At 41.6% G+C, this 139,465-nt stretch overlaps 5 protein-coding genes, 1 long non-coding RNA gene and 1 other non-coding gene across 15 annotated transcripts; 6 read left to right on the forward strand and 1 right to left on the reverse strand.

Moving 5' to 3' along the window:
- The first annotated feature begins 40,296 nt into the window (after window positions 1-40,296).
- On the forward strand, window positions 40,297-43,006 carry LOC121197711. Its single transcript, XR_005896264.1, has 3 exons — window positions 40,297-40,389; window positions 42,374-42,484; window positions 42,974-43,006. It is a non-coding gene; the product is annotated as an uncharacterized LOC121197711 (long non-coding RNA).
- Window positions 43,007-55,566: 12,560 nt separating this feature from the next.
- On the forward strand, window positions 55,567-58,503 carry marcksl1a (MARCKS-like 1a). Its single transcript, XM_041061435.1, has 2 exons — window positions 55,567-55,853; window positions 57,146-58,503. Exons 1-2 carry the CDS (start codon window positions 55,770-55,772, stop codon window positions 57,677-57,679), a joined length of 618 nt encoding a protein of 205 aa, XP_040917369.1. The 5' UTR covers window positions 55,567-55,769; the 3' UTR covers window positions 57,680-58,503.
- A 1,267-nt stretch (window positions 58,504-59,770) lies between these two features.
- On the forward strand, window positions 59,771-59,852 carry trnas-gcu. Its single transcript has one exon. It is a non-coding gene; the product is annotated as a tRNA-Ser (tRNA).
- Window positions 59,853-60,592: 740 nt separating this feature from the next.
- gjb9a (gap junction protein beta 9a) lies at window positions 60,593-66,908 on the reverse strand. The gene is made up of 4 exons (XM_041060190.1): window positions 66,562-66,908; window positions 63,409-63,597; window positions 62,029-62,330; window positions 60,593-61,943 (listed from the first exon to the last, which is right to left on the reverse strand). Exons 2-4 carry the CDS (start codon window positions 63,577-63,579, stop codon window positions 61,601-61,603), a joined length of 816 nt encoding a protein of 271 aa, XP_040916124.1. The 5' UTR covers window positions 63,580-63,597; window positions 66,562-66,908; the 3' UTR covers window positions 60,593-61,600.
- Window positions 62,836-74,771, forward strand: LOC121196943 (protein tyrosine phosphatase type IVA 2-like). Of its 8 annotated transcripts, XM_041060195.1 has the most exons (9): window positions 67,717-67,823; window positions 68,510-68,561; window positions 69,411-69,549; window positions 69,622-69,747; window positions 70,136-70,813; window positions 70,925-71,017; window positions 71,446-71,576; window positions 71,902-71,976; window positions 72,155-74,771. In XM_041060195.1, exons 5-9 carry the CDS (start codon window positions 70,718-70,720, stop codon window positions 72,264-72,266), a joined length of 507 nt encoding a protein of 168 aa, XP_040916129.1. In that variant the 5' UTR covers window positions 67,717-67,823; window positions 68,510-68,561; window positions 69,411-69,549; window positions 69,622-69,747; window positions 70,136-70,717; the 3' UTR covers window positions 72,267-74,771. The 8 variants fall into 8 exon arrangements, with proteins under 8 accessions (XP_040916133.1, XP_040916129.1, XP_040916127.1 ...); XM_041060193.1 differs by lacking the exon at window positions 67,717-67,823 and having other exon boundaries at window positions 68,413-68,561; XM_041060192.1 differs by lacking the exon at window positions 67,717-67,823 and having other exon boundaries at window positions 68,456-68,561; window positions 69,408-69,549.
- Window positions 74,772-76,114: 1,343 nt separating this feature from the next.
- Window positions 76,115-118,553, forward strand: LOC121197062 (apoptosis-stimulating of p53 protein 1-like). 2 transcript variants are annotated; one of them, XM_041060433.1, is made up of 24 exons: window positions 76,115-76,372; window positions 86,966-87,113; window positions 88,886-88,993; window positions 91,415-91,476; window positions 102,855-102,950; window positions 105,083-105,139; window positions 105,433-105,553; window positions 105,937-106,016; window positions 106,158-106,325; window positions 106,419-106,559; window positions 106,689-106,887; window positions 111,434-111,501; window positions 111,773-111,983; window positions 112,194-112,421; window positions 112,557-112,766; window positions 113,093-113,243; window positions 113,345-113,382; window positions 113,499-113,576; window positions 113,670-113,860; window positions 114,172-114,309; window positions 115,837-115,970; window positions 116,555-116,721; window positions 116,913-117,112; window positions 117,928-118,553. In XM_041060433.1, the coding sequence occupies exons 1-24, from the start codon at window positions 76,364-76,366 to the stop codon at window positions 117,967-117,969; spliced, it is 3,045 nt and encodes a 1,014-aa protein (XP_040916367.1). In that variant the 5' UTR covers window positions 76,115-76,363; the 3' UTR covers window positions 117,970-118,553. The 2 variants fall into 2 exon arrangements, with proteins under 2 accessions (XP_040916367.1, XP_040916366.1); XM_041060432.1 differs by having other exon boundaries at window positions 113,499-113,860.
- Window positions 118,554-121,226: 2,673 nt separating this feature from the next.
- On the forward strand, window positions 121,227-125,422 carry sdsl (serine dehydratase-like). The gene is made up of 9 exons (XM_041060435.1): window positions 121,227-121,364; window positions 122,007-122,169; window positions 122,368-122,404; window positions 122,496-122,635; window positions 122,723-122,811; window positions 122,922-123,155; window positions 123,242-123,372; window positions 123,480-123,566; window positions 123,939-125,422. Exons 2-9 carry the CDS (start codon window positions 122,023-122,025, stop codon window positions 124,040-124,042), a joined length of 969 nt encoding a protein of 322 aa, XP_040916369.1. The 5' UTR covers window positions 121,227-121,364; window positions 122,007-122,022; the 3' UTR covers window positions 124,043-125,422.
- Window positions 125,423-139,465: the final 14,043 nt, after the last annotated feature.

The following is a 139,465-nucleotide window of genomic DNA, read 5'->3' on the forward strand; positions in this document are numbered from 1 at the left end:
AAGCTCTTTGTTAATGAGATGAGTGGAAGGCAATACTGCACATATCTCCAGTTATATAAGCTGGTAATACTCCTGATTACCAATACTTCTGTGATGTTAAAAAGGAAATCCCCCTAACAGTAAAGTACAGTAACATATCAGACATACGTCAGTGTTAAAAGTGACCCCCGTTTACCCCCTGCCCTCCTTCACTGACCACTTCTAGCATGAGGCCGTCAGGCACTTTTCAGGATGGCTCAGTTTCCTCATATCACCTATTAGATCCAGATGAGACCCAAGCCTCCTCCTCCTCCTCCCCCTCCTCCTGACCACAGCCCTGTCTCAACTGTTCACAATTCAAAGCAGATGGTGGCTAACACCAGCCAAAGCCGTCCGCCGAAGCTGCTGCGGTGTGCGTTTGTTATGTCGTGTTTGTTAACTCACAAATTCTCTTCCATTAAAGGGAGCGTGATTGAATGTCAGCAGCTGTTAAGCTGTGCTTAAGCTCATTTACTGGAATAGTAGTTTGATTTCAAAACATGGATCTTAAATGCTGTTTTCCTTTTTGAGCAACAAAAACTGTCAGTCACGATCATATCTGCAGAGTGTCTGAGGCATGATCATGATCTCGTAAAGGTCTGAGGGTAATATGAAACAGAAGATTGAAGAGACACCTCCTATGCCTTCTTATTGGCTGCATCATGTTGAGCCTGTGTAATGCTGTCACACTCTCATAAAAGCCTCATTTATATGTGTGTAATGTTTCCTCTGAAGCTGCCCTGAGGCCTTTCTCTCATATCTGAACTGTGTCTGACACACCTATGTCATAAACAATGTATAAATTCCAGAATAAATACCAGAAATGAATTTATTTCTGACAGGGTGGAGAAATCTCTACATTAAGGACCATCATGGGACAGTAAAACTATCCAGTGAAAATTAGCCAGATAAAATTATTACGTTTGGGTTTGCAGCTTGGCAGGGTGAAGCAGGTTTTATTACACGTTTTACAGACTGAAAACCCTGAAGATGTTGAGTGAAATAATGTCCTACATCATGTTGGTGTTGTTCATTTTGGCACCTAATTGTTAGTAAATGGTTGTAGTCAAATTTTAGTGATTTAATTGCAGCTAATTTAAAGACATTTTAGTCTTTATTCCTACTTATTTACCTTTATCAATTTAGCTGATACATCTGTGAGTTCTTCCTTTTGGACATCTGTTAGCCCACATTACTAACAGAGAAACAACATTACTGATTGATTATGAATGCAGGGTCATCAGCAGTGAAATTAACACAGCTGTGAGGAGACGTAAAGAGTCAAATTCCTGAGCTAGATAAAAAGACCAGTATCAGCCCAAACCAAACCATATCCTGACATTCCAGGACCCTGTGCTTGTCACGGTGTCTGTGGCCGCTCCTCTTCCCCTCGTTGCTTGGAGGTCAATGTTGGTCTGGGTGCTGACGTGCTGGGGTCTCTGTCCCCTCTCTAATCTCTGTTTACGTTACTGTCTGTCCCATGCATTCAGCACCTAATCGGGTTCGCCCCGGTGCCAGCCCCCATCGTATCGTAAAAGGGTGCTTCCTCTCTGACCTTCAGTGACTGGATGACCTTTGACTTTGTCCTTCCACGTATGCATTCACATACAGACACTGACAGGCCTCCACCTAAAAAACGTGTTATGCAGTCCAGGACGCAGCTGCACTCTTGCTAAAGGGGAAAAACAACAGAGCCACTGAGAAGAGAAAGAGATGAGTGATTTACTGCTTGTCTTGTTTTAACGGGGGATCCTCATATTTGATATATAATGTTGTCATCTCTCTGTCTAGTTGTCTGTCTCTTTTCTCTCTTCTCCTCTTTTTGTTTCTCATACCTCAATCTCCCCCACAGCAGTTTCCAATTAAGATTAGACCCCAAAATGGAAGACAGCCAAAACTTTCACTGTGGTGGTGCGGGCCCACATGTAATGTGATAAAGGACAGAGAATTATTAGGATGTAATAAATAAACAGTAATGAGGCTAATAAAAAGATAACATTTCCCATGTTTCAATGCAGACCTCCTGAGCTCATCTTATGAGAAACTGCAGTTTTTCTCTGTTTAACCAGTCTTTTTCAAATCGCATGGGGAAAATCATCTTCAGCCACCTCGTATAAATTGGCTTGACCTTTATATAACCCAAGGTTTGGAAGTCCCTGAGTGTTTTAAAACAGTATGTAGGCTGTTTTCTACAAATTTATGCTAAGATAAGTTCAGGCTGTGTGCTCTGATGAGGTTCAAATCACTGCTGTGATTTCCTTTTTTTTTTTTTTTTTAAAGAAATGTGTAATTCCATCTTTTTCATTTGCTTTGCTTTTCCCTTGGAAGTTTGTTAAATAACTGCTACTTTCAAATGTTAAAAAATAAGGATTATGTTCTTATTTTGCGACATAAACTAATGTTTTTGAATCAAATCACTGCAATTTCTGAGCTTGTTGATTTCACATACTGTAAATCTATAGCGCTGTACCTTTCCAATTTAAATTCTTCACTCACAGAATGCACATGGAAGAAAATCTCATCTGCTGACTATGTAATTAGCGGCATCCACAGTAAATCAAAGGTCAATGACACACGGCTTGTGAACACAAATTGAATGAATGTGCAGTTCCAAAGTCTGACCCTCAGTATTCAATGATGTGTTCAGACAGATGTTTTTCTATACCTTACATACTTTTCTGACAAGAGTCCTAACACATTATTATCATTAATAATTTTGGAAACTGGACAGGCACTTGGTGTGGTGTGGGTGAGAATTTATCACATTTTAGTTTCTCTTCAGTTCAGACAGTTTTTTTCTCTCTCTTGAAGTGCCATTAATCTCAGTCCATTTGGATGCCACCAAAGTTCAGCCATGAAATATGTTGCCCCCAGACAGTTTGGCTGCTTGTAGTGAACATATTCTGCAGCTGCCTCTTCTATGCTACGAATTGGAAAATATTTTAATGAAACTGTGACTGCCACAGGTTCATTGTCAGGGAAAGATAACAGATGTTCAAGTTTAAAACTGAGAGACTACACTGAAATGTTAGCCATGTTTTTTTTCCTATATTCCATACATGTTTGCACAGTCTCTAACTATATTGTCATACCATAAAAAGTCCTCTTTGATTTGCCTTAAACATTGTGTTACTGTTTTTATCTTATCAGAGTATTTGCTCTCATGATCAGAGGAGTTCACAGCCTTGATTCCTAATAAAATTATTATCTTAACAAATTCATGCAAAGCAGGCTGTGCTGCCACATGTTACAGAAACAACACTGGTATTTCCCTAAGATACTTGCTGCACCACTGCATCATTGTGTTTTCCTTTCTGTTCTCTAACAGGACGAATCCTCTCAGGCAGGTGGCGAGGACGTTGATTCAGTGGACAGTGGACTCCCTCAGTCTTCCTGTAAAGAGACAGCACTATTCATTGGAGTGCCGACAGACCTATTCATTCCATTACACACGAGACAGAGCCTAGTCAATACCTACTGTACGACAAGCAGAAGCTTTCAGAGGCATTACCAATAAGAGGTCAGACTCATCTTTGCTTCTCATTTGCGTGTATGAACACTTTGATGCTTTTTATTAAGTTGCACTGAGGCCTTAATTAGTTGCTCTGAAGGGTGTTTTAGCTTCTACGTGCATGTGTGAGTGTGTGTGTGCATGCACCGGTGTATGTGTGTGTGTGTGTGAGTATGTGCAGTGAACTGATTGTGCTCTAAGCCCGGCAGCCGGCAGTGAGGTAATGGATGATGCTGCTGAGCGAGATCTGAACCCTCTGACCTCTGCCGGTTTGACTGACAGAGCAGGGAGGGGATCGGAGAGCAGAGGGTTAGCTACACACCATAGACCCCAAAGACAGCAAACAGCGTCTCAGAGCTTATAGAGACAAGAGCCACCAATTTAAATCTATTGTTCTCTGCTCACAATGCTCACGTGGTTTTAATGAGTCACACAGTAGACACGATGGCTGTGTGTGATCACATATGGTTCCAACTACTCACTCAGCTATCTCCCCATCTCACAGGGACGACTCCCCACAACGGCCCCGTTCGCAGCTGCACACACCACAAGAGCTTTAAGGTATGTAAAGTGTGCTGGGGATAAATCCAAAGCCAAAGAAATGTTTTACATGGTGAAAACACTAAAATGCCTATTAATTGTGCATCTGCTGTAAATCAAATGAATTCTTTCAGTGGTTGTTCAACTTTTTTTACTTGTACTGCATACACAGAATGTTTTCCTTCCTCTGGGGACCATTGACAACACAGATTTTCAAACCACCAAAGCAAATACTCGCTGTTCCAATCCCATTCCACTGGTGCTGCCAATCTTGAAGGAAATGAGAGCACCACGCTTAGTTTTTGCTGAGCTCAAGATTTTCTTGCATTTCTAAAGAAAGAAACAGCATCTCTAGACAAGGGGGAAGTGATGACAGTGAACTTGCTTCAGAGTAAACTTTCTTTGTTTGAGCCACCTCGTGCAGTCTCATCTGAGTGGGTTTTCTCATGTGTCGTCCGTTTAGACTGTCCTGGTTTGGCTGTAGTTGCCTGTGGTGATTGGTGTGAAGGGAGGGAGTCTAGAGCAGCAAACTTATCCACTATTGATCTACAGATGGCTCTCACCGAGGGCTGCTCAATCCAAGATGTATTTGAGGCTCCCTACACTGTTGTGAAATTGTAGCATTTCTCTTGTAGCGTGTGATGTGCTGAACGCTTCCAGAAAGACGCAGATTTAATTGAATTCTTTCATTTTGTGTGAGGAAATATAAGATTACAATGACATTGAAGCTGATGTGCATATTTTTCCATTTTACATGAGAGGAGGGGGTGGGACGAGGGGTTAATTAGGAATGGCTGACTGACATTTGAGAGCCAGCATTCCTAGAAGTCGTGCTGCCATCTTTCCATTGTGTGTATTACTGACTGGAGCAGCCTGTGAATACGCTTCTTGACATAACGCTGGTTGTGTACCGTTGGCAGTTCAAGACGTTTGTCACTTTGCAGCATTTAACGTTTGTAAGGACCCGTTGTTGATATGTTTATATTCCACTCGGAAAGTGGAAGCTAGCAAGTTAGGCTAAAGGTCAGGTTATGCTCTTTCAGAACCGGTTTCATAAGACGTGTTGTCTGATTGCTTCAGAAATAACTCCATTCAGCCACACTCAAAGGAAGAGTGAAATGGCAAATGTCATGGTGAGGGAGAGGACACTACACTGTTTAAATAAGAGCATAAAGACATTCATAGTGCTGTACTCATTCATCTGTGCCAAATGGATAACAATCTCAGATTGTTGAATTTGGAAATTGTCAGATAAGCCCCCCCCCACCCAAAAAAATCATGTTGGCAACTTGTGGGAGAAGGGGGTTTGCCAAGCTATTCGACTATCCTGCAAGGAGTATTCACCGTGGCAGTGGCTGACTGACATTTGAGAGTGATCAACCTCTGTGGTGTGCCGCTGACTAAAGCTTGTCATATTGTGTACGCTACAGACATTAATAAAACCCACATGGCGTCAAGTCACACACTGGAATCGAGTGATTTAATTTTGACGAAATTAGTGCATAAGTCAAAACTAACAACTGGATATTTACACTGATCTCCTCGAAAAAGTGATTTTTTTCTTTCAGTTAAACTTTCAGAGGAAGCAGTGCTCTTGTGCAGCTTACAGTCAGACTCCATTGTTGGATAACACCATGAGGAAAACTGGCCGTAACCATACTTTTTGGCAATAGCAGCTGTGTTGTTTATTTTTGTTATTGTAGTCATTAAAACTTCATATCCATGGGAAGAAGAGAGCTGAACATTGGTATGTCAACACTTGCCAGCAATATCATTTCAACTATTTCCTGCAGTTTATTTACATTCAGTCTGGTGGTGATATTGAACAAAGGTTAGAAGTTTGTCAGGGCTGTGATGGAGGCCTCTTAAAGTGCATATTTCTTCTGTATAATTACTCATCTATTTTCTGTGATTAAAGGACTAATTAGGAAAAGGAACAAGTTAAAGATATGCCTAAACAATAACTCACAGGCAGTTTTGTTTTTGTTTTGTTTTTTTTCCTTTTTATTGCACTCAGCTATGAATAAATTGTTTTCAGCCAGGTTTAAACATCTGGGGGCAAGTGTGTGTGTGTGTGTGTGTGTGTGTCCACTTACTGCATGTACATTACTTGGTGAATGGAGCGTGGATATGAAGTTTGGTTTGGCCTGCTCGTGTTCTACCTGTTACAGTGTGACACTGAGCAGTCACCACTGTGTTTACAGGAGCAGAGCAGTTCAGAGGGAGCAGAGGAGTCGCTGCCTGCCGCTGAGATCAAAACACACACACAAATAACCATTTGCTTAAACACACAGAGACATGCAGCCGGAACTTAAGACTCTGCAATGTTTGGGAGAGCAGTTTAGTAATACTCACTTTGAAATGCCAAATAGTTCACCTGACATTTAGAGAAATGTACACACACACACACATTTGTGATATACAGAAGTGCAGGTTAAAATGCATACACCCATATATACAAACACAATATACAGCACATTCAGAGACTACATTCACACTTTCACACTTCTTGTGCAGTTCACACTTGTGATGAAGCATTATGAACAAATACTCAGCCAGCTCTGTGTATGTTCTTACAGTAAATGTAAGGTCAGGTGGGTCATGACTTTATTACTAGTTAAGTGTCTTTGCATTGGTGTTTCATTACACAATAACAAGATCTGGACATTTGACTACAAACAAACACAAAATCCTAATCCAGCTTGACAGCTGACAAATCCATGCACCAAATTTTTCAGCATAAGCAAAGATAATGTTCCCTGGGTTCATTCACAGGTACACTCAATACATAATTACTGTCACTCTTGGATAAATTTATAAAGACAAGCAATATCAGAAAGTGATTAAAGGACCTCTCTCCTGCCAAATGTGGCCAGGCAAGGTGACTCGCTGACATCACTGATTGTCAGGAAACTCTTGAGTTGCCCGCAGCGAGCTGTCATTTAGCACAATGTGGTTTCAGAACAGATATACATGGTCAAAAACCAGTTGATTATTAAAAGGAGAAAGGTTTGATAGAAATAACCAATAGGATTTCAGTCCAACAGACCAATGAAAGTTTATCATCAACTGATACAGATGCTGCTACAGATGATGAATGGGCTTGCTAATATTTTCACTTCTAAAGATATTTTTAGCCACGCTCGTAGCTTGGCTCAGTGGATAGCAGTGTTGGTCTGTCAGTCAGTCCACCACTTTGGTCCAGACTAAAATGTATCAACATGTACAGGATAGATTGGTGCAAAGTTTTGTAAAAACATTCATAGTCCCCAGAAGATGAATCTTGACTTTCCTTGTAGCTCCACAATGGGATTGACATTTGTGTTTCACTGAAATGTCTTAGCAACTTTTGGATGGATTTCCATGAATTATAGCACACACATTCATGGTGCTCGGAGGTTGAACTGTAATAAATGTGGTGATCCTTTTATTTTTGCATGTTTGTGTTGTCATTTTGTGCTTGGTAACATTTCTATGTTGGCATTTAGTTCAAAGCCTCATTGTGGTCAAGTGCAGCCTCACTGTGTGCTAGTATGGCTGAAGACTGTTGTTATATTGGGACTGACAAACGCAGCTGTATTCTTTATCCATGATAATAATTCATTTTTCACAAGAAAAGCTTGTTTATCAAAGTCAGAGAACTTTTAGAGAGAAAACACAGTTATCTTCTATTTCAACTGACCTGCCTATGGACCGGACATCAGAGGATGAATTAGTTTAAAAATGAAGTCAAATCAGATTCTCTTCTTTTATCCACACCAGTGTTAAACAGAAGCATCTGTTTTGGACTAGACTAGAAGTGCTGACTTTAATAAAATACTTTGGTAGAAGTCACTGCAGTGTGTGCAGAGAAAACATCCTCTGAATAGATCATTGATGAGCAACCAGTGTGCTTTTTACAGAATCATGTGTTTTATCCAAAGCCTCTTTCATCAGCAGCTTACATGACTATTGAGAACACCATAGCATGTATAATAGATTTGTCACTTGTGCTGGATGCTTTTGAAATAGACATTTGGATAAGAGGTCAGACAGTGTGTCTCAGCGCTTTCCCCAGCTGACCCTCTGATGCGCCTAGTGATAAAAAAAAAAAGATGATCATAAAGCATTTTACGTAAGAAGGAGATTGCACGGGATTATGACGGCGGCAAATGTACACAGCCCTGCACATAAACACTCTGTTTGCAATGGAGGACAGCAACAATGCTGCAAGGCCACACGCACAGATGTGATTTGGGTCAAACAGTAGTGGACCAAGGTTTTAATTCTGCTAATGACTAAAACCTGTCTGACTCTTCTGTGGCCTTTACCACGGCTCAGTTCTGCCAGAGGTCGCAATCTGAGGACACACTCATCAGTAGGCTGCTAGTTTCTGCTGCCACTTTGGCTCTGATGAAAAGAGAGATGAAAGGGAGGAGGCGAGGAGAGACAGAGTGTCTTGTTTCCTCTCCGCCAGTAGAGGAAATGCTGCTTGAGCAGGGGTGTGGGAACGCCAAAGCCAGCAGCTAGGGGCTCAGCAGGGCTCCGAAGGCCTCCTTGGCAGGATGCAAGCAAAGGGGATTGTGGGAAATTACACGGGATTAGAGCGGGCGTCTAATGCCCTCATCCAGCGGGACATTTTCATCAAGAAACAGGGCTGTCGGACAGGCACAAAGAGAGAGAGGGAGAGAGAGAGAGAGAGAGAGAGAGAGAGAGAGAGAAACCTCAACCGACCCTTTTTCCAGCTCCCCAGGATCAGACCTTACAGAAACCTTCTTTGTGTTGTTTTTGCAAGCTGGCACTTCTTGTTGCAATTGTCCTTGCACATAGAAAGAGAGGGTGAGACAATAAAAACAAGGATGCTGATGGGTGAAAGTCCTGCTGTTTAAGTTGTGATTGGGTTTGTGGGGCCTCTGCTTCAGCTATACGTTCCGTTTCCCTCCTCTCTCCATCGCTCCACATGGGGTTTGTAACAAGCCAGCTCCTGAGACACTGGAAGTTCCTAGTCCCTGGACAGAACTGCCTGAATAATGTGAGTTTAATCTCAGGCCCCAAACCCACGGGGTATCTGTTTTTACATTGGCACTTCCTTGCTAAAACTACCAGCCTTTGTTGGCCTTATAAAGGGGAATAAAGGGAACTGAAAGAGCCTGACCAGGCAGTTAATGCCTAAATTAGAACCAGATACACTTTATCAGATAAGTCGGTCAAATGCACATGAGCCTTTCTTGGTGACACTAGCAAAAATCTGTCCCAGAAAAGTTTGGTTACGTACTTGTGTGGCACAGAGGTCATAGGGAGGCGTTTGCTGTGCATTGGGCACACCAAACAAATGCTTTAAAAGGAGTTTTTCATCCTGTAAATCAGTGTTGATATGTTAAACATTTAACCAAGACCTTTATCTTCTTCTAACTTTAAAGGCCCTGAAAATGTATTTTCTCAATCACTTTCCCACAGTGAGTAGTATGTTCCTACATTAACAAATAATTTTCTGTCAGAGTAAAAACAGTTTTTGCTATTTCACAAGACATTTTTGTTTTTTGTGTACACATTTTTCTTTTGTGATGGTCTCAGTGGTCTAAAATGGGCAGGGTTCAGTTAGAAAAGGGTGACGTCACATCTCTGTGAACCAGTCGGGATTCAACAACACTTGAATCTGAATCCGATGACATTTGATCAAAACAGACCAACACGGGCCTAATGAAGCAGATTGACATTAGCAGAAATTTGTGAGTATTAATCTCCTATTAAACAGTGCTTAAAGATGTGTTGCTTATTTAGTGAAAAACATTTACTGTTAGGGAAATGCTTAAGATGCCTAAGAAGTTTTCAGGGACTTTAATCAAGTCCTCTGAGTTGCCGAAACAAAATCATGAAATTGCTAATTGTTGTTTTAGATGCCAGGAGTGGATATTATTTAAAAAAAACAAACAAATACATTTACGGCATCAGTTTTCTTCTGAAGTGCTTGTCAGATTATCTTCTGAAACCCCCTCCCTCCATACGTGTCCGATGTGAGAATAGGGATCCATCCATTTCTGTAACTTTCTGAGATTGACACCCTGACAACCATGCCCTTTGCACACACAAATGGCCAGGTGTGCAGACCTTTCTTTTTCCTTACACAACTACGTTCCATGCTTGGCTTGGCTGAGATTGTCCAAAACTATGTGCAGTTATCCCCATTTGAACAATTATCATGTCCTGGCAGGCTTTTTTATGGCACCTTCGAATGTGACCGCTCAGATCAGCTAAACACTTTTGCCATCAGACGTGTTCATGACAGTTTGTACAAAATAGTCTGTTCCAAGCATGCTGCTACCGTCACAGCACTTACTTTTGCAGACATTGTGACTTTGAGGCAAAGTTCATTCAACTGTTTTTTTCAAAACATATATACCTTAGCAAATTAGAAGTGTACAATACTAATTTTTTACAGTAGAGAACTTCAGTGGTAGATGGGGACAGTCCCTCTTTCTTTTTTGGATATATAAGACTCCATTATGGAGGGGGCTGTTAAGGGGCTGTTTGTCACTCAGTCAAAATGTACCACCGGTCAATGCTATCTCCTCAGCTGAACTGCCTTGTCTATGAGGTAAGGAAGTCCATAAAAGTGACAAAAAGAGCTCAATCCCTGCTGCTTTTAAAGACAGGCTGTAAAATCAGATGACTTTACTGCCACTTTACTCATCCTAATGATTCAGGACATTTTAACACACAGAGGAGTGAAAAACCACAGTCCTCAGCATACATTTCCTATGGTTGCCAAGGGTGGAAAAACAGGAAGCCTGTCTTTATAAGGCAAAATAAAACCTTAATAGCCGTTTTAATATTTGGGTTGCCAAGTGCTGCCTACTCTGGCATGCATTTTCCCCTTGACTTGCCTTGGCCTATTCTCTATGGGCCTCTGTTGAATGCTGTGGGAGAAGCCATTCACTAACCTTGTAGTGGTTTACATGCCCATTAAATCAGGCTTAAACAGTGCCTATATAGACATGACTGCTTTGTGTAATTAGTTGTGGAGGGATAATTGCAAGGTCACTGAGTGTTATTGTGTGCAATCTGATTAAAAATCCCTCATTTCTGGCCAGCGGCTAACTAATAAGATGTTAGACCTTCAGAAGTAATGGATTAATATGACTTTGTAAAGATATTCAACAAATTTTAACTTTTCACACAGGGTTTAAAAAAAGATGTCAATTTTAAGATTCTTCATCTCTTCATCTTATAATTTAGCCAACTTTTAAACTTGATTTACTTCAGAGGATCAGATTGTATCCTTTGATGGTGGGTTTCTGCGTGAGATTTGCTATGAATGCCATATTTCATAAACATACAGAGGATAAGTTTGAGATCCACAGTAGAACAAATCAGTGAATCTAACTCTGGATGACTTCAAAGTTCCATTGATATCTGAAACACATGGGGATTTTTCTTTTTCCAGTTAGGCTTGAGCCCTCCACTTTTTCATTTTCCGTTTTCATTCTCTCCATCTCACTCTTGCTTTCTTTAAAAACATGCTTTAAAATTACATTTTGAGTCATAAAATTGTAAATTTTGCCCTTCCTACACCATGACCGTGCACCAACACCAACTGATAAAAGAGGCTACTGTAGTCCCACTAACTTAAAGTCAAACTGGAAATGTAATGCACCTCACTTCTGTAAAGAAGTGTTCTGTAAAGAAATATTAACGGCTATATAATGATACTGTAGCTGTTGTGCTTTATTTTCCATTTTCAAAATTTAACTGACTTCCCGATTCTAACTGGACACTACATGTTGCTTTTTGTCCATGTAATTTCAACACATGCAGAATCACTGATCTCCAACACACTCTGTATTGTGTTGGTTCCATATTATAGAAAGAAGGTGGTCTAATTAGCATTGGCTGTCTCTTGTGTCGGTCATGATGTGGTGAAAACTATTACCAAGTTAGCCTCTCCCATCCATCCACAACCCCCTCCAGCTGCTGCTAATGCCCTCCAACACAAGTACCTTTAGTTATTTTACACAGAATGAAGGCCCTATCTCAACATGTTTACCTTGCTATTTATCTTATCTTGTTTATTGATCTTGTTTCATCTATTGCTGAGAACTAACTGTTGTTGCTACAGTTACTGCTCTCTGAGAGATCGTAGTTTTGTTGTATGCCTACAATGACAAATAATGTGTCTTATAACTTATGTCTTATATCTGCTAATGGCCTACTGTTTATTATATGATCATTTAGGTAAGTACAGCACAGCCTATAAAGCTGTACTTTTAACACCACAGAAAGCATGCTGTAAATACCAACCAACACAAGCTTGAGGTCACATGATTCTGGGTTACTAATCCTTCCAAGAATCAAAAACTGTAGGAGGCAGGACTTTCCAAAGCAGGACACCACTAATATGGAATAGCCACAAATAAGGACAGGATACAGGACAGTCTCAGTATTCAAACCCAAAGACTGTGGTTCTGTCTCCTTGGGGCTCATAGCTCAAACATCCAGGAGCAGCAAGGTCCTTCTTCTGCTCGACCCCACCCTGCTATAGTCCCCCATCTCCAGGAAGCTGCAAATCCTCTCCATAGTTAGAGCAAGTGGTGTACACACAGTGATGAATAGCTTGTATTTTATGATGCATAACAAGAGTGATTAGTCAGAGAGCTAATTATTCCTTTTGAGAAGTGTGGGGAGAGACCTCAGGCTTTGTTAGGAAGAATTTTTCATGTGATGTTTGAAGTTAACCTCAATAACCGAAGGCAGCCAGGGGAATTAAAGTTTAGTGGTTTTGTGTGTAGAGTTTTGCATTTGCCACAAATAACATGAGGTTATTCTCCTTTATTTGGGTATTTCCCTCAGCCCTCCTCTTTTTTTCTGGTTGCCTCTGTCACATGGTTTCCCACCTCAAAACCAGTTTGTTTAGCTATAAGCCACACAGGGTGTCAAGTGTAATGTAGCTGTAAAATAAACGGTGTAACCTGAGAAGTATTTTGCCCCGCCAGGTTCACGATGTCAGTGACACAGTATCAGCAGGATTAATCTTGAACACACTTCACTTCTAACACCTTTCATCTACACCCCCTCTGACACTGGGGGAGTTTCACACATTCAACCCAAAACTTTGTCATTACATGCTGCTTCGCATTGCTGCTTAGCAAGTGAGTCATACTTGTGCAACATTCTCAAGACAGGAAGTGGCACACTCAGCAGTGACTTAAAGGAGAACGAAGTTCACTCATATTGTTACTACAGAGATCGTCTGCTGCTGCTGTCACTGGAAATGTTGAATAAGTATGTAAAAACAATTAAAAAGAAACATCACTGTCATTTAAATTGGAAAAAAAAATCAATTAAATTCAATACAGGAGAGCCTGAAAATGACCAGTGGGCATTAACCAGAACAAATGTTGGCACAGTAACTTCACACACAGCCACCAGTGAGCGCACTAAATATACAGCTTGTCCAGTGAAAAATCAACAGTGTCACAGCTGGCAGGCTGTTTGTACTGTCCCGACAACAGTCGAGCTCAATAAACAATTCTGCAGTACAGCCGCTGCCCCACAACTCTCTCTCTCTCACACACACACACGTACCCCACCAGTGCACTTGTTTGCATTCCCTGCTGCATGACATCACCACTTGGGGTCAAAACCCCACAAGCCGATTGGTTGGCTGTGGCAGAATTTGCTGATCAGGTCCAAAGATCACAAAGTCGTGCCAAGAGGTGACATCAGCGTGTGGAGCTTAGCTAATGGCCGAGAGATGCCTGGATGACTCTAAAGCAACATCCTATTTACGCACACAGACGCACACTCACACAAAAGCAAAGCAGCTTTCAGCAAATGTGATGTGCAGTGTGGCCCTTCACTCCATCCAGCTGATACGCTGAAGAGGACGTGAAGCAGCTGAGAGTGCGCTGTGTCGTAAATATAAAAAATGTGCTGTGGTTGAGCTTTGTTGAGTCTTTGAGTCTTTGTTTCTTATTGACTCTCACTTCCACTATTTATGATGAGTTGACAGTATGACAGAGTGGCATGCTTTTACCCTCAAAACACATGTTGTGTGTGTATGTGCCAGCATGCACACTCTGTAGTATATCACTGATTTTGTGCACATAAAAAATGGATGGCTGTGAGTAACTGTGTTAAAGCAGGAAATTATACAGTAGATAAGATAATGAGTTCCACTGTGTGGTATTACTCTGGTAATGCTAAACCCCAATTAGATTAATTTCAAATTTGGACCTGACATCAGTATCAGCTGTGCCTGTCTGCAGATGGGCCACATACAACACACTTGCAGAGTTTTTAGTCTCATCAGCATTTTTCCACTTGTAGATAATATCCGACTCATTTTTTTTTATTATTATTATTTATTGTTGCATCTGCATATTATTTTCAGTCAATAAACCCATTTTTCATACAGATTTTATGTCCTCGCACATCTTGTAATTATAAAATGTGGAAAAATCACAAAGAATGTGATTACATGCCAGAATCAGCAGCTTTGTTTAAAAAAACAAAAAATCTTCTCTTTTAAAGTGATAGTCTGCATGGTATGAAGCTACAACCAGCAGCCAGCTAGCATAACTTAGCTTAGCTTAGCATAAACAAGGGAAACTGGGAGAAACAGCTATCTTGAAACTGTCCAAAAGTAACAACTGTTTACCAGCTGTGAGCTCCAAAGCTCACTAATTAACGCTTGCTTGTTTAATTTGTACAAGAGCCAAAGTGTAAAATGAAAAGTTGTGGCTTTGTGAGGGGTTACGTGTCAGACTCTTCATTGCAGAGATAAAGCTATGCTAGCTATTTCCCCCAGTTTCCAGTCTTAATGCTAAGCTTTGACAACCAGCTGTGGGGGTAGCTTCACAATTACTGTTGTACACAGCATAAGAGTGGGATCAATACCCTCATCATGTTCTCACCACAGAGACAAATTAGTTTTTTCTTTTTTTTTTTCAAAATGTCAACGTATTCCCTTAATGCACACTTAAGAGGGGTATTCATGCAGAGGCAGGTTATCAGTCTTTTCAATCAGAAATCTGCATATGTGGCGGGTGGGGGGAATACAGTGAATGAGCAGTGAATGAGCAGTGAATGTGTGTGAATGTGTGTGCTTGTGTATATGTGTGCATGTATATTACCCTATTGTGGTTCAGCTGAGTGAAAGAAGTCTAAACCACCAAGAGAGACATTATGAGTGAGTCACCTCAACTGGGCGGCCCTCCTTATAAGTTTGTGCCTCACAGGCCAGTTCCTGGAAGAAAACTTTTCATCAGCTCAAAGTGGATCTGTTTTCCATTCAATGCTGTTTGATTTTTCATTAGAAAAAGAAAAACTCTGCCCCCCCCCCCCTTAACATGACATTGATTAATCATTTGTCTTTGAAACGGTGGTTAACAAACTTTGACTAACCAGACTCCTGGAGAGCTTCCCACAAAAACTCCCAGGGAGCACAACAGGAGGCCGCGTTTACTGCTTTAGCAATGTGGATAAAAGCTGGTCCCAGTGGCCCCTCTAGGACTCCGTAAAGACTCTTGGGGTTAAGCCTTCCCTCAACTTGACTGGAACAAAAGGCCTAAATGCGACTCAGCCATACTGTTTTACTTACTGTTAATATACCTTCTTCACATTCTATAAGCTACTGTGTGCTATATGACGCTCAGACCTAGATACAGTTCAAATACATAACATTGTTGATCTGACAGTGATGAAATCCACAAGTCCGTCTCACACGGACCATTTTGATGTTGAAACACGTTTTTCAAAAGTGGCATTTGGGATTTGGGGATTTTGGTAAGCCAGTGTGTGCTTTCTGTCCCTGTCTGTCCCCTCCTCTGATACCACAAAGAAAGATTAAATTGTCTGTAAACCCCTGCTATATTAGGGACTTTTTCCTCTGAGCCGTAGCTGGATGTTTACCCAAGTCATTGTCACAGTGAAGTTACTGGGAAAATAGGGGACTTTTGTAGCACCTACTTCTATACTAAACTCGAAATACCATCGTAAGGTGGATAAGAAACACACTTCCTCTTTTTGCTTTCGGTTTTGAGTGTTTTGAATCCAGTGGGGGAATAAAACTGTGATCAAGCGAGCAATACAAACCTTAAAACAGGAAGAGACATTGCTCAGTAGGTAGCGATAGACATTTCACCAGAAATTTCACAAGGGAGTCCATTGTTGAAGGCTGAGGGAAGCACAGTGTGTGGTAAGCCAGTGATGGGTAAATGACAGGGCTTAAGAGCAGGCTTCTGTTAGTCATTGTACATTACCGTTAACACATCTGATTGCCTGGCACCCATCCCACTATAAACGAAAGAGTGTGAAATCCCATCAGACAGTACCGTCACGTGTCAGAAACAGTCATATATAAGTACAGTCATGTCATAGTTAGACTACAACACCCACCCCCGTCCTCCTTCTTAGTAGACTACTTTGCCTGGATGTAGATAGTTTGGTTGGCAAGAACCAGGGGGAGGAGTGTTCATGCCTTGTTGTTATCTTGGTGAATAGTCTTTGACTCAGCTTTCTGGGCATTGAACCTGGTGGTGGCTATAAAGGAGAGTGAAGTTCCTCTGAAAGTTTGCAAGCTGGAGGCGTCTGTTCAATGGTGACAGCTCTGAAACAACGGGTGGCAGTTACATGCTAGTTTATTTGGGGTTTGCGTGGCAGTGACCTCACATGAATAGGTTATTCATATGTTAAGGTAAGTAGGGATGTAGCCAGAATTTTAGAAGTACAAAGGTCTTGAGCCCACTTATTTGCCTAGTATAAAGCCAAAGTGGTTTGGTGAGTGTAGCGCAGCATTTAGAGCCAGTTATTTTCTATAGTGATACAGAGGGGGATGACCTGCAATAAGCGTCCTCATCTGGACTCAAACCAGGGATGTACATCCCCAGTCTTTATGCTCTGGCTTTGAGAGAAGACCTGGCAACTTGACATGAATTCTTAGTCTACAGTGGGAGAAGCAGAAAGCTGAAATAGGGAGGTTTGTTTCATAAATCCATCCAACTTTATCACATTTCTTTTTTTTTTCAGTATTTCCAAATCAGCAAGGGTATTAACATTTTTATACAAGACGTATTCTGTCTGTTCTGTTGTTTCAACTGCAGTTTTTATGTGTGTTATTGAAAATGCAACAAGATGGAAACAAGCATTACAAAAGTCTAAACCCACTGCTGTATTCTGGCACACTCAGAGGTTCACACAGTCTGTTCTATTGCAATTTCCCCCTATCTCCTGGAAATCATAGGCTTGCATTCTTTTCAAAAATCAATTAAAACAGCTTGCAGAGACATATTGCCACACTGATGAGCATAATCCATCACAGAAAATGAGACAACTCAATTTGCTTCTCACATTTTTTTCCCCCAACATGACTTTATAAGACAACATTGACTGCAGTTATGATCCTGTCAACAGCAGTTTCATTCTGCCAGAGATTAATAAGAAGAGGTTACTGCATATCTCCTGTCTTATCTGTCTTTTCTTGTTACCTATTCACCACCACCAAAAATGTATTTACCAGTTGGCCCTGAGTGAAAATGAAAACTAGTTGTATTAGGTGTAGTATTTTGCAACTTAGTGAAGCCCTGTTTGGAGAAATTACTAGTTGTTGCGTTTAATATGATGGATGGCATCTGTTTGTACAGCACTATGTCTCTGTCAGCTGTCTCTAATGGATTTTTTCAACAACAAGCCTGATACTCTGAATAGCAAACAAACCTGCAAAACAGGTAGTATTTAGAATAGAATAGAATCTGTTTATTGTCATTGCACAAGAAAGTACAACGAAATTAAAAGTGCTATCTGTTTAAGTGCTTGTTCTCTAGTACATCACTCACGTCAACCTTCAAGACATAAATAAAATAATTATTGTAGTTGTAGTTGGTAGTTTCTGATAATTACATGGTGGGTTTAGTCAAAATTTCTTCCCTTCTTGAGTAGTTGACAGTTGGAATATAATGGTTTTCTAAGGTTTATTCTTTATTGATGGTTGCCTGAGCTCCAGTGTAAAACTCCACTTAAAACTTTTGGGGATGTGACATTTATAAAAACTTGTTTTTCCAGAGTTAGAATAATTCCAGGCAACTCCATGGCCATAACTATATAAAGTGGTCGGTGCACCTGATGGTTTTGGCACCACATACAATAAACTTTCTATCTGTTTGGTGATAAAAAATCTCTGCCTTAATACAATTTTTACCCACCATGATTAACTGTGTGCTAGAGCTGCACTGTAAAACATTTATTAAAATACACTGCAGTCATCGCTCACCTCAAACGTTCTTAAAGTCAGGAGAGTGATGAATGTTTCCCAGGGAGCTGGTTTTTAAGTGAGAAAAGCTCTGCAGCTCTGCAGTCAGCTGTGGCGACTGATCTGGGATGAGGTTGGCTTTGAAAATCCAAGGCTGTACATCAAGTTGGAGCTGTGAATATCATATAGAATTGAATTGAATTGCCCCCCAGGGGACAAATAAAGTTATTGATTGATTGATTGATTGATTGATTGATATAGGCAGCAGGCAGAGAAGTCCTCATGTGTTGCCAGACTCCTGCCGGCATGGAGCTTAAATGGCAGGATTGGGCCCATGGTCCTTGTCATGTGTCCCTTTGTGTTTTTACAAAATGCTACCCAACTCTGACACTGTTTCTAAGCCTCAAGCGACATGGGGCTACATCTTCAAATCAAATCTCTTCCCCTGTAGCTTCCTTTGGTCCAATTAAACAAGAGTAAGAGTCTAAAGAATAGTGGCTGCGCTGAAGTTGTGCTTAGACATGGCAGCGCTTTGACATGCTAATGTCAGCATGCCACCATGCTCACAATAACACTGCTAACATGTTCAGCAGGTGCAGTGTTCACCAATTTAGCAGGAATTTTAGACCAAAAACATCCCTGCTTTAAAACACAAGGGGCTGTGATGGTGTGCTGTTTCAGGCAACGATGAGACGTGAAATATGATCCAAGGCATCCAGTCTGAGTTACGGTAACTGTAGGCTGATGGAAGTGTCACTAGTTTTACATTTATCTAACATGAAGCATTGGACAAATTAACATTTAGACCAGATGAAGATGCAAAAGTGAAACATGAACGTCCAGAACATAGAGCTTTCCATCCAAAAGCACAAATGTCAACCTCATGGCCACGTTGACATCTACATAAAGAACCAGGAGATCACCTAAATCAGTGGGATTCATACTTTGATCGTCATTGACATTTGCACCAAATTTCATGGCAGTACATCTAACAGTTGTCAAGACATGTGACTAAAAAAACCCACAAATGTGAACCTCATGGTGGTGCTAGAGGAAAGGTCAGGGGATCAGTGGGATTCCTGGGGAACAGGAATATCGGTAGAAAAATATCATTGCAATCTATGCTGTAAATTGCTGAGATATTTCAGAAAACAAAAGGAAAGAGCGAGAACAGCACTTTCTATATACACTGAGGCATATTGAGAATTTTTGTGGCTTTCTTCCATTTTTGATAAACAAAACGAAACTGACCTCAGTAGTTCCTCTTCTCTCCTCTGTCTCAAGATCCTTGGGCTTTCCATCAGCCGTTATCTGACCCAGCCAGCTGTCAGGTTTCTTCTCTCTGTCTCAGTGGCTTCACACACATCTCAGAGGATTTGACTCAACTCTATTTTCCTACTCTCGGTGAGACTTACACAGTTTCACTGTAGTTGATGTCATGAGGCCATGAACATGCTTTATGTCTCTGGGAGAGTGGCAGCTTTTTTTTTTTTTTTTTTTTGAGTGGTTACATTGTGAATATTTTATTTTACACTAGTTGGTGGAGTCAAAACATCACTGCATGTTTCTGCATCACGCTGGCATTCAATCTAAGCTGCTTTTTTTTTTTTTCCCAAGCTTTGATGTCGAGAAGACACCGAAGTGTTTTGACAGCTTTTAGGTTGTGAGAGAGGAGAAAAAAAGGCTGGGGGGGGGGGGGGGGGGGCATAACGGAGAGAGATGGGAGAGGAAAAGGGAGTGGGGGGAAGATGGGTGTGGTCGACAAGGAATCCTGGACTGCTCAATGTCACACTGGGGAGGACTGCAGGGAAAATTAAAGGATAGGGGGGAGGTCAGGAGGACAGGCTTATCAGAGTGTTTGTGAAGATAGAGGGGAGCAGACAGGCTGTCTGAACCACAACAGGATGGAGAGGTAGTCCAAAGAGAGGAGATACACTGAGGAGCTCATGAAAATACACATATAACGTGTACTGTACCTCCTGCTCTCTGATGCACGTGCTCACATTATGTCGAGTAACACTGCAGAGAGGCTCAGGGTGTATGGATATTTAATGAAACACCCCCACTCTCATCCTCCACCAAATCTGCTCACTAGCACGGGAGTCCAATAGAGGAGGAAGAGGAAAAGTAGGGCACGTCTGCAGATTTAATGAGGCAAAAAAAGCGCTGTATGACAAGCTTATGTTTTCTCCTCCAGCAGAGCTACTCTCTTTAAAAGACGTACTCCATTCTCGTCTGACACAGAGCCACAGAATTCAGCATTATTGAGGCCATTCCGTACGATTTCTTTCAATTGCTGAATGTGGATTTTTTTTTTTTTTGTGGACACTTAACAGTGGGACGGAGGCCAGAGACATGAGTCCCATATACTGCATGTCAGCGCAATCACGTTTGATCGTTTTTTAGAATGTAATCCCATTGAGTAGGCTTACAGTGCATTAAATCTCAAACCTCCCTTTCATTTCCGATGTGTATTAGGTCAAGTCACAATGCAACGTCGGAGGACAATTACTCAGGCATCATTAACTCAAGAATTCTCCTCTTATTTTTAATCAGCAGGGGAAAAAAATGCCCTAAAACTCAGAGTGAGGCGAACAAGGAGGGATTCTAACTGCTGCAATTAGCATAAAGTGCAAAAGCGACAACAAAAGAAGAAGTTTTTAGATGATCATCAGGCCTGAGGGCGAACCAGCCTGAGGATCCGTGGCTCTAGTCCCTACATGGCTAACTCTGATCCAACCATAGAGCTCTGAGAGATGCTCTATTTTAGTAGAGATGTGCTCAGGCTGTTTTCACCTGGGGGGATTCTGGTTGCTAAAACAGGGACACACACTCTACTGTCCCTTTGGTACAACCAAAGAACACACCCACATACAAATGGGCACAAATGTAAATACTTCGCAGCAAGTGCACATAGTTAAGAAGCAGTCTGTGCTGGCCCCAGTGAAGAATCAGAACAATACAAGCAGCTATGTATCCAGAAACAGCTGAATATGTGGCTAATTACATCTTGAGGTAGGTAGCATTTGTGACCTTGTTTACCTTTTGCAGCAGACTTTACACCAACTCATTGTATCTCTAATTGAAGACAGGGGCTGTTTTCAACAAGGTCACTGTGTTTTACTGACCCAGTGTGCAGCTAGTGGTGACATGACTCAGATATTTGTTCAATAGGTGTCAGTGAGGCAGAAATTTTCCAGAGTGGCTGTCAATTTGTTTGTGCACATTCTTACTGCAGGGAATCACAGTGACTTTGTGGTCAGGGTGACATTAGTTTAAAAAAGCCAAAAAAACAAACAGTTTTCAAGACAGACATATTAGAAAAGAAGACTCTGCTCTCGTTACGAATATAATCTCACTGTTTCTTACCATCTGCCTTTAGGTTGTTTTACTTCGTCTGTGTCTCAAATATCCCTGCTTGAAAATGTAACGATAGCCGTAGAGCTCAGTGTTTCTTTTTCCATCTATATGTCTAAAAAGGTCCTGTTAGTATGTATGTGTGTGTTTTTCTTTTTCTTCCCTCGCCACAGTCTGAAACGAAAAATGCATCTCATCACGTCGACTTTGAAAGTGTCTGTCATTTTCACCCTCTGTGAGCTGGAGGAGGGGCGGGGGCGCAGGTAGAGAGGCAGAGGGAGAGAATGAAAGACGGATGCTGTTCAGAGTGCGTTTGATTGCTGTCTGATTACAGCTGCTCCTGGTGGGATGGGTTCAGACTCTGTCTCGCACAAAAAAAAAAAAAAAAACACACGCACATCAGTGAGTTCATTAGAGGCCTGCTGAAATCAGATAGCTGGACCTACATCCCCATCATAGCTGGAACAAGGTCACAAGAGCTCCCACAGAATGTGCTCAGACATCCACTGAGGCACTCTCAGAGGCAACTGGAGACACCCTGACGTGTGTGTCTGTGCTCTCCAAACAATAATGTTTTGATGTAATGTATTCAGTGCCTCGTGGGACTGTACGAGTCGAAACACACTCCACTCTCTCATGCTTGCATAGTCTATACCTTAAAAATGGCTCTTACTTTTTTGCCAGTGGTTTTATAATGGCTTTCTGCTTTGCCTTGGGTGGATACGGATGGATCGAACCTCTCTCATCGGGAGGAGATGGAGAAAGGAAGGGTGTGTGTGTGTGTGTGTGTGTGTGTGTGGAAGAGAGAGAGTGCAGCCAAGCCAAGCGGGCCTCATGGTGGAGGGAGTGTGGGGGTTGAGTGTGTGGAGGTCTGAGGCCCCTTCCATGCCATCATATCCCCAGGCATCCCTCTAAAGTTACCCACTGTCTGTGGCTGTGGCCAGCGGGTCTCACATCACTACGTTCTTTAAAGGCCCACTGTAACCAGATAGCCCTAAGTGGACCCACACCGCCATCATATTTTGGTCGGCATGTATGCGTTCGTTCACATCCACATATGCACTCTTCTTTTGCACCTATCCTTCCCACCTCGTCTCCTTCAGCTCCTTTTACCACCTCTAATCCTCTTTCTCATACCACAGCACAGGCCAGTTTATTACAGGTCCACCGTGGTTAATGAGAGATGTGATGTGCCAACAAGCTAAATCGCTTATCACCGGCTTCAGCTGGCAATGTGATAACACTGCTTATGCTGGTCTGTGTACGCACTGGCCGATTTACTTCCAGAGAAATTCTCTAGAAAAGACAGAAAGGGAAAAGGTGAAGGAGAGAAGGGGAAGTTAATTTTCTTTTGTTGGCATATGAGTCATACTGAGATGTGCAAAAACACAGGCGTCTTTTTCTATCATCTAAAACTAGACTGAAATATGTAAAGAGCTAGCAGTGTGCGTGCCCTTGCTTCTATGTCTGTGATTAAATAGGGCCACACAGTGAGGAAATGAGTACACTGAGTAATGCTGTGGATGTATTGATTTTCTGTCTCTGCCCCTCTCTCTCTGCTCGTCTCCTCCACAACCCCCTCCCCATAAAGAAAGCCTCGCCTGAGCCTGTATGAGCCGCTGTATGTGAGGCGCTACTGGAGGCCCGAGCTGCCCAATTTCTCCACCCCACACCAGGGGAAGGGGGGTTACTGGTGGAGTCCCCAGAGGTATCAGGAGGTGGGGTCTACATGGAGGGACACACACCGACGCCGTGTGGTCTTCCCTGGAAACACTGGCTTCTCCGACGTGCCCTCAAGTCTGAGCGCAGGCTACTGCCGCCTCCACCCCACCCTGGTGTGAGTGGCCTGCTGCAGACAGGCTTTTAGGGGTTATAAGCATGCCTCCATGCATGTATGTCTGTGTGTGTTGTCATTGTGCTTCTTGAAGGGCCTGCTTTTGATGAGCCTCTTCTAAAGAAGAAGTTTGCTGTCAACACTCGGCGAGAAGCAGACGACAGACTGGTTAGCACTCAATCAGCACTCCGCAGGCTTATCAGAGGCCAGGCGTGGAGCCACAGTCAGGAGCTCTCCTCATGCTGTCACCCTGCTTTTATGCCACCAAGGCCACATCTTCACACAGGGGCCATTAGGCCTGTCAGAAAGCACATTCACCTGCAGGGTCACCTCTTCATCTGAGAGCATTCTGCCCACGTCCTGTCAATGCTGTGGTTGTCACTGACCTATAATATCTGCCAAACAGGAGTCCGGTGCTGTAGAAGGAAAGTGGAGGGAAGCATGGTAGCAGGGTGCTTTTGTACAGTGTACCTCATACAGAGAGAGAGAGAACGATATTTATATGTGTATAAATATCTTTTACTCCCCCAGCTACTCCACATCATACCCCACAATGCCTGACAATGCTGACCCGAAATGAATGGAAAGAGTAATGACCCAGAGCATCTTGTTGTCATGACAACAGAATGGTGGTGAGCGTTTGGGTGATCAGATTTTTAGATTCCTTCGATTCAGGCGATTGGTATAAAAGCAGAGAAAGGAGGAGTGTGGTATGAAGAGGTGGGATGGACTATAGTAGAGAAGTAGATGAAACAAGAGGAGTGACCACCCGATCAGGGACATTTCACTGCAGCAAGCTGGGGACAGAGACAGAAGGAAAGAGAAAGTTAGGATGTTCAGAGAGAGAAAAAAAAGTGAAGTGAGGCTTTGGAGAGTTGAGGAAGCAAAAGAGAAAGATAAAAAGAGACATTTAAAATGGAAAGAGAGGGAGAAAGATTGATGGTCAGGGGAAAAAAGAGAGAGTGGGAAAAAAAAGGAAAGAAGTGGAAAGAGAGAAAAAGCCAGGGGGCTAATGGGCTCTTGGCTAATCAATCCTGAGTGATGGCCACTTTAGAGTGGGCCAAGCTGACAGATGGAGACCATCCCTCTGTTTTAGCTCTCCCCTGACTCCCCAACTCCTAACACCAGAGCACATCAGCACCCACCCCGCCTATCTAACCCTATCTACGCGCCCCCACCACCACCACCACCACCCACCCCCATGAGGACATCTAACATCACAGACATGCAACCCACTCGGCCCAGCCAGCGTCTGTCAGATCAGCCGATACCTTCATCATGTGAGAAACGGCCACATCAGGGGCTCCATACTGTTATTCCTGACGTGGATGCGTTTGAATGAGTGCAGCATCAGTTGTAGATTGATTCTCCATAAGGATTGATTGGACTAAATGAGCGCTGGGATCGATTGCTGGAGATAGGAGGGGTTGAGGGCGAATGAGTTACTACTCCGACAACCACATGGTTCTTTTGTACACTTGTTCTCGGTGAGTAGAACGAGGGGAAACTGTTCCATTTATACAAGATTACTGCATAAATCAGTGATGTGCCACCACAGCAAGAAAGACACACATTTTCCACATGGCTGTGCAAACCCTCAGTATGTGGACAGACATGGACAGGAGGAAAATGAATGGAAAAAAAGGGAAAATAGATCCTATTTAAAGAGTCTCAGCACAGTGTGGTTCTTTTTAAAAAATGCATTGGTGCTGGAAGTTCAGTAACACTTTTCAATAATGCTTTAAGCTGGTTTATTGTCTGATGTAACCTATGATGAAGGAGACGTCTCTGCTCTGTAGACACAGTCACCTTGTAGGAACACAGCAGCTCACAACACAATTAACAATGTAATATTTCTATTTCACCCACAGCATCACAGCTATAGTCTCGACATTAGAGGTTGTTTACAGTCTTGTACTGAAACCAAGCCAGGGTCCAAAGCGGGGCCAAACGAGAAAGCAGTGTCATAAATTGCACTCTGCTGGCCCTGTTAAAAAAGATTAAAGGGAAGAAAGTGCAATCCAGTGACAGGCTGCTTGGACAGGGGCTGGATGGAGGGCTGCTATCAGCTCCTAGAGGACAGCAGGAGGGAGGGGAGGCGGAGGAGGACAGTGCTAAGGTCTCCACTGATAGATATTCACCAGACAGTTGCTTTCTGCCCACACTATCAGCAGGGATGCTGCCACTGGGTCATGCTCGCAGGCACACAAGCCTCTTATGCTGCAATATCAACAGCTGCAAGACTCCAGTCGCTACTGTGTGCTTGCTTGTTTGCCTCTGCAGGTCCATTCGTCTGCACACACATGCATATGTCACTCACTTTTTCCTTATGCGCACTAAATCAGAGCTTTACACAATCCAGCGCGTTGTCTTTTCTGTCCCTTGCCAGTGGTGTTGCTGGGGAGCGGCTCTGATTTCCTCACCCAGCTGTCATGTCAACAGTCATTCAGTCAGCCAGTAAGACATTTAGTCAGGCAGCAATGCAATTCTTCCCCTGAACCTTGCTAGGGCTCAGATCCTTCACTTCCTGTGCCACGGAAAAAGGGTCAAAGCACACGCCACAGATGGCAGAGCCCGGGCCGAGCTTTGGAGAAATCCAACTCTGCTCAGGGGTGGAGAGCTAGAAGGTCGAAAAGCCAGAGCCAGGGGAAAAAGAAATGGATCTGGCTGGAAATGAGGGAGGAAACTGAGCAGAAACAGGCAGCATGTTTCCACAACTCAGCACACACATCAAGTTAGGCTCAGGCCAGAATCTGTACTGCTTTACAGATCATGAGGTGTTCTTTCAAAGCACACTCATTTTCATACCAATCATTATTTTCCAAGGTAGTTTTAACAGTTACTACACACTGATGTACACTGATCACAAGCACTCCAATGTCCTTTTTTTTAAGCCATGAATAGCACCTTTGAGAACAGAAGCTTCTAATCCATTGACATTTTGAAAAGTAAAGTATGGCCTCTCGGTGCTGTGAGAAAATCACCTGCTGAGCTTGGTAATTGAACGGCGCTGTTCTGCTATTATTATCCCAGTTCACCTCAGAGAGGCTGACATGCTCAATAATGAAGTCTTTGGTAATTAAGTTAGCTGATTAGGGACCTGATATATAATTAAATTCACAGGGAATAGTTGTGAGGATTGTCTCTGTTCCACTGTGAGCCCTTTTTTTGTCTTAGGGGAGATGAAAAATCTGTTTCAGTGGCCCTCGGTCTCAGCTTCGAAAAACGTGATCATTTTCTCATTGCTTGTTAATAATTTAGAAGAAATTACATTATTTAACTAATTACTGAACAGGAAAAGCACGTAGTTACATTATTTGTTTCATTCCTTTTTAATACGCAGCACAGCTCCACAGTGGTGTGAGATTCTCTCTTAAATCAGATGTGTTTTTGTATCATCATCAAGTCCACACAGGGACATTTTACCGTGTTTCCACCTGGAGCAAAATATGCAGCTTTACACTGAACAAATGATTCTGTCTGGGTGCTGCGAGACATGACTTAGCCATTAAAGACTGAAAATCAGATAAGCAAAGTGCCAATGCCTGACAAACACCCTTTTCGTCACACCCTCTAAGTCGATGCGTGGAGCGTCCAGTGAAAGACGATGCCGTGCGACAGAAGGCGGCGTGCTGAACAGGTGACAACACAGCCCCGTCCCCTCCCGGAGACGGCCGGCCAGGCTCAGTTTACTGTAGAAAGTCACAGAGCAGATGGTGTCCAAGGAAGTGAATTAGCTCAGAGAGGCCGTGTCCACACGTGCCAGATGGGGGTAGAAGAAGAGACAAAGAAGCTGGTGGAGAAAAACAATGACATAAAGGCTGAACGGCCAAGGTGGAGAGGGGGTATGGGGTGGAGGGAGGGAGTGTGGCTTTGTATGTGCTCATTTGTTTGTTTGTGTTTGTGTTTGTTGGCCCAATGCAAGTCTTGGCCAAGTTCACGGGCCTGACGATTGTGATTACGCCCATTCACCGATTCATCAATAGTCCAGGTCTCATGTGTAACACTTCTCATTTTGATGGTAATTTTACACGTGTTGTGCAAGGCAAAGCTGGTCAAACATGCTAAATTGTGTTTTGTTTCCTGTGTGAAAAGGTGGCGGTATCGCTGGCAGAAACTGAGGGAGAGGGTGCCTCAAGTGCTGAAAGGAAGAGAGTAAGAAAATTAAGCTTGTTTTGAAAAAAAAAAAAAAAATCACAGAGATGTATATCTCAACCTGTTTCTAATATGATGTTTTTTTTGGTCCTTTTCTCTTCTAGTAACTTTCTTGTCCTGTGAGGTTTCTTTAGCCTCTCAGAGCGAATGCGGCGCCCTGACACTCAATACGTACATATTATACGGGTGACAAATTGCTCCTTCGAAAACAGAGATGACTGCTGCAATTTGGGTTGGAGTCGGAGGGAAACAGCCATGTTTTGGTCAAGGTAATCTCACAGTGTCAGTGGCTCAGGAATGGGCTCTGGAATGTTAATAAGGGGGGAATAAGGGCAACAGGACTTAAATGCCACACAGATGTGGCCCATCAGTGATGCAATCTTGCAAGGAAATGAGTTGTACCACTCTTCCACTCAGTGCTGCTAGCTGTTAGATTTATGTATGGACTGTACTGGAGGCTGTGAATGGAAATGTCAGAATAAAGTTGTGCAGTAACCTAACTCTGAAAACGTCCCAGGCTATCTTGTTTTTCAATCTCCCCTCTCTGTCCACGCCCCTCCACAGCCCATCTGGCTGTGATTATTGGACGTGGTCTAATCCAGCACTGTGTCCCTTTTGACACAATGGGGAGGGCCAACTCTCTGTTGTCTCACTTGTCCTTCTTCTCCCCCTCTTTTTCTTCTCTGTCTGTCTTTCCATCATTCTTCGTCTTTCTCTCTCTCTCTCTTTCTTTTTCGATCTCTCTCCGTTTTAACTCTTGTTCCTTTTCTCCTCTTTGCCTGACTGCCGCTGCATCTGTCACTAGCCGAGCGACGAGCGCCTGTGTGGCACGCTGCCAATGCTGACAGCTGGCAGAGAGAAAGAGAGAGAAAAATAAACGGCGGAGGAGAGAGGGCAACCAGAGGAGGGAGGGAGGGGCGAAGGGGGGAGCGAAGGAGGGAGGGAGGGAGGGAGGGAAGGAGTAGGGGGGGGGGGGGCGGTCGATAAATATCAGCACAAATCAAAAATTCCGATATCACCTTTCTGACAGCACACAACATTGCAGAAGTAGCAAAGGAAATCAATGATAGTTGTGGCAGATAAACAACATGAAGGAGAACAAAAAAGAAAGCCTGCGTGAGGATGCAGGTGGCAGGGGCACCTTTTGTCGATTAACTTTGGAGAGATTACTCCTCTTATTTTCACTTTTTCAGGCTATTGGTTTCCTTTTGCCTCTGGTCATTCTGAAAGTAGTTTAAAGAAGTTTTAGGGTCCTCAGTCCCCTTCCTTCTCTTTCTGTTGGCAGGCAGCCATGTCCACCCATGGAGAGAGCTCTGAGCTCTACTGCTCTATTTTATTGACCTCTGTTTGTTTACGGGAGGAAATAAATAATCAGCTGATGGATTTTGTGTCCAGATGAGAGACCGCGCATCGAGCCTTAATGCTGAAATTTACCTAATTGTCACATAAACACATCATTCAAATTTAACAGCAAGGCACATCTTTTACTGCCAACCATGCGGTCTGACACCACGATGGTCAAAGTGAAACCATGTCCCCTTTGATAGAAGAACTAACAATCTTCTTTTCACATGTGAAAATTTTAATTTATGATCAATTAAATATGGCACATTTGCCCAATTCTCTATACTTGGAGGGGCAGATAGAGGTGGGTCTGATAGATACATGTGACCAAGAGAAATCCCAGGATGCATTCTGTCTCTCAACATTCTGCTGAAAGATAGATTGCAGCAGGCCAGCTGTGGCCTCACAACACTTTAGGGTGGTCTGAACCAAATTATCAGCTTAGACACAGTTTTAAAGCGGGAAAGCTTTGATGACGCTGAGCTATAATATGTTTACTTTAGCTAACATTGCAAAGACAAAACTGGTATTAAATCTTAACAACTGTGTGAAAACATGAGACTCCACTTCATACAAACTTTGCAGTGTTGTAAAGCAGGGGCCCAGCGTGCCAAGCCTTCAAAGGCAACAGATTAGTAAGTTGCCCACTCTCCTGATGCAGCATCATTCTTGTGTTAGTATTTAATCCTGCGTGCGACGTCAAGGGAACACTCTGGGTGACCCATCTTATAAATATCTGCACTGTGTTTATTTGGCAGCACAACACTATTCTTTCACTCCTCTGGCTGCAGTGTAAAAACAACAGTGGCATGTTTAGTATATACATACCAATATATGAGAGCTCTAGAGGGAAAATATTTCTGTATTTCACCGAAGTAATCTCAGGAATCACAAGGGTCCTTAGTCAGACAACAGAGAAGAGGGCTGCAGAGGGGATTTTGGGGGGTGGGGACTAAAACAAAAACGCTGCATTCCAGTAATGAAGAGGTCTTGTTGTTACTCTTTTTACACTATGTGATGATAGGATGTGTTTGAATGAAAATAAATGTGCTGCTGGAGAGACTGGAAGAGATTTATTGAAAAGATAAGCAGCAGTTTGAAAGAGAAGAGGAGAAGAAAAGAAAATGAGAAAAGTCCAGGTTTTCTTTCCACTGTGGTCCTCCAACAAACATGACAGGCAATAACACTCGAGAGAAATGAAGCTTTTCCTTTGCGGAATACATTATGGTTCGGTCACACTTAGGAATGAGCCGGTCGTAGTAAGTCTGATTAAACGGTGGGGGAGGTAGCCAGAGAGAGAGGGGGAGAGAGAGAGAGAAAATGAGTAAATCTCCATTTTTCCATCTGGAGAATGTATGTCAGTGGGCTGCACTATCTGCCTGGCCCACATCTCTCCCTCTCTCCCTCCCTCCCTCTCTCTCTCTCTCTCTCTCTCTCTCACTTTCTCAGCCTTTGTGAGTGGCACTGATTCGGTGCAGTAAAGTACAGTAGTCTGTTGCCAATGCAGCCAATTCATATTCAGAGTGCGTACTCTGCACTTTCGCAGAGCACACACTGCACACTCCCACCGACTGGATAATGGACAAACTGAAGGGATCTATCTGAGCAGCTCATACTCAGTTCATTAAAGTCACAGTCGGTCTACTGTAACATCTTTTTTTAAATATATATATATATATACTCTGGCACCATAAGGGAATCGCCTAATGAGTAACGTACATTATCAAGTCAAGTGGATTAAAACGATTCATAAGAAATACTTACACTACATGGCCAAAAGTATGTGGACAACAGATCAATGTGTGGACACCTAAACATTACATTCATATTAGATAGTTGATGAGCTTAATCCAGCATCATAAGCATTAATAATCTGCTTTAATGCTGCTTTTTCTCCTCTGGAAATGATTTTGTTAAGATTTTGGAACCCAATTTTGCTTTAGTTCAGTCACAAGAATATTAGTGAGGTCCTGCATTAATGTGGGGGGTGTGGGGGTTCTGTCATCCCAAAAGTGTTGAACAGGGATGAAGTCAGGAGTTCACTCCCACCAAACTCTGAAAAACATTTCTCTGTGGATGCTTCTTTGTGCACGGAGGGCATTGTCATGTTGAACAGGAAAGGGCCTTCCCCTGTTGTCACAAAGTTGGAAGCACACTATTGTCTAAAATATCATTGTGTGGTGTCGTATTATGATTTCCCTTATTTAGAATTAAGGGGCCCAGCTCAAACCATAAAAAATAACAACACAAAAGTACATGGACACCTGTGTCCTGTATCCAGCCCATGTGTACATGCTTTTGGCCATTTATTTCTTACACTCAAATATGAAACATATGGAAATGAGGAATATCTGGCATCATGTTAAGTGAATGAAGCCTGTTTCTTACTGAGCATTAAATGAGAACATTGGCACTACTCTCTTTTAACGTCTGAAGATAAGAACACAAATAACACATTTTCCACTCCTTTCATTTCACAGGGCAGTTGCTGAAGAGCTCTTTGAGCAGATTGCCACTGGAGTCAGAGGGGACATTCACCCCCACGTCACCCAACAGTAGCATGGATTCAGAGATGCGACGAGGTGGGATGCCATATTATCAAATTATGCCGCCGTCTGCACAATCAATAAGACCTTGGAATGTACTTCCTAAATAGGTAATGAAACTTCAAACTTTTTAGATTATCAACAGCGCTAGGGAATATCCCCCCGGCACAAACACAAGTATAGGCACACACTCTTCTCCCCACAACCCACCGCCACCCTCCGCTCATGCCCCAAATCGAATTAGACTTTTAATGAAGAAGTTATTTACCGCAGCCTGTATAACTCTGAGCGAGAGAGCACAGACAGTCCTGTTGTAAAGTGAAGATTCACCACAACATCTTTCCTTATCTTCAACCTACACGCACAAGTTGATACTGAAGATAGTTTCTGTTTGTGTGTGAGTTAAACAGAGTGATCATGCCTGAGCAAAGAGGAGCAGAGAAATTTTGCTCTGTTTCCTGTGTTGTGGTTCTAGTGCCAGCAGCTGTAGGGGAAGTCAGAGGGTGTTTGTGGGTTAGGTTTTTGTTTGTGTGTATATATACACATATATGCATGTGTGTGAGCACACAAGGCCTGTTCTTCTATCTCCCGGCTGGGGCTGTTCTTTTTCCTGGTTGCAGGTGCTGCAGTGAGATCACTTCCTGCCAGCTCCCCTCTGTGTGTGTGTGTGTTTGTATCCGTGGGCTCCGGCCATTTCCTGTCCATGGGGAAGAGGAAACTATAGGAAACAGGATGAGCATCCCGGGCGGGAGGGGTCAGAGAGGGCTGGGAGAGGTGGAAGGAGGGGGCGATGACCCTGGAAATAGGGGAGAGGACCACGGATGCACCATATCAGGGCGTGTTTGTCGTGCTGAGAGTAAATAGTGATGACTTTTTTAATATTAGACTCAACATTAGAAACACACAATGGACAGTTCTTATATTCTTGTATTTTCAGAGGGAAGTTCAAGAGAAATCTCTGAACGATTTGTCTGAAGTTCACCTTTATCTTGAATCTAATATCTTCCCTAACTCAACAGGATGACAGCGCCAGAACCTGAATCGCTGACCAAACTGTTGGTGGTCGCATTGCATTGTGGGTAATGTAGGCACTGGGTTTTTACAAAAATTGTGATACCGCTGCTTCCGTTGCTCTGATTTTGATCCTGTTTTAAGACCTGTCCAATCTGAGTCCTATACTGTTATGCAAGTGCAGTGTTAAATGGAGGTGGAGCACTCTGTTAATGGGCATGAATGAGTGGCATGTGTTGGCGCCTCAGCCCACAGACAGTGTTAAACGTTGCCAGGATGGGTAAAGGTCAGAAGTCACAATGATGTAGCGAAGCCTCCTGTTTGTTTCCCGTCTTTAACTCTGTCACATTTCCTCTAACTGACAAGAAACTTCCCTTCCTACCTTGAAACTCACTGTCACCCACAGAAACAGGCAGCATAAGACAGATGTTATTCACATGTAATCACAGCCAGTCACACATACTGTACACTCTGACACACACGGGCCCATTCTTTAGCCAAGACCACGGGCCATGTGAAGGGCAAGCCCGGGCAGATAAGTCTCTCCTCTGACATTTCCGCTACGCTTCTCTCTGTCTGTCTTACTATTCTCCCCTTCTGGGAAAAGATGGGCTTTGGTGGAAAATATTTTAAAGAGACGGTGTGTATGTGAGTGTTGAAGGATGTGGCTTCACAAGTTTCAGGAGGACATTTCTGTCTGAACTACCGAAGAAGGTTATTTTTTAATATCTGTCCTTTAATAGCTGGTCAGTCTCTAGTCAAAATAAAATTGCTGAAGAGTTCCCGAATGTGCTGTAACTTTGAAAAGGCCCTTGTTTTTTATTGTTATGATCAACTGCCCTGTGCGCACAGTTAAATCAGTTTCATCTGCAGGGTCACCTTAAACATTTACTGTCGCTGTGTGTGAGAGAGAAGAAAAGAACCTGAAGAGCCGAGCTATCAAGACATGGGATCTGCGTCTTTCCAGGAAATTCCTCTCCACTTATCGGCCTATTTCAGCCGCATCTAAAGATGAAGAGGATACATTTGAAGTCAAAGGATGATCCAATTCCTATTTTCATAAACCCCCTGAAACCACCCACACAGATCTCAACTTAAAGCCCGCTCTCGGCTGACCTCTGACCTTTTCATTTCCTGTCAGAAGTTACCTCGTCTCTGACTGACACACAGAGCTTCATCTGCTTGGCGCACTGGTTACGCTTTGCACTAGTGTATGTTTGTGTGTCAAGATTTATGAATGAACCGACGGGGCCAAGTCTGGCAGAGCTTCCTGACTCGCTGGTGTGTGTGTGTCGATGGAACTTCCTGTCAAAAGATGTGCGATTTCCCGTACTCTCACAGCTGGGCTGTTAAGCACTATGGGAAAACTCCCTTTGTTACAGGGGCTGCCTGGAGAAACACTGTGAGCTAAACATCCCACAAATACAGAATAAGACTGAGTTCTGAGTTTTAAGTTCAGGTTTTGAAAGAATTGCTGGGAAATGGAGAGAAATAGACGTCATCCAGCTTGTTTTATGGGAGTAAAAAGTTCCCGTTTAGCAAATGTTTAGACCCCTCTGGTTTTTCCTCGTGCTGATTAAAGGCCCAGAGGTTCATGAGGACTGAGACACATGGGAGTCTTTTAAACTCTCTCAGCCAGCACGTGTCAGCAGTCTACTCAAGCATGTCAGGAATGTAAAGACAGACAGAAGGTGAGAGACTAAGGATGGAGATAGTTTAAACAAGCCAGTCTTCAAAACAGCTCAATTCAGAGCTTAATGAAGCCGCAATCAGAGTTGTTTTGGGCTGTCAGCATAGCTTAGTCATGCATTACTGCAAATATTTTGCTGACCCGTCACCTTTTGCGTCAGAGTTTTGTCGTTGGGAAACAGTGCGGCTCCGTCCAGGAGAACTTTGAGAGAAATCAGATAAAAGAGAGAAATCTCTAAACATTCATCTCAGCTGAGCGAGGTGTGTGTATTTGTGTGTGGTAAGATGACTGAAGCGATAGTCACGTAATTTTCATTGTGAAAGAATGCAGTCCCAGATAGCTGAGACACTCAGGCAAGAAAAAAAAAAAGATTAGATAATATCTTGCGTTAATCAAAACAAACTGGCAGTGATTATTCAGTTTGACAGAAAGTCTACCCCCCTCCAAACCTCAACACCCCACCCCCCACCCCCGCATCCCCTATCATTTTAAACGTGCCCCCTCTCTGCATTTATGAGGTCCTAATTGGTGCAGGACTGCCTTTAGGAGGCAGCCGGGATGGGGCCACATTCAAGAAACTCACTCCTCTGATCTCTCCTGGGGGTGGGTTAATGGGGCAGAATTAGGCAAACAGACTGACTGGTCAGGGAGTTAGCCCCTAGAACGAGTGTGTCACAGGGCCATTAACGCTTTAGCAAAAACGGCTGGTTTATATGAGGTGTCAAACCTGGTGGGACGACACATTTTTGAACTGTTAGAAAGAAAATGTATTTAAAAAAAAAAAAAGCTAAGTTGAGAATTCACGCTCCTTGAAGGTATATTAGGGAGCTCAGTGCATCAGCAAAGTGAGGCTCTGGCAAAGACGGCTGATTAATCTGCCATCCATTTATTAGACTGTGTTGTTAGTCTCAAGTGGAGGCTCATTGGCTATGAAAGGATTTCCTCTTTCCTCCCAGGAGCAGTGGCCGGAAGCACTACGTCCAACCTTAACTGCACATCCTCATCTTTCATATCTACTACTTCATTGACTCCACTTGTCTGAGGGGTTCATTTCTTTTGTCACTGACAACGCATGGCCCTCCATCAGCGTCTGGTTTACAGAGTCTTATTAATTTGTGACTCAGCTTCAGTGCAGCCACTATTACCCAATATCCTCCGGCCCTGGCTCCTGCAGATGTTGTAAATTCTTTGAAGGTTTATCAGTCTGACATTCCTGACTCTTCAAATCTGTTTCTCTCTGACAAGTCTTTACACATGTGTCATCCCTTCATATCTCTGGGGAAAACATGTAAGGGCACTTCCTCTTCCTGTGGGATGAGTGGCCCAGCATCCTGCATATGCTCCACAGCCCAGCGGGGGTACTGTCACTTCCTGTATGACCTGGGGGCAGAGAGGGTGCTCGGCGGGGGAGGTGGAAGAAGGAACCGAAAGAGTTAAAAACCATTATATGATACCAGGTGTTGTGCTTGCCTGAATATAGATCTTCACTGTGACGTGATGGAGGGATCATTTAGAAAGCCCCCAGAGAGGCTGAGACTGAAATTAATGAATGCAGATTGGCTCCACATTCACATAGAGGCAAGTCATTAGTAAGTTCATTTTCATTCAGCATTAGTTCCAAAGCTTTTGTCCCACTTTGTAGCTGAAGCTATTTTAAAACTGAGAGAAAATTATTCCAGCTGAAGAAAACACACAGCTTGTAGCAACTAATCTACTGAGTTCATAACTAGTCAAAATAAAATCGAATGTCTCTCTTATTGTAGGATCCACCATTTCTCACATGCGCAGTAGGTGTGTGACAAGAGTTTCCTACTTCTTGTTTCCGCTTCACGCTATTTGTAGACATGATAATGAGAGTATTTAAACAAGGATGTGAAGAAGATGGTTTCCTAAAATGACTTCATGTTTTAGTCAGGTTAAGATTGAAAGAATTTTAAAAAATGTGACCTTGAAGTCTATTGTAGCAAATACAGCATGGTTGTAAAAGAGAGCTAAACAAAGCTCATGGTAGTTGTTGGCTCTGACAAAGCTCCTCAGGAAACTGTCTGTGGTTCTTTTACAGTTAGATATTGTAAGTCTCTACCATGGTGTTATATCCACACCCTGACCTCACTGAAACTACATGTTGAAGAGAAAGTAAACACTTAAATAGACTAATAATCTTTTTAGCTTCTAATTATGATGCCCCATTTGAAGCTGCCTTCGCTTCTGCTGTTTTTATGGGCGTCAGGTTTGCCTTAAAGTGTCTCTCATTTCCATTGAGATCCCTCTGCATGACCGGGCCGAAAGCTTTGCTTGGACTGAGAATCCACACCCAACCTGACTTGTTTATTAGAGGCAGGGCTTCCATCATTACAGGCTTTAGTGGGGATTCAGACAGAAAACAGCCCCGCATTAAAACAGCATGAGGGGCTGTGTTGGCAGGGTGTGTTGTTTAAAGTACTGGTACCGGTGAGACAATGAAACACGATCCAGCAAGTGGAGTTGGACTAACAGATTAATGTTTTCAAAGGCTTATCAGGCATCAGCTGCACAGGATTGGATTGTGATAGTCACAGACAGGATTTCTGGAAAGTTATCACAGTGGCAATTATTTTATCTTTCGTCATGAAGATTGCGAGGTGAACAGTAGAAATACAGCAATTCCCATTACAAGTAATCCACCAGGAATGATGACTTGCATGTATTTGACTGGCCAACCCAGCGCATTTGCACGAATCTGCATTAGATGTAGAGTTTCGATTAGCACAGGGATTTTCCTAAGAGAAAAAAGGCCATGATCAAAGATTTATTTGTGTCTTTGAACCTAAATTTTTTTTATTTGTTAAAGTTATTTCATATGTTTGTATGGAGACCAAGGTCAACAAACTAACTAAAGAACTGGTGAATTTCAATACAGAATGAAAAAAATAGTCACGGATACAAAGATGTAGCAACACAATAACTAATACAGTGAGTCACAGTGAAGGCAAATATGGTTGCTATCAACATAATGATATCACTTCGTCTAGCAATTTCCCTTTGCAGCAGCTGACTTCACACCTTTTACTAGCTGTGAGTGCTGTCTCTGTTGTTTCACTCAGGCCTTGTCTGCTGCAAATCCAAAACAAAGAAAGAATGCACTTACAACAGCGCAGTATAATTACTACACAGTCAACAAGCATCCTCGCTTCTTCAGCGTGACAGAAAATCGAGTCAAGATTACAGATTTCCATTCTCAGCGAGGAAGTGCCACAAAAATGACACTTATTCTGACACAAACATGAAAAAAGAATGCGGCCAGGCACGCACATGCCCGCTGTGAAAATTGGCACCGCAAAAGTGGCGGATTGTTTGCATTGTTACAGTGTTATCTGTGTGTGTGTATGCGGTGTGCTGTGTTTGTGTGCGTTTTCATGCATGTGTAAACAGTACCTAACCCATAGCTTTCATAGCTCAGATTCCTCTTTGTCCATGTTTACAAGCAGCACAGAGAGATTCCCCTTAGCTTGTCTTCCCCCATCTTGAGATGAAGCTGAAAGAATGCTGGAGTTTAGATAGTGGAGCGATTTCAACCAGAAACTGACGCCAATGAGTTTTTGTTTTCATGAATCCCAAACAACTGACATTTTTCTCCAGGTGTCTGGTCCAGCTGAGGTGGGAAATTCATCCAGGAGCTGCTTTCATACTCTTCATCTCCTTCTCAAACATATTCTCTCTTCCCCATTTTGTATCTTCCTCCTCTTCTTTAATTCATTTTTAGCTCTCTATTTCTCTCTGTCTTTCTTCCTACCACAGTGAGCCATGTACAGTCCAAGATATACAGGAACTTCAGATATGAAACACTGTCTTCTCGGCCTCTGATATGTTGGTCTGGGTCCCAGTCAGGGACTAGAGTGGAGAAGAGAACAGGAAAAGAATGAAAACAAAGGTATAAAGGCCTTGATATTTAGTGCTGAGCGTGTCAGAATGCTCATAAATATACTTCATTTGATTTGATTATCCCCACTATACATGCAGGAAAGGCATCTCCACTGTAGGATGCATTGCAGTGATGCATGGTTTGTCATGGCACACATACGTGCACAATACACAAAGCATAATCTGTACTGAGAGCACAATACGGTGGAAACATGATTACACACATCAGATTGTTTCTGTAGTTCCAGTGGATATCCCTGAGGTGATAGTGGTTTGGTGCATGGGTAAGATCCACGAGCCTTGTAGCGTACATGTTCATCCACAGTCTGCAAAAAGGTGTCACCCCATAGCAACCAATAATCAGATTTTGGTTGCTATGTTTTGCAGCTTCTAATTCTGCTTCCCAAAATATTGGCTTTGTTTACAAGGCTGCGTTGGTGTGGTTTTCAGTATCGAGTCTTCTCGAAGGCCAAAGTGAGACCCACAGCAGAGCCTGAAGGGAATTCTGAAGAAGAGGGCGACAGTGGAAGACCATGTCAGGGCTTATTAAAAGGATCACGTTCTCTTCTGAAGACCCGGGGGGCTGGCCACTTCCTGTGGCCATGTGGCAGGCACCAAACTCTGTAAAGACAAAACCAAACAGATGGACCCAAGAGAGCTCAGGGAATTGAGTATTTCCTCTGAAACTGTAGCTGTTCTTCTCCTCTTTTCTGCCTGCGATCAAGATTACTTTCTCTGGTTTCACTTCTTTATTCTTATACAAATATCTGCGCAGCTTTTCCTCCTTGTTTCATCAGGTTCATTTATTTTCTGCATCACTCACTTGCATCCAGCCCCTTCTGTCTTTTCCCTTTAGTCGTCCTCTGCACCTCAGCTATATTTTTCTTTAAAGCTCACACCTCATTTCCTTTGATCCACCTCCAAGTTCATCTCTTATGTCTGCTCATGCTCTGTTGAGATACAGCGTTCCCTCACAGCTCTGACAAGATGTAGCCTCGCATCCCTTTGCTCGCCGAGATGAGACAGTTGTGGGACAGAGGTGTCAGATGTCTGACTATGAACATCTGGAGAATGTTAATGTAATCAACGCAAATCAGATTCCTCTAACAGTCATTGGCAGGAGTTCAGGGCTCAGGAGAGGGAGATAGGGACTTGGGAGAAATGGAGCAAAAAGAAAAGGGAGGGAGAGCTTGTAAGGCAAGCAAAGAGGAAAAAGGTTGCTGGTTTGTGTCTTAGAGATTTAAACAGACATGCTGTTAAAGAGACGGTAGATACTTTTTTCTTTCACCGATGTTTTGCTCATGCACACAGCCAGAGAGATTAGAGAGGAAACACTTAGATGGTGAGAAAATGGGGCCCACTTCATTGCTGCAAATGAAATCTCAACCCCTGAGATGTATGATCATGTAGCATGGAAGGAGAGAAGGGTTCAGGGTCACAGTGTGTGTGTGTGTGAGTGTGATTAGTGTGCCCGTTGAATGGTTGAACGTGAGAGTGAGCCATTTGTAATGGTAACCTTTGACCTCTCAGTTCAGGGCTGTCGTAACTACGTTTCCTCTCCCCTGGGTAAGCGTGTGTGTGCACAAATATGTGTGTGCACATGTGCTGTCACTGGGGGAATCGGACGTATTTCCTGGTGCAGGGTCTCCCTGAGTCCCAGTGTAGTGACTGACTGGGAAAATAATGATAATGCAGGAGCAATGAGGTCAGCCTGTCTCTCTCTCTCTCTCGACTGACCCAGATTGTTGTAACGGCCAAATCAGATTCTGGTCCAACCCCCACCCACCCACCCCCCAGCATCATGGACAGAAAGCACCACCCCCCCCCAGGCCTACATGTGAACCACACACTCCTCTCTCCCTACTTGTGCCCACTGGGTTTATCATCGTGAAACTGCCACTGAAAACTACTCCACTGTCCATGAGCTAACCACTGATAACCACTGCTACTGTGTGCTGTGCTTGCAGTCCACATTATTTAAAATGCTGACCTGTGTTGTCTGTTTTTGCCTTGTGCTGTGTTTTGGTATCCTAAATACACAGATATAGTATGTATTATATACCACATGTAGCATGTTTATTATCTTTTGTCTAACCCCCCCCCCCCCCCCCCCCCCCCCCCTCCCCACATGTTTTTTCTCAATATAGAAAAAAAAGCCTTGAAAGGAAGAGAGACAGACGGAAGAAGAATCAAGCCAGGGGAAGGATGTGAAGGACAGGATGAGATGAAGAAATATACTGGAGGGAAGCCTGTAAAAAGGTATTTATACACTCCTATTCAGCCGACTAAAGGACAGACAGGGAGGCAGACTAACAAGCATAGAGCTGATATAGAGGCAGAGGAATAAAGCCAGGTGGCTGAACCAGACAGTGTGCAATCAAAAGTAAAGATGGAAAATCCAAGGGTGAAATTTTTAGATAGGTGAAGAAGCCGTTGTGATCTGAACCAAAGCCAGACACCATGTAACAAATGTTAGCAGCAAAGGGCGGGTAAAGGCTTACTAATACAGTCTGGGGTAGGAGGTGACACAGAAGGCTGCTGGGAGTGGGATACACACACACACACACACACACGCAGACACACCTATGAGCCCTATAAAATGACTCCCTACTTTCAAATCTTTATCGTACATTTCATTGGTTTGATGGTACATTGGTACATTTTTATTGCAGCTGTTAAACTACTCTGTCTACTCTTTGCTTAAGGACAAGCCTGAACTATAACAGATGTAATTAATGCTTTATGGACCAAATACCGACTAAAACCTGTGATTACTGACTGGAGTCTGGCTGTGGGTTGGCAGTAAGCTTTAGCAAATATGTTAAAAAAGGGAAATGCTGGTGGACATTTTATTTTTTAAATAACCTGAATGGCACAAAATGTATCAAAACCCATGACATAAATTTTTGTGTGAGGAAACACAGTATAAGCTTTGATGATACTGAAGCTACTATATATCCTACAAATTAGCATTGGGTATCATCCCTTTACAAGGTTTGAACACCCATTGTGCTGTGTATACTTTTTGCAAAAATTAATTTTGGTTTAAAAAGGAGCCTTAAGAAAAATGAGTGCCCCCTATACCAGCCTTCAGTCCCTGTGAAGGAAGCTGGTGGAGGTCTGTACAAAGACTATAAATAAAATAACCGTTTCATACTTTTCCAATAGTCTGACAGCATGTTGACAGCATGTACATTAAAATAATGTTTGGCCTCAGACGTTTTTACTTTGCTTGTTGTTATGCAAACATATTCAACCATGTCCACAAAGCTTTGAAAACGTATGTAACAGTAATTTTCCATGTCTACAGTCTTTAAAATGTATTCTGTCCACTGTGTGTCTGAGAAGTTTTGTTTTTGATGGCTAGTTTTGTGTTGATGGAGGCCAAAATGGAAAGAAAGGAATAAGAAAGAAAAAGATGCTGTTTCAGATTTTTCTCCATTAGCGTGGACACGGCCTGAGTAGAGCCCAGAGGGTGGGGAGGGTCAAGTTCTCACCTTTCTGCCCTTCAGTTTCCCCACAGCTGCCACCTCCATCCCAAACAATTACTGTCAAAAAGCCCCGCCACATACCACACACACTCTCACTTTCTCAGTTACACAAACATCAAACACACACCCAGACCCACAACAAACCAGCAGGGAGTCGAAAGATGTTTCTTAGAAATCAGCGCACATTCATCCCTTTTCAGCTGCAGACTGTTACAACTCTCTTTCTTGGTAATCTGGGACAGTTTTTGTGAGCTCCCAGAATTCACCAAGGAAAACTTGCATGGCACTTGTGGTGGGTCAGATTAATGCAGGCGTGCTGTGTGGCACTCTGTGTTGCCACAAGGCACTTAACCTACTTCCATGAGAGCATTAAGACCCAGTCATGTTATGAGTGTATGCCAGGGGCCCTGAAAACATCAAGTGTTTGATTTGATGGCCTTGCTTGATGAAATTCAGCACTCGCATCTGTACAATAACATAATGTCACCAGTGTTTTCATAGATGGAGATGACAAGACTTGACTGATGAGCAGAGGCCAATTGTAATGACCCATAAACTTAGCACAGGGCGCAGTAATCAGCTTAGAAGTTCACAACAGCTCCTGAGAGTTAGGTGGCAGGCCGCACGGTTAAAACCACGATGCATTATGAAATAAAGAGCTCAAGGCAGCCCCTAACAGAGTAATGTTATTGAGTTATCCCATAACTGGCTCAGCCAAATCCGCCTGCTGCACTTTGCTTAATGTACAACAGCTGGTGGTAGCTGGGGACTGTGGCAGCCATGATGGATGTGATGTCACATCGCAACTCCCACCCATCCTGACCTCCCATGATTCCTCATCTGCTGCAGGCTCCAGGAGAATGGTGAGTGTGGTGGAATGAGTGGTGAAAGTTTGTGGTATGCATATTGTCCAGAACTTATTCATTCAACACATTCTCGCCTTCTATAGACAGATACCGGACGTGAGGTTCTCCAGGTTGAAACTCCTTCATTCATGTTATCCCCATGCCAAATGAATTCCATCACTGTTGTCATGGCATTGTCACGGCAACCACTCAGACCCCTGTCATTAATGCTGCTGCTCAGTCAACAGGGAAAGTGAGAGCCAGACAGAGAGCAAAAGAGAGAGTGAGAGAAAAAGCAATATGGGGGCAGGAGGAGGTAGAAAGGGGAAGATGTGGAGTCAGAAACGATGGGAATGTAAAATAGACGGGAATATAAAATAGAAATAAAGTAAAGAAATAAAGTTGAGAAGCTGCGAGCGCTGGCTGAAATGACAGAGGGCTTTACACAGATCCAATTCTGTTAACAGTCACATTGACTATGTCTGTCCCTTCCTCTCTCTCCTGCAGGGATACTGGAAAAGAGCTGGGATGCACAGTAGGTACATGGTTTATTAATGGATCTGACTCTATTTTGGGAATCCATGTGAGGAACAGTTGCCTGAGAGAGCAAAAAATGTACAGAACACATACTTGATCCTTACATAGCTACAGGCATAGAGGCAGCTCTTCTCCTTTTCATCTGTGTCACTTCATGGAAACATAAATATGCAGAGTATATGCAAATGTCGTCATCACGTAACCACATGTTGAGTTTCATCACTGTTGCACTCTTTCCTTACTCGTAGTCTCACAGTCAAACACAAACTGAATCCGTCTTCCCCCATCTGTTTTCCTTTTTCTGTCTCATTTTTGTTTCACTCTGACACACACACACAAAACGTAGACATACACATGCATATTTCACTCTGCCCTGACATAAGCGCACCACTCTACCCTCCCCTCAGACTGGGAGGTACAAGATTAATCCATTTGCACGGCAGCAGAGGGGAGAGAGGAGCGACCAGAGGGACCAACATGAAGAGAAAGAGAAAGGAAAGAGGGCTGAGAAAGACTCTCTCTCTGTTAGCTGTAATTTGACAGAGACGTTGCCGTATCTTTTACATTTAGACAGTGACAGTCAGGGTGTACAGTAAAAGACAGAGGAGTCAGGGACTCTCGGGTGTCACTGTACAATCCTCTCACCTAGAAACGTGCTTCTCATAAACAATTAAATTATTAACACACTACACCTGGTGAACAAAATTAGCACAGTCTGAAAACAAGATATTGTGATTTGTTTGTGTGCACGAAGACTTGCAAGGCTGCTTCCCTTTGATGTATCAGTGGATGATAAGTGACATGCAATGATGCAAGCTGATGAAAAAGTGAAAAGGGGCTCAGCAAGGAAATGTGCTTCATGTAAAGCCTGATGAGAGCTGTCTCGATCCATATGAGGATGAATCTGAGCCTATGGGAGGTGGGGAAACAGTCTGAGACATAGAGAAATGCTGGCTGATTCCATTTTTGAGAAAGACAGTTGAGCTACTACTTCTCACAGTGGAATGTTTAAGGGAAAATGGGAAGCCATTGTGTCCGTTTGCAAACCTCAACAGTATTACAAACACCGTCGGTCAAACATGTAGCCTGTTTGAAATCCGACAACTCCTGGACTGGCTTTCATCAACGCTGTGTCACTACTGTCTGTGCAATTGCTGGAAAGGCCTGGGCCAAAGCAAAGATGAGTATCTTTCCATTGCGGTGCCCCTCTCATCCGTTATCCTCATCTGAAAGGTGCGTCTTTGTATTGATTTCCTCCACCTGCCAAAAGCTTGGTGAACAGCTGCTTGGTTGGACGGCCACATTACTCATCCTGGACATTTAGCAGATATCAATAATCAGCCGTTTCCCTCTTCTCTATTTGGAATAACAAGGCCATACATCAGGCCCAACAGTCACTAGCTTACTGCCAAACTGCTTGAGACTCTAAACTCTTCTCAGCCCTTATAAGGTGATTCAGTCTGTGGTTGGACAAGGGAAGCCGGAGATGTCTATAGGTTGGGACAGGCCGTGACAGTTGGTACTTTTGTGCCTCGTGTTTATATCCAGCTCTGAATGCCGAGGCATTCAGCTCATTAAGCTTTATTTCTGCCTATAGCCAAACCATTATTGCCCTGAAACAACCTCTTGTTAGACTGTGACACAGCACTTTGGGAACAGACGCACATGTGACATACTATCGATCAAACTGAAGACTGTGTCCTTGAACAACCTTTAGTGTGTCTATGTGAGCAGCGTGCACGCCGGTGTGTAGTGGATTGTTGTTTTAACTCAGAGCCAAACAGAACCCTCTGAAGGTTTGAGGTGTTTGATGATAGCACAGGAGCCGAGATAAAGCCCGTCAAAGCGGTTCGCCGCTGGTCGTTAATTACTCCGGATCACCCTGACCTTGAGGAGCCCGGGGTCGCTGGGCCCATTAGGAGAGACAACTTGCCTCCACCTAGGCAACTTTCCCATGACACCCTCATAAATCTCTCTAAAAGGATCCTCTGAATGTTCTGCAGAGAGCACAGACCAATACGGCACAGACACAACGTCCTTTTAAGCAGTTTTTTTTCACCAGCCCATCTTCCAATTCCTGCTAGAATGCTAGTCTGGGATAAAGGATTCTGGGAATTTCTGGAGTTTTTCCTTTTTCTGTCCACTACTAGACAGCTGGAACATGAGAGCATGACAGTTTTTGGATACCCCCATACTTGCAATTTTGGGGCGAAAACCGGACACCCTGGAATGTTTAAGGAATGAGCCCCTTTTGGGCAAATTCTTTAGCAAATGAAAAAGGAGCTGCCCCATAACTAGCCACATCAACATCCATCATACACTGCAGGGACAAATCATGACACCAAATAGCCTTGATAGTTCAACAGTCTTTGCTTACCAGAGTGAAACTGCCACTCTCCCCGAGGGTACTCTGCACCAGAAATCAGGCCACAATGGACAGTGATCAAATTGCAGCTGTTGTGCATCAGTCTGGTCATCTCCCTGTGACACGGGTTATGTGCTTATGTTACACATCTATAGGCTTAAATCCCCCACTGACATCAATGAAGAACTGACAACCTCATCAAATTCTGGCCTTCTATATATATATATTTATATATCAAAACCATTGTCATTCGGTTCAAGCAGATTATCTCCCACACTATCCTGAATGGGGCCTGATCGGCTTACATGTTGGGTATTTGAGGATGTTATGGAGGTCCGCCAGGAGCACCTGATCATATGGCGCTCAACCCCCTGAGACCTTCTCCAACTGATGCCCTTGGCCCCAATACCATGCCTGCTGTCACCCCTCTCCCTCCTGATGGCAAGAGCTCCATTGTGGATAGATACTGAAAGTCTTCTAACTGCTTTCCAATTGATCTCCAGTCCCACCTCATCAGTGACCCATGATAACCTTGTTAGTAAGCCCTGAGGGACAGACACACAATGGAAGCATCTCCCTTTGGAGCTGACAAATGGCTTATACTTCCCTCTGCAGTTGTCGAAGCAGGTGTCTTTCATATTGTACCTGTCAGCAGAAGATATATTCATTCCATTTTGTTTTTAATGTATCTTTCTCTCAGGGCGGTATCTCAGGCTCTGACAAGGAGTGAATGTACAAGAGAATAATACGGGAAGTAACAGTAAATCTTTGCCCAACCTGACAACGCTCATTTCCTAATGAGACACAAACGTAAATAACTGCCTGCAGTACCCACACCCTTAACTCACTCCCTATCCCCTGTTTCAACCAGTCAATCACCAATCAATCACTGTCAGGCAGTAACCAAAGTGTTATGGGCTAACCAGACCTAGGATTGCAAGAGGGTTAATGCAGACTGAACTGGGCAGGTTGGTCAAGCTAGAACAGATCAATGCCAGCTGTCTCAGCAGACCAGTGGAGATGAGGTCAGTGCTGCACTGCAAACACAGTTGAGTAGTTCTAGATCAATTAAAGCCATGATAAGATGGCAGTAAGAATGCTGGCACAGTGGAAGACAAGTCAGACTGGACTGCCAGAAGTCTCAGTAAGTGCAATACTACTGACAGTGTGATGATAAAGTTGTGAAGCCTGGCTAGAGGTCAAAGCCAGCAGGCTGGGTGAGATTCTGACAAGAGGCAGCGATTGCCTATGTAGCCCTGCAGTCGTTAATCTAATATGGAGAGGGAGCTGTACGCCATTACACCCTTTGGGCTGGAGACTCCTAACCTCATTTGCATGACTGACATCTGAGGTCCTCAGGCGATCACCCAAACCCACAGATACAGTAGAGATTTAAAGACAGTGAATTTTCCAAGTTCTACTCCTGTGTCCTGCGTTTGCTTATCTCTTGGTAGGTGCTAAATGTAAATAAACAGAAAATCATTTTTGAGTGTTTTTTAATATCCAATTTCATTGTGATGTAACTGTCAGCAGTGGTGCATTTGAAGCATTTGATGTTTGTTGACATGTCTGTAGATCTTTTCACCGAGATATCACTGATGTCAGAAACTCTTGATGTCTCTGACTTGAAATTACAAGTTGGTGGCTAAAGGGAAGAGCTTTTCCCCACTCAAAGATTAAAAACACTTCACCTTCCATTTGATGGTGACCATAGCACAGGCAAAGGTAGATGCACAGATGTACAGACATCAGAACAGGATTAGCAAATATGCCACTAATAGCTTCCTTTGTATAATAAACATGGTTAGTTACTTGTCTCCTTTATGTCACAGTTAAGCTTACAATATCTCTCAAAAGTGAAATTTAAATAACCCAGACTTAACACCTCACCCTGTCTCCTGAATGATTCAATAACTCATAAAGATTTTCATGCCACAGTGACGGCCCAGCGCTGGTTCAGAGGGAGCTGTTTTTATGTAACCATGTTTTGATAAACTGGAGGAGGACAAGAGAGGGAATTGGGGGCAAGAGATGGAAGGGGTGGGTTATAAATAGGTCACTCACAAACAAGTGCAACACACTGCACTGATGCTCCATGACAACCAAGCTGCAATGGCAGATGGATAAAATGGCAAAGTGGAGCAAAATGACAACCAAATAATGAATCACGCCAGAGCAGAGTGAACAGATAAAACTCTGACTGGAGTTGTGGTGCCTTGTAAGTAGTAACACCATCCCCCTAGTGCGTCTTTTTGTCACTGAAACACTACTTGCCCTCAGATCTTTGCAGAGGAGGGCCAGGAAATCAGAACAACAAATGATCAGATAATTATTACTATTATCACAAATGTCTGTGTAAACAAGTTAACAGTGGTTAATTCCTAATTGAACCACACATATAAGTGTACGCCACTTTGTTCTTGTGCATTTGGAGAGCAATTCAGTGTAATCAAACAGGGAATGAGAAGTCAACAACAGAAGAGAGCTGGCTGTCCTTTTTTTTCAGAGCAGTAAGAGGTGCAGAGTCAATGAATCCATCCCACACACGGCTCATTAAAACACAATGGCCGAGTATCGACTCTAGACATTTATTCATTTTCGCTGTAGGCCTTTTTCTGCTCTCTACCATCTCTTTCCCCCAGTACTGGTGTGTGTGTGTGTGTGTGTGTGTGTGTGTGTGTGTGTGTGTGTGTGTGTGTGTGTGTGTGTGTGTGTGTGTGTGTGTGTGTGTGTGTTTGGTAGGTGGGGTGGGGTGCATTGTGAGGGGAGGGCAGGCACTTGGTAAACAGTCATGGTCTGACTTCTTGCTGCTGTGCTCGTAGAGAGACTGGATTATGCTCCGACAGCTGCGACAAGTGTGGACATAGTTTAAGCTGCAGACATAAGAACTAGACAGACACCACATGCACACACACACACACAGTGAATTTACACATACTAATACACACCGTGACACACTTGCAGAAAAACCCAAACATACTACAAGGTCTCACACTGCACAATAGCGAAACAGTCTGTGTGAGCAAATTAGTGAGATTTCAGTAATGGCTTTACTCCTTGCACACACATTAATACACAGATTAATACACTGCCATTTGCAAATTATGATCACTATTCTTTTTCCAGTTAGTTTGACATGGTATTAGTCTGCGACAGAGGGAACAACAACATGACCTCAGTGACATTAAGCTCATTATGTCTAGACAGAACAAAACGCCAGCAAACATCGTATTCTTCTATGTTCCACTCCTGGATGAGATTATAGCTGAATGAAGATGCGAGGGGCGTGTCCACCGTCTTTTATTTCAAGATGAGTCTGGGGTGCTGGGATGTTGATATCTGATGTCTGAGTCATGTATACAGGCTGGGGGATAACCCTCGAAGATCTCTCTCTCTCTCTCTCTCTCTCTCCCTCGGCCTCCCCTCCCCCCAGCCCACGCTGGACCGCCCGCTGAGGCACAGCAGCGCTGCCAGGTCATACTTAACACCAACCACAGCCTCTCCACAAACCTCCGCTCTCCCCATCCCCCAGCCCCCTGCTCCCATCCCCCAACCAATCCTTAAATCTGCATTACAATGAAGATGGCAGAGGAGGAGGTGGAGGAGGGGGAGGGGGGTTTGAGGAGCCAGGGGAGAAGAAAAAACTGATGGGGGCTCAGAGAGAGTGAAGATCTCACAGATTGGCCAAAAAAAAAAAAGCTCTGGCTAGCAGATAACCCAGAACTGAGCTGATGAGCCAGTCTGTGTGTGCATGTGTGTGTTTGAGCGGTGGTGGGGGGTAAATTCATTTACATGTGGCTGCACGCAAGTGGTTGTTGCCATACATATCTTTGTGTATACTAAACAAATAACGCTTATGTTGCCAGCAGTGACCAGAGTAGCAGGTCAAATGTCTGTGCAGTCTCATGTCACTCAGGCCATTTTATAATATGTAGGAATGCAAAGCTGTCATGAAATACAGCCCATTATGTTTTATTGGTCTGCTTTTAATAGTGTGGAGCGTGTCACGCTATCTGTCCCTCTAATTCCAGACCATTAAACTGATTCCACCCAGGATAATTGATTTCTGTCTGTCACAGAGCATCTGACGTTTTGTGATTTCTGACAGAAAGAGACATGGATTTGATTGATGGCGGTGATAATGACTTACTTCCTCTTTTGATAATGGCAGGTCCTTCAAAGGTACTTATACTCCTTTGCACATTACCATGTTCAAATAAAGCATTTTAGGAGCATTGCTAAGTCAGTGATAAAGGATAATAGGTCAGCTTTTCTAATAAAATATAAATTCTGCTGTTAATAAGGTTAAAACCAATTACAAAATCCACGTAACATACTATGGAGCCAGTGTGTGAATAGAGCTATTAATTTCCTGGAAGTCACTTTGAGCCAACGCATTTGTTGATGACGTTTCTCTCTGTCCTCCTAGATGCTCCACCCAGACACCACCCCTCGCCTAAACCAAGCGCAGTATATCCAGTAGGTGTGAACATGTGTCCCATTGATGATCTCTGGTTGTGTGGTACATGTGGTACATGTATGAAAGGGCCACTTTGGACAATGTCAGACAATGTCTGGAGAGTTAGGTCTGGAGTTCATATGCAAAAACAGCTTAAGTAATGGGCCAGGCCAATAATGTTGGGGAAGCTCCTCTTAAACACTCCTTTGAAACTGTACCTACTTTGGCAACACTACACTATTACTGCCCCAAGCTACACAACAAGCTACTCAGAAAAACTATCTTGACACACTTTTTCTCCTACTCTGTATGACTCTGTAGCATCAAGTCAAACTTCTAGATTCTCACCTGAATTAGAAGAATAAGAAGAGCTCTTCAAGAGCAAAATAATGTGTATTTTATTCAAAACATTACATTTTTTTAAATGCTGCAGGGAAGTGTATTAAAACTCTACATGTAGCAAACTATTATTTTCAAACACTTAAGTTTTTGTACAGTTCAACAAAGGGGATATTGCGTTTGTTTATTTCTGAGCTTTAGAGATTCTCATAGATAATTGTTTTAAACCATGAAGACCAATTAGGTTTTTTCCCCCACTTAGAGTCTTTGATTTTTTGAAATTTGATTTGCTTTGCAGGTTTTTTTTTTATCACAAATAAGTAGGCAGCCGTGGTGCAGCAAGTTAAGTTAATTAAAAATAATTAAAAATTAAATGTTTTGTCATGTACAAAATTTCACAACAGTCAGTAACATAGAGAAAGAGGAGTATTCATAATTCAGTCTGGACCAAAGTGGTGGACTGACTGACTGACATTGCCATCCACTGAGCCACGTACGTCACTTGCATGGCTAAAAATTAGCTGGCTGATGATTTATTTGCTATTAATAAAACCATGTTATAATTTCCTGTATAAACCATTTATAAAGAAAATTCAGAAAATGGTACCTTCCAGTCTAAAAGCATCTGGCCAAAGATGACGTTAGCAGTGTTACATGTGAACTTGGAATCAAAACATGCAGACCTACTCCGTCTGAGTCTGGGTTTACTTCCCATTCTGTCTAGAAAGAATAGTGTCTCTCCCATTGTGGTGTGTGTGTGAGGGAAGAAGAGAACAACTGCAAGAACGTGTGGGAGGGATGAAGAGGGAGAGCGGAGGAGGAAGAGCAGGCTGTGATAATGATGAATGAGACGATGGCACACTGACCTAGTAATGCCGCAGTGCTGTTGCCAGTGGGGATGAGCTGCCCTACTACTGTACACCCCTGTCTGGCACGTGCACACACACATTGACTCTGCCTAGCCCCTATCCTTCTGCTTTCTGCCCTTCTTAACCCCTCACCCTGTCCTTTCACTTGTCTCGCCATCTGTTTAATCTTCTGCTGCCTTCTTACCTGGCCTGCATGTTATGACAACAGATAGAAACAAGGCACCACTGGGTGAATTTGCACACAATGACTCAAGCCCTGACAGCAGAGGCGAACACACGGAAAGGGAGGGAGGAGACGTACAGTTCATGAAACTGAGAGAAGGAAGTTATGACGAGGAGGAAAAAAATAGAGCTTGATAAGGAGGTGGTGAGGGCAAAGGTTAAAAGGAAACCACGCTTCATTTCCCTGTGGTCACACAGAGGTTGAGAGTCTCAGCTGCATAAATTGTGGGAGTGAGAGTCATCTCAAATAAACAATTCAGAGATGATAAGGCAAACAAAAACTACGCCAAAACCATATCCTCTTCCATTCTCCCCCTTGACTGGATTCCCACCATATCACGTCCCTCTGTAACATCAGCCGGAGACGTCGATAGAAGCAGTAGTTGCCATGGTAACCGGCTCTGTGGCATGTCTGCACGCACACAGAAATGTCTGCCACCTTAGGCATAGAGAGTCAGAGATGGAGAGTGGGGGGATGTGAGGGAAATCTACACACATCAGCGTGATTACTGTTGGTTTCCCTCCATTTTTATTGGTTGTTTCCAGGCTCCCCTGTGATGCAAACGACTATTTTATCAATGAGGCGAGTCAAATGTGCAAGCCTGGCTGAACATTGGATATCCCAGCTAGCATCCCTTCCTCCTCCTTCTCCTTTTCTTAGAGCCACTGCCAGAGCCCGACAGACAGATACGTCTGCACAAGCCCCCGGCCAAGATGGCTGCCATGTGCAGCTTTGTTGGTTGCCTGCTGGTGAGGTCCTTTTTGCAGTCAATAAGCCAGTTGATCGAATTAATTAGCATTACAAAGGGCTTTCTTTTAAGTCTACACAACCCTATTCATGCCAGTGAAGAGGCCTGTGCACCTGATTCTCCTTGTAATTAGGTGCTTGGCAATGCAAATGTTCTGTTTATGCCAGACTAAACCAGACATATGAAATCAAATTTACATCTCTGCATACAAACAAAGCTGCTTAGATATCACTTTTCAGTAAAATTCATTGCTGCATTTGCACTTGTTATACTTGTTAAAATGAAATGTTTTTATTTGAAACTGTTGTCTCTCTATATAATCTGCTTTCTGGCTAACTTTTTTCCTCACATTATTTCCTATTGTAAACCTTTTTTACAATTGTGTCTCATAGGATGGCATTGCAGTAGGTACTGATGTATGTAGACCATTAGCAAAACCATAGGACAGCACACAGGAAACAGCCTGAACTCTAGTTTATGTAATTGTGTATGCATGAATTGCTGACGAACAGAGGAACCTTGGGAAATTACATATTCATCACGCTGATATGCCCAAGTAATCTGTTCAAGGTGACTGTCACAAAGACGACTTTTCTCCTCCTTGAAGCAAAAGGAACCCCAGAGACATGATTCTGATTCTTGTTCCTTCGCTCCAGTCCACCTCGCTCCTCTTTCCTTTTCTCTCGCTCTCTTTTTTCCTCTTTTTCTACTTGTGATGCTCATCAGTTTGGCTCACTGAGAGAGAGAGAGAGAGAGAGAGACAGAAACAGACAATGGAGGCTTTTAGCAGGATTTGAGAGCTCATCCTGTGTCAGGGCATGAAAAATGGGCAACCACACAAACAGGGGCATTGACTAGCTCAGAGGGGGAAAAAAAGTGTGTGAAGAGGAGATGAAGCACCGAACTAAGCGTGACATATAAAATAAGTAGGCAGGTCAAGGCCAGAGGAAGTCCACTAGCAATAATCTCATTTTTCTCAAGGAAATCAGGTCTTGTCATCATCACAATGTGTGTAGTACAAGTGTGTGGGCATGTAGACAATAAACAGCTTTTCTTTTGTAAGTTTTAAACACAGAACTGGCAAGGACAAAAACAACTAAAGCTGTGTCCACCCTAATGTAGAATATGTATGTGAAATACAACTTTACTTTCAAAACACACATGAATCTCATCTACGCTAGACTGCGTGGACCTGATGAGCTAAGGATCAGTTCTGGCTGCAAACACTGAGTGTGGCATCTGTTTTCTAACCACTGCAAAACCAGCATTTTATAGACTCTGAAGGACTATTTTAAAATCTATTTCAGCGGTCTCAGTTGGCCAACTTATTGTTGATGTAAATCCAAAATAGAGAAAAACTCATTTGTTTTCCAAAAGCTCCACAGTAATGAAGATATCACCTAAACCTGTAGCTTATGAGTGCCAAACCTGTGGTTAGCCTTGTCAGAAGCCTCCCTGCAGAGGCCTGGATGCCCCACTGTGAAACGTCTCATTCCTGTGCTGATCAAACAAGGAACATCCCTTTGAAATCTGACAACTTTAATGTATGGACCTCATTAGAACAAGGACCTGACTCTGGTGTGCCACATCAGAGAGCAACAATGAATCCTAAAACCACAATTGAGCTATCTATGCACTGGATGGTGAGAAGGGGGTTAAAAACATCTTTCCATCATGTTGTTGAGTCAGTTTGGGAGAATGTATGGAGTGGTGGTGGTTGGTTAGGAGGGGTGGGAGTGGAGGTGGGAGTGGGAGTGGGAGTTCAGATTATGAACCCCTCAGGGTGTATTCCACTCTGGGAAGCTCAACCCACTGAAAGGATGGAGATCATTCTCTGGGTGGCGTATGCATGCCTCACATACCATGGCTGTGACATGTTTGTGTGTGTGTGCGTGTATGCGTGGAGGGGGATGTTTTGCGTGCCATCAGATTGGTGGAGACGAGGGCAGAAAGGCAAAGGGAGGGAGAGACATATGGACCAATAAAGGGATGCCTCAGAAGAATACTTTAAAAAGAGGAAATCATAAATTCGACATAATGAAGTCCTATAAAGATGACAAGCAGACAGAGCGCCACTTTGTTAACATGGGCTCATCTGTGGGATAAATGAGGGCCCTCTTAATGGGAGAGAAAGGATAATTTGGTTAAGGTTGCCAGAATTAAGAGTTACGACTTGCAAATGAGGCAGCTGGCATATATAAATGCGTGTATGACACTGTCCCACGATTGGCCGGGCTGTGGAAGCCGTCCACTGGCTCTCATAACTCAGCTTAAAACAAGTGACCCCTGACCTCACTGGATCACAAGAGGAACCCATCAGCTTTGGGCTCCCAAAAAGAAAAAAAAAAAAATGCAGTGTCACTGTCGCGATCGTGGGATTCACTCGTCTGGCCAAGAGACGTCATTACTGGCTGACAGGCTGATTCACTGTCACTCCCTGTCTGTGTCGGTGACAAAGCAGCCCCAGTGCCATCGCAAGGTCTCCACTGAGTGTGAAGCTGGCGGCGTGTTATGTAACGAGTTTACTCTTGGAAAGCCAGGCCTGTCGCTCAAAATCCAGCGGAGGCCATTAAGATTCCTGGTCTCTCGTTAAAATGTTTTCCTCCCCAGAAAAATCAGACCATCAAGATCATGTGGGGATTTATTTTAGCTAAAGGAAGTCACTGAAATGCTGATAGACGTTGTTAAACTTGAAAAGAAGTGTGACAAAGTGTGTACAAGGGTGAAACAGTGGCCAGCATAGGATGATCTACTGCACAGGTCCCTTTAAAAAAAAAAAAAAAAAAAACCTAACCTAATCAGATGTACATCTTGGAGCTGCGAGAATTTCTACCATAAAGTGATGCTCCCTTCTCAGGCTTTTTGATTTTAATGGTCCTTACGTGTGAAGAGGTCCAAATCTAGGCTGTTCAAATATTAGATTAAAAAAATAACAACAAATGAAGAGATTTTTCTGCATCATCTTGCGACCCTTCAGTTTCATTTTATGAGTTTGTGGGGTCTCAAAACTTAAACTGGAAACCACTGATATGATGGAAAAATGATGATGAAATTCTTAAAATAGTTTTGTGGTGTGTTTCATCTGTGGTGTGTTTGTCGTCATCTAGTGAATTCATAGCAACATTTATTGAATTGTTTGTCCATTACTGTCTCAGTGCAACACCCATATGTGACATTATATCCAATTTACAGACATTTTATTTATGTGACATCCTCACAAAGCGGCATCTCTATTGTTAGAAATAACTCCAGTGACCTCTGTATCATTTTAATGCAGCAAATGTGCAACAAGTGCTGAGTAAAGTTAATGAACAAAGTTTTTTTTAAAAGTTGAAAATGTCCAAAATCTTTCAGACATCTTAGACAGTGGAAAGGGTCTTGCTGAAGATCCAGTGGAGCAGCAGACTGTTGCAGTGAGAAGGGCTGAAGGAGGCCCATCCCCCGGCTGCAGATTGGACAAAGCCCGACTGTCACGCCCGTGGGAGGAGACTCTGGTCGATTTTGAGGCGCGGTTGAAATACTCACAGTCGTATCTCTGACATCCTTTAATTTGAGCTCAGCCGCCGTGGGGTCCGCACTCACAGAAGGGGGATCTTCTCGTTTCCATACCTAGCTAGGGAGCAGGAGATCCGGTCGGATTTTTCACCTCTTTGGCAAGATCTTTACCCATCCCAGATCTGGATTTTTAAATCTCAAAAACTCCTCGAGGTTTTTCTTTTTCGATTTTATTTTTTGTTCAGAACACCTAAAGGAAAAAAAAAAAATGGGATCCCAGTCGTCCAAGGGTGGAGTAGCTGTTGAGGGCAAAGCCGCCGCCGACCCTGCTGCTGCCAAAGCCAACGGCCAGGTGAGTAAAGGGGGCCTGACATGTTCACCATCAGCGGGGAGCCACATGGCACCCAACGCCCACTGGCAGCATGGGTGCCACTGCGGGGCTCGGGGCTTCGATGGGAGCTTAGCTGTTGCGCTTATATCTCATACTGAGATTATATTCATCTATTTAGCACACAGCTGTAGGACAACTCAAAGTGAATGAAACTGAAACAGGTTGTCTGAACCGGGGAGAGGGAGGGGTGGAGGGGTCCAGCAGAGCAGCCGTCGACTGGCCACGCTCGTCCCCGCTCAGCGCGCACCAGACCTGCCTTTGTTAATTCCGTCTGATGCTCCCACAGGGACCGGTTACCCGCACATTTTAGGGTTAGGGTTAGGGTTAGGGTTAGCGGCAGATTCGGCTCGAAATGTGTGTTTGGACCGTGTTTTCTCTCATGAGTTGGCGGTAGTCGGGCGGGCAGCCGTTCTCGCGTCGAACAAAAGATGCGAGGCAAAGGATGCAAATGCGCTCTGCTGGAGGCGCATTTTGCGGCTTTGCAAACAAAGCGTCGGCAGGCGCCACTTTGCCCCCTTTGCACCAGCTCATATACTTGAGCGTTTTTCGACTAAGTTTAAACTAAAGTTTGAGTGAAGAAATTGTGCTTCGATGACTGAAATGCGGCTAATATGTTCAGAGAGTTTACTGCTGACCTCAGATCAGAAGATGTATTATGTGGTACAGTGTCTGATGCCCGTTCAGACGTCTTGATGAACTTTGATCGTTTGAGTTGATCGTTTTATAAAACCTCTCTCCGATCATAATGAGTGCGATGGATTCACTGAATACGAATCTTGAAGAGACCCCGGCTTTGTCTGTGCCCGGACTGAGGTTGTGGCTATTCTCCGGCCACACTGAGCTCAGGCAGAGAGCTGTGGCAGACGGGAGCTGCAGCCCTTGGATGAGAGCAGAAACCAGGTTTCACGGGGATTCCTTTGTTCCCCAACTTGCTGGCTCTGTTGACGCTCAGATGCAGCGCTACTGCCCCCGTGTGTCTGCGCAGAGTCATGCACCCAGCTGTTGAACCCGCCCCCCCCCCTTCTGAACCACTGTCAGGGCAGGCAGCCTTCCCCAAGTATAACATGGATTAACTATTTAAATGGGCTAATGCTAATCTGTGGCATGATTTGTTTGGCATGCTGAAACACATTTCATCCGCGGTTTATCCATCTGTATATTTTGAGTAGCCTCCTTTTCCAGAGGCAAAGTGTTTGTTTTGGCTCAGTTTGAATATTTTAATGCATGACTAATGAGAGTCCTCTTCTCTGCAGGAGAACGGCCATGTCAAAACCAATGGTGATGTGTCAGCCAAGCCCGACGGGGAAGTGGCTGCTGCAGATGGAAACGGAACAGCCGAACCAGCCAAGGAGGGCGAGACCAGTGCCGGAGATGCCATCGAGCCCGCTCCCGCAGCCGAGGGCGAGGCTGCCAAAGTGGAGGGTGAGGCCGCTAAGGATGGCAAGAAGAAGAAGAAGTTCTCCCTGAAGAACTCCTTCAAGTTCAAGGGCATCTCGCTGAAGAAGAGCAAGAAGGGCAGTGAGGAGGGCAAGGAGGATGCCACCTCCCCCACGACCGAGGACAAGCCCGAGGAGAACGGCCATGCGGCCAAGGAGACCAAAGAGGAGACGCCGGCCGCCGAGGCCAAAGAGGGTGAAGCCGCCGCTGCTGCCGCCGCACCCGAGGGAGAGACCAAGGTGGCGGAGGAGGCCCCAGCCACAGAGGCTGCTCCTGCTGAGGAGGCCGCCGCCGCCCCTGCCGAGGACACAACACCTGCAGCCTCTGAGGGCGAGGCCAAGGCAGAGTGACTGAACTGATTTTCCAAGATTAAAGTATATAAATATATATATGAGAGACTCGTGCCACGTTCTTAAAGTTATAAACAAAACTACAAAAGAAGACAAAGGATATATCACATTTGCTGATTCAACCACCAGTTCACTGCCTTTTATTAGTTCTTCGACAGACGGAATCTCACCGGGCCCTCTCATGATGAAAGTGTCGGCTTGTGTCGCCCCCTCATGGTACACACAGGGACTGGCGTGTGGCGAAGGTAATGGATTGGATGTGGAGCGAATCAGGAATACTGACTTATTTTCCCAATTCATGGAGAAGCATCCTTTTTAACAGCGTGGCAGCCCTATAACATTTTATTTTTCTTTCTCATCTTTTTGGGATCTAAAAATTGTCACCGTTGCGGAACGGGGTAGACCATCTCCTTCACTCGAAATGACTGTTAAACGGACGCATAAACCTTTCAAATGATCTTATTAATTTTTAGAATTCTACATTCCTATGTTTTACCCCCAAATTTCAAGTATTTTGTCATGTATAGAAAAGAGAAAATCGAGGAGGGGAGGTGGAAAAAGAGCTATGTCTTTGTTCGTGCATTTTCATTCTTTTTCTGGCTAAAACCACATTCAAGCTTCTTGAGTACTGCAGTGTTCACATTTCAGAGTTTATGACGCAGGGGGTTGGGATTGTGTACAAAATGTGAGCTTTTTATCTGCAAACTGTCTCTGTAAATAGGTTTTGGCCAATATTTTTGGTTCTCTTTATTTTGCTATCGTTTGAAGATGTTAATGGTTTTATTGTAACTTTTAATAAGGGTAAATAAATGTTTGATCCCCTCTGTCTGTGTTCTGCCTTGTGATTCACACCATAACACACTGGCCTTAGATTGGAAAGTTAGACTTCATTAAGAGGTTTGGTTAGGTATTATATTATATCATACATATACAAATATAATTAGTCATATTAGAGAAAGTGGATAAAACAACCTAGATAAAGATTCTAATCTACTAGGACAAGATTAAACGAACACTAGAAAGTTTACATAACTTAAATCATCTGAATTATGAAAATGGAGCAAGAAATTAAAACATTTGTTGCTTGTGGTTCTAGACGGTGAAATAAGGCGTAATAATTAGGCTAAATTAAAGAGAAGATGAATTATAAAGTTTGCACAAGCCTGAGTCATACTTGATTTATCCTTGTGCATATAATCATATTTATACTAAGTGTACCAATATTCATACACTTAGTATAAATATAATCATATTTATACTAAGTGTACCAATATTGGTACACTTAGTATAAATATAATCATATTTATACTAAGTGTACCAATATCCATACACTTAGTATAAATATGATTATTTACATGCAATTAGTTTTATCTGAATTTTTGTACTGTTTCCCAATTCCAGTTTCACACTAGTCTTTTGGTACAACATTAGGAGTGCGACATACTGCATTTCACTATACATATGACAAATAAACCTTTGCGTCCAAATAATGGATGTTGTGGACATGAAGCTGGAGGCATGTCTCCAGCAGGATAGAGGGATTTGATGTGGGCCAGGGACAGCTCCACACAAGTTTCATAACAGGCCCTCTTACATAATTATAAATAAATGATGGCAACACATTTGATGTGCAGTCATCAGATGGAAGAATTAGACCCATATAATTAAGAAATTTCTTGTCAAATAGTAGACATACCTCATTTTAATTTGCAGGTCTCTGACTCCCTCTGGTGGACAGCAGTGTGTATAATGTATGTATGTATGTATGGAGCCTGATTCTGCACCATGTTGTTTTTATGTTCAGTGTAAACACGTTAACGCTTCATGCACACGTTGTTCGTGTTAATCACAGTTTTAGTTAGTTTTCCTATTTATCCTCAGCAAAGCTTCCACTGTGTTTTACTGTGGGAATGGACGTTTTAGAGTAACGCACTGAAGTACACTACAAAAATGTTTAAGATAATTCAAATAAAGGTACACATCTTATACAGTCTATGGTACACATAAATGTATACATTATACATTTATAAACACCGTAACGACGGCGACACCGTGTCGGAATAACAAACATTATTTTAAGGGCGGTTATGAGACGAGGTGGCCGAGTGGTTAAGGCGATGGACTGCTAATCCATTGTGCTCTGCACGCGTGGGTTCGAATCCCATCCTCGTCGCAAAGGATATTTTCTGTTTGAAGACAGATGAAGGTCTTCTGTAATGTATCCCAAACAGTTTGAAATATATGTTATAGTGTTTGAAAACAAATATAAGTCTAAATATAGTCAAACACTAACGATATGGAGTAAAACTCGCTTCTAAAAAACAGCCGTTAAGTTAAAAAACCCCTTTGTCAGTATTCAAATACTGGCAAATAGATGCAAAGCTATATTTTGTGGTTTTCATGAGGCACGTGAAGGCAGCATGCGGTGTGTTAACCTGTGCGTCATGTCACATGGTCGAGGTGCGGCGTCGTGACGCTGAGGGGGTAAGTGGCTGTTTTCTTCCCTTGATGGCGGACTGAAGGAAAGTGAGTTCATCCAAAATCAGTCAGAGTTCACGCTGGCTTCTTCTTAAACTTCAACAAAAATCTCTAAAAAATGTCCTTACATAGAGAGAAAGAGTTTGGTTTGTTTAACTAGGACAATGCTGCTTCCTAGTGGTGACATTTAAGTCCGTATTTTGAGGGAAACTCTACCAGGCTTTTAAAGTCTTATCTGAATGTAAACTTTTATTTCCTGGAGTTTAAAATCTGAAATGCGACCTACGTTTGTTCACTGGCATCTGCTGCTAAATTAAGTTTTGTTTTTGAAGCCTTCCCTTTAGCTAGTGAGTTTATCAGCAATACTACAAGCATCTTCCTAATGCCTATGCAAATCCTGCAAATCTATGGGGAAAACATAATGAAGACACTGAGCTTGATCAACATGTTTATTTGATAAGCAATAAGATTTATCACTGTCCTGAAAAAAAAAGTCAGCCTACCTTAAAAGAAACAATTAGACCACATTCCAGTTGCCTCTTAGTCAAAACAGAAGTAGCTTGAGGAGTGATTGTGGGTAGAGTAGAAATGACCTTATCATTTAACACCATTCTGTCAGCTCAGCTAAAGTCCTGCCTGTACAATTACGGCTTAAAGTTCATTCTCTCCACTCAAATTAAATAACAACAATGCAATCATTCTATGGTAATGCATATTTTAAATTCTGATAATTGAGCACCTCTAACAGGACACGTGAAGGAATCAGCTGGCTGTCAGATAGAGCAGATATGAGAATCTGCAATTCACTTGCCTTCTGTTCCTTTCTCTCAGTGATCTGCAGACCATTAAGCAAATCTAGATTTATACCAGCCTTTTTGGAGGAAAGAGTTGAACCTTGATGGGTACCTCAGCACTTCATGTGAGGGCGTCAGCTTATCAAATTTCTAGTGGCATTTTGGTCCCCGTAGTAGAAGAAATATGGATACGCAGAGCAATGGAGGTTTTCTCAGTCAATCTGTTAATAAAGCTGTTAACAGTGTTAAAAATCCCAAGCGCTGTAGTTTACAATAAGTGACATAATGTTGATAATGAATCAACAATGTCCTGAGAACACATCATCAGACTCCATCTGTGCTGGAAAAGCTTGTATTCTCCTTGTATAGTCACCATTAGTCGGTCTGTTGTACAAAGGTGGAAATGTGACTTCCAGACATTGCAGTAGTAGTAGTCCTCTTCTTTAAAGGTGTCCTACAATCAACCAGGTATTGTCGAGTCTTCTGATGGAGAATCATCATGTATGTTTCGTGTTAAGCTGGATCAAAGGATCATGATGCACAGGATCGGCCCAGTCTTTTGGTTTAATAGTTTTTGTAGGTGACCCGTGTTGTTGTTGTGTGGTCCCACCCATCAGAAACAGACCCATGGCTTAGTGACCACTGTGTCCTATAGTGCTGTACTTGTAACCCCTTCTCTGACCTTCTCACATTTATTTAAACTCAGCTGACTGTCTGTTAGTGTTGGGTCAGTCTTCCGATACTGGGACCTTGGCGGGGCTATGTTGGTGAGTTCATGCTGCTCAGCAAAAATGAGTCTCTGGTTCTCGTGTTGGATCTTTAGTAGTTTGCTGATGCGCTTGCCTATGAGATAAATCATCTCACAAATACACATGAAGATGCACAGTGCACTGGATATAACCATGAACAACATGAAGATCTTTTTTTCAGTCGGCCGACTAATGAAGCAGTCGACGGTGTTGGGGCATGGTTCCAGTGTACACTTGGATAACCTAAAAGAAAAGAGTAGAGCAAGTTATAGCTAATACAAAACGCCATGTTTTCATTTGAAAAGTAAAAGTAAGACACAAGTGTCACCTGGGCAGGTCATATCCATGGTATATCCTGTACAAAATATAGAGAAATGATGTGTCGAATCCAGCTTTGAAGACCAAACTTAGCAGGTACGTCCACCACAGCCCCCCTCTCTTCTTGCCGGGGTTGGCGTACAGGTGAGAGCCATGGTTTAGCTCCACATATTTCCTGTCCTTTCCTTCACGGTATTTAACATGAGCTATCACCATCAAGGATGGACAGGTGACAAAGATGAGCTGCAGTGCCCACAGACGGATGTGGGAGATGGGGAAGATGCTGTCATAGCAGACATTGGTACAGCCAGGCTGGAAACCAAATAAAGACAGATTAAAAAAAAACAGTGTTACATAGTGCAATTACTTTTTCCATAATGCCTGTAATATCATGTGTAATGGATAAAATAAGTAATAGTAATAAATATAGTAGGCTGTTGCATGCATACCAGAGGAAAAACTGGATATAAGCTAAAAAAAAATAAAAATAAAAAAAGAAGCAATAGTTTTATTTTCTGCTAGGTAATGCACCTGCCATGAGAAGATAAATACAAAACAAGTCTGAATGAGGCATCAGGTGAGAAGTATGATGAAGGTTTCAATACGTCTACATAGTGATAAATAGTAATAATAGACCTGCATTAGCTGCAGCCACTTTGAGGGGATCAATCTCAACAAAACAGCAAAAATGAACCAATTTATCCAGACAGCTGGAGAATTTCTGCTTTCTGCTGTTTCTTATTGATGTGGCTATTGATTAAGATTTGTGTTCTGATGGTCTGAATCTGCAGGTGGCAGAATAAGAAAAAAACTGTTATTCTGTTTTAAGGTCAGCCTTTGAAAATAAGGCTGATGGCCTATACACAACAAACCTACTATATACTGAAGTATTATAGGACCTCTCTAGAGATTTAGCTCTACAGTTGTATTAAGTTTAGGGGCTCACAAGAGATACTGTAGATTACATAAAGAAAGGTTAAAATTGATGCAACAGAGCCTGAGAAAGCCTTACTCTAACTCCAGCATGGCTCAAGCTCCGAAAACACTTGATCCGATACTTCCCATAATGCAACTGTCATTAGACCTGTCCTGCCTGGTAAACACTGTCCTTCAGTCTCCAGAAGTTTGTAACTCAAGCCTACCCTGAGTTACAGATAGTTTTGTTGTTATTTACACAGACCCCCTTAATGTAGCTACACAGCTACATAAAAAAAAAAAATCATTTCAACCTTAATAGATAGATTAAAGAAGTTAACTTCATGCTGTATCAGCCAGTTTAAGGTATCTGACTTCATCACTCAAATTGGCATAATGCTCATGAGGTGACTTTCAGTGTTAAACTAATCTATGAATTAATCTGATAAACAGTGAAAATACTGATCTGTCTTACCTGCCGGGTATTACACACAAAGTCCTTGCTCTCGTCCCCCCAGACCCTCTGCGCTGCAACCACAAACACCAGTACACGGAAGACAAACACCATAGACAACCAGATCCTCCCAAATGCAGTGGAGTATTTATTGACTCCACTCAACAGACTTTCCAGTCCCGACCAGTTCATCCCTGCTGCTGCACTGGCCTGGGTGACAAGTAAGGAAGAAAGAAACTTGTTATGTTTCTGTATACTTATGACAACATTAAAACAGATCATAGCTGAATTATAGGTGTTATTCCTTAGATATTGCTTTTAATAACCAGCTACACCCTAAACTGGTGTGTCTGACACAGAACATGCATGGGCTTGTATGAAATCCTTCATACCAATTAAATTACATGGTGAGATAGGTTGATATTTAGAAACATAGTTTCATGCCATATCTGAGGTTGTTTCTGGACTGTGTTGCAGTAAATACAGCAAATTGAATTGAAAGCCTGCTGACTTTGTCTAATGCTTTATAAATTGTTATTCAGGATTATGAATATTATCAGGCTCCCCGCTAATGAAAGTCTGTGCTTCAGTAACCTCAACATAATGTACACAAGCCAGAGAAGATAAAGCGTGTTCTGTTCAGGGTGGAAAATGAATGTCTTTGTCTGTTGGCTGCTGCAGCTGATGGATAAATCAAAATGTACCATTTGTTTGTTTAATACTGACATAAATAAACATGGACACGATAGTGATACTATCTTTAAATATTTGCTTGACCAACCAGTATTTTTCAGTTCATGCAAATTAAATTCAATATGTTCCTATGAAGGAAAATAAAGGAAAGCATAGTTTTAAAGGAACAGTGTAACATTTTCGCCCATAAATTCATTTGCTTTCTTGTCGAGAGCTTTAGCTAAATATGTAGCTGGAGCCAGCAGCAGGTTAGCTTGCCAGCCTGGCTGTCTCAATGTAACAAGATTTGATGTTTTGTTTCTTTAATCTGAAACCCCCTCCGAAGTGTAAAAACAACAATTTGTATTTCATGGAAAGTCATGTGACCAACTATTTTTGGGCCAGGACCAGTAATGTCCTGTACTCTCCGTCTGTTGTCTTGTAAATGGTCCTAGCCAAAAAAATAGCCTAGCACACCAACCCAGCAAACTGTTGTTTTTGCACTACAGTTGTAGGCTAGTTGTTTCCCCCTGTTTCCAGTCTTTATGTCAAGCTAAGCTAACAGGCTGCTTTCTGTGGCTTCATATTTAGTGCACAGACATGAGAGTGGCATCAATCTTTGAAACCACAAGAACATGAATAAGTATATTTCCCAAAATGTCCAACTATTTCTTCAAAGCTTCAGTGTGCCATTTTTTTAAAGTTTAGTTTGCTCAGTTAGGCCAGAGTCCGCCTAAAACTTTGGCCTTCTTTGTCTCAAAATTAAGGTAGGTAAGACATTTTTGAATTCCTTTCACACGTTAAGTAATTGCTGCTGTTAATGGCCACTTAATGGAGTCCATAAATGCAATAGCCTTTGTTGTACCTGGCTCTTACGTGTTTACACATGCACACGTGTATGCTGTTTACACTTCATCACTATCCATTTGCAGTTTACTGTATTGGGGTTGGCTGAGTCTAGCTAGTGATTCGGTACACACAGCTGCTGTGTGTTTTATCAGTAAGCAATGCTGCTGTTTTTCTTGCTCTGCTTGTCTGCTGCTGCTGAATGAACACAGTGGAAACACTAGTGGGCTTATGTGTGCAAAGGTAATGAGGCTCACGAATGAAAAAAGTCCAATATCATCAGTGCAGTATAAATATAACTTCAATCATAAACCTTCTGGCATGGTATGCTTTCAGAGTTTTTGTTGCCTAGATACTGTCGTTTTCTTTTTCTATTTCTTTTTTACTATAGACTTCTTTTCATCTCAGTTGGTGTGAAACACAACAATTGACATTAAATCATTAAAAATGTGTATGTAACACCGTATTTCACCACATACACTGCATGTTCTTATTTGCTGTGGTTAAATGTCAAACCTTTATTTGGAGTATGTGCAGAAAATGTCAACCAGTAAAGTTTTAACCAAGTTTATGTGGACATAACTCTCTAGGACATGAATTTATACAGCAGTTAATTATGCGATGGAAGTTACATCTAAGGGACAAAAAAATGGAATTTATGCATTTGCGAAAAATAAAATATATATATATATAGGCTATATGTAACAGAGTTTGTAACTGCTTTGGTTTCCCTTGGTTTACAGGAAAAAAAGAAAAATTACATCCAAATTGGATCTGTAACACAATCCACAGGCCTGTATGGTTTCTGGCACAGAGGAGGATCACTCACTGTTTAGAAAAGAGTAAAATATTTAGATTTCAGAAAACAGGAGTGATTCAGCACTGAGGACTTTTCTGTGTTAACACTTCAAACTCCAATTACCAATTAGTTTTTCTCTTTCATATAAAACACGTTTTTAACACCCATGAGGCTTGTACTGGCTTGTAATGGCTGTTTTGACCAAACGCTACCCTGGTTTGATTGTAATGAGACCTTGTCATATTATACATAGATATCCATCAGCCAGCAAGTGTTTCAAAATATCAAACATTGGTGCAAAATATATACATGGTTAGTTGAAAATTGCCTGTGAATGGACACTGGGAAATTCAACTTTAGGTATTCAGTATATAGTCTGTTAAATTTAAGGAACCAACAGGAAACTGATAATGATACCATGATACCATCAGGGGTAATGTGGAAAATTTGAGTGTGAGTATGCTACAGTCTACCACGCCTCTGTGTGTTGAATCTACAGTTTGCATGAACACCACATTTTGCTTTTTTAATTGTTTCTTTATGCCGATTGCTCAGTATCTTTCCACTCAGGAAATGTTTATGTCTTAGTCATAGCAAAAGGAAAATGTACTCCCATTGTGTGTGTGTGTGTGTTTTTTTTGAGGTCGGAATTAACAGTAGTTTCCATCTTTGTTGGCATAACTAGCAGCTTATATCCATCTTTTTTTAGAGGTAACTAAGATAAAAAGCACTACTGTAACTCAGTTTGTATACTATTTAAACATATTACTGGCTACAGTCTTTTGTTTACCCTTCAGTCCTGACTTTAAGCATGGGATACTGTAAACGTTAAGAAACTCAAAGTAGAAGAAACTTACCCGGTGCAGAAACCGTGCCCAAACACCAAAACCAAATATGTGGACACCAGCAGTAAAAGATTAATGCACAACAGTGAAGTTAAATGAAGGGAAGACGAATGTAGTTTAAAGTATTCCGCTCCTTTCTCTCTCTGGGTCTCTCTGCTCTCTCGCCCTTTCCTCAGAAATCCTGCCAAACTGGATTCAGCAGCTGCTACGTCATCACATGAACACTTACACACAAAGACTTTACATGTCCCGTCTTGTCAGTTTGCAGGAAACGGAGAAACCACTCCCTGCAAGACATGTAACTTAGCCCCTCATGAATAGGTAAGGAAACTTACACATGTGCTTTATTGAGCAAGGAGACAAGACATCTATCCTTGCCAACCAGCATGCCTGTGTGTTTGTGTGTAGCAGAAAAAGCCACACCCTCTATCCCTCTCCTGTTACATAGATCTAAGCGGCCTGTGAGGAGTAATGAAATGTGTTTTAGTGTCTGTTACAATGTGCAGTGAGTTCACAGGGCAGACTGACAAACAGAATTACACCTAATTTAAATAAATTGAGTGTATCAACCAGTTTCACTATCCTATAGCAAAGGTTTGAATAGGAAAACTGCATAAAATAAGATTAAACAAATGCTGTACTATCAAATCAAAATCAAATCAGGCTTTGTTGTCACTTTGCTGTACATACAACTACAGTGCAGACAAAATGAGACAGTGTTTCCTGGGGTCAGGGTGTGAAGGTAAAAACAAAAGAAATAAAAATTGTAATATTAAATACTAAATAAATACTAAAGAAAGGAAACAAAAAAACAAGCACTCAAATCCCTGTAAACACCCCCCCCCCCCCCTCCCCCTGACCCTCCACCCCCAAGAGAAACTCCAATAATCTTCTCTGCCCCCCCAACTGTTCTCTGTAAGGCTTTCCTGTCAGCCATACTGCAGCTGGAGTGCCAAGTGGACATGCAGGATGCTCTCCACCACACATCTGTAAGAAGTCCTGAGGATGCTGGTGGGGAGAGAGGCTTTATTCAGCTTCCTCAAAAAGTGCAGTCTCTGTTGGGCCCGCTTTGTTATCGCTGAGGTGTTGTTCTTCCAGCACAGGTCCTGTGAGATCTGCACTCTGAGGAACCTGATGTTCTCCACTCTCTCCACGGGGTGGCTGCTGATGCTGAAGGGAGCTTGCTCAGTCTGAGTCCTCCGGAAGTGGATGATAATTTCCTTGGTTTTGTCCACATTCAGCACCAGGTTGTTCAGTCTGCACCAGTCCACCAGGTGAGTATTCAACTATGTATTCACAAGCTGTGAATACATAGTTGTAAGAGTAAGAGAATAAAATACATTAAGATAAAAATATAAATGATGTGTAAGAAAATTGGAGGAAATGAAACATACAACAATGTGCACAGGTGAACATCTATGGTTTAAAACATGGTAGAAAATATTATCATGCCATCATCTAAAGGTTGGAAGTTGTCACATAAAAGGCTTAGCTGGAAAACACATTTGACATATTGAAATACATTTGAGATATTTTAATCTGTTTTTGTGTTTTTCTTTTTTCACAGAATACAGGTAAAACATTAAAAAAAAACCTCCACTGACTTAGAGAAAAGTTTTAAAATATCCGTAACAGTCTCACCCAGTTATATTTTGTTGTGTGCGGAACAGTAGATGGCAGCAAGGACTTCAACATCAGGCAGTTTGCGTGCCTGCAACCCTATAATATCATACATGAAATCCATAGTGATTAGAAAGTTATTATTTTCAGTTATACCTGTGATGATAAAAGGTAAAATTTAGAAGGTGGAAAAGTCAGCGCCAGTCAATTAGAATTTCGCCCAAAGGCTTGAATACAGTTCGACGTGTTTCCATGTTTTATTTTTGAAGGTTTTCCGCCGGAAGTTGTGGCGTTTATTGCGGTAAACTCGACATTTTTGTCCAACATGTCTCCTTTGCAGGCTATTCCCTGTCATTAGAAGCGTCTGGATTTTCGTGATACTACTACGTTTTGTAAGTATTTGTGTTCATCATGTTTGATGCCGACGTATTAACTGGTACTAGTGTATAACCAATGCCACCTTTGTTTAATAGCCCGCGGTTCTCTCTGTCATTCGGTTGTTACTGAAAATCAGCGGATGCTCTTAGCCAGGATGAGTTAGCTCGCTGTTTATTCTGGGAACATGGTTGTTGACCTGGTTTTAGATGACCTGGCTGGCGGAGCTTTTAATGACAGAAGGCGATGTTGATTAGTCTTGGGAGGTAGCTAGCTTTTAAATACTACCCTAACCTTTTATCTTAAAGTGGATATGTCATAATATTTTCTGCATATATAGCATATGCCTTTGAAAGTCAGCTAACAGTAAGGTTAAGCTAGCTGGTCGGTGATTTAACGTTAGAACATCGCCCTGGCTAACGTTAACAACCAGACGGGTTGTTTCTGAACATAGCCACGGCCGCACAGGCATTAAATACATGGTTAGCTAAATACTCAGCTTGTAAAAATGTGTAGCTTCGTTGTGTTGTATCGTTAGCTATGACTGAACTGCTGCCGGCAACTTACAGGCGCTAAATCACTTCTCTGGCTATTGGAACAGTTTAGCTAACTGAACACAGCTTTGAAGCGTTTCGGTTTTTTAAATATATGAACTCAATGTCACCCCAAAGTCTGTATGTTTGAAAAAAGGGTGGAAAATCGTATGATTTGTTAGCTTAACCTTTAAGTGCACAGGTTAGCAACACATTAGCTAATAGTCATGTTTGTACGGGGAGGTTAGGGCATTTTCTCATAAATAGGTAATGCAGGGGGCTATTAAACTCAGGTGGCTGAGCGGTGTTAATGTATTTTATTCTTTTTAGCAGGTTAGCAGCAAGCTAGCGGGCCGTTGTCAGCCAGAACCCAGAAAAACAGCAGCATCATCATCAATGGTGTGTCTACATCCCGGAGCCGTCACATTTTCCTGTGTCCGCTCAATGAACTATCTCCTCAGCTCTCATCACAGTGAGTATTTACCAGGAGTCACTGCAGCACCATTGATGCCCTGCTTGCAATTCACTGCTCTGTCTCTCTCAGGCTGCACATGTATGGCGTTTGCGAGGCTTGGAGGGGAGTTCTGCCAAGCCCAGCACCTGCTGCTTATTGTGGACAAGTGAACAGGAGACACCAGCTAGGCGCAAACACTGCCATTCACACACACAGGTGTGTAGCATAAAGGCTGGTGGTAGTGTCTTCATTCAGGGACATTATGAAAAAGTTCACTGTTTACCATGTTACAGTCCATGGGCAGCAGAGAGTAGAGGTACAGTGATTCAGAGGTGGTACAAATACTGATTTAAGTGTAAGTCCATATATAGCTACGTCACCTAGTGTTGACCTATAAAAGACAGGAGCAAATGCATGAAGTTAAAAGACATCAACCCATTCAGTTAAAACATTTAATTAACTATAGAATCACTGGTAAAACATCTTAACAAAAAGATCATATTCATGTTAAAGTAACAAGCAAAAACTGGTAATGGAGGGTTACTTTTATTTAGGTTTAAAGCATTGTAGAAAATTAATGACTGTGTGTGTGTCTGTCTCGCAGGTCCTCACTGCTATCCTGTTCAACCCATATGAAGACAAGCCAACCTTCAGTCTGTCACCTTGTCTGGGGAGTAGGGGAGGGTTTGGCTTTAGTCCAGGAGTTTCCTCTCTACTCGTCTCTTTTCCTGCTTTTCCTTTCTTCTTCTGCTCTGACTCATACAAGGCGTCACTGAATGGGCTAACAGATTTGAAAGGACAGAAAGTTTTTTTTTTCTTCAGGACTTTGGGAGTCTTCTCTACAGTCGTTGTGATCCCAGTCTGCCAGATTTAAACTTATTCAAGCCAATTTGAGTTTTTCCTTCGTTGCCAAGAAAAGTTTTGATTTTTTTCCACTTATTTCTTTCCCAAGAAATTTATCTTGTCCTTTTTGTTTTTTATTCAGACTACGTTTTGCCACCAAAGGTGTACAATTTTTTTTTTGCCCATAAATTGTATTTTAATTTAGTGATTTTTTTAAAAAAATAATCAAGAGGAAGTTTTATTTTCATTCCTCTGAATACCTGTCTTTTACTCCATTTTTTTAAAAGCACAGTGCTTTTCTCATTTTTAGTTCTTAATTAACAAACCTTTGTGGGTCAAAAAAATGAACCGACCAGCTCCAGTGGAGATTTCTTATGACTGTCTGCGATTCCTCATCACGCACAACCCCACCAATGCACAACTGGGAAGGTTTATAGAGGTAGGGCATTTTTTTAAATTGCAGTTTTCTTTTTTCTCTTTTGTTTACTGACGTACATTTATAGATGAAGCAATAGTGACATGCTGTCTAAAAATATCTGTGTTTTCATAGGATCTGAAGGCATATGGAGTTAACACTCTGGTGAGAGTGTGTGCTGCTACATATGACAAGACACCGGTGGAACAAGAAGGCATACAAGTTCTGGTAAGTTTGTGTGCACAAACTTTCCACTTTTTTTTCTGATGCAAGCAATTAAAACTACAATCTATGAATGACTCACAGAGCGACGACTTTTACTGGCATTGCATCATTAAAAGGGTTAAGCTTACTTGCAACACAAAAGTTTAAAAATCCATCTTCCATTGCATTTCCAATACAAACTAGCAGCAATAGGCACAGCAAGCCATCAGCTGATTTTTCAAGGTTATTGGCACAGGAATGTTCAACTACAGCAGCTGAACAACGACCAAGTGGAAATAGTACAATCACCTCTAGACTGTTCTCAATCCATGATTTGCTTTCACCATCTTGCTGCGGTACAAAAACTTCTTAAGTCTAGATTTCAACCACAAAGGTTGATGTGATTGCGACAAAAAGAGGAGATCAAATAAAGACTCAATTTTCCTTTCCAGGATTGGCCATTTGATGATGGTTCGTCGCCCCCAGACCAGGTGGTTGATGATTGGCTGAACCTGCTGCAGACAAAGTTTAGAGACGAGCCTGGCTGCTGTGTGGCTGTGCACTGTGTTGCTGGACTAGGACGGTCAGTAGGCATGAGACACAGGGTTTATTCTTTTGGTCATGTTGCCAGTTCTAGCTGGCTGTTCTGAAATGCAGTGGTCAGACTTGCACTAAGGGGGTTAGCGCTAATTCTGAGAAGGCACAGTGTGTCTGCTTTAAACTGTTGAGACAAACTACTGGTATAATGTCTTTGGTGAAAATCAGATGATGAAGACAGAGCACGTACTGAATAGATGCACTGTTTTACAGTCTGTGGTTTATACGGGGCTGCATGGCCATGGGACTGTTGTTTCTGTGTTCCCAAACAGATGGTTGCACATTTTTATCTGTTTGTTCTTTGGCCTCAGAGCTCCTGTGTTGGTGGCCCTGGCTTTAATTGAGTGTGGGATGGAGTATGAGGATGCAGTGCACTTCATCAGACTGTGAGTACTAAGCTCTGATTTTTTTCCGTTCTCCATTTACTTGATCGAACTAAGAACTGCTCTGTCTTTTTCATTTACCATAATCAGTACCATCCCCGTAATTGCTTGCACACCTGTCACACCTTTCTTAAAAACCTTGTGTGTTGTTTAGAGCATTATGTCTCTCTCATGTTGTCAGGAAACGTCGTGGAGCATTCAATTCCAAGCAGCTGCTTTACCTTGAAAACTACAAACCTAAACTGTGTCTGCGCTCCAAAGATGCCAACGGACAGAGCTGCTGTATACAGTAGGAATCTACAACCTCACACATCCTCACTGCAACTTGATAGGAGACTTTCATCTTTTGATGTTAAATGGAAAGTTGACGTGTTCAGGTACTTTTTTGAAAAAATAACATTAACCAGTGAAATCTACTCAAAGCACTTAATGTAATTCCAGAAATAGAAATAGAAAAATTCAAGGACCTCAATGCAAAGTTTGGCAAATGTTTGAAAAGGTATAGTCAGCACAGTCATGCAACTTCTGATTTTACATCAAAAATGATCCTGAATAAGTGAAGAGTTTAAAGTTTTTATTTCTTTTCCTTTTTATTCCTCATCTTAATATGTAGCAAAACTACACAAACTCTTTGCACATCACAGGGAAACCCCAAATTCAAGCTTGTCTGGCTTTAAAAATTAAAAACATTTATCACAAAGGTCACTCTATGAGTTCATAGCCACAACAAAAGCTGCTGATGTTAACAGACTTAATCTGATTTAAAATTTTGAGGTTGGGATGAAGCATTATTTAAAAAAAAAAAAAAAAAAAAGCTTGATATTTGTTCTAAGCAGCAACACTACAAATGCTGAATAAATGGCTGGCAGTATGTGCTCTCAGAGGCTTGCTGGTTTATTGCACATCAATCCACGCAGTGGTCCAGGCTGATTTATTTATCCCAATCTTTGCTCACTGACCAAATCAATGTCCTGCAACCAGAATGTCATGCAGATGATAAAGAGCTCAGACAAGTTAGAAACCGTTAAGAGGTTTGCTTAAGAAGATTAAAAGATTAAAAAAAAATGTTTCCTCAGTTTGATGCAAATGTGAGATATGTTGTATTAAACAACACTACAATCTACCTACTTATTGTATGTCCCAAGTCAGTCATAGGCTCACAGTCTGCTTCTCTGGAACAAACTCACGTTGGCTGTAAATGTTTGACACTGTCATTCATAATGTTGCCAAGGCAACAGGGCCAACATGTTAAAGATCCGTTGGTGAATGTATTCATAAAGGAACACTTAAAGGTTTTGGTAGATTATCAGCTTTTAGGTGTTGAAAACACAAACTAAATCTATTGATGTGTCCTTAGTAATAGGCTGCAGTGTTTGATGTTTCCAGTTCAGTACACAGAGTGTTGAGTGGTGATACTCGACGTAGTGTAGAGTTGAGTGGTCGCACGCACTTTGTGATGTTGGTCTTCCTGCTAGGTTATATTGAGCGATGATCTGCATGGAAACAGTCCAGAACTCGCTGTTGAATGACAGGAAGCTCCATGCAAACACATGAGCTCATACTGTGTAAAAACATAAAGTAGGAGGAATGAGCTTTAAGCAACACATACATTAGGATGATTTTTTATGAACCAGGTGTCCTCACTGAACAGCTAACTTAATTTACTAGGACAATCTTCCAAATACTTTCAGTATTCCTAATTCAGCAACCATGGAACAGGACTGTAGAGCCAACATGGCTGCCACTGAACACTTCATAGCCGTTGTCCATCTCTGACTCTGTACCAACCTAGCTGTCTGGTCAGCTGCTGTGTTCGTAAGATGCTGTTGGTCTTTGTGATGTTATTATTTTTCTATAGGTTTTATTTTCTTTCCCTTGTACCTTTGATCTATTTGTACTTGTTATTTATTTATTGATTCCACCGTGTTTCTTTGTGAAATGTCCATCTGCTGGGAGGAAAAAAAAAAATCTATTAGTCCTCTTGGAAAATTAAAGTGTTTAGTACTGTAACTTTTGCTTGCTGGACCTATTTTGAAAATCATCCAGTTTTATGTGTGTGTCCGTGTTGTGAGTTTTCAGGTAACAAGGAGTTGCCAAATTTCACACTTTCATTTCCTAGCATTTGGAGTGGATCTAATTCCCCAGAATAATTTCAGTTCTAGGTAGAATATGTGATCAACCTGCTTCATCAGCAATGCAAACCTGTGACCTTTAAATCAGCAGGACCCGTGTTACATATTCCACAGTACGTTTAAAAATATATTTGTAAATTCGGCTTTACAAACTGCAGATCTGCTTTTACAACAGTTCCAGGTCACAGCGATTGGACCGTATGTAGGGCTGTAGCTCTAACCTGGCAGCTGCCCAACGTGAGGCTGAGCCTGACCCTGACTGCAGTGGAGCGTGTGTGAGAGAGACAGTGAGTGATTGCCTCTGGCTGTGGCAGTGCTGTGTGACTGTGGCTGTCAGAGTGGAGTCACAGCATCACATGGAGCCAATGGATAATCCAAGGTTGATTGGTTTTATTGACTGACCTCTCACCAAACACACACACGCAAACTAACCTTGAACAAAAGAGCCACAGTGAGTAAATACAATAACTGTCCCCAAACTAGGTTTAAGACCCAATTTTTTTAAACACATCTCAGGAAAAGCTCTTGAGCTGCAGCTATTAGCAGATTAATCGATTTGTCAGTCGCCAGACAGAACAGGTGTATATATACAGTGATGAAGTTGTGAATATAAATTGAGAACAAATAACTTATGGTCATTTGTCCAAAGTAAACAATCACCAGTATATTTACAACAATACTGGACATATGCACAGTACATTAGTTTGTCACTAACTGTAATGCCAGATAGCAAATAAAGATAAAATAAAAAAAACTTTACGCAACTGCATATTTATAGAATTAAATAGTGAGTGTAGAGAGCCAAGCTCAAAAGTCTCCACCTTCAGCCAGGGTGTTGTTTGCTCCTGTGGACAGTAGAGGGCAATAACCTCCTGTCCTGAGCAAATTACTTCTTTTTCAAGTCATTTGCTCACAAGTTAAAATGTCAAAAGAACATTTTATCATTGTTTTCCTTGGGATTTAATTCATTTAAGTTTTACAATGCTGAACACAGAGCAGTAGTAACTGTTCCCTGATAAAGCTACTCCAGCACGAGTATCACACAAATACTGAGCCAGTAACAGCAAAGTAATTACTGTAATGCTTCATATTTTTATGGTTTGTACAATCTGACTTTAGAATGAACAGTCAGAACATTACGGACACACACACACACAGAGGTCTACAGCGTCCTTGGCAGCTGAGGACAGCTCTCTGATAATCTGCTGAATTTATGACAGCTGAACATCTCTAAGCTTGCTGACCGTGTGTGTGTGTGTGTGTGTGTGTGTGTGTGTCTTTCTGTCTGTCTGTCTGTCTGACTGTCTCACTGTCTCACTGCTATCTCAATTTCCTTCTTTACATTTGTATATGTACCCCAAAGAAAGTGAATGAACATGGAATTAAACACAGGTGTTATGTTGTTAGACAACTGGCCTGTCACGAAAGCATTATAGTTCATATTTTTACTTCACTTCATATGTGAAGTGAAGTAAAAATGATCACAAAATACAAGTCTATAAGTCTGGTAGGGTTACACTACATTAACTGAAGTTCTCATACAGTGTAGTGAGGCTTTGTTGCTGCTCACACAGCCGACAGAGGGCGCTCTAACCCAGAGTAGAATTAATTAACCTGTGGAAAATAACATTGATTATTAAATGGGTGATTGTTCCACTACTTAATTTTTCCTGCATATTTAACTGAACCTGTAGGCTGTTCATCGTAAAGAGGAGGAGGAAGAGGAGGAGACCTGAGGGGTGGTGTGGGGGGTTGGTGAGGGGGGGACAGATGGGAGGGATGACCGGGACTATGACCCAGTTCACCCTGCGGACCAAACCGCTGCTGATCAGAGGAGGAAATTCACTGAGATTTTAATACTGAAACTACAGCGGGTGTTTCCAGGTTTATCACATCCAGTTGCATTTCCTCTCTGAGCTTAAAACAGAAGACAGAGAGAGAGAGTGTGTGTGTGAGAGAGAGAGGGGGAGAGGAAGGAAGGGGGAGGGATTGAACAGAGGAAAGGGGAGAGGAGCTGGAGTTTTTAGGTTTTGTGAGCATCTGGATATCTGGCTTGGGTCTGTAGACAGAGAAGAAGAAGGAGAAGAAGAAGAGTTTGGATGTATGGAAAATTACGTGGGACCAGAGGAAGAGACGGGGAAAGCACATTAAGAGAGGAGCGGAGGAGAGAGAGAGAGAGAGAGAGAGAGAGAGGAGGACACCCGGAGGAGAAGTTGTTTTTCTAACGGGACAGGAGGACAGTTGCCAGACCAGCCGGGATGTTGCCGGTGAGTTTTCATTGATGAAACCTGTCAAACATTGTGAACGTGTTGCCTCTGTACCAGAACGTGTTGAATAACCGCCACCTCTGGATAAAAACTTCGAGGACAGATGCAGCTGTGAGGGTCCACACTGTGTCCACTCTGAGCATGTGAGTGTAATAAACAAACCAGAGCTGCTGTCGTTCATTAACTGCGAGGAGACTTAATTGCCTGGTGTTTTTATATGGCGTGATATATGATATGTTTTAACAGTTTTTAGCTGAAAATGAAAACCAACTTTTGATTGCTTGTCACAATCTGCGTGTACAGTAAAAACACACAGGAAAAGAAACGGATATTTCCAGTAAGGCAGAGCAGATTTAAACAAGCAGTACGTGTATTTAGAGAAACAAAGTGAAGGACTTTAAAATGCCGTGCTTTGATTTGCGTTAAGTTGCCCCAAAAATACAGGCAACTCAACCGGAAGTGGGTCGCTAAAGCTTTCAAAATAAACCATACATGAGCGTAGGCTAATATTCTTGTTACTCACCTTTGTAACACTTTACTGTAAGTCCTCCATGCCTATCATTGGTAAGAACTATATAAATGAGTATTAAATGGATTATGACACACTGTAATATAATTGAAAGCAGCTATAAGTTTGCATGAATGTGTTTTAAGATATCACTCCTCCTTATTTGAACACCCATAAGCAGAGAGTACTGTGAAGAAGATAATGAACCACAATATATTGTAGTATAACACAGTTGTAATATAAAATATTTCTTCATGGGAAAAGTTAGAATTATTGTACTTGAACATTTACAATATTGTTTTTTAACTGCTTACAGTTATAGTGTGCTACAAATCATTTTTAAATTATACTATTCTGCTAATAAATGCTAACTAGAGGGATTTAAAGTAAAGTTGTCACCACACCTCCAGCAGCCTATGAGCTGAGGCCTAGCTGTAACATGGGTGAAACAGATCTAATACAGTGTGTGTAGTTTTTTAAAGTACAAAGGGAATTAAAAAATATAGCTATTTGATGACTTCAGAAGAAATATAAAAGAAGTCAGAAAGACAAGAATGATCAGAAATTTACACACATCAATAAGAAGTATTGCAACGCGCTCATCAACTGAGCTTTTATTTTGAAGGTTATGGTCAGAGGTCCTCTTTTTCTTCTGTCTGTCTTTACACTAATGTAGAGGTGTGTATTTTAGGGTTTGGATCAGGTTTAGGTTTAGGTTAGGCTTAGTGTGGGGGTTAGGCATTACGCTGTGATGGTTAAGGTTAGGTTAGGGGATGCATTATGTCACTGTCTCCCATGGGGACAGTGACACAATACTGAGTATGGGTGTAAGAGAGAGAGAGAGAGAGAGGGGGGGGGCAATCCACAGGCACACCCCAACACATTTGCACACATAGCACACATGCTTTTGTGCATGTGTTGTGCATTTGCTCATCATCCAGGACTAGTTCAAATGTTTTCATATTTCATCCTGAACATTTGCAAACATCCCTGCATTACCATTCAGCTCAAATATCAGAACTTATAGACACAACTCTTCAACATTTATTATTGATGTGTGAAATATGTTTCTGATGGGGAGGAACTGGTCAGCGAATCTCAGTGGATGTTAGAAACATACACACAGGCTAAAGTTTGCAGATATAAAAGAGAAGGGGTGAAATAATCTTTAAATACTTAAATATTGTAAAACAAAAACTTGTAACCAGAATGAAGGTCTTAACCTGCCAACACTGAAATGGGTAAACCATTAGTATTCATGTTTCCATCCTGTCCTTCCTCTCTGTCTCTCTCACTCACTCACTCACTCACTCACACACACACACACATACACACACGTAGAAAACACTACACCTCTTTGTGGCTGAGCTGGGCTGCTGTCAGCTCCAGACAATACACTGAAGATATAGAGATGTGTTTACTGCTGGTACAGAGAGAGAGAGAGAGAGGGCGGGGGAGACAGACACAGAGAACACTTCTACCTTGACCTTTCACCCTACCCTGAATGTCCTTCCTGGTTCAGGCCTTTTCTTCACCCTTTCATCCAAGGTAGTGGCAGTTTTAGTTTGATTGTGCACTCTGTCTTCACAGCTTTGTGACTGTAAGTCCTGACTTCTCTTGTGAAAATGTTTGCCCACATATTTATTCAAACTGCAGGGGGAGATGTGTGTGTGTGTGTGTGTGCTGATTGATACAGCAGATGAAAAACAGAGTGTGATATCATCTGACAACTTCCTCTGAAGTGTTGCAGCCAACATATTTCCCTGGGTAGAGCGCTGGCTTAGCTCCTGCCACCACTTTTGTTCCTTGTGGACAGGTCCGTCGCATTGTCCATGTTCCTGTCCTGCTGTTGTTACAGTGCAGGAGCCTTACTAGCCACAGGGCCAGTGTGGGTGGTGCTAGTTGTTGCCGTATTAGCATTTTCACAGTCACTAACTTTGGACACCTGTTCAGCCACAACTTCTCTGCTAGTGTTGACAAATTTATCCAGCAATCCTTGCAGTGACAGATGTTTAGAAATGGTTGCTGTCTCATGCAGTTTGTTGCTGATGGAGATTGCTTTGACAATTGCTGGGAGGTTGTTGTGAAGAGATATTCTGTGGAAAACATTTAACAAAGTCCATGAACATAAGCGATTGATTGACCTAAGACGAGCAGGAGGTAGTGCATACTGGTTTAGGAGTGTACAGAGTCTTTCTTTCTCAATGAGCTGAAGCTCATGTTTCAGTGGTCACATGCAGTTCCTATAGAGACGGTCCAGGCCAATCTGTGTGTGTGTGTGTGTGTGTTTGACTTTGGGCAGTGGGAGATGGGGTGTCTGGAACGCAAATCACCTTCAGCTGTCAGTGTGGTCGACCATACACAGACACACACACAAAGAGCTCAAGAAGAGCCAGCAGGGAAGCAGCTGAGATTTTTTTCTTTCCACTTTCCCCTTTTTTCATTCATAAGTGTAAAAATAAATGAAAACTTCTGCTTTTTGATTAAAAAAAAATCCAGTTTCTTTCACTCATCAGATAGTCTTTATTTGATTTGCCAGAACCTAACTCGTGCTTTCTGAAATCAGAGATACACAGTATAACACTGGAGAATCATATTATTTGTTATTACTGTCATTTAAGAAGCTCTTTCCATAGTTAATTCATTGTACGCTGCTCTAGACAAAAGCATCAGCCCTGTTTCTAAAGAGTAAATGTAATATAGACTCAGACTTATCATCAATCTGCCTTCAAAGAGTGCTACTACATATCTGAGTCCATATTTAAGCTTGTGAATCCCTCCAGTTTATTAGCAGGTGTTACTTGAAGCTGCCTCACTGGAAGGACTGGACAGTAGATCTATTTTCACCTCTGTGTGTAATTCTTTCCTAATTTTGGTTGATGCTCTTACTAAAAAAGGATGTCTTCATGTGTGGTATTTAAATGGCAGCAGGTTCCTCTACACCCACGCTAGCTGCTCTACCCTCCCATGATACATCATTAACCAGCGTGCAAACCATTGTTTAAAATGTCACAGAAATTCAATTTTAAATTACGTGGGCTTCCACCAGCTGCTCCGAAATCATCTTCCAGGTTTCACTGAAGAGTTAAAGCCAGTGTAGTGGGTTGGATTCAGAACACACACACACACACACACACACACACACACACACACACACACACACACACACACACACACACACAAACACACACACACACACTGGCCAGACATAACACCAGTTTGACAGATGGCACAAACTCAAAATCATTCCACTCCCAGGAGGACCCCTCTCCTTCAGTGGTTGGTAGACTGGATATAAGCTCACTGCACCCCCAGATCCCAACAGAGTCCATCATCATTCAAAATGACATACAACAAAGCTAAAGCAGACTAAACAGCACACAGTATAATCATCTGTGTTACATAATTCACATTCACAAAAATGACAGTTACACCATCCCAGCCCCTATTATTAAATTTGGTTATACAACACACACACAAGTGATCACTTCTGTCCAGACTGAAATATCTTGACAAATATCAGACAGATTTTGTATAGATCTTCATGGTACCTGGAGGATAATGAATACTAAACTGGATCCAGTAATCAGCCGCACCAGCAGTACCATACTCTTTGAGTGACCAAGTTGAAGAACAGTTAGCGGTCGTAGAGAAGTAGACAGACAAATGCAAGACAGCTTTCAAAGAAGTGATGACAGTCTGAGGCCCTCACCCACTTTGACCCCACATTATCACATCACCTGGCAGGTGACGCCTCACCTTATAGTGTGGGTGCAGTAGTGTCACCTGCCATGCCAACAGGGGAAGAGAGACCTATCACCTTTGCATTGAGGACACATAGCAAAGCAGAAAGCAATTACACACTAACTGAGCGTGAAGCACTCAGAAAAGTCATGCTACTGTCGGACCATTGACCTTTCACCTCTATCTTTGGTCCTCATACCAGCATCCTGTCACTTGGAGCCAGTCGTATGCAGCAGGGGGCTCTGTTATTGTCCTCCCACCAGTATGCCGTCTAGTATAGGAAGTCAGACCAGCACAGGAATGCTGACGGGCTCTCGAGGCTCCCGTTGCCTGTCGCACACACTGAGCCAACACAAGCTGAGATCTTCTACTCCAGGGAAGTGACTGCTGCTCTAGTAACCTCGACTCAAGTGAAGAAATTCCTTCTGAGTGCTCTGATAATAAATGTGGCAGTCACAGAAAGTGCTTCTGGCATGTTTAACAGAACACTGCTTCTTCTATAATTAACTTCATTTACTGTTTCATTATTAATCTAATGATAATTTTTACCCCAGCCTATAATGTCTGATGATGCCCAGAAAATCTTGATGACAGCTGATAGTGTTTTTATTATTATTATTGATATTTTATTTTCTTCTTTTTTTCACCATTTGAATTTGAGTATTGCTGAAACATAATTCTGATTAATGATGAGCTTCAAGTACAGAGTGATGATAGTTTTAGTACTCGGTCTCCAGGCAGTGGCTGCAAAGAACTGAGGGACATAAATATCAGTCAGACTCACGTGACAACTAATCTGTGACTGAAGATTTATTGTCCTGTGTGTGTGTGAGAGAGAGAGAGAGAGAGAGAGAGAGAGAGAGAGAGAGAGAGAGAGAGAGAGCTGAAGTGACAAAGAGGTCAAGAAGCAGAACAGAGTAAAACAGACGCTGAAAAACAGACAGGACTTTGTTTCTTGTTGCTGGTGTGTTAGTGAATTTATTTAGTCATTAACTACACATTGTTAATGTAATGACAACAGATTGTAATTTATTGCAGTAGCGTAACATGTCTCTCCTCTCTGTCCTCTGCACTGTCCACTGATTTTCTGTCAATTCCAATAGATGCAATAGAGCTCTCTATGTGTGTGTTTAGAGCACATGCTCCCAACATGTGACCTTGTGTGTGAGACAGAGAGAGAGAGCATGACAGCTCCTCTGCCAGTGCACCTTCTGTGTCCTTTCTGTGTGTGTATAACAGCACAGTCATGCTGCAGTATATCGGTTGTACCTGCTCTAATCTCTGCCCTCCAGCGTTACCACCGCTGCTTCTGGACAGCTTCACGCCACACCACTATTCCTGCAGTACATTTGTATTTATGTTTAGCTGATATTAATGCTGATAGTCGTGCCAAAATTGAGTATATAAAGAAGTAATGCAAGTTTTCGGGGTTATTTTTAGACATGTTCTTCAAGTCTAGACTCTGTCAGTGCTGGTGGTCTGTCATATGTCTGTCATTCAGCTCAGTTTTAAGGCTTTTTCATGTACCTGTTTGTCTGTGGATCTTTTACTAGTAGGACTCATAAAGCATTAGTTTGTAAGAAGCACCAAGAGTGTAGTTTAACAAAGAACCATAATGTGTTTCAGTATTGTAGCATTAATGACTTTATAAGTGAAGGGGCCACTCTTGACCCTGAGTGACCTGGCCGGCTCCAGCCCTGCTGGACTCAAGGCTAAAAAAAAAAAAAAAGTTTGGGCATCAGAGCGTCTGGGACTTTTTTTAAAAAGACTCTGCAGTTCAGTTGTCACATGCCAGAACTAATCAAGCCACCGATGAAGTGACGAGTTTAAATTAGTGTCCATTATTCAGCAAGATGCAAGCGTTCAGATTTGTTGTCTGGAAATATTAGATTTAAGAAACATTAGGGGGTTTGGAGAAAAACATGGTTTCACTTGTCTAGTGTCTGTCTTTGCAGCCACATCTAGTTACAGTCTACTGCAAAGTAAATTAGACTATAAGTCAGGATATGATAGTTCTAGGTATAATTAAATCAACAACTGCAATCCTGGGTACTTATAAATATATAAAAGATGTACAGGGAAAGTGAAACATAGTTGACTATACTGTGATATATATATGTAGGATTTTAACATCCAAGTGATAAAATATTAAAGTTAAAAAGTAAAAATAAAATTGTCATTTCAACACCTTTTTTAAGACTTGACTAATCAGTTGTCACACCTGGGTGGGTGGTGTTGACCAGACCATATCAGATTTGTCATAAAAACCAGAGTCAGCTCAATCTCATGGTTCACTCCCACTAACAAGCTGAGAAGTGTCCAGATTTTCTGCCTTATCTCATATCAGCGTCTCCTCCTCACCCTCTCTCTCCCCCCTTCCTCATATTTACTGAAAGCTGACTCCCTCCTTCCCCTCCTCCCTCTCTGACACACATTTGTATTTCCTACCCTGGCACACGCACACACACATACACTCTGACTTTCACACATTTCAAACACACTCTCACCTTAAAAGACACCACTCTTTTTCATTATCTATCTGTATCTCTTTTTGTCAAATGCACACACACGCACACATACACACTGCTGTGTGTGCTTTTGCTCGATGTTTCTCCAATGAGGCGTTTCTTTGGGCGGGTGTTGGAGCGACTGGTGTTTCTGTCTAAAAACCTCAAACTGAGTAGATGCAGGAAACAGAGGAAGAAGCTCAGAGGCGGGAAAACCAAACCATCGGTGAGTGAGAGACAGAACAGCTTCACTTTACTCTGACACAAATATTTGTGCATGTTCCTCACAGGCAGTGTTATGATGCCAAATTGTGAGTCACAGAGAAAGAAGTCAAATAGCATTAAATGTGTGTGTAAATGTGTGTCACTAAAACACTAGTACTTGCATTAGTGTAGCATGGTGAAATATTTTTCCTGACACAATTAGTCTAACCAGCATTGCAGTGACGGGTGCTGTATGTTAGGAAAGCCTGGATTTTGGGGGGAGTTTACTGTACTTTAGGATCAGGCTGGGGCAGATGGAACCAGGCAGGGGTTTCATTTCAGAGGATGTGCACCAACCACTGTGCTGCTCCACCTAAAATCAACACACTATGTTTAAAATGCCCCGGAGTAACTAATAAAATGAGCATTGATGTGTTTTCTGCAGCAGCCAGACTAACAGAGGAGACTGGGCTGTTTGTCACTGTGGCCTGCTCACAGCCTCACTCTCTTTTCTGACTATCTGACTATCTCGTTCTCCCTCTCTAATGCCTAAAATAGCCAGAGTCACTCCATTCAGCACCAGAGGCATTTTAGGAACCACGACTCAATCTGCCTCTGTCTCTCTCTCTCTCTCTCTGTGTGTGTGTGTGTGTGTGTGTGTGTGTGTGTGTGTGTGTGTGTGTGTGTGTGTGTGTGTGTGTGTGTGTGTGTGTGTGTGTGTGTGTGTGTGTGTGTGTGTGTGTGTGTGTGTGTGCATCATGACTGAGTTCATTATGTATGTATGGATGTATGGATTTACAAGGATCAGACTTGCACACTATGTCTATTATTTACTATATTTTTTACTTGCTTACTTTGAATCCATCCAGCTTTTTATATAATTCACAATTAAACCAACGTTGCTTTCAAACCATATATTTCATGGTATTTTATAAAGAATCATTATGGATACGTAAGTTTAATCTGTGGAAAACCTGTTTGCAGATAATAGTGGACTTTACAGCAGCCATCAAACCTTCTTATAATGACTTTGCAGCAATATTAGGTTTGGTGTCCTACTTTTGACCTATATAGTCTGGTCTATCTATAGAGGGATTTTGAGTAATATAACCTATCTTGTAGGGGCAGTATTGGAGTCTCCACACTGGGTGTAAACAGCAGACTGGATTTCTAAAAACATATTTTCTTTAAGCAACCTGCAAAATATTTCACAATATCTAAAACTGATTAATTTTATTAGTAGGTAGCTTCTTCACAGGAGTGTACAATATACTGTATCTGTTAACTTTATTAGTATATGTGGCTAAGAAGTAATCTGTGGTTGACTCCTTCAGTGGTTGCAGACATTTGCAGCTGCACCAGGCATCACAGCTGCAGTGCAAACAATAAACTGCAGGGGTGGAAACTATACATGATGGTATTGCGATGAAATGGAAAATGCCAAGGGGGTGGGGCTTTGTCCGGTCTAGTGACCTCAGGTTTGTGTGTTTGTTTTTTTGGCAATGTCAGTTTATCGCCTTCATTAAACCTCCAGTGACCTCCAGAACAAAATATCTTTTCACAGTAAAATCCCAAAGGGTCGAATGTTTGGATTCTCCGAGGATTTAAAGGTCTTAACAGGCAATTTGTTTGGTGTAACCATTCAACTTTCATGCTATTCAAGTTGCGCATTTAATTATTTTCAGAATTCCAGAGGTAAATGCAGGATGCTACCAAGAGATGTGTTGCCTGTAATCAGTCATGTCCAGTACTTTTAACAGAGCTGGATTAATGTTTCTAATGAGGTTACAATGAAGAATGATACTTTCGTGTTAGCTTCCCCCAAGAGACACAACAAAAAAGGAGTTTCATGTCTTACATTAACCTGCATTTGGAAATTACAAATGACTTTAACTGCATAAACCTACACACAGTTATTACTTATTTTCTCATAGTTATTAATCATATCAACTTGTACTGCAGTGAACCTCCATGATGGTGCCAGCCATTACATTTGCTGCACAGCCAAAGCACGCTTGTTCAAGTTCTTAACCGTGCCGAATCACGGTGTGTATTTATAGAGGCTATTTTGGATTCTTTGATTTTTAGGGAATTATGGGTATTTTGTGGATTTCTGGCTCAAATGTGAAAACCACTCTGAATGATTTGATTATATGAAACGTCTTTTCATCTCTGCCAGCAGTCCTTTAGAGTAACAAATGATGGTGTTTTTGACCATGTGAAACAGAAACATTACAGCCCCTGCGTGGCCACGATTAGCCTACTTTAAATGATTTGTGGACCAGCAAAACCCCTACTGTGTTTGCAGGGTTTTAGGGTTTGGATGTGTGTGTTTGTACATGTGTGTCTAATCCGAAAGCTTTAGAGAATGTGGCCCTGCTCAGCCTGTCTGCATGCAACTAGAGATTACTTGACATGATCTGGGACAGGTGTATAGAATACTGTGGATTAGTGTATATTTTGTTTGTGTGTGTGTGTGTATGTGGACAGTGTACAATGTAATGTGTGTGTGTGAGAGAGAGAGAGAAAGCGACATTGAGATTAAAAGTGTATCTGTAGCTGTGTGTGTGTGCCTCGGTGCGTCCGTGTGTTCCTATCCCAGATTACCCTAAATTTATCTTTCAACCTCCGACTGACTATCTGACATGACATCACCAGTGACATTGCCAATGACATCACTGGCGATAACGCAGGGCGTCCTCTTTCTGAAATCTTAACGGCTGCTGAATTCAGAGGATTTGATAACAAAATGATTTCATGGGCGATCATCACTCCCCAACTGAGACTAAAGCAATTTATGATTCACAATATGTTAGTAATGAGAAACTGATAATAAAGCAGCTATACAGTGATCACATCTTTATTAGTCTCAACAAAGCAAACTAAATACTTGCATAAACTTGATTTCAGAACCTTTTCTGAAAGTGCTGAATATAAAGAGAAATTCTGATTTTATTAAATTTAGATTAGGTCAAACTTTTGTCCTTATCCTAGGGGGGAATTGTATGTGTGTGTCCACGTGAATACAAGCACTTATTGATAGGTAATTAAAGCTGTGATCAATGTGTTGTTTAGTCAGATGGATGGCTGTATCTTGTTACAAGCTGCCCTTATCAGTAGCTGTTGAGCAAAGTGTCTCGTTCCCTCAGTTCTCAGTGGTTTTCTTATCACTGTACATTAACGTGTTGTATCTTTAAAGCTATAAAGATTTAATTAGACTAAATTCACATCTGGAGCTCAGGTTTGTTTATTGTTATCCAGGCCATGCTGCCTTAAACTGTGTGGATTTAAATGTGCCTGTGCCTGATTGGATTTCAAGCAGTTTCTCTGCATTCACTCTATTTGTAAATGTATCTAGATTTATCTTTAACTGTGAGCAGAGGTGATTAATTTGATCCATTCCTCACTGTCTTTGTTTTTTCACCTGGATTTTCCACTATAATCTGAACAGGACTGAGTAATTTAGCAGTAGTTGACACTGTATTGAAGTATTGGTTAACCAATAGTTAGCTTAGTTAATTAGTTAGGTCTGGTATCAGTCAGTAATCAGTGAGAAATTCTTAATTCATTGTTTCCAAGTGGTAAGGTGACATCTTATGACATTTAACCTTTTTGTTTCTATGGCTACAGGTGATCCTAACGGTTTACCTCAATGACACCCAGCAGATGCTAACTGAGGTCCCAGTTACTCCAGCAACCAGAGTGATTGACGTGGTTGAATACTGCAAAGAAGCCGGCGAGGGGGAATGTCACTTGGCTGAAGTATGGAACGGGCATGGTGAGTCTATCTGTTGATCCATCCATGATGGATCACAACATATGAGCTTCATAAAATCTATAAAATTGAAATGGTGAACCTATTAGCAAGCAGTTGCTAATTTACACATCCAGCAGACAAAAACTTTAGCTTTCATTTGAAATCATGTTTCTAGCCACCCAGTAAATCCAAAGTCCAATACTGACTCTCCTTTTAGCTCTGGTGTGGTCTCAACCAACCCCTACAGGGAGGAGTCTATGGAGTCTGCGTTAGATGGCCCACTATGTTCACGGGCAATTTTTTTCAGTGAAAACAGTGAAACGAAACCAAAACACTAAAGCTGCAGGTCTTAAAACCAAAACAATGAGCTGGAAGATGCTGAAACACTCCATAGATTTGAGAGAAACTGCAGGGTAGGGTAATGATAGTATGATAGTTATGATAGTATGATACGAGCAACCCCTTTCACATTATATATAATCATTTAAACCATGGTCAGTATAAATGTTTTGATTAGTGAAGGTTTAAGAACCTTCATTGGTATCACATACAGGAAGGAGGATTAGTAAAACGTCAACAGAAACGAGTTAGAGGCTAACACAAAGCGTGTCTATTTATGCAGATGATACACTAATTAAATCAATAAATTCAACATTAGAATTCACCTTGTTGCAGCAGTGTTCTGTGTGATTTGACCTCATCTGAAGCATCAACAAAACATTTCAGTCTGTCCACATAGCCGAAAACCAACAGATGGATACTGTGATCATTAGAAAATTAGGCTGATTGGAAAATGTATTTTTGTGATTCTGTTTAAATATTATCACATATACCTGCATTGTAGTCTGCTGAGTATAGATATGGAGCATAAACCCACCAAAATTCAGTTAATCTAATTCTTTCTCTTCTTTTCATTTTCTTTTCATTGCAGCCAGACCCGTATCTGTCTACACACACATGTCCACACATCATTCACTCATATGATTACTATTGACAGGCTGTCTTCTGAGCATTAGAGTATTTACATGATTATAATCTGCCATTATATCACAGGATAATCACAGTGTGGCTGTGACCTAGATCATTTGTTTTGAAGCTAATTATAAACAAAGTCAGACCTATATCACCGCTACACTGTGAAATCAATAGAGTGCTAAGTGCCTCCTGTATACCGGATGCCATTGTAAAACTTGAATAGACCAGTCCATTACATGCAGACACTGAAAGCTACTGTGTCCATTAAAGCTTGGCTGACATTCATTCAGTCATAACTGATGTAGCAGTGATCCACATAACAACACAATGTGTTTATGTTGCAGTGTGGTGTGACTGAGCGGTCAGACAGACTATAAATGGCTCTAATACTACACTGTTTCTTAGAGGTTGACACCGTAACGGAGCACATAATAAATGGTGGTATAAATTGTGTTGTGTCAAAGTGTCGCTGTGTGACAGGAGGCTATGCCTCAAGGCCACAAGTGGCCACACAGCTGGTGTGTGTGTGTGTGAGGCCACAAAGCCATTGTCTACATGTGTGTATTATTAGCTTTGATGGATTGATGTTTTTTTGCTGAGAGAATATTGTAGTTCAAAATAATTTATAGATCATTACATAAAAGCTAACTGATGGCTTTTAAGAAGTGTTTCTAAATGATGATGTATGCAATAGTAAATCAATGTGAGTAATTATCTCATTTATGAATGATTTTTTCTTAGCTTCTCCGGATGAATCGTAATAAGGCACAGTCTGCAATAGCTTGGCTAACATTTCCTCTCCCTCTGTCTCTCCTCAGAGCGAGTTCTCCCTCAGGAGTTGTTATTGTTGGATCTCCTCCAGCAGTGGGGAGCCAGGAGGCCCGAGGTCAGCTTTTACCTCAGACACTGCCCGCCCTGGGCGCAAGGTACGTCAAAACAAACACACATACAGTACATCCACCCAAACGTCTTATATGAGTCTAATTGCTGACAAGAACACCTATCAAAGAGATTTCTTTTTTCTTTCAGTGTTGAGCAACATTCACTCATAAGTGGAAAACACACAAACAGAGACAGTGGTGTGTGTGTGTGTGAGGTGTAGAGATGAGGTCAGGGGCTCAGTCAGTAATTAGCCAGATAAGATGATTAGAGTTACATAACATCGACTGGGCCAACCTGAAGGGGCGGGGGACAGAGACAAGGACAGAAAGATGACAGATGATATCCTGCTAAAACAGCTGTTTGAATTTCTCAGTGCATGTGTGAAAACATTTATAAAATCAGTTCACAGCTGATTTGGTATCATGCCAAACCATTCACGCTACATGACTTTCTTTTCCCTAAACGTAAACTTACGTTAAACTTGTTTGGGGAAAAGGAAGTGAATGAATGATTGTGTAACATTTGACTGTGATAGCAGCCAAAGCATACAACAGCAGGGCACTGTGGTGCTGGTGTGTGTTTTTGTGTCTGTGTCCGCTCCCCGCAGGGAAAGGACAACCTCACCACCTGCTGGTGTATTCCCTTTTTACCCCTAAGTCTTTAAAAACATAATCATCATTCATTAGAATCTTATTTTTACCATATGTGTGTGAGCAGTGTACTCTGAATAATGAATTAAACATGACACGTATTAGTCTTGGCTGAGTCATAGAGCCTATTAAGATTTTCCCATGTGCGTGTTTTGACTGTTTATGAAAATATGTGTATCTAAACCTTTATTAAAACTATATTTATGCAACACCTGTTCTTGTCCCTGTCAATTATTCTGTCGACAATGAACAGGTTTTAGCCCAATTTTCTGTCCCTGTCATTTTCCATGCAGTCACAGTTTGTTGTGCCAGCAGCTCTGTAATAGGTTTAGGAGCAACAGGGTGAGATCCAGAGTAAGATAAGAAGAGCAGCAGTTCATTTGGCCGCCTGCTGTGGAGAGAAGAACCTGTTTTCCCCTTTGTTCCTCTGTTTCCCGAGCCAATATGTAACCCAGATGTGGTTTTGAGGTGAACGGCTGCCATACAACATGCATGCAAACCGATGAGGGCCTGGCTGGTCGATGCCTGCCTGCAGCACCTGTCCCTTCAGTTTGGCTGCCATCTTGTGTTTGGCTCCTCACCTAATATCATAAAACAGCTTCTTAAACCAGCCAGTTGCTCTCCGAGGACCAGAGCAAAACATTTCCCTTATGTATTACCCCCTCCCAGGCTAATTTAACATCATCTGCCCTCTGTGCCTTATTGAAGGTGCCTGTGGCGAATTTGCACCTCCCACACAAGGACATCACCTTCCTCTCAGAAGCTTACACTGCTTCTCTATATCATCAAATAACCAGCCCTGTTAATGGAGTGCAAGCTGTTCTCATTGGGATGGAACAGGGGTGATTAACTGTGAATCGAAACTCAGCACAACTAATGATGATGTGTTTCTCTCTGTTTCCATGAATGAATTTTGATTATTAAAATATTACTGTAACTATCCTAGAGTCAGTTGAATCTAAATACTGTTTCAAGCACTGTTTTGATTGTAAGATACAGTTTTAAGTGCTCCAGTGAATGTAAAGTACTGCTGTAAGTGCTCTATTGACTGGAGGTGAAACCTGGAGCTGCCTGGGATTAGCCCAGATTGAACCTGTCTGGTCTTAGTAGCATTAAAACGAATTCTAATTTTGGATTACACACTCAGAGGAAGATAGAGCTGCGTATAGATGAAAGAAAAGGAGCAGTTCCACCTTTTAATTTGAACCCAGAGTTTATTGTGTTCAGTGACATTTCTATTTTACCCCAAAAAGCAAATAAACATGTTTTCTGCTGCATGTTTTGGATGTTATAAACCAACCGGCATGTATACAACCTCTGCAGAATCAATATTACTGTAATACAATGCACACTGTCTTCAGTAGTAGGGATAAGAAAGATTTTATTTAAAGAAGGACAGCGCTAACAAGGATACATAAACATACTAACTTTCACTTGTAGAATACTGAAAGTAAAACATGATTGAAATGAAAAATATCAAAACATATACATACATGAAAAAAAGGAAAATCTATGAAAAGATATTTGCAACAAATTACAAATTTTGATGGAACTGTACACCTGTAAGGGAAAGAAAAGCAAAGTTTTACACCCAAAGGCTGATGTCGCCTGTACATTTATCTTTGTGATAAGGCACACATGGTTGAATAGTTAATTAATTAATAGTTATCTCACTCTCTCTCCCTCCCTCCCTCCCTCCCTCTCTCCTCTCTCTCTCTCTGTCCGTCACACGAGGCTCAACTCACCCAGATCCATTTTAATGTGTTATTTCAGTGTCTCTGCTCAGATTTCTTTTCATTGTTCATTTATATGCAGGAAGTCAGCAGCCTTTGGAGCAGAGCTGGACCTCGGAAGCAACAGAAAGCGCTAATGACAGGGTAGGTGGACACATGCGCACACACACACACACTCACTCACACACACACACACAGGATTTGGGCTGGACTGAAGGTGCAGGACATGCCGTGTTCTGCATCTCCAATTAGCTAAACCTCAACACTCAGGACCCATTGTGCATTGTTCATATAAAGACCTTTTGCGCTGTAACACATAATGATATGATATTTTTGAGAGCTTCAGTTTGTCTCCTGCACCTACAGTATACTTTAATGATCTGTGATAAAGGCCTTTACTTGAAAAGATATTGTAGATTTCTGTCGACTAAAGCAACATTTCTGAACATAAGAAAGGACATTCAGATTCCTATAGATGAGTTAACTAGTTAAACCTAAAATCCTAGCTACACAAGCCCCCTTAAAGCTGCACGTGTTCTTAACTATATGCTGCTGGTTGTGATATTCAGCAGACTTCTGAGGTAAAAGTGCTGCAGTTTTAGAGGCTGCTTTGCAAAGAGCCAGCAACATTAAGTCCAACCCAATGAACCATGTTTATTTGATTACACTTTCTTTGTGAACACAAATTAAACATGAAAAATGTTTTCGTTTGTGCGTGAGTGTGTGAGTTTTCACACACACGTATAGTACATGCACATTTGTGTGTATGTATTTGTCTGTCTGTGTGTGTGTGTGTGTGTGTGTGTGTGTGTGTGTGTGTGTAGTCTTGTGGATTAGCCCGCGGATTAGTGACAGTGATGTTTATAGTTCTCTACAGCGAGAACCATGTGAACACACACACACACACATACTTGTCTTAGTATCAGTTGTAAGGACACTTGTTGACACTTGTTGCATTCCCTACACTAACCTAAACCTGATTCTAACCTGAACCCTAAAACCAAATCTGAACTTTCAAACGTCCCTTTGAAGTAGAGGGGACCAGACAAAATGTCCTCACAATGATGGTTTCAAACCAAGATTTGTCCACACAACCACAGAAAGACACAAACACACACACACCTAGTATATCCTCTGTACATATAGTATAATTATTGTATAAATAGTGCCAGACAGACAGAAAATGTGAATTAGCCTTTTGTCAACAGCATGACTAATTACCGTTAGCTTACTGTTTTGATTTGCTAGCTTGCTTTATCCTGTTATCTTCCCCACAAAATAAGGAGTCATTTGGTAAAAGGAGCAGATGACTTCATGTTTGCAGCTTTTTATTTGTCACTAACTGCTATTTTCAACCACGTTAGCTATTGTATTTAACACAGGCTAGACGTTCTCTTTATACATGTTGGTAAGGCCTTGGTTAGCCAGTCACCCAGTCACCAAACATGTTTCTGTGTGTGTGTGTGTGTCTGTGTCTGTGTGTGTGTGTGTGTGTGTGTGTGTATCTGTGTTGGTCAGTCTGCTGGTTAGTCAGCCAGTGTGCATGTGTGTGTCTGTGTGCATGTGTTGGTCAGTCAGTGAAGGTAGGATTAGCTTGGTCTCATGACATAACCGGGCTAAGAGGATTGTTAGCTAGCCAAACAGCTCCTCCTCCTCCTCCCTGTTCTCCTCTTCCTCTCACCTCTCTCACTCCTTCATGGTCGTCTTGAAATCTCTGTCTTTCTCTTGTCTCCTACATCTTACATTTGGTTTAAAGCAACAACAAAGAGTTTGAGGCAAGACAGGAGCGTGGGGGTGAGTTCTGAGAATGTGTTTCTTTTTCTCTTATGTGGGTGTATATTTGTGGGTGTGTGTGTGTGTGTGTGTGTGTGTGTGTGTGTGTGTGTGTGTCTATATTTGTGTGAGTATGTGTCAAGCTCAGCAAAGTGTGTATGTGCATATCCTTTACACTTTCTACCCACCTTACACTTTGTTGCCGTCTTCACACATTAGCTTTTCATACATAATACAACAACTGAAAAGGTGGAAGTAGGAGCAAATGTAAACAGGACTTAAAATGTGAGTGTGTGCGTGTGTGTGTGTGTATAACTTTTTTGTCTCCTTAAACTTCTGAAAGATACCCTCACACACACTGGCTGACAGCTTGACATACCAGTTTGTCAGTGTGTCAGGTGGGGACTTTTGGCCATGTGCTTCTATGTGTGTATGCGTGTGTGTGTCACAAAATGACAGCACAGTAAGTGTTTATGTCAGCAGGATTTACATCTTGTGAAAACTGGACGCTATGTGCAGGCAGGGTGTGGCTTCTTTTGGCCGTGTGTCTTTCGGCTTGACATTGTTATTTTGTCTGAGTGTCTGTGTGTGTCTGTGTGTGAGTGTGTGTGTGTGTGTGTCAGCCTTACTTAGGGACGTGGATCCATGACTCCAAGTCAGGGTGTGACTCCTGGCTCTATATAATCATATCCAAAAGCTCTCCCTTACTCACTCACACACACACAAACACACACCAGATGCTGTTTCTTGATGACAGTGTGGACAGACGTCTGTGTGCATGTATGAAATAGAGAAGGAGATTTATTACCTTAGTGTTCAGCAGATTTAGATTATTCATCACTCATATCAATATTAGTAATAATGTCATTACTCATCACAGTAATTCATCTCTTACTTTAATGACTGAATGGCTTTAAAAATTCAGAATAAGTCAGTCATTAAATGGAAAACCAGACTGTGTTCATGTTATTCTTTTACTCAGAAAAGTAGTGGGGGGAATTTCACTTTTTCTTTTTTCTTTTTGTGGCCATGTTAACACCCGAGGCCAAGGGGTGGCGGTTTCACTCATCTGGTCGTTAAGTCCACTATTTCGGTTCAGAGGGAAATATCTTGACAAATATTTGGTGAATTGCTGTATTAGTATTCATGGTCCCCAGAGGATGGCCATTTTAACATGCATTTCAACCCTTTGCATAAACTGAATTGAAAGAAAAGCATTTACACTTCTTTTGAAAGTTAACCATTCTGACGTTGGAGGGATTGAATTAACGTTAGCTGTATGAAAAGAAGACAGGTGTTGCATGACTATTGACTCTTTGCATTATTTCATGACTTCCTGTCTAAACTGGCTTTTATATTAAGGATAAAAATTTTAATTGTGAAAAAGTACTACATGGTGGTGTGAAATTTAGCTTCTAATCAAAGACGTATATTACTGGCAAATAAATATTTCTGCCTGACGCTGGGGTTTTGCAGTGTCCTTCTCCTCCCAAACCCAGCCTCCTACAAACCTCGCCTGTAACCTCACAACGACCACAGGGACTGTCACACACTTTGAGTTAACACACGCACACATGAATCAGTCTGTTGATCCAACTGTGTGTAACTCTACCCCATCCAGCTGTGTCTGAGACCACTGCTGAGGGATATATTAAGAAGTCAGGTGTGTCTGTGTGTTTGTGTGCTCTTGACAAAACACACATGTCAGGGGTTGTGTTGACGTAGATTAATGTGAATATTTTCGCTGTATGTCATCACCAGAAATGCCTCAGCAGGTTATATGATATTCTGGGTTCAGGGACATCGGGAGGCTTAAAGTATCAGATGTGACCTAGTGATGGTTAGATAGAGGTTTGGCTACTATAAAGAGAATGTTTTACATGTTGTTTAAAGTTTTCCAATAATGCCTGGGTCGTGTTGTGTGGCATCAAAACTTTGAGTCGTCTTGTTTTTACTCCTGAATTCTGCTTTAGGTGTTTGCTGTTTTACCCAGAGACATAGTCAGGAGACATGATGGGCAAACTGTCTGTAATGGGGTTCAAAGAAGTGAACTCTCAGTTACAGGATGATCCCTGTAACAAGCAGGCCACCCTGCTGTGTGCATGTTACTCACTGGAGTGGTTCTGATAACAGAAACAGAGTTTTTTCCCTTTAGTTTGACTGGAGCTGCAGGAATGTCTGAAGGCTGTTATTGTAGATTAGGAGGAATATTTTTACTGGAGGCGTACAGCAGATGGGAAGGGGATGGGTTTCATTGTGAGAGGGACCTGTGATCAGAACGTGTGTGTATGTGTGTGGGAATACTTCTGAGAACATACGCACTGGTGGGAGATGTAATACTCCCACACTTAGAAGGTCAAATATTCCCATGTGGTTCAGATTATAGCTGTAATCACAACATACGTCAAACGGCCGCAGAGACCAGTGAACAGCAGCAATATGAGACAGTTGTTGCCAGAGTTACAAAGAAATTGATCATTAGTAATCAGTTTCTACTGTCAAAGTTCAGTAAAATGCCACTAAATGTGAATTTATTGACACTAATACAGTGGAACTTTGAAACCAGGCTTTACATACATTTTCATGTTAATGGTAGTATCCTTCTTCTTCTCCCTCACAGTGAAACAATCCCCACTCTCTGAATATATAGCATCTGTGCACTGAGATACAGAAGAAACGATGTGAAGAGAAGTTTCTGTGTATCATGGTCTGTTCATGCCAGAGTGACAGGATTGAGGATTTGCAACTGACAAAGACTGTAGGCAGCTCTACCAGGGAATCCAGACTTGATTGGCACCAAATCAGATACTTGAACCTCCTTGGAATCTGTTGCGTCTTCTGCTGCATTGCCAGCTGAAAACCACATAATCGTTCAAAGACTAAATAACTGTTGTATTTCAAAGGAAACTATGCACATTCAAAATCCAGCTCTGATTCTTTTGAATGTTGCCTCAAACTTTGTACCAGTGAAAACCACCCAGTGAGCACAAGAAGCATTTTTACAGACCCAGTCAAATAAAAGCAGTTCAAGTGAGCTGTGAACCCTTTAGTATGGAAACACTGAGCTCTACCAATGCCACGCAGTGGCACACACTGTTCTGTGTTGAATTCTGGCCTGAAATCAGTTCAGATAAAGAAATGGTTCAGGTCCAGGTTTTTAGTCTAGATTAGTGATCAGAGACGTCACATTTACATCAAGCTTTGAAGTGAACTTCAAATGAGGTTGTGAGCCAGTCATCTGGCTGAAGTGAATGAATAGGCTTTCCATAAAAGACTGCAACACATCTAGACTCTGAAATACTTTATATACAATGTGCAAAATCATATATCATCTCTCATGTGTCACTCAGTCAACAGGGAGCCAGTGATCTGGAGGGAACACAAGGATGATTTTGATGTGCTTTCATCATTTAGTGCAGTGTTGGCTGTAATTGCTACCTCTTCCTTCAAATTTGAAGGTTTTTCCCTTTGAAGAGCTGCTAACTTTCTAAAAGTAATTTTAAAGCCCGGGGGTTTCAGTAGTTTTTGATGAATGTCCCTTTAGTGATGTAAGTCCCTTTTTCAAGTATCCACTTCTGAAGTGGATACTACTTCTGAAGGAGACTTGAGTAGTTCAGTTTCAGCCTTTAATAACTTCTGAATATTAATGAAAATGTCACCCAATTTCAATAATACTATTAATAATAATAAGTTATATTTAATTATTAAAACATAATGAATCACTGTTAAATAGTCCTACACACACACAGCCCACTCACACCCACAGATGCCTTCACCCAGATCAGCAACACTGGCAAAAATTCCAGTCTGCTTTCATTACTGGATGTGTGTGTGTGTGTGTGTGTGTGTCTTTTACTGACTGAGACAGATGTGTGTTTGTTTCACAGAATGAAAGAGAAAATGTGTGACGCAGCAGTTAAGTCACATGTCACTGTGTGTGTGTTGCAGAGCGAGACAGAGAAAGAGAGAAGGGGAAAATATGACGCAGCAGGAGTCAGCTGTTACACCAATGTGTGTCCGTTTGTGTGTATGCGCGCACATATATGTCATATATGGGCTGTGTGCGAGTGCCATGTCTGGCAGGAATGTGTGCCATGAGACCGCTGCGCACGCTTCCATGGCCGTTAATCTGTCAGCGTCATCATCATCAACATTCTCATCTTCCTCATAACACACATCTGGAGCTGGAGGCAGGGGTTGACAGAGAGCAGCGATTGCTCCATCAGGTTGTGGTGCAGTGATTTCCCTTCTGAGAGAAAGTGGGAGAAAGAAAGAGGGATGTGTGAGGGGGAGAGGGAGGGAGGGAGAGAGAGAGAGAGAGAGAGAAGGGGATGTCGCTGCAGCAAAAAGCCAGCTGCAGAGGAATGACAGGCATTGAGAGAAAGAGAGATGAAGGAATGCAGATATGTAGAGAGAGGGGGATTAAGGAAGATACTGAAAGGTGTAGAAGAAGAGGGGTGAACAAAGATAAAGAGATAAATAAAAGGATGGAGGGACATACAGAAACATGATTAGAAGTGTAAGAAGGGTCTGGAGGAGGTGTGAAAAAGAGGATGATAAAGAAAGATGGAAAGATAGAGAGAAAGAGGGAGGTGCTGTATATAAAAAGGGATGGAGTCAGTGACTTTCCCTCTTTCTGTCTTTTTGTACCACTTTCTTGGTTTACATGTTTGTAGTAATTGAATGCAGTGTCACATTAGTGGGTTTTCCACTCTTGTGCACACGTCATATGAGAACACACCAATAACTGAGAGAGAGTCTGTGTGTGAGAGAGAGAGAGAAAGAGAGGGTGGGAGGGAGGGAGCGTGGGCCGAGCAAGAGAGAGACGGAGAGCGAGGGGGGAGAGAGTGTCGTAAATCACAGCACATCACCAGGCAGACGAGAGGGAAAGTTATGATAAGGATCGCTCTCCTTTCACCCCCTTTAAGCGTTTCTCCCTCGAGCCTCCGGCAACATTTTTCCATCTGAAACCATTCAGGTCCGCCGTGTCTCTGAGCGGAGTGTGAGGATGGAGTGGAATGAGGTGGATTTGGTGCAGGAATTTACTGTTGAAGGACAATGCAGCAAAATTAAAGTCCGCTCCTGCAGGATCACATGGGACAGCCTGCAGGTAAATACAGCACAGCGGGAGGCTGACAGAAACTGCATGTTAATGTCAGCTGGGGGCTCAGAGCAGCACAGTCTGCAGGATGCTGTACAGCGTCTTAACAGCACGAGCAGCAGAATACAAGACACCACTGTTAAGTGTCAGGTGAATTGTTAACTTTTCAGTAGCTGTAGGATGCATGTCATCGTTAGAGAGATTAGAAAGATAGACGCTGCTGCAGGTGAGGATAAAAACTTCACTGACAGAAAAACAAAAAGACGTCACACTCACTGTTTTGATTGACAAGCCATCTTTGGTCCAACCAATGGCAAATCTCACAGATTAAGTCAGCAAGATATTGTACAGTACATTCACAGTGCAGATAGTGTTACTTACTGTTTGCGTCAGGAAACCTAATATCTTTAAAAGTGTCAGCTTTTTAGGGTTTGTTGTAGTTTGATGACCAGGCTTTTTCCGGCTACTGATAAAATTTAGTTCCAATTTAGCTCCAAGAATCAATGATTTGCTGCTGTGTTAGAAGCTCAGATACAGTGGAGGGTTATAGAAAATAGACTTACTGGCCTTTTTTTAATACATCTTCACATAATGCACATTACTGTGTCATTTGGTCATAGGTGACACCATAATTTTTCTTGCGGGGGCTAGTTAGGGGCTTAATTAGACATGCATATGTAGTATTTAAAAGTCTTAAGTATCATACAATATCCTTTCTAAAAACACTTGTAATATTTCAAATCACTACACATCAGTGTAGTGATTTGAAATATTAAGTGCAAGCAAAGGGCAGGCAGATACAGAAATATACGACAGTCTTACCTGGAAAACTTGGAAAACGAATTGAAAATTTTCAGGCACAATAACAGAGAAACTACGCAGCAGTAGCCCAGACAGAGACTGTAGAAAATGCATACAAAATGTTGCCGTTTACTAGTTCTGTTGAGTTTTTGTGAGCTCCGGGCTACTTCCTCTGTCTGCCGGTCATCTAACATTGCTAACACCGTTGTCAGGCGTGAGTAACACCGCAGGAGCTACTGTAGCATGTCACCAGTGAGAGAGAAAACTGGAACTATACTTAAATCAGCTTTAATGAATTTTTTATAGTAACAATTTTCAAATATCTGTGTGAAAATAATGTTACTCTGTGATGGATGCCGCTTGTAATGATGAACCCACAGAGAATTATCCCCTGAATCTGCAGCTCTCCTCTGCTTTACGGAGCTTTGTAGTGAGTTTCAGCTCAATGTTTTGGTTTTCCCACCCACAGCTGGATGCGTACATTAACAACTGTTTGCTAACGAGTATGTCTTATTTATATTGCATACTTCAGAATTATGTCTTATCTGTGACGTGAGGTCATTCCAGTGCACAGAAGGTTGTTTGTCAAACATCTGGCAGTTTCATGCCGGGGCTGCACGGGCATAATCCTTACTGAGCTATAGCCTTATCTATCCCCACCCTACTGCCACCTATACATTTGTACATCTGTTAGTCATTGTACCAAACTGAAATACAATGAGCCCATTTTATTAGGTAAACCTGTACAACATTTCTGCCATAACATTTATTTTTTATGAAGATCATAATCTTAAATTTTTGGTTAATTAATGTGTTAATTCAGTGATATGTATATGTATTTAACTGGACTGCATTATACTGAGGGCGGGCAGAATATTAGAAACACCTTTCAGTGTAAAGCAGTCCACTACAACACCAGCACCAACTATGACCTCAGTGCTACAACATGTAATTGAATTAACACCTCTTTGACAGTGTCAGCACTGAGCATTTTAAGCATTATAACATTAGACTTTGTGGCAGAATGGTTGTATTGGATTGAATTAGATTGTACAGGTGCATTTAATAGAATAGACACAGACCTTATGATGAAAAATCATGAATGAAAGATTCTCTGCAACGGATTTTTGTTTAGACAACACTGAATCTTGTCATTGCCTCATAGGTGGATTCCTCCTGGAGTTTGTGTTGTACCAATCCATCACTACCACTACGTCACTGTTAGTAATATTGCCACATGATCACAACGGTGTTCTAATTATAGCGGCACTGCCTGGTCTCCTTTAAGGTGACAGCACTGGACCAGAGTGCATTAGCAGGAGATCAGTTTGTATCTGCAGATTCTTCATAATGCACATCAAAGTGAGGATCTGCAGAATCCCATAGGTCAGCAGTTAGCTAATGATATGTGGCACCACTGACTGGGAAACCAGCGTAATGAGCATAATGTCATCGTCTACAGCATGATGTAGTCTGCATGTTGGAACATGTGTCTGCATAATGTCTGTGAGAATTTCTATAGGTTAGCCTGAAGGTAATGATGCTTCCTATAGCACAGTGGGGCTATCAGTGTCATTAATCATTGATACAGATATTTAGCATGTTGCTAATGCAGCCAGAGTTAGAGCTTTCACTCCCTGAGCCCTTAAATGGCTGTTGGGTTTAATTTGTTGTACTAATCTCATATCTAAGAATTACCAAAACCCTGGGGCTCTGTTCAGAGTAATGGAGTTTTTCCATCAGCTCCTCCCTGAGTCATGGCACTAAAGTCTCCACTGAGATATGTGAAGATTTATTTTGAACATTCAACCCAACAAAATCACTGCCCTGGCATTTAACCGCATTCTCTCTTACCTCTGGCAGAGGTTGAGTTTTGATTCAAATCGGTTGGATATTGCTAAAGCCCATATTCTTCAGTACTAGACCTTTAAAATCATACTAGCGACAGACTGATACCTCTGACATCTTCCATGTTTAGCTGCTATTTCAGAGCTATACTCGGGTTCAACTACATAAAGATTGTACCTGTAGTACAGAATAGATCCCAATTAAAATTGTTGACAACAAGGTCTGTGGAATATTTAGAATAACTGGGTCACTAGTTCTGGGTAAAGAAGTTGGTTTAGAGGTTTGTATATGTCATTTTTCAGTGATTTGAGCCACAAACCAAATTCCATTCACCTCTGTTAGACTGGACATGTGGCAAAAACTTGTATCACTAAAAGCCTTTTCGATTGTTGTGTGTAATCAGGGTTGATTGTTATTATAACCTCTATTTAATCAGGTTTACACTTTGAGATAAAGATCTCATTTGACCACACTCATTTTTCTTGCTGAAAACCTTGACCCACTGCAGTTAGTACCACGTATTTAAAGCACAGTAACTCTGGGATTCCTCAGGGTTTCATTTTAGACCGTGTCCTGTTCCTATTTACTGACACTTGGCCATGTTAAGTCTAAACGTCTGTGTATCTTTCCATACATATAGACACAAAATATACATAGAGTGACATCTTTAAAATAAAATGCAACAGCTCTGTGATCAGCTCTGCTTCTAAATGTTTTTGTTTTAAATGTTCTATAATAATTATCATTATTATTATTTTAAATAATGATATGTGAAGTTTACCCATAGAGAGAATATACTATATTACAAACAGAATGCTGTAGTGTGTGGGAAAATCTTTATCCTGCCATAAATTGTTTTTTATGTATATTGATAATATGATGAGTCCTGAAAAAAGGCTGCCCCTGCTGCTAAAGCAAGAAAAAGAAAATCTCATAATGACTCATACTATAGTATGTTTTAATCCCAGGCAGAAACTACATTTTCTCATCTTTGGTCCCAGACCTCTTTTATTAGATCTCATCTAAAATCTGTTCTATAAAATAAGACTTGAATTCTACTATTGTGTTGTATTATACTGTATTATACTCTACTGTGGCATTATAGCTTTATTATGATGCAGTGCAGAGCTGTATGGTGTTGAAGCACTTGAAGCAGACCTGCCTTGTTATTAATGCTGCTGCATATATGTAGTCACAGGTTTACAAAGTAGCTTGATCATATTTCCCACCAGACAACAAATGAAAACTTTTGCATTGTCTAGTCTCTCTGTATACTGGAAATGAATGTAACAGACCAGGTGCTGTTTATGGTGTGTGTGTGTGTGTGTGTGTGTGTGTGTGTGTGTGTGTGTGTGTGTGTGTGTGTGTGTGTGTGTGTGTGTGTGTGTGTGTGTGTGTGTGTGTCCATGAGTGAACATACACAATAGCAGGATGTGGCTGGGCTGAAGCTTTCCGCTGTTGTCTGCTAAAGGCATTTCTCCACCCATCACCCCCAACCCCCCCAAATACACACACATTTTCTTGTCCAATCATAGAAATGTTTGTTCTGTACAACATCCACAAGCACAGCTTCTTAACAGAGAATGTTCTGGTGTGTTCCCGGTTTGATAAAACACTCCTCTGATAGTAGAATACAGGACAAATGATGAGTGTGATTTGTTTTTTTTTTCAGCAGATGTTGATGACTGTGTCACAGCACTGTACTGACCAGGGCAGATAGGACTCCGGCTATTTTCCCCGAACCAGTGCTATAATTCTGTCACTCTGCCAAGGCCACCAGCTGCTGGCCTAATAACATTTCTCTGCTCTGCACACTGAAGGTGCTCTGTGACCTGAAGTGTACGGTTGATATGTGTGTGAGCAGCTGTGTGTCATCTTGTCAGTAACAGTCCTATGCTCAATTACGTGTAATGAAGATACACAATGGGAAACATAGGCTTTTTTGGGGACATACTGTTTTAATATATGCAACTTTTGTGTGTGTTCTATGTGTGTGTAGGTTCCCCGTGTGGAGCTGACCCTCTCTGAGCTCCAGGAAATGGCCACAAGACAACAGCAACAAATTGAAGCTCAGCAACAGATGTTGGTCGCCAAGGTAACTTGAATGGATTGCCTGTCAGGAAGTGTAAGGTTATCTACATTACAGTCGGCCTGAAGAGGTTGCCCCCCATCCCAGGGGTCCCATGAGCTAAGGCCTCAGAGGAGTGTGTGTGTGTCTGTGTGTGTCTGTGTATGTGTGTGTCCAAGAATCATGGCTCATACGTCTTCCTTTGAAAGCGGACATGTGATCCAGGTCAGGGTTTAAGGACTGGCAGGAAAGAACAACTCCATTCCATGCTGTAGACAACCATTCACCTCCAGCTTTTGTGTGAGAGAGGGACACAGATCACGGTCACTTGTCCCCCATTCCCACATTAGGAAATGACCTTTCAGTCGACAGGAAGTGAGGTCATCAGGGGGACCACAGCTGCTGGGAAGCTGAAGCAGAATTGTACTCCAGGAAAGAGTCAGTAGGGGCGAGCCAAAAAAAAAAAAGTATTCTTTTAATTTCTTAAAGTCTCTCCATTCATTTGATAAAGTGTCTTCAAAGACTAAAATGAATAAAAGTGTTTTCTGCAGGGAACTGGAATATTTTCAAACACCAACTTTGATTTGGCCAATTTAGGTTTTTCAAAGCCAACTATGGCAACTTTATGCTGATGTTCAGCATTTTTAAAAGCATCAATTTCCCTGCTAAAATGACAGCTAATAAGTGTTTGCTTCCACTGTGTAAGTATTGAAGTATTTCCCTCTCCAGATGGAAAAGTGTCCCAGCCAACCAGTAAATGCAGTTTCCACTGTCTCAGCATTAGTGTGATACAACATTGGATGAGGATTTCTATGAAAAGAAAAGTCAAAAACACAGATACTGGCACCTTCCACATGCATGTTTACCCCTGTGCCATCCATCTAATGAAACAAGCTACTGTTATGTAATGTGTTATTACCGTGTGTGTGTGTGAATGTGTGAGTGTTTCCAGTGAATGATGGGAGGCTTCTTGCCAACATTCCATTTCCCTTTTCCTCTGTGTGTGTGCATGTGTGCGTGTGTGTTTGAGAGAGACACACGGGTCAGCTGTACTACGTGCCAGCATACAGAGAGATACAGAGAGAGAGAGGTGTAAACTGCTTCAGTCAGCATCACACATGACAGGCCTTGCTTTCCATTCTCTCTCTCTCTCTCTCTGTGTGTGGTGGTTTTATACATAAATGCATAAACATAAAGGAAAATCAATAGCCACATGATTTACAAAATTATACATGACGTGGTGAAAGGCCTGGTGGTGTGAAATGCAGGGAGCAGTGGTGGTTTAAAGCCATTAAGCATTACTGTTGCAGGGTCCACTGAGGCAGTAAGGCAGCTAACGCAACACAATCCTAATCAATTACTAATCATTTTAATTGATACTTTTAATTTGTATTTATTTATTTTTTGTCTACAAATAAGCACAGGGACATTTATTGATCTTCCATTTTTAAGTAACAACATAATAACAGCATGTGCCACTTGCAACTGTCATATTTATATTCTGTTTCTTTTATGACGACATCTTTATCAGGCAGTCTTGACACAATGACAGCTTGATGAATGTGAAACACACACTTAATAAACTTCAGTGTGTGTAAGTCAGAGGTCAAAGTGACAGCTTTGACTAATGACTCAAAACACTGCAAAACACTTCTCTGGATTTTTATTTCACACCAAATAGTGTGACAGAGGAAAAGCAAACAGTATGTTCTCCTCCTGACTCTTATGCTGCATTTAAAGCCCCCAAAACAAATGTTTCAAATGTTTAGTATTTAGTATAATGTCTAGTATTTCTTTTTGAAGTTTAATGACTAAATAAGTAACAAAAATAAATAAGTAACAATCAACGTTAAGAAAAAACATCCCTAAGTGAAGAATTTGTTTGTAAAGAGTTTATGAAGACTTAAAAGCTCAGCTAATCTGCTTCAGCAGGACTGTACGGGTGTGGTTTGATGGTGGCCTGCCAACAACAGCAAAAAATCACACACAGGTTTTGATTCACATCTTACAAAATTGTGATTGGTTTACAGAACACATCATCACTTCCAGTAAAAAGTGGGCAGAAGAAGGTGTTTGATGGTGAAAGAAATAAAGCAGTTATTCTGGAAATAAATGGAAACCTCAAAATCCATCATGTCCCTCATCTTCTTTTCCTGTAGGAGCAGAGACTGAGGTATCTTCAGCAGGGAGGCAGATCTAACCAGGGACAGACACAGGTGGGATCCATATGTCTGTCTGTCTTCTATAAGTTATAAAGGAGAGGTTCACATTTTTTCAAGTCTGTCTCAATTCAGTCACATACCCTTATGTTCATTGTTGCTGTAGTTATTCCTCCTGTTCATACTGGCTACTAAGGGCCATCTGCTAAATAAAAAATTTAAATTTACTGTTTATTCGACCCAACTTATGGCAGTCATTTACTTCCGGTAATACTTCAAAAGCTAAAAGTTAAATGAAAATCCAAATGGATATTTAGCTTGTGTTGTTTGTGTTCTCCTCTCTTGTTTAGTCTGAAGCTGAGAAGCTGCAGCGGTTGAAGGAGCGAGTGGAGACCCAGGAAGCGAAGCTGAAGAAGATCCGAGCCATGAGAGGACAAGTCGACTACAGCAAACTGATCAACGGAAACCTCTGTAAGCCTAAGCCCACTGAACACACTGCAGGGATGATGACCATGGATTACAGGAACTGCAGTTTATGACTGCAATATTAAAAGGACTATGTAGCATGAATTTAATCTGCTGAAATAGTCTTGCTGCTACGACATGAGGGAAGCCTCTGTAAAATAGCCCTGCAATGTATATATTTTTTAGCCGTTCTCCTGATGAGCCTGCAAATACATACAGCACAAAATCAGGGGACAGTATATTACAATATGTGCTGTAAATCAAATATGTTTTATGTTTATGGCTCTAGATACATACACACTCAAAACACACTCATTGAATAAAGACAACAGCAGTGATCTCATGTTACTGTGAATATGTCTAATTTCTCTCCTGGTGTCTGTCTCCAGCCGCAGAGATTGACCACGTCAGCAACCTGTTTCAGGAGAAGCAGGCGGAGCTGCAGTCTGCAGTGATCAGAGTCGACCAGGTAATGTCGAAGATTGTTTGGGGCGAGAGTTTATTATAACTGAGATTCAGGATCAAGCTAAATTTGACCAAAAGAAGACTCAGTGTAAATGCAGGTGACTTGTTAAGTCTTTTTTTTTTTTTTTTTTAACTGTTTTACCAGTTGACTCAACAGTTGGAGGATTTAAGGAGAGGACGCCTTCAGTTGCACTCTGTTGCCCCAGCTCAGGGGGCACCTCCTGGGTCACATGGTGCTACCACTGGCCAGAAAGGATCACCCCTGTCTGGCCCTGCTGCCCTGGAACTGAGGAAACTCTACCAGGAGCTGCAGGTATTTTATGCTTCAGATTTCACTTCTTTTGGTGAAAAGTAGTTTTCACCAAATGGAGAACGTAAGACTTTACATTTCTGCTGTGTGTTTCAGGCTCGTAATCGCCATAACCTGGAGCAGAGCAACAAGTTGGCCCAGAACAAGGAGCTGCTGAACAAGAGGAACACTCAGGTGACAGTGATGGATCAACGCATTGGAGACCTGAGAGAGCGACTGCATAAGAAGAGAGCAGAAGTAGGAAACTTCACTCTCATCATGAATTTTTATTCACCAGCTAATGGAAATGCTTTTAATTTCTCATGACATCTTAAGATTAGCTTTAGAGTCGCTGTACGTCTCATTCTTTTGCTTTACTCCTCCTAGTTAAGTCGGATGAATGGAGGAGGCCTGTCCTCCCCTCAGAGTTCTTCCCACCCTGGTGGTGGTGGAGTAATGGGTCGAGTGGCAGCAGTCTGCCCCTACATCCAGGTTCCAGCTGAGGGCAGACAAGAGTCGGGGTACCCACTCCCAGCTGACCCACCATCCAAACCGACCCCACTCAGCCACACCCGCTCCCTCTCAGGTTGGTCCAAAATAGTTTGTCGTCTTTTACTTCAGTTTTTCAAGCTGCACTGTCTCGTATCTCTGTCTGAGCTCTAACTTTCTGTCCTTCTATTTCCTTATCCTGTATGTTGGCTCCTTTTTTTTCCTTTCCCCTTATCTGTTGTTGTTGATGTTATCCTAATGTTATTGGTAATTTTGTGATTATTGTTTTGTCACCTGTTGATGTGCTGGTGGTTGCTGTTGTGACTGTGTTGCTGTAACCGTTCTGTGACGTCATCATGATGTCATCGTGATGGTGTTCGTGTTGTGCGTGTTCGATGTTGTTATGGTGGCTGTGCCTGTGGTGGTGGGTGTGGCCGTGCCGTGCAGAGGAGGACAGGAGTGGCATCAGGAACCCTCCCAGCCAATGGAAAGTGTCAGATTTAGACATCGTCCTCTCAGAGCCCACTGAGACATGGGGGGGACCTCGGTCCCCTCTGGGGGGCGACAGTAACAACTGTGAGTCCCAAGAAGGCGCTAGAGAAACTTCCTCACCACTAGCATCACTGGTGATAGATTAGTAGCACCTTGTTCCTCACTCGTCCATACACAGCTCATGGTGTAGTTGGCCTATAGGATGTAGGATTTCTACATGATTTCAAAACAAGTATCTGATTTTACAAATATGTTTTAAAGAACCTGAACCCAAACGGGACAGACATTTCCTTAGTTTCAGTTTTGGGCTAAAAAATCTTAGGCTGCATTTAAACCGTGCATGTTGTGGAGTGTTCATGTCTAACTATACAGAACAGATGGTTGGGAGAGAGAGAACATAATTGAATCGGCTGCAGAAAATGACCTCAGAATGTAAGGGTCATGTGTATAAAGGACACAGACATGACATCTGATATCCAGCAGCTGCTCGGGGTTAGGAAGGCCAGCATAAGAAAGCAAACTGAGGGCAAACCACAGTCTGACCTGAGACTCGTATTCAATTATTCCTTCACGTCTTCCTGCCTGGTTTGAGGAGGTTAAGTACAGTAAAATAGTTAGAATAACATAATAATCTGCACAAAGGAAACAAATCCACTATGAGTTCAGGTTTTCTTGGGTGGGCACAGTGAGTCCTGCTGTCACCTTAAGCTTGCTAGACAGTTACTGAGTGAGTTAGTCTTGTCAGTCAGTGGTTTTTGTTACTTACAGCTAGTTTCCAACTACAACTAGTGGTTAGCGTAAAGCATAAAGACTAAAAAGAGCTAGCCTGGTTCTGTCCAAAAGAGAAACAAACTACCTACCAGTATCTCTAAAGCTAACTTATTAGGGCACTATATCTAGTTTGTTTAATTTGTTAAAAGTAAAAAAAAGAAGCTTGTTTTAGATTTGATATTTAAAGCTGGCTGTTTCCCCTTGTTTCTAATCTTCATGCCAAGCTAACGTAACTGTCACGTGGTTGTAGCGCACGGACATGAGCGTGGTATTGACATTCTCATCTACTCTTGGCGACAAAGCAAACATTTGACATTGTGCACCACTTAATCAAGTCAATGTTCACATTAATATTCACATTCACACACACAGTGAAGCGCTATCATTACACCCAGGCTGGAATTAGCAGAATGTTTCTACTCGCCTAGTTTAACTCGTGTGTATAAGCGAAGTGTCTTGAAACAGCAATGTTACAAATCCCATTGTGCTCCTGAATGCCAAAGCTCTATTTATTATTCATGCTTATGTAATTTTAAAAATAAATTGTTGTAAATCACGTCAACAGTCTACTGGGCAGGCAGGCACAGCAAATGAATGAAAGGAAGTCTGAGGTACACTAACTTGTAGCTATTTTCAATATGTATAATGCTTTGTGTGTGTGTGTGTGTGTGTGTGTGTCAGTGTGTGTCAGATAACGAGAGAGATTTTAGATGACGGGGGTCTAGGGTCATGACGGCTGTTGTTGCTGTCATCAGAGAGATTAAAGCTCTCCAGCAAATGTTAGTTCTGTGTGTATGCTAATACATACAATGCAAGGGCAGAAAGGGCAGAGAGCAAAGATCACAGCAACAGTTCAGTGCATTTCCACTGGCTTTAAAGTAGAAGAGAAGAATATAGAAGAAATTCCTTATGATCAGGACAAATGGTTTCATATTCCACTGACTAATATTTGCAAGAGAGTGGCAACAGGATGCACATGCCAGAATTGAAGAAACAAATGCTCTCTTTTTGAATGTCCCGTGAGGAGGCTTGGTCAATAATCAATCTTGTTTTTACCAAATTGTAAAAACAAGAACTTGCTATTTTACAGGGTTTATGACCGTTTCATGGCTAGATGCAGTGAACTCCCAGAGTCTGGTCTTGTTGTTTTAGAGGTGCTGACAAAAGGATTTTGTTACAGTACCTTTGGACAGAGCCAGGTTAGCTCTTTCCCCCTCCAATCTCCAATCAACATATCTATTGCTTTAATCCTAACAAAAACTAATGAGATATATTGATTAAATTCCACACATCATATAGTGTACATATAGTATGGTGTTTTATTCTGTGTCATATTTAACACTGAGTATTAGCTTCACTATTAGTTTGTGTGCTTTGGATATTTTGAGGCTCTAAAATTCAGTGAATAATGCCACGAATTTTCACCTACCATCATACTTCAGTTCAAAAATACAGAGATTTGCTCTCAAAAACCCACATGAGATGTTACCTAAAGAAGAGGCCTCAGTAATGTCAAGTTTCATCGATTTCTTAAAACCCTTAACCTGAACCTGAGTCACCCTTTATCTTTCGCACCAGGACGTACTGGTGCCAGTTCGGTACACTGTGCTGTCCTTCCTCCTCAGCACTGAGTGACTGATCTAATCTTGGCTCTCCGGCAGATGGCCAAGTTTCCAACCCGCACAGAGCTGACTGTTTGTTTCCTGTCGTGACTGTTGTCTTCCTGAGGTCAGCAGGTTACAGCAGTAGTCAACAGGCTGAGCAGCACAGCTTACTGTACTGACTGCGGGGCACCCAGGTTCAATAGTTAATCAGTATTAGTCTGGTATGTGGCTGTACCATTGAGAGCTGGGCCAAGAGGTGTGGCTCTAAGGATCACATTGTTGGTCTGCCTGAGAGTTGGCCTACCACTTTGAAAATGTGTTTTCCAAATACTTGCAACCTAATGACATTCACATTATCTTGAGCTATACTTTGTGTTGTGACATGGTTTGTTTTCATATCAGTTCTGAACAACAAAAAGTTTGAGTGTCAAAAGCCTGCTCGCACCTTACTGTGGTAGGCTAACAGTAATATTATGCTTCATTTAAACTGACCAGCTGCAAGCTGACTTTCACGAGGCTATTTCCTTTTGACTGGTTAAACTGTTGTGAAGCTGTGAAGCATTAAGTTAAGCCACTGACCTCCAGGACTGTCACAAGCACAACAGGCAGCAGTGGATCTGGATTTAGGGACTGACTGTCACTGTGACCTCAGTGTAGCATTGAACTGTGCCATTTAGTTATGTAACACCCCCTCTGTGTAGACACAGGCTGGGTTAAACTGCAACTTTCTATATCCAGCTGATACCTTTATTTACAGCATCAGCTTCTTTTTTTTTTTTTTTAGAGCTTAGCATTTTAGCATACGAAGTCAAGTGGGTTTTAAACCTCAGCAGATTTTTGTTGTTTGGAATACACTGTGTTTCAGGGTTTTCCCAAGCTAACCAAAAACCCATTGTAATTCTTATGGTGAAAATTGCAGAACAGCACCCAAACGACAATTATATGACTGCAACTGTCAGTTGCTATAAACGTTTGCTTTTTTTCATTATCAAATACAGATGTTGCCCTAACAACAGCTACACCACCCATAAATTTTGCGACCAAGCTCGTGATCAGAGAGACTTTTGTTCTATTGCTGTACCACTTTACAGGATGCTAAACACATGTTTGCTGTGGGGAATACACTGTAATCACCAATCTGAACATGTAGAGTAGTTGTTAAGCAATTTAGCGCTTGTCTTGTTACATTACAGTATTTGCTACGTTGAGGCTTGACAATTGAAAGCCAGAGTTGTCGGGTCAAATTAAAAATAACTTGATGATTTAGAGTCTGTTCCAAATGTTGCATAATTGTTCAGCTGTCTATGGACTGTGGTGCCAGATAATGGACCATCTAGTTCACTTGTTGTTGTGTACACAGCCTGATCTCCACAGTTTTTATGATCCCCTAGAAGTGAACTATATGAATGGATAATAATATGATTTTATTTTAGTCATTTGTTTTTTGTAGGCTTTTATTGTAGCATTGGACTGCCATACTGCTCTGTAGAGAGCAGCTACGGTAATTTAAAATATTCTAGCAGCAAGTGAGTGACCAGACCCTTTTCATCCTCTTCACACTTTAACATATATTATAACATAGTTTACTGTCTTTTCACCATTTCTACTCCCTAACTCCATCTTACCTTTCACCTACTTTAACACATTTAGTTACTGTGTGATTTTCTTTTCTGCCTGTGTTTGCCTTTGCCTCTTCCTCTCCTTAATTGCCTTTCCTTTTGTAACCTTTGTCCCTCTTTCAACACGTCCTCTCCTATTCTCTCTCCCTCCATTTAGCTAATGAAGCATCATGGCCGAGCATCAGTAAGAGTGTGTCAGATTGGAGGACCAACAGTCCAGAACAGGTACTGTTTCCATTACACTGGACATTCTCATAAATTCTGTAATAAAGGATTTCAAGAAAGTGATGTTGAAATAGTTTTCATTGTGCTAAAGGCCCCATTGAGGCGATTACAGGGCCTTCTTGGTTCCCACCGAAGGCCAGCACTGTAAATAACTGTGTGAACTTTACAGCCCAGGAAATATATGAGATCAAATATCTCAGTCACACTTTAAGAAACAATTTTTCAGATTCTCTCTCTCTCTCTTTATTTTTGTATCTCCTTCTCCCACCAGCTTCCCTCTGGTTATGGTACCTATCCCAGTGCCACCCACCAGGCGGCAGGGCATCACTGTGCCACCAGTTCCCTGCCCCGCTCTGCACCAGGTACACTGGGCTGGCCACGATCTAGTGCTGCCAACACCACGTTGTCCTCTTCATCCTCATCATCCTCCTCCTCTCAACAAATACAGCAGCGTATCTCTGTCCCTCCTAATTCAATCCAAGGTAATTTAACAACAAGGATTGTTCTCTAATTGATGAGTTGCATGGGTGTATTACCTCTTATAATTGGAATGATTTATTTAAGCAGTAATTTCTGACAAAATATGAAAAGCACCTCTATGTTATAGAAAGAGAATGATGGACTTTGCAAGTAATTTCTCTCTTTTTGTTTTGTTTAATTGTATATTTTCCTTCTTCCATCTCTATTGTTAGGCTCTGCCGCCATCTCCCAGCCCTCTCCACTGTCCCCACAAACAGAGCGAACAGATCCCCCTCCAGCAGTGGCCGTACGTCCCTATGTCCCGGACCATCCCTCCAGGCCCCAGTCCCCCAGGAAGGGCCCCGCCACCATGAACAGCAGCTCCATCTATAGCATGTACCTCCAGCAGCCTCAGGCCAAAAACTATGGATCTCTCAGCAACAGAACTACTGTCAAAGCAGGTAATTAAACAGCAGATTAAATTAGAGATTAGAGGTTATATTGTATATTTAGACTAAAGATACTTTATCTTTATTGTTGCTACAATGTCCTCAGGGGAAAACAAATCAATACCTCTCCCTTTCCTCTCTCTGCAGTCTATGGCAAACCCATCCTCCCCACATCCTCCTCCTCTCCTTCCCCGGTCCCTTTCCTCCAGGGAGGTGGAGGAGGAGGAGGAGTAAGAGCAGGAGGAGAGGATGTAACAGATAAAGGAGGAGGAGAAAGCAGCAATGGGCAAATCATCCCTCCACCAAGCGTAGATAACATCCCTCGTCCCCTCAGTCCCACAAAGCTCACCCCAGTTGGTAGGTACCAGGAGATAAATCAGACTCAACCTGTGTGTTGCCATAAATCTGCTAATTCTTCTTCCAGAGATGCTGTAGATATTTTACTGTTGTATTTTACATGATTATATGTGTCATTTGCAAAGTTTACTTGTGATAATTTCCTCTGACAATAGAAATTATTGTTGTAATTTGGGGGAAAATATATCTCTTGTGCCAAATAATTAATCATTTGGGATCTTTGGAGCAGGAGCAATTAATAACTAAACTGTAATAAATAAATAGCATAAGAGGAAATATGTAGTTTTAAACATTGCACACTCCCCCCTGCCTGTGCCCCTCCACAGCCCACTGCCAGCTACGTTACCAGAGTGATGCTGACCTGGAGGTTCTCCGCCGACGGCTCAGCAATGCTCCACGACCGCTGAAGAAACGGAGCTCAATCACTGAACCTGAGGGCCCACAGGGGCCAAACATCCAGAAACTACTGTACCAGAGGTCAGTGTTGCACAGTACTCCACCACAGAGACAGACCAGTTTATACTGAAATTGACACTGACACTGAAACTATGCTGATTTCTCTCATTTCTCTTCTGCAGGTTTAACACTCTGGCAGGAGGCATGGAAGGAGGTTCAGGTAAGACACTGAGATATGTGATATGGTCGGGCCTCAGGTGGCATCAGGTGGTTTATACATAAAATGTGTATTTCCTGATCTTCCTGAGTTATAAACTGCCTATTTTGATTCTCCAGGTAACACTTTCTACCAACCCGACTGCCTTTTGGGTGACATGGACAACATCCATTCAGCCAATGGGAATGTAGAACAAGGTGACAAGCCAGCCAGTGTGGCAGCTGTGGAGGGCGAAGTTCAGAACCTGAACTCGGACTCCCGACGCTTGTCCCCTCCTTCTGTTGCCGTAGAACCATCCAAAGAGACAACATCAATGGCAGAAACTACCAATAATGTGTCACCACCGACCCAACCCAGCTCGTCCCCTGCACCTGATAGGCCAGAGGACCAGAACAACAACAACCAGAGAGGATCTAGTCCCGCCCACAACTCTGTAGGCCACGCCTCTCCATCACCTCCTGCACCACCTTCACTGCCTAAGGTAAGGATACATACTATTATAAAATAGAATAAAATAAAATCTGGTAAATGTATTAAAAGTGGAGCTTTGCTAAAATGGACTCTACATTGTACAGCTTTATTGTTATAATATTAATACCCTATATACTGAATAGTTGTTGGATTGTTGTGTTTCCTTAAATTTTTGCTCTTGAAATATATTACTGAAAGAGTAAACAAAATAATTGTTCTCTGAAAACTAATAGCTAATGTGCCTGGTTGAGCAGTAAGCACTGACTTTGCAGTTCCTGTTCTGCATTGTCAACACTTTCTCTATCTCCCCGTGTGCTGCAGGCCAAGCGAACCAACCTAAAGAAGCCGTCATCAGAGCGGACAGGCCACGGTCTCCGGGTCAAGTTTAACCCTCTAGCTCTGCTGCTGGATGCATCGTTAGAGGGAGAGTTTGATTTGGTGCAGAGAATTATCTATGAGGTAAAACATAACAATGTGCTGCAGTTAACTGGAACACACGTTACCATTTTTCATATTTTAAACTTTATCTGTCTGCAGAGCTAAAATTAAGTTTATTTCTATAGCTCAGGATTGCAGTCATGTCATATGGCAGGCCTACATCAGCCAGGGTTCCAAACCCATCTGATTCTCTTTAAGAAAATGAGGAAAACCTACCCACAACAAAAAAAAAAAAAACTTCAGACCAAAAGAAAGACCCATGGAAAGGCAATTCAGAGAGAGATCTCCTCTCTCACAGCTGGGAGCGCAAAAGAAACAATAGGCTGGAAAATGGAAATTAAAAGAAAAAAAAAGACCACTTGAAAGAGTCTAGTAATGAAAGAGTACAACAATGGCATAATAACTGAATTGGACTGTAACACGTTCAGTGCCGGTGTAATTAGTAAAAAAAATCTCTACATCAAAGGGAAAAACACAGTAAAACTTGTCAGACAACCTGCTGTGATTCTTCCTCACCTTTGTTTTGTTGTGACAATGCAACGGCTGTGATTTGAAGGTACCCATGCAAAACATTTCATTCCATTATGAATATTCAGGCATAGTTTCTTCAATATATGTTTCTTTCCAAATTGTGTATTACAGTTGTATTATGTCAGAATCTGCTGGAGAAATGTGAGATAAGGAGAGGGCCTAAACTTCAGTAGCATTTCAAACAAAATCTCACTGGAGAATTTTCTGTTTAGCCCTCAAGTTTTGGCCTGTGTCAAGTAGGACTGGATATCTAATATTTCCAATTTCCACTTCTAAAGTTCTGTGCTTTTTTGATTTGATTTGCTTTTTAAACAATTGTGTTGAATGAAAAAACACATTCCCTTATGCAACAGAGGAATATTTTTACATGCCAACAAATCCTGTGCACCCACACACAGATTGCCTCAACAGATTTGCCATCAACTAGAGGAGTTTGAAGCTTTCAATACCTTCAGGACAATATAAATTAAGTATATCTTTGATGCTCAGCAGTACTGTTATGGGAGAGGTGGTCTCAGTTGTCAGGTGTGCAGATTTATTGTTGAGGACACACTCACTGTGTATCAGTGTGTTATAGCAGCACAGAGCTCTCAAGAACAAAGCCATACATCTTTAAATGCAAATCCCCGTCTACTCCTGACATCTTCCACTTTAGAGGCTGGACAGAAAAGTGCTTACTGACTCCTCAAACTGCAAACTCTCGATGATACTCTCAAGGAAGCATGTAGATGCGTCACATATAGAACAAGCTCAGTTAAAAGGTATCACACCCTGAGGTAATAAGACTCAACAATTTCCAAGTTGTTCAAAAAATGATGCACTATCTTGAGTTTTGCAGTTAAATCCAGCACTTGGCACTTCTGTAACGTTCTCAACAAGGCTGACACCAATAGTGATATTTTGGGGATTTTTCCGTTGTTGCTGTGGGTAGTCAATAATTTGTGTCACAATTCAGTATCAGAATTTAATTTAATTCTAATATTTTCTATGCATGTTTTCTCATTTTCTGTCTTTAAGGTGGAAAATCCCAGTATGCCTAATGATGAAGGCATAACTCCTCTTCACAACGCTGTCTGCGCGGGACACCACCATATTGTCAAGTTTCTGCTGGACTTCGGAGTGAACGTTAACGCAGCTGACAGTGACGGATGGTCAGTAATTTGATTCAGTCGTGTAAAAGTTTAGACTAATAACGGAGCAGTGGCTGCTGAAGGACTGGAGGGAGTTTGGGTAATGAACACAGTCTGTGGCAGCGAGAGCTCAGAGGCAACAATGACAGAGATAATTGCATTTCCAAATTCTTTTCTGACTCAGCTGCCTGAGCAGTATTAAAGGAAGAGATTACCAAGCCTAATGCGGCTCTGTATTCAGAAGTTACTTGATTTAATTACTGATGCAGCCGACTGAATTCATGTTCAGTTAATGTCAGCCTGTTTCGTGATGACATCAATTGTGTTTAGCCTATTAGCTGTAAAGCACCAGTGTGATGGATTTAGGAAGAGGGTCCTGTCACTATGATATGGAGGAGTCACTCTAAGCTAATGAAACACACAACAATTCTTAGTTTCAGGTGATTATACACTAATGAAAACATAGTTATGAATATTATTTTCTATTTCCACCAATAGATCCCCATAAATCCTTCACTTTGGTCCTTTAAAATAGAAGTTCAATGCTGGAACACCTTTGTCCTTTCTTTATCGGAGCTGAATGACTCTAATATCGTTCCTCCCAGGACTCCCCTGCACTGTGCAGCTTCATGTAACAGCGTCCACCTGTGCAAGATGCTTGTGGAGTCCGGCGCAGCCATTTTCGCCACAACAATTAGTGATGTCGAAACAGCAGCAGACAAATGTGAAGAAATGGAGGAGGGCTACACACAGTGTTCTCAGTTTCTCTATGGTAGGTAAATACAGAGAGACAGATGGTGAGTCAACAAATCCAAACTCACCAGATTTACTCAAGCCCGCAGGGTAAAATAACTTTTAAATCTGTGAAAAAATAAAACTTGGAATAGCATTTAAACCACCACAGTACAATTTAACTCTTTTGAAGAGTTATTTTGAACACTGAATACTCTGTATCTTTCTCAGGTGTACAGGAAAAACTGGGAGTGATGAACAAAGGCTTGGTCTATGCTCTCTGGGACTACACGGCCCAGCAGGCTGATGAGCTTTCCTTCAGCGAAGGCGACGCTCTCACTGTGCTGCGTCGACGTGACGAGACTGAGACAGAGTGGTGGTGGGCGCGACTCAACGACCGCGAAGGATACATACCCAGGAACCTACTGGGGGTTAGAGAACACAAAACACACACCTCACTGTGAATGTGCGCACACAGAGAAAAACATAAAGGCAAATGTCGGCTGCCTGTCCAACTACACTGGTGTAACACAGGGTACTAGTAACTGTTAATTAGTTAGTGCATTTAAACTAATTTGAGGTCATGGGTTAAAGTAAAAGCACAGGAACAGCTTCTTCAATGCAATTTGGAAATTAGCTAGCGTGGAGTAATGCTCACAATGTTATGTAGGTCAAAACACACAAAAAATACATTTCATACTATGCAATTTATATAGTTATTGACCTTTTAATGAGTCTCGGAATAAAATAAGTAAAAGAAGTAAAAACTTTATAAGTTTAGGTAGAGTTTGTTAGTGATCTTGATTTGGGAATTTCCACCTCTGGGTGACTATTGTTTTTCAGCCATAGCTGCAAAACTAGCAGCTATAGTTCCACACTCAGTTCTTGTACCAGTAAAGCTGCACTTAATAGCTGTAGTAAAACTGTCCTTCTCAGTGGCCCTTTACAGCTCTACCTGTGCCACTGCAGCCACACTGTACAGCATGATGCCTCAGTGTAAATAATAACGAATTTTGGTTCTGTACATTTACAGTAGGAAGTACATGTAAAGTTTAAATTTACATTCAACAGGAAGTGTCATCAATACTCATCCCTGTTCATTCAGTGACTCAGCAGTAATGTGATTCATGTTAGGTGGCATATTTATTCTCAAGGTCTGCCTTCATGGTGTTCAGGCACCTTGAGAACAATGTTAACATGATGTAGTGACCCTGCCCTCTCTCTCTCTCTATCCCTCTCTCTCCAGCTGTATCCAAGGATCAAACCCAGACAACGCTCACTGGCATAAAGCCCAGATCAGGAGCCATGTGCACGCTCCCAGAGGGCGCATGCACGCAGGGAAGAAGAGGTGCAGAAGCAGCGTGAGGGCAGACGCATAAGCTGGGAAAGAAGGAACAAAGGTAGTCAGGAGGCTGAGAGAGGAAAGAAAGAAAGAGACAAAGATGGAGGTCAGAGTTTTGTTGAACAATTTTTTTGGTTTGTTTGGATATAACGCTGGAACCACAGAGCCACGTTATGGTAGATTCATAATATATTTTCACTGAGTTGCTGCAGAGTTGAAGGAAAATTGCCTGAATCTTATTTTGAACAACAGTAGCTTGACAACTTCACTCAAGTTCAGTCGCATGACAGAAGCTGAAGAGACTAAATAAAAAAACAAAAAAAAAAACACAAAAAAATTCTTATCTTTTTGGATGCAGCTTCAATATTGACCTCAGTTCACTTAGCTCAAAACATGATACCTTGAGCTTGGAATTATAAGGCTTCATCTGACACTATCTAAATAATCTTGATCTTTGAATGTCACTTCAGTTTTGTATGGTGTTAATAAAAAAAAAACATTCAGGTGGATCTTCATAGAGCCAAGCTTATCAACTGCATAGCAATAGGATGTGCTTTTTCTCAATGCCAGTGATCACAGTATGTTGTCTGAGAACACTTTCGCACCGTGTGGTGTGAAGATTTGAAATGCAGTAAGTTTACAGGGTAGATCGGGTTAAAGTGTGTGTGAGATGGGAAATATGAAAGTGAGGTTGGAGAGAGGAAAGTGAGAAGAGAGAACAGGTGAATGTGCGTTTAAGCAGCTCACGATTTGTCTGTGGCTGTTGATGGAGCAGTTGTTAGCAGTGTTATTCTGATAAGACGTTGGAAATTCAGCCACGAGACTAAATCCAGCAAGTATTTTGATGCATGATAGCTGAGATGTTCATCAATCCACACAAGCACCAGATGTTCACAATAGAATATTATGGCATGATATTTAAAAAAAAAGGTTTGGACTGATATCAGAAGAATATTTTGCTTCTGATATCACAAACTGATATAAAAAAACATCTGTGAACCATTACGGATGTCTCAACCTTTTAGTATTTAGCATTTAGCTTGACTCAGCACTAGTGCATGCTGTCATATCAACATCTGTTCAACTGCAAAATGGCTGCTGCTGGTAAAACAAGAGAAAGGAAGAAAAACAGAATGTGAATGGAACGTGTTGTGTGAAATGCAACTGTAGTTGTGAAACCAAAATATATTTAAAAAAAAGGGTTTAAAGGTGACAGAGGAGGATAAGGAATTGAATGGATAATAATTTTCTTTACATGAGATAAGCTTTGCTGGTCTTTACCCATTTCCACATAAAACTTAGTCCAGACTAGAGGCTTGTTCACACTGATCCTCATCTTTTACTGATGCCAGGCTCTAAAAGTAACAGTCAGATAAAGCAGTGTTTCCTGTCTGCCAACAGCTGAGTGTTTAAGGATTCAGTATTTGTCAGTCCACTCTCAAATTACCACATAAAAGCTCCGGCGGTTACTCAGTGTTTATTTTGACAACTCTGAACAATGCCTCAAAAATAAATCCAGGCACATTTAAATAAACCAGATTCTAAAAGGTTGAGAATACAGTATTTATATATGTGTATATATACACACACACAAATATATATATGTGTATATATGTATATTATATATACATATATATAAACAACTTCACTTTTTCTCAAGTGTCATCTCTCATTCTAGTTGATTTTTTTTTTCATATTTACATATTTCAGTAGCTGTATTAAATGTATTACTACCCTGATTTTTTTGTTTTATTTAAAACATAACATTATTTTCTATTATTATTATCATTAGGACACACTGCTCTTGTTTCTTTCTGTCAGTGCTGGCACCACTCACTGCTGCCACCCAGTGTACAGGAAGGTTTTGACACAAAATAAAGTGTCATTTCCTGCTGTGTAAAATGTGAAGCAATAAATTGAGTGATGTTTGATGTGAGAAGGGCACGTTGTTCTGAGGAGTGTGTACCATTACTTTGTGTATATGCAACCTATAACTATACTATACAGCTAATATCCAGTAATAATAAAGAACTCATACTCCCTACAGAGAATCAAAGCTTTGACTGTGAATGATTTACTCAGGGTTCATATGTGTATGTGATGATTAGAGCTTTGTAAAGACAAGAAAAACAAAGAATGAAGAAGAGTATCTGTACAATAATATATAAGATTACACACTGTATAACAACAGGACAGAGTACAGAAAAGTGCCATCATTAAATATACCATATAGCAAAATATTAAAAGAAAGAAATGCAGATATTCATCAAAGCAAAATCTCTGGCAGCCTCTCTCTCTCTCTCTCTCCCTCCCTCTCTCCCTCTCTCCCCCTCTCCCCCCTTTCTGTCACTCACTCACTAACAGACGCTTTCAAGCCTTGGTAATAAACTGTGGACTTTAGAAGGGAATTAAAGTTCATTCATGTCTCTGCACTGACAACAGGCTCCTCACAGGTAAGTGTGTTTCCATTCAAATTCACAAGATCACAGTTCAGTACAGTTTGTGTAGGGTTAAGTCTTCACTTCCTGAGAAGATCCAAAATAATACTTCTTGATATTTGATGGAATGAAGATGAAAACTTCACAACAACAAAATGTAGGTTTTATTGGTTTTATTGGTTGAGTAGTATGTTTCAGAGTGTCCAGCTGTCTGGAAATGTAATGTGATTTAAAATATGGCTTATTGTTATTAAAACTATCATTTTCATTATCACAATTAGTAATAACAAAAGTTTTTAAAAATATATTTTATGGCAGTGGTATAAAATATACCAGTACTACAGTATTGTCTGTTATGGAGGTAAATATCCAGCATTCAAAATCTGACATAAATAAATGTACAAAACTAAAAGTATCTATGCAGCCCATTTCATAATAATGTATGCTATTAGGTTATAATTATTGGCGCATTAATACGTGCACCACTTTAATTCTGCAGCTGGTTAAGGAGGAGCTTTTATCCCCTATAAATAAAGTCTTATCGTGACCTTTAATAATACATCATAAACTGTTTGTTGATGGAATTACTCAGGCATAATACATGTACCTCAAATCTGCACCAAAGTAAATGTACTTAGTTACTCCACACCACTAATCTGCAGAGTAATTTATCCCTACAGTCACTGCATCTGTGTCAGTTAATCTAATGGTAAGAAAATCCCGTAGCACGTTTATTTTGAAAGTAGAAACCGGAAGTGGTCGTGTTTGTTTTGGCTAGGCTCCGTTTTCCAGAGACGTCTGTCCTGCTACATGCTAACGCAGAATATTAACTATGGTGTTGCACTGATGCTCCCAGGTTGTCACCTGATGGTCAGAGGCTCGTTCACCACATTCTATCCAGACGTAAGTCAGTTTTTATTGACGTAAAATGTGTACCTGAGTAGTACCTGACATTAACTGTGCGTCACCTCACGTTTTGTGGTGCTGAGTGTTTGCTGCTTCACTTTACTTTTTAAAAGTCGTTTAAAACTTAAAGTTGCGGTTAAAACATTTTCTTACTTATCAGTAAGTAGATTGGGTGTGGGATATGGCTGTTTGAGATATTTGTCTTAGATCTTTGCTGCCACAGATCTAATCTCAACTGTTACTTCATACTAAAGTATTCTCATTTAAAGCTGCAGTATGAGCATGAAAAAACACATTTTAAAATGCTATTTTCTTTTTGACTTGAAATGCAAATTCTGTGAGAGGTGTCTGTTTTTGTGTTTAACTGTGCTGAAAGATTGTTTCCATGCTTATGTGCATATCACTCTTTTTTCCTTTGTTCCCGGGCAGCATTTAAAGGCAGCATTTACCATGCATGGCACCTAATAGGGCAAGGGGCAACGATGAGGACTTTGATACCGATTTATAACTTAGATGTATAGTTAAGATAAACTTATTTTGTCTTATGAACCACCACATACAACCTTGATATGAAAAACTCCAACATCCTTTGAGAGACACATTGACATTGGTTGCTGTCTAACACAATTTTCCTTTCAGTGACCTTAGCTGCACCATGGCGGAGCATTTCCACCTGAACACACCGCTGCTGGAGAGCGTCACCATGTCCAAACGGGTGGGAACCACCGTCTATTTAAAAATGGAGAATTCACAGCCATCTGGCTCCTTCAAGATCCGCGGCATTGGGCACCTCTGCCAGCAGGTAGGAGCCCTGAACCCTTGGCCGGTGCATAGTACAGCCTTTTTCTTGCAGATCCCTCACATTAGACAATGACTGCTACATGTGTCCATTTAATTAAAGGCCCATTTTGACGGACTGTGGTGTAGATTTCATCTAATTATACAAAGGTTGCTGAGAAACATACACTAATGTATTCTTTATCTATTTATTGTTCTGCAGCTCGCCAGACAGTCCAAAGGAGTTGTCTGCTCTTCAGGTGACGTCTCTGCAGTTACAGTGCATGCTGATATGCACAATAAACAGTAGTAACAGGACCAATGGGTTAATAACAAAGTATTTTATTCTAGGTGGTAATGCAGGTATGGCTGCAGCCTATGCAGCCAGAAAGATGGGTGTACCAGCCACCATCATAGTCCCCTCCTCTTCTCCTCCAATGGTCATTCAGAGAGTCCAGGATCAGGGTGCTACAGTCAAGGTTAAAGGGAAGGTAAAGTATAACATTAAACATATGGAAGTGATCTCAGCTTCCAGCTCGGATTCGTGTTTTTCATTTTGGAAATTTTTTTGTTCTTAGGTTTGGGATGATGCCAACGCAGAAGCTCTCAGACTGGCAGAAACTGAAGGACTCACCTATGTTCCTCCGTTTGATCACCCCCTGCTATGGTACAAACATTCATCACAACTAAAGTGACCAGTTTCTGCAACGCTGTGTAAAACTAAACACTAAATTATTCAGAGTTTATCTGTATATGTCTCCCCACACACACCACCAGGCAGGGCCACGCCAGTATGATCTCAGAGGTTGCAGCCTCTCTGGGTCCCAGTGTGAAGCCTGGAGCTGTGGTGGTGTCTGTGGGTGGAGGAGGGCTCCTGTGTGGAGTGGTCCAGGGCCTGAAGGATGTAGGCTGGATGGATGTACCTATTGTCGCTATGGAGACAGTGGGGGCAGACTGTTTTAACGCCACAGTTAAAGCAGGGAGGGTGGTCACTTTGGATGACATCACCAGGTTAGAAGATAAAAGAGATGAAATGTTTTCTACTTTAAAGAGATTGAACTTCATCCTCACCTCTGGCTCCATCCGTCTTCTCACAGTGAGGCTAAATGTCTTGGAGCGAAGACGGTTTGCAAGCAGGCTTTCGAATACAGCCAGAGCAGCGAGCTGACCATCATCTCTGAACTGGTGACTGACCAGCAGGCTCTGCATGCTGTCGAAAGTTTCCTGGGTTAGTGTGTGTGTTTTCAAATGTCTCTAACAACTTCTGAGCAGCGTAATTAGCATTTTTTTTCTTTATGTTGGTTTTGTTTTATTTAAACTCTGTGCTGTTGACAGATGAGGAGCGTGTGCTGGTGGAGATGGCATGTGGAGCAGCACTAGCAGCTGTCTACAGTGGACTCATACACAGATTACAGGACGAAGGTAACTACTCTGAATTTACTGTCACTGCTGAACATTCACACAGCCGTGCTTCTTATATCTTATAACAACGTAATTCATACATTTTAAAATTTACATCTCTGCTGTTTGTCAATACAGATGTTAAAAGTCTTTGTTTTCTCATCTTTCTTATTATAATGTATGTGTACATTAAAAGGACTTTTCAGACAGCAGCCATGTTGGTAGAAAATGTTTCAAAGGAATAATCAGAGTGTTTTTGTATAGATAAAACTTTGTGGAACAAGTTTGCACTTTAATGAAACTTACTGTCCATAGTAACTCCCTTCTGCTGAGGAGAAACTCACGGAGAAAACAGCAGAGGTTCATTTATGTCACAACCCTTCTTCTTTGCAGGTCGTCTGCCACGTCTCCTGGGCCCCCTGCTGGTGATCGTGTGCGGTGGCAGCAGCGTCGACATGGAGCAGCTGACCAATCTCAAAAACAAACTACGGACCTAAGCTACTGTATGTGTGCAAACAGGTGTGTGAGTGTTTGGGTACAGAGGGATAAATGTATTCCTGTCTGATCAGCTGAAAAGTCAAAGCATTAAATCAAGGAGTGATGTGTGGATGGACGAATGAAAGGATGGACAGAGTAAAGACAAATACCAGGAAATAAAAGAAAACAAGAAATGCAGCAATTTATGGTTTAATTTAGAAGCAAAGGTCTTTCATGTAATGTTTCTCATTTTTTGTATTGTGTTCCCTTTAACATTGAAGCCTCATTTCCAGGTTGCATAAGATGCAATTAAGCTTCACAGAAAACTATATCAATTTTTGCTGTCATGAATTATTGGATTAGTCATAACGTGAATATATTTTAACATAAGCTCACTTGACTGTTATTATTCAGTTACAAGGTTTCACCACATGGTGGTGTCACAGTTCACTGTTCAGAAATACACCGACCATCCACTGAGTCTGAACCAGATACAGAAAACTTTGTGAGGAAAAAACACAGATTCTTAACCGATATTTTAGTGATGCGATTTAATCATAGATGAATTCTACTTCAGTTCAGCTCTGATAGTCTGAGGGATAATAAAACTGCTCTTACATTTCGTATTAATTTAAAGACTCTACAAATATTTTATGCATTTGAGTTTTTCCTTGTTCTGTTTGTGGGAACATTTGCAGCCCTGGATTATTTTCTCAAGCCAGTAACAAGTTTTAAATGAAAACAGCAGAGTTTTAATTGTAACTGGATTGTTGCATGTCTTTTTCACAGACACATAAAACCTAGTGGCCCAGTCAAGTTGCGTTATGTGTAGGAAACTATTACTATGGAAACAGCTCCTCGCTGTACAGCCTGCATCAGTGGAGAGACTTGAGTTTAACAACCTGCTGATGGTCTTTGACTCAGTAACTCTCAGAGTACAGGCACAAAATGAACCCCTTCACTTTTTGCACACTTGATTGTATTGATTTAGTTCTAAATTGATAAAATTGCCATTTTCACCCATCAGACCACAGACTACACTCAATAAGCCATAATGACAAAGTGAAAACACGTTTTTAGAAACTGTTGAATATTTATTAAAAATCAAGAAATGTCTCATTTACTTTACATTTTTATTCAAAGTCTTATTTCAGGACTTTGTAGAAGCCCCTTTGGCAGCAATTACAGCTTTGAGTCTTCATCGAAGGTGTCAGGGTCATTTTTCACTATTTTCTGACATCTCATAGACTAAATGTCTAATTCTATTAATCAAAAAATATAATGAGCAGATTAAGCTCTTACAGGATATATACAGTGAATGTATGAAATATTAAAGAGCTTGAAATGTATCATCTAGTATACAGTACATTCATCATGAATATATTTTCCACAGCCCTGAATGTGTTATGGCCTTCATTTGACATTTACAGCTCTAAAAGCATCGAGTGTATTCTGAGCAGCTTGTTGCTAAGCATCCTTGCTTGGAGTGAATAAGATTAATGTAAACAAGGTGATATAAGTCAGTATATTGCCGTTATGAAACACCTCTCATTTGGCTGCAACGTGTGGTTGAAAACACATGTACTGTAGAGTTAGACCTGCTCCTCTGAATAAACCAATTTTCCCAGCGGCACCATGACAGCGGCAGGCTGATGAACTGGGTAATTCCCAGGAGCACAGGCAGTGTTCACACTACAAGGTCATACATGGAGTGGACATGATTGTGTTGCAAATGCTACTCTCTCATATCGGGCTGTGATACAACAGCCTCTCAGTCCATTCAGAGCAAAATTCTGATTTAAAAATTGTGATGGATGTTTCGTCACCTGATTGCCTGTAGTGATGAAGGCGTTTACGTCACGAGCGGTTACCTCTGCCGATTACAGAGTGGTCTAAATCATCTACCTGTTCAGATGAATGATATAGATGACCCACAGCTGTGCTCCCTCCTTCGGTGAGTGTGATTTGGGCCGCCTGCAGACAGAGAGGCTAATGGACGTGCCAGTCCATTTCTATGACAACAGGAAGGGGCTGCTTTGATGAGCCCAGCAGAGGGCATTTGAGCAGAGCTGCAGCTAAAAATAGGACGAAGTAAACAAGAATGAATGGAGAAGAGATAGCGAGGGAAACAGTGTGTGTCTGTGTGTATACGTTTGGGAATGCATGTCAATATATGCATGCATTTGTTTACATGCATCTTTTACGGTTTACAGCCAGAACGCCATTGCCAGCTTTTTACCCTTATGTACTGGATTTCACATTTTGTGAGAAAATCTGCCTTTTTTGTTCACTCGCCTTTAGAAGTGATGACTCTAAACTGCAGTCATAATCCTTAATTTTTATAATACACATTTGAAAAATATCTGATCCAGTTTGACCAACTTGGTGTCCACCCACTGAGATTTTGTCTGATTTGATTTGATCTGCACAAACACAAAGCAGGCGAAGCCCTGTCTGTGCTCTTACAAACAGGCCTTACACATCAAAGACACAAATCATATTTATTTTAATTTTGGACAGTTCTGACATTTCAATTTACCTCCAGCTGATCATTCATATTTGATTAAAATACACCGACTTAACATTTTTGATACCTTTTGAATTTATGATGAAAGTGACAAGTATTTTGAAAACATATAATGTAAAGGTCATGGTAAGAGGAGAAGAATGGACTGAGAGGCTGTTGTGTCACAGCACTTAATGTGCACAAGTGGATTCAGATGATGGCTAAAATGATACAGGGTAGTTAAGTGAGATTTGGCTAAAGGTGTAAACAAAGGTCATGTGAATTTGTAACAGGCCCAGTTAGTTTGCATTAAGAAAGTCATTTGCTAGCAGGTACTCTCTTTGCTGTTAAGGTACTGTTCAACCATGTGCTGTTGCACATAGTTTCTGTTTCAATTAAATCCAAATGTCTCCTGCAAATTCTCAATCTGCAACTCTTGATGTTTCAGATGCTGGATCCCAGTCTGGGTGTTGGAAACCTGGGAGATTGTAATGGGTCTGGACATGAATTTCCAGAAAAAAATACTAAATTTCTCATATAAAAGTTTATTCTTTAAACGTTTTCTCTGATGCTAACTTCCTTCTCATTAAATACAGTTTTTTTCCCTTCCAGTCCTCCAAAAATGAGTCATTAAAAGCAATCTGAGCTGTCTCATATATATGCAATAATATATATTTATATTATTAGTCATTTGCCAGTCTTTGTGTTGGATGATGCACCTGCTTAGTTGAGCAAATCAGAAAAGAAAAAGCCACCTCACTTAATAGGATGGCTGTCAGAGGTGTTTGTAGATAATTTTAGATGTCTTAACTTCGTTAAGCTGATCAGTCTCACAGTTTGCAGCATGTCGGTAACAAAATATCAGACATCTTGCCTTATCCTCGCCTTATGTTGCACTCATAAGGCAAGGAAACTGTGGGGGATACAGCCAAATCATCATCATGATTTCCTCTGCCCTCCCTGAGCATTGTGCAGCTTTGATCAGCAATTGCATCCTTCTATTAGACCACTTTCATGTTAGGTAATGCTATTTAATGTCAGATCATATTGCAAAGCATTTTACAGATATGTGCCTCATGTACATATCTCTCAGTCTCTTCTTTCATGCTTATCTGTCAGTGACCATCTCCTGTGTACAAACTCCTGTGCCAAATACTGTAACACACAGCTTGACTGAAAATAAGGTTTCTAAAATTAGAGAGGGAATAGAGTGAGGGTACAGAGACTGTGTGTTAGAAATGCCTCGATTGGGTAACATTTGCTCATGTTTTTGACAGGGAATCACAAGGTAGGACTCAGCAGCTGCTGTATGTATCCATGGCAACCTGATGACGGCATGGGAGTATAAATTGAATCTCAAAATCAAACTTGATGGGGCTTTTTTTGTAATTCTATGGCAACAACAGGTTCTTATTAACATCCATACAATACAACAGCTGCATGTTTTCAGAGGCTGGAAAAAAAGCGCTGAAATACTTTGTACAGTCAGTCAGTTGGGAGATGAACATGAGCAGGCAGGAGTATTTTTCTGACTTACAACGACTGCAATATCAGGATAAGCTTAATTACAATGTGATTAGTTAGAAATGAATGAAGGTTTAATGAACCATCAGGAAATGAGGTGACTGCAGCAACACAGAGAGCGATTTAGATCAGACTAGAATAAATACAGAGTGCTGAAGGCAATAAAGTAATTACAAGATAACACTAAGTTGTGTTTGTGTTGTATCATTACTGTTAAAAGCAGGTCCAGGCAGGGTAGAGGTAAAAGCCATTTCACAGTAGTTGCACCAAGCTTTTTATTCCCCCCAAGTTATAGGATTGAATATACAAAAAAAAAAAAAAAAACAAGTGTTAGTTAATAAACTCTTCAACTTTTACCACATTTACACCTCTGCTTAGCTCTACCTCTTGCACAGCTGCTATAGTAAACACCCCAGTGAGCATTGAACAGATACTCTCATTATCAATGATCCCTGCTGCCTGCTGTATGAATATTTAATTCATTCATTAATTCATCATTCTGTATTTAATACCTGACCTTTAAGATTCACATTGCATGAAAACAAAATACCATCAGACACATTTAGATTCCCAGAGTCCATCATTTTGCCTTATGTTGTGATGACGTGTTGTAATTTATGTTTTTCTGCAAAAGCTGTTTGGACATATAAGTATTGAAAAGTCATTTCTGAACACTGCGACTGTGTTTAACCTACCGTCAGCATTGAAATTCATATCTGCCACTTCTGTGATGGAGTCAGCCCTTCTGGTTTCTTTTCCAGCCATCGGCAATCAGAGGATGATTAACAGCTAAGGTAGTGGGTGAACCAGCAGCACTGAGTCATTTAAGGAAAACGTACAACAAAGTAATGTCACCAGAAAGCTAATCTCCTTTGCTTGTATTTAGTACAGTATTTAGTAGAACGTTTTAAGTTGGATATTTTTCTTTCACTTTCAAACTCACAACAGAATAAAGTGCATTGTATTTTGTATCACAAAAGTTGATTTAGGTCAGTTAAATGACAATATTCAGCTGAATTAGAATGTAATACAGCTGCATTATGTAGTTTCCTAAAGGAAGCCTGGTTCACCCACCCTTTTTGGTTGGTTAAGCTACATTACTAAGCTGCATTAGCATATTGCTTGCATAATTTTAAAAACCATATTAGCACCTAATTCTGTATTAGCATCTAATACAGCTTAATGATACTGCTCAAACTGACCTAAGTTAGCCTCTCGGTTGACTAATTTGCATTGTTAAATCAGGATGATTATTAAATAATATTGGATATCACAAAAGTTGATATAGGTCCGCTAAGGTACATTAGCATCTAATAAGGCCATTAGATAATGTATAGTATTAGACTATGACCATCTAATAGAGTGAAATAATGCTGCTTAGTTGAATTTTATTAACTTGTGTGGTAGTTTAAATACATGACTGAATTAGCATCTTTGCTATCATCATTATGAAAATTAATTAGCTTCTACTGTACTTTAATAACATAGCTGAGCTGAATTAAATCAACTTTTGGGTTAGCAAAAATACATTATTAAACTCAATTAGCATCTAATGTACTTTAATAATGTAGCTTAGCTTATTCAAATTAACTGTTAGGTTAGCTGAAATACATTATTAAGCTGCATAAGATGGAAATAGTGTGTGTGTGTGTGTGTGTGTGTGTGTGTGTGTGTGTGTGTGTGTGTGTGTGTGTGTGTGTGTGTGTGTGATGGAGAAGAAATACTTTGCTGAGCTTTTAAAATCACATGTAGAGACTGATATGTTCAGCCTGAGTAGCATGTTTTCTCTTGTCTGTGAATTATAGATGAGATGTGTGCACAGCACTTGTTTCAGACAGTCAGCTTCCTCCCCGGTGTCTCACGGACTGTACCACACCATGGGTCCCCCCCCCTCCCTCTCTTCCCTAATCCTTGCGGTGGGCCGCTCCCCCTTCTTCACCGCTCGCTTTGGTTGAAGCCAAAACAGAACATCATGGCGATTGATGGTAAGTAGGCCAATAACGTCTCTCCTTCCCTTCTAATTAACTTCAGCTGGAAATAATACATGTCATAGGTTATTTCTTCACAAGAGAAAGTCGAAATGGTTTCAGAATGTCGCTTTTTCTGCCTGGAATCGGAGAAAGTTTCTTTTTTTATTTCTTTTTTTTATTTTTCTGTTATTTCATGAAAGCGGTGCTTTTCCTTTGCTGTGTGTGAGAGTAGAGGAGACAGAGGAGTCTCGAAGCGGCGTTTGCTCGGCGTGTTTCTGACCGTAGTGCTGAAGGGAGAGCTCCCCGTTTTAAACTGCAGGACGTGTATTTAAACAGAGAGAGGCACCGGAACTGTGTGTTTTCTGTGCTGGTCGGTTGTGTTTTCACACAGCCCATGTGTGTCATTTTGTGAAGTGGGCTGGACGTTGTGTAGCCTCGCTGCACGGTGGCACTTTACAACTTGGGATTAAAAGAGAGCAAACCGCTGACAGACTGAGGTTTAAGGTTTCATTCAGTGGGTGCAGTGCCAAGTTTTCAGACCAGTTTCTATCCTGTTTTATTTTTTTTTTATGTCCTCCCTTGCTATCCGTTTCTTCCACTACCTACTACTGAGTACAGATGGGTGCGTTTACTCTGCACCTTTTCCTGCTTATGTAACTTTACAGGTTGTAAGCAGCTTTGGTGCTTAGTTTATCAGTTTGAACATCACCATTCTTGCAGCAGCGCCATACATTACTTTAAATGTCACTGTAAAGAGGACTTTACATGGTTTAATGATAAGTGACCTGTTTTGAAATAGGAGAGAGTTTCTCTTCTCAGTCTGTGTCCTCTGGTAAAATATGACAGGTGATATTCTATAGTTCATGTGAATAAAGAGTGAAATAACACACAAGCATTGTCTTCAAGGCAGACGTCTTATTTATCCCAAAAGTCGAAATTTAACCTTGCCTTCTCGTTATTATTGGTTAACATAGGTGTGTGAGTGAAAAGCTTGAATGCAACTGAGGAATGCACACTAAATGTAGGAGAGCCCGATTAGTGATGACAATAAGGTAGAACATGGAAAAATGGATATACAGTAGAATAAAATGTGAACCTTTGTATATGTTAATTTTATATAGTTTTTTTGTTTTCTCAAAATAAATCATTGTCAGTGCTACAATTAATCTGTTAAACACTGTGTGACGGGGTTAAAAATGTTGAGATTATTATCTGAAAGATTTCCTGTAGAATCTTTTTGTGATTATTTATTCCTGATATTCTCAGTAGCCAGCACAGTAAAACCTGTAAAAGGTCATTCATGGGGACATTTTGTGTCTTTATTTGTTAGTGGGTGTTAGAGAGGTTACAAGAAATGAGGGAGGAGAGAGAGCGAGAGATGGATGAACAGTGAAATCACAGTATATGGCAGGCATCTCAACCACGAGAGGCCAGTAGGACGCCCCCCCCTAACCTGTGAAAGTTTAAGGTCGTCATCAGTCTTTGGAGAAAAGAGGAGAAAATATAGGCCATGAGAAATAGAGGACAGTGGGGTTCACCTCTAGAAACCAGCACAATGATGTAAACTCTCCAGGTCTTTCTGTAAACTAGGCAAATAGACCATCCAACAACTCAGGGTCTCTGGGCTTTTGTAAGGCGGAAACAATCTGAGGTCTACAAACACCACAAGACACGCCATAACTCTGCCTTGTTGCCAGCTCCTCCAGTTTCTCAGACAGCCACACCTCGCCTGAGTTAGATGCTTGTTCTACCCCACCCACTGACCTCAACTTCCCACTACATTAGTCAGCAAAGTGCCGTTTGCTGAAAGGCCATGATTATGGCGGCCTCCTGTCAGCGATATTTCACAGCAGCTAGCTGGCTCTGCGGAGGTTTATACAGCAGCTGTGGGGCTGACTGACACCTGCATCCAGAGGCTGGGCTGTCAACACCAGTGGGAGGCTGGTGTTTCTGTCTGTACTTGTGATGTTAGGTTGGATGAGCATCATGAGGTGTCACAAAAAAACAGGGACGAGTTCTGCCTGACTAACTACCAAATACTTTACAGACTAAAGCAGAGTGCAGCTTCAACTAACAGTTTTTTTCATTATCGATTAAAATGCCATCTCTTTTTTCTTTCAATTTATTATTTATTAGTGTATAAAATGTAAAGAAACAGTGAAGAAATGACAATCACTTCTTAGACTCCATGGTGACGTGTTCAGATATCTTGTTTTGTTCCACCAAAAGTCTGAAAAGAAAAAAAGTACACAATTTAAATGAAGTATGTCAAAGAAAAGCAGCAAATTCTCACATTTGAGGCACTACAACTAGAAAATATTTAGCATTTTTGCTTGAAAAAGTACTGAAACAGTGAATCTATTGTCAATAGTATCATTTCAGTGCCAAAGCAGAGTTTCCAAGATGTTTATATACATGCCTGGGAGATAAAAGTTGGAAACATGATAAAAAGCAACCTGTAAAAAAAGTCAAATGCTATTACAACCATCTCATTAGATTGAAATTATTTTTATGTTACATTTTTCAACATTTCCTATTTTGATGCCCGAAAACTTAAATTTCTCCGACTTTATATTCACAGAGACTTTGTTCATAGGGACTTTATATTCATGGTCATTAAGGTGTCTGTTTATGTGGATAATTTTGTTTGTGCTTCACCTATGACTCATGATCTTTAAACTACCATTAGCACAGTGTGTTGCTTTAAATACCAAATATATCAGAGCTCCTTAAGCTTGTTAATTGGATATACCCAGCAGGCTCTCTGTGAAAAGATCACCAAGTTAAGTAACTAAGCTTGTGCTCATGAAAGCTTTTTTTTTTTTGTTAATTAAGTGACTGCAATAGAAAATAAAATAAGAAAGAATGTTTCTCAAAATCAACTGATGCAATAACAACTTTTAGAAAAGCTGTAAAAATAAAGCCTAATTTGTGTAAAAGGCAGAGGATTTTTACAAATATCTGTGTGTTCTTGTACAAATATTATCTACAGGCTCCAGTTCTCAGCCCTGGGACTGAGCTCAGTGCCTCAGCTGCCACCCCAAATGGATTTCACATATCCTGGTTATGCCCATTTTTTTTTTTTTTTTTTTTTGTTTGGCCTGCAGATCGAAAGCAGCCCAGCTTGCGCGCTTGGTATTCTCAAAGTGTGTGGTGTATATGAAGCCTTGTCGAGTCCTGAGCTGGAGCCAAGTACAGAGTAGGCAGACCCGGAGGTGTTGAGCTGTGGAAATATTATGTGTTAAAATTACAGCAACACACAGACTCTTCATGCTGACATTTTGACAGTGTCCTCCAAACCTCACTGAAATTCTTGCCAGGTTATTCCTTTTCTTGTGCCTTTTTCACCCATTCCAGGTAAATCCAATGAGAAATTTGTCTAATAGGTAAGAATCACAGATGTTGTTTGAGCTGATAGAAAAACAAGCAGTACATGGTTTTCTCGAAACATTAAGACCACGTTTTCCACCCTTTCCTTGGCTTGGCTCTGTTTGTTTTTCACAGTGAGAAACAGGATATGAGGCGCTAATAGCCAATATGTCTTCAGACCACGTGCATTAATGCGAGCTGCGAGAGAGTGCAGCTGGAATAGAGCAATAGATTCAAAATAAAACTCTTTCCTGTCACGTCCCATAAATCAAAGAGGAGATTTCAATGTCATATGAGCTAAAAGAGGCTGCCAGTTCTTCCAATGACGATCTTGATTATTTATCATGGTTTTAATTATAGCTGCTCTAATCAATATTTTTTATATGAACAACAGATGGAATTACTCAATCTCATGTCCTGATTCTGTAGTTGTTTCCATATGCATTTAGTGAGTGATTTTAAAGCTGTAACAATGAATATATTTATAAACCACTGATCAATGGATATAGTGTAAAAGGTAGTGTTAAAATCGCTCATAGTTACAAACCCAAATATCATAGCTAGCTCCGTAGTTCACTTCAGCTCTATGTACCGTTTTTTGCGTCTTTAAGCTAATTGTTTTGGTTTTGTTTTGCCTCTCAGCTCTCATCACTCGTCTTTTTTCAGCATCTAGCTGATTGTTAAATCGATTAGTTAAGAACAGGATTATGTGACTTATATATATATGGGTGCTTTCCTGTTGAGTTGTGGACACAGACCAAACAAACTTTTGTAATATGTTAAAACTCTTCTCTGTAACTGTATCTGTTTCTCAATATTCCCTGGTGGACAACTCCCAAGACTCCTGTGCTTAGGACCTCAGAGGTTTGATCTGTGGCAGGTTTGATGAACACATATTTCTTTGGGTATGCGCCTACACTCACAAATACAAACACTCGTGCTGCGCTATTAACCCGTGGGCAAAGCAGACGTACAAAGATGGATTGCTCTCCCACTGCACTGACTCACCATCAACAGTGTTTTCGCTGTATATTAGATTTCTCTGTCATCTTAGTGCTTGTTGTCTGGTTGAGACAAGGCGAGGGATTTGTCACTTGGAGGATTTTTGCACAGTTTACTTATTGAGCGGCTCTCCAGTTGACATATGGCTTGGGAGACTGGGAGATGAATTACAAAAAAACAGAAGGACGGTCTTAACTCAGAGCATTTCATCCTTTATTTGAGTGACATAGTGTGTTAATCCTACAGTTTTTGAGATGTTGATGAGGTTGATGCATGGCTCATATGACACTGAGGTTTGAGTTTGATTCAGGAATAAGAGATTTAGTGTAAGAAAAGAGTTAAAATTAAAAAGTGACATGAATTTTTTTCTGTTATTATCATTGCCTGCTAACTTGTTTGCAGGCAACTTCACAGTGTTTGTGAAATGAATATTCTGACTCTAAATTGGGCATATGTGGCTTTTGTCAGTTCTAAAAATAAGGCTTCAGCTGCACCACTTTGAAAGTGTGTTTCCATTTCCCTGGGCTATGGAATTAATTTGCTATAGTTCTGGTTATATGGAGCACTGGTTATCTGTGACTTCACACACGTCTCAGGTCCCTCTTAAGAAACCCCAGTGCAACAGTGTCTGTTGTACAGATGTAGTCTGAGGGAAAATGTTGCTGCTTTCTGAACTTACAGCTGAACTGTCAGGTAAGCTGGCTAATCTTTGACATGCTGTATCCTCAACGAGCTAATTGGCTTAGTTGGAGCTTATTCTGAAGTCGCTTTCCTTGTGCCTTTCATTATGACAACACGAACACGTTTCATGAGCAGCCCGATGCAGCACAAACCTCCCCTCTGCCAGTTTCAATAAAGACTTTCATGTATTTTCATGTTAATGGCCACTGACAAGCAGTCTGCCTCATAAATCAGTTACTGCTGTTGTCGACAGGATATGAAATAACCTAATAAATAGGAAACATAAACTGATTCCCTGTCATTGTTTTGCTGATGAGGGTGGGGATCACTGAATATGTAGCTGAAGTTCCCTAAGTCCAGTCTACTGTTCATTAAGTCCAGTTTTTATGTGAAGCTAAGCTAATTGGATGCTGTCTGTAGCTTAACATTAAGCCGATAGTTATTTCAGCCTGTTTCCAGTCTCTGCGCCAGGCTAAGCTAAGCTGCTGCCTGTGGCGGCATCATGTTTACCATACAAGCATGAGAGTGGTTTCGATCCTGTCACCTAACTTCTGGCAAAAACGTGCATTAATGAATTTCCCAAAATGCCACACTATTGCTTTCATTTTAAAAAACCTTGTCTATGTAGCACGAGTTTGAAACTTAATGGGGGCAACATCACAAGTTTGTTTCCCTGAGTTTCTTTGTCTCACAGCACGTTCCCTCCACTGACCTCAAACAACCACATATCTCTGTCAGGTCAGTTTCCTCAGCCCAACTTTCTGTGTCCCAGCCCCCAGTCCATCCATCTCTCCTGAACCCAGACGTGTTCGCCTCAGCAGCGTGATTAGAGGGGGCAGGTAGAGGAGATTCCTTAAAGAAACTGGGACAAACCCTAAAAATGCTGCTAGTCTGGCCCCAGACGTCTGCATGAGGGAAGACTGTGAGGCCACAGACTTTCACCTTGATTTAGTTTGCTGAAGTGAGACATGGCTGAGAAACAAGAACTCGGATACTGCACATATTGATCACAACGGGTGCTTCAAATTGATTTCTGTCGGACTCAAGAGGAGATCATGTCACCCCCTCCGTGCACTGTCAAGGATTTAAGAGCCTTACTGTCTTTTCAGTGCGCTCTCAAAAGAATCACAGGTAAACACGAAGGGCACTTAAGCACTAAGTTATAAGTGTTGTCAGATATTGAGCAGGCAGTTTAAGTGTTGGAAAAGTAGGAGAACTGAGAACCGAGCACAGGCCTGTCTGATTGACAGGTTGTCTGATTGAGTCTGGTTTTTATTTGTGGTCTTGGTTGGTCTCAGTATGAGGCTTTAAAGCGACTCGTTTATTTGATATCAAGATGTTGAGGTGTTCACCAACTCATCAGGCCCTCTAACTTCATAGTCCTGAACAGTTAGGGCCACAACTAACAGTTAATTGTCGACTAATTGATTAATTGACTAATCATTGCAGTTCTATGAAGTGTTAAGGTGTTTGCTATTTATGCTGGACTTTTTGTTGTGCATATTTAAGAGAGACATCTTCCTATTTATGCATTCATTTGCTTGTTTTATGGTCTAATTTACATTGTTAGATATGTTTTGACATATTTAGGTAATTAAGACGAGACATTAGGGAATGAAAATGCTTGTTTTGAATGAAGTTTTGTAGCATATTAGATGGCTTGCATTTCTGTTTTGAGACATCAGTAGTAGAATACAGTGGCATGGAATGCCATCTTTGGTAATGAAGTCTACATAGAAAATCTGAGCATCCATCTAAGGAATTTCATTTTGCAAAATATTTAAGATGTGGGAGAAATGGCTTGTAGTTTGATATGAGCAACCAGCACCTTATTCAAGAGCACATGCAAGAAAATGTTTATTTTTGTCAAGTGTGGTGTGTGGTGAGTGAAAGGAGTGAAAGAGCAATGGGAGCTTCCTCCCACACACAGCTGCTGTATCGATCTGCTGGACAACAGCAACAGCTCGGCTCTCAGCCCCTAGTTTGGCAGGAAAGATTTTCAGACAGTCATGTAGAAGCACAACTTCCTTCAGTGGCTGTGTTTACATAAGACATGTACACAGACACTGGTTTAGGTTGTAACTGAGGTTTGTGTTTGCATTAACTTTTGATATCTTTTGACATGGAATGGCAGCTTAAAGCCATGCTTTTACATCCACTGGGGTTTGTGTAAACACAAATATGCAAAGAAAAAAAAACATATATATGGAAATAAAAGCACACACAAGGACTTTGTCAAGGTAGTGGCATTTTTTTACAGGGCTGGAAACACTACATTACATTTAAAATCATGTGGTAATAAAACTCAGCAAGTTCTGTAAAAGCAGCTTAGACTGGGCTCAGACACACCCAGGAGCATCACTAGTAGCTTCTAGTTGTTTTCTCTTTAGGGCTGTAGTGAGTTATCTTGTTTCTGCCTTTAGTGAGACAGTCAGACTGACCTGAACTAGCAGACAGAGAAATCCCTGCTCTTATCAAAGAAGCAGAATCAAGTCTGAGCCAGATTTGTATGATGGACATGACCTTTCCAGGAATGATAACCGAAATCGATAGTCTGAAAATATCAACAAGAACAATGCAGTATATTCATTCTCTTCAGGGTGGATTATGGTTCAATTATTTAAACACCAATAATGTTTTAGGTCTTCAGGTTTTTTGTTCATGTAGTAAAATATGTTTTATTTCTGATATTTTATGTATTGTGTTTTTCTTTTAAACTCTCTGCCTGACAACACAATTATCAGATAAGTCAGGTGTAGTTTGACTCCAGGTGTTTGTGAACAGACCTGCATTACTTCGACCTCTACATGACTGATCCCTTCACATTATGTAGCTGAAACGTTCGCCTGATGTGAAAAATGAGGCATGAGGCAATGCTCAGACACGACCATGACCTTCACACCACAAACTGACACAGTTTGTTTTATTGCTGGCAGCTTTTCGTAGCTTTAGTCCAGAACCGTCCAAATCTTACAAGCGTCACAGCTGAAGGCAGCCAGAGCTGAAATCTGAAAGATCAACCTGTAGGCAGATCCCAGAGGCTGCAGCAGAGCTCAGAGGCTCAGAGGCCTCCACAAGTGTGACTAACAGTTCTGAATTACAGTCAGTCTGGAAGCCTGTCTGGTGAAGAAAGCCACAGTGAGCTCTTTGTAAAGTCCCCCCTGTCTGAATAACAATGTCTACACAATGCTCTGGTGGACACTCACACCCCTGCTGCTGCTGCCCATCGGATCCAGCCCACTGAGCTGACACGCTGATAAAATTCAGAGTGACAGAGGGCCTCAGTGAGGATGCAGCGGTAGAAATGTGGCCTCCTCAGCAAACATTGTGCGTGATGCTGACTTTCACCTGAGACAGGAGTGCTAGATGGTTTGCCTGTTCAATATTTATGGCAAGGTCGGTCAGTCGGTCCACCTCTTTGGTCCTGAAATATCTCATGTGTGACATGTCCCCTAATAAGAGTTTGACTTGAAGACCACTGAGACACTTGTGTCATTAAGAAGTTATATTGTGTGTGCTTAAATTGAAAGGCAGTGTCCAGTAAGTTCAGATTTAAACCCCATTATCATGCGTGATTTGAGACAGTCAGTAGTAGAATGGACTGTAAAGGGACAGTTTACTGACAGTAAATGGGCTGTTACAGTAAACACAGACGAGACAGCAGCTGGACAGAACACTTAGTTCTGCTGGAAGTGTGGCCATTTACAGAAAACCCCCATTCAGACCTTAGATGTGCCTCATGTGGTTTGCACAACAGTATCCCACTGCATAGGTTTTACTTAGAGAACTAGGGTGAGTGCTTTCTTGCTAGAAGCACACTTTGGGTAAACCCATGTCATGTTGTGCAGATTTAGACATTCATCTTAAATCTTTCATTGACCCCACATCTTCAATATGGGCTGTCTCAAAATCAGCATACAAACATCAAATATTCATCAAACACAGTATTTTCCTTTCAGTCGAGAAGACCTGAAGTTAATTTGGTAATTAAGCTGTTTGGTTCGGTCTGTTCTTGTGTTTGGTCTTGTATGTAATTATCAAATGAAATAGGGATACAAGAGTGCATAGATGTCGCCAAGATCTGTGCTGAGGTTAGAAGACGCCCCTCACATTCAGAATTTGCTCATGGACAAGGCTCACCGAGCAAAGCTTTCTAGAGTCAGATCACACACTGACATCCAATCTGTGTTTTAGTGAGCCGGTGAGTTGCATTCAAATGGCGTTCGAGGATGTTCTAAAACATCTCAGGTTTTTATCTCTGCTGCCTGGTACAGCAAAATCAGCAAACAGTGACACAAAAAATGTACAATCAAAGACAGATTTTATCATGCTGTGGGTTTTCCAAATGTCAGATGCCGCACAATGTTCAGCAAATGTTCTTGGAGTTGGAG

Source organism: Toxotes jaculatrix, chromosome 17 (assembly GCF_017976425.1).
Source record: "Toxotes jaculatrix isolate fToxJac2 chromosome 17, fToxJac2.pri, whole genome shotgun sequence".
Taxonomy (NCBI): domain Eukaryota; kingdom Metazoa; phylum Chordata; class Actinopteri; family Toxotidae; genus Toxotes; species Toxotes jaculatrix.

Bases quoted from the DNA above. Each gene is read 5' to 3' on its own strand.
- marcksl1a (XM_041061435.1), top strand. From the start codon at position 55,770: ATGGGATCCCAGTCGTCCAAGGGTGGAGTAGCTGTTGAGGGCAAAGCC. The intron at 55,854-57,145 runs GTGAGTAAAGGG...TCTTCTCTGCAG, and splicing joins CTGCCAAAGCCAACGGCCAG to GAGAACGGCCATGTCAAAAC.
- gjb9a (XM_041060190.1), bottom strand. From the start codon at position 63,579: ATGAACTGGTCGGGACTGGAAAGTCTGTTGAGTGGAGTCAATAAATAC. The intron at 62,331-63,408 runs GTAAGACAGATC...TTTGGTTTCCAG, and splicing joins TTGTGTGTAATACCCGGCAG to CCTGGCTGTACCAATGTCTG. The intron at 61,944-62,028 runs GTGACACTTGTG...CTTTTCTTTTAG, and splicing joins CATGGATATGACCTGCCCAG to GTTATCCAAGTGTACACTGG.
- LOC121196943 (XM_041060199.1), top strand. From the start codon at position 70,718: ATGAACCGACCAGCTCCAGTGGAGATTTCTTATGACTGTCTGCGATTC. The intron at 71,018-71,445 runs GTAAGTTTGTGT...TTTCCTTTCCAG, and splicing joins AAGAAGGCATACAAGTTCTG to GATTGGCCATTTGATGATGG. The intron at 71,577-71,901 runs GTCAGTAGGCAT...CTTTGGCCTCAG, and splicing joins TGTGTTGCTGGACTAGGACG to AGCTCCTGTGTTGGTGGCCC.
- LOC121197062 (XM_041060432.1), top strand. The intron at 106,326-106,418 runs GTATTTTATGCT...TGTGTGTTTCAG, and splicing joins AACTCTACCAGGAGCTGCAG to GCTCGTAATCGCCATAACCT. The intron at 112,767-113,092 runs GTAGGTACCAGG...GCCCCTCCACAG, and splicing joins CACAAAGCTCACCCCAGTTG to CCCACTGCCAGCTACGTTAC.
- sdsl (XM_041060435.1), top strand. From the start codon at position 122,023: ATGGCGGAGCATTTCCACCTGAACACACCGCTGCTGGAGAGCGTCACC. The intron at 122,636-122,722 runs GTAAAGTATAAC...TTTTGTTCTTAG, and splicing joins CAGTCAAGGTTAAAGGGAAG to GTTTGGGATGATGCCAACGC. The intron at 123,156-123,241 runs GTTAGAAGATAA...GTCTTCTCACAG, and splicing joins ACTTTGGATGACATCACCAG to TGAGGCTAAATGTCTTGGAG.